Source organism: Ischnura elegans, chromosome 11 (assembly GCF_921293095.1).
Source record: "Ischnura elegans chromosome 11, ioIscEleg1.1, whole genome shotgun sequence".
In the NCBI taxonomy this organism is placed as follows: domain Eukaryota; kingdom Metazoa; phylum Arthropoda; class Insecta; order Odonata; family Coenagrionidae; genus Ischnura; species Ischnura elegans.
In genome coordinates, this window is record NC_060256.1 from 41,894,844 (window position 1) to 42,039,022 (window position 144,179).

The following is a 144,179-nucleotide window of genomic DNA, read 5'->3' on the forward strand; positions in this document are numbered from 1 at the left end:
AAGACTTAAAAATCTGTCCATTACCAACTGAACTGAAATCGCAAATTAACAAATTTTCGAAAACGCTTGGCAATGCAAATAACGAAATGCTTGTTAATCTCTGGGACTATGATAACACAACCCTTCGCCATAAACAACCTAAAACTGCCCTCAATCCCTCCCATATCCCTTCCCCCTGATCTGATATTGTCAGTGCCATGACAATTTAATTACTTCGTAGCAGAAAAAACTTCAAGAAGAAACACCCTGTAGACAGCACGCCAGCTGGGAACCGGGCGTCTTATCCAAAAACAAAACTCGTAGCGTTGCGTTTACATTTTATCCTTGCTAACATATTAACGTAATTTATCATTGGCACGTTAATGTTTCATAGTTTATTGCACCGCGGTTGCCTGACGGCGGTTTTACGGGTTTCCCGCCGTCCATTGGGTGAATGACAGGTCAATACCACTCCCGTACCAGTGTTCAACCCCAGTAGTGCTGAAGAGGCGCATGCCTAAACAGCTCCACGAGATGTAGATGTATATTTTGTTTTTTGTTATCATTTTCATATTTCATGTATTGTTGTTATCTCGTGGAATAAACCTTTGTTAAACTTGAACACCTCAGACAGCCAATTTCAATATTACAGCCTTCATTTCGTCACTCCTCACGCAAAACATGTAACAAAAAATATCTTCCTGGTCATCCGGTCTAATTAAAAAGCTCCTTACTCCCTCCGAAACACCAAAATCCGAAATCATCATAATTGAAATCATCCAAATAGCACTTTCTCTGATGAGCGCTGGCTAATCGTCCAACAAACCAGCTTCTGATTCTTAATTGGCATATCTGTGGAATTCACGACAAACAAGATCTTCGCGAATTGCTTAAATTACACTGCTGTGATGCGGCCCTAATCCAAGAAACCTGACGCATCGAAAAGAAATAAATTTATTTTCCTGGCTTCTCTCAATACCGGCTCAATCGTCATGATGCGAAAGGCGGCGGTATTCTGCTCCTGGTCAAGTCATCAATTCCTTCTTCAGAACTACCTAATCCAAATAAATCCTCTGTAGAAGCCGTCGGTGCCAGAATAAGAACAACGCTCGGTGACATCCGTTTGCGGTCAGCTTACCGACCGCCGAAAACTGAAGATTTCCAGCATTCAAATTCTATTATTAAAGCGCGGACAATCATAGCCGGCGACTTAAATGCGAAACATCTCAGCTGGGGCTGCAATACGAACAACAAAGTGGGTAAAATGCTTCTCGGCCTACGACGTCGGCGAAACTTAGAAATTATTGCTCCTGATTCACCTTCTCATACTTCCCACCACGTCTCTTCAGATATCCTTGACATCGCTCTATCGCTAAATATTCCTTCAATTGGCCATTCTGCTGCAATAGACTACCAACTATCGGACCATCTTCCTGTCACCTTTACTGTCAGCTGTCTTCCGGCGCGCAACTCCTCCAATTCAAAACGAGGCATCAATTACAATAAATTCAGCCGCCTCGTCGGAGACAATTGTCATTTGCTTGACGCTCTTCCTATTTTAAACCGCAAAGAAGCAAACTTATTCGTCGAAAAACTCACAACCATCATCCAAGATGCCGCTAACGACGCGTTATATGAAATTCCGTCCAAATGCCATCCTGATGCTCTTCCTGCCGACATCATTGCCAGGGTACAACAGCGCAACTCAGCCCGCAAGATTTGGCAGCGCAGCAAATTTCAAGAAGACCGTCAGCGTTACAATGCGCTCAGAAACAAAGTCCAGCGCTCAATCAAATAACTACGCAGCAAAAATTGGAATAAAAAATCGAATCACTCCTCGGCGAAAATGGAACCATGTGGCCAATCGCAAAAGCTCTGAAAACACCCCGCCGACAAACGCCTGCGCTCAACACTCCATCCGGCTTAGCAGTAACAAACGACGAAAAAGCAACAATCTTCGCAGAACTTCTTGAAAAACGCTTCTGCAACGATCTTCCTTCACCGCGAGAAGACGAATGCTGTGCCAACTGGCTTATGCCCCGTTTACGCAACGATCGTAGCGACGTTGATCCGTACGCGCGTAACCTCAAAACGTAGTGTAAACGAGCAGAGTTACCATCGTATGCATTAGTACCTAACACTGCCGAACTTACGATGGTTAGCGCTAGTGCGCCAAGAAAAAAGAGTAAGGTAATGAAGATCGATGCATAGTCTTTCAATTTTCATCTACCCTTCCCGCCTTTTGAAGATAGAGGAAAAAGAAAAAGAAATGGAGGGAGATAAAGGAAAAATCTTTTCTGACGAGGAGGTGGAGGTGCTACCCGCTCTCTTCTCGGATAATGGTATTCAAAGAAGGTAAGTTTATTGCACAATATTTGTGGGTATTTAGTGATTTTATTCTTCGTAAATTGAGTAATTTCAATCGTTACTTACTACAAATTGTGTCTAGCACATGGTGTCATTTTTTGAAATACTAATTTAAGGTATGGTGCTTGCATGTAGAATGCTTTGATTTGGATTTGTTTGGAAATTTTCCCACATGTACAAAGTGGATAGAATTGCTCAATTCATGTTAACGTCTTAGGTCATCAAACCGTAAAATGCTGAGTGCCTCATTGATATTCTGAATTGATTACGTGTTCATAACGAAGGGATTCATACGTAAAAGATTACCGCGATCTACCCTTCGTAAAGTGTCTTGGTGAATAGCAAAGCGGAGCAATGTATTTATCATTCGTGTTCTAATTAAACGCTGAGGTGTATGTTCTAATTAAACGCTGAGGTGTATGTTCTAATTAAACGCTGAGGTGTATGTTCTAATTAAACGCTGAGGTGTATGTTCTAATTAAACGCTGAGGTGTATGTTCTTACGCTGTCCAGGAGATGTGCCTCCGTGAATTATGTGTATCCTGAAAGTAATAACGGTCCTACACTCAACTATCATGGGTTTCATCTTTTTCCTTGATCCTCTTCCTATATTTTCGGTGTCATTGTTATGACTTCCTAGTTGCTGCATAGGCAGTCGTTCGAGAAACCTCAGAGTGGAAGGGCATAGCGACAGATCTCTCACTTATCACATTCATTGCAGGAGTAAGGTTTCTCCTTCGTATGAGTCCGAATGTGACAGGCAAGGATGCTCTTTTGTGAGAAAGACTTTTCACATTCATTGCACGGATAAGGTTTTTCCTTCGTATGAGTCCGAATGTGTCGGACAAGGATGCTCTTTTGTGAGAAAGACTTTTCACATTTATTGCAAGAATAAAGTTTCTCCTTCGTATGAGTCCGAATGTGACTGACAAGATTACCCTTCTGAGAGAAAGACTTATCACATTCATAGCAAGAAAAAGGTTTCTCCTTCGTATGAGTCCGAATGTGACTGACAAGGTGGCTGTTTTTAGAGAAAGACTTACCACATTCATAACAAGAATAAGGTTTCTCCTTCGTATGAGTCCGAATGTGACTGACAAGGTTACTCTTTTCAGAGAAAGACTTATCACATTCATTGCAAAAATAAGGTTTCTCCTTCGTATGAGTCCGAATGTGACTGACAAGATTACCCTTCTGAGAGAAAGACCTATCACATTCATAGCAAGAAAAAGGTTTCTCCTTCGTATGAGTCCGAATGTGACGGACAAGGTGGCTGTTCTTAGAGAAAGACTTATCACATTCATTGCACGAATAAGGTTTCTCCTTCGTATGAGTCCGAATGTGACTGACAAGATTACCCTTCTGAGAGAAAGACTTATCACATTCATAGCAAGAAAAAGGTTTCTCCTTCGTATGAGTCCGAATGTGACTCACAAGATTACCCTTCTGAGAGAAAGACCTATCACATTCATAGCAAGAAAAAGGTTTCTCCTTCGTATGAGTCCGAATGTGACGGACAAGGTGGCTGTTCTTAGAGAAAGACTTATCACATTCATTGCACGAATAAGGTTTCTCCTTCGTATGAGTCCGAATGTGACTGACAAGGTGGCTGTTTTTAGAGAAAGACTTATCACATTCATAGCAAGAAAAAGGTTTCTCCTTCGTATGAGTCCGAATGTGACTGACAAGGTGGCTGTTCTTAGAGAAAGACTTATCACATTCATAGCAAGAAAAAGGTTTCTCCTTCGTATGAGTCCGAATGTGACTGACAAGGTGGCTGTTTTTAGAGAAAGACTTATCACATTTATAGCAAGAAAAAGGTTTCTCCTTCGTATGAGTCCGAATGTGACTGACAAGATTACCCTTCTGAGAGAAAGACCTATCACATTCATAGCAAGAAAAAGGTTTCTCCTTCGTATGAGTCCGAATGTGACTGACAAGGTGGCTGTTCTTAGAGAAAGACTTATCACATTCATAGCAAGAAAAAGGTTTCTCCTTCGTATGAGTCCGAATGTGACTGACAAGGTGGCTGTTCTTAGAGAAAGACTTATCACATTCATAGCAAGAAAAAGGTTTCTCCTTCGTATGAGTCCGAATGTGACGGACAAGGTGGCTGTTCTTAGAGAAAGACTTATCACATTCATTGCACGAATAAGGTTTCTCCTTCGTATGAGTCCGAATGTGACTGACAAGGTGGCTGTTTTTAGAGAAAGACTTATCACATTCATTGCACGGATAAGGTTTCCCCTTCGGATTGACACTCGGAAACTTTGTCTTCAGTTAACCATTTCAACCTTACAGAGAGTGCATTATATTATGTCAGTGTTGACCCGTCTAAGACGACGGGACATGCCCAAGGCCCTAGGGTTTCTTTCGTGGGTCATTTATGTTCTAAACCTACCATTATTTCTTATCAAGGATGCTGCCCAGAGATATTTAAAGTGGTGGCGTCAGTTGTGGGACGAAAGTGTGTTTCATGGCCCACGATATTTTGTGAACTACAGCACCCATGTGGATGTGTTTAGTGATGCCACTCCTTGGCAGGTGGCCTGGGTGGCTCCCGAATTAGATATTTGTGAAGTATGGGCTTTGCCGCGACAAACGGCAATATACAGAGCAGAATGTGTCGCAGCTGTAATGGCAGCATGTCATATTTTAGAAATCACTCCGGTGGGTACCGGTGTTACAGTCCATACAGATAATATGGCGGTTATGTACACCCTACAGAAGGGTAAAGGTTTGGCTTTTAATAGCAATTTTGTAAGAAAACTGTATATTCGCATAATAAAGGATATGTCACACACAGTGACCTGGTGCTATGTCCCGACCGCTCGGAATCCGGCCGACTGTCCGTCCCGGACCGTCCTACCTCCCTATGCCAAGTCGGCGGCTCATTCGCGAGCTGCCGGCTGGGTATATAGGTGGGACGAAGCCTGGAACGGGAACTTTCTTTCCTTCCTAACTAGTATTGGAACAGAAGTTTACATTCTTATTAAATGATTGAAATTAAGTTTTTCTCGTCTAGGATAACTTCTAATCAGAATTTCCTATTGAGACCAAAACGATCTGGGGCCCTTGCCTTGCTTATGTTAATGGCTCATCTCTTGTAATGCTGAATTTCCATAACTTTGTAGATGAGGGTGGGCAATAATAATGTTACATTTTCCTTCTTCTCCTAAGAAATAGTATTTTTAAGTCAGTTGTTGCAAAGTAGTTGATCACTTCTTTTACTTTGAATAGGTTACAGAGCAATCAGAGGAGCCACGCGGGAGTGGGCGGAGCGGCTGCCAAGCCTAGGATACCCAAGGTCTGCCAGCCAGATAAAAGATAAGGTGAATAACCTGAGGCAGAGGTACCTAGAGTTGAAGCGGGGAATGAGGTCAGGGGACTCTCCGCCGGAGTGGGTGCCTTGGGATGCACTCCATAAGCTTTATGCCACTGGTCCGGCGGGGACTCCTAAGGCAAGGATGGACTCCTTATTATCATCGTAAGTAATAACTCATAGAATGTTACATGTGCTTCAATCACGTAATCACCTTAATGTCGCTTAGAGATATCACTCCAGTGGTAGCTTTTCATTCCTTTTAAACGATAGCCTCAATGGGATGGGAAATATGTAATGTGAATAAGTTTATTGCTGTGAGCTAAGGCATAATTGAAATATGCAAATCGTCTAAATAACAAATGTTAGTGAATGCTTGTTTGAATGAGTGTAACCTGGCATTGCACAGAATCCCATAACTTGGTAACCCATTTGCTGATTAGTCTCATTAGGACCATAGGGAATGGAGTCCTCAATCCATTCCCTGTGTTTTTCCATTTGATATCATAGAAGTTCTAAATAACTGGCACAATTCATATTCCATTGTTTGACAAGTAATGCTTTCTTAATATTGTGTTTCAGACATGTGATCACGGGTGATGATGGGGGTCCATCCACCTCAGCTGGTCCTTCCACCTCAGCCGCTCCAGCCACTCCATCAATAACGCGGAGGAAGAGGAGGAGTGAATCAGATGTGATTACATATTTGAGATCTTCGCATGAAGACTACATGGGCATGCTGAGGAGACAGGAGGAAAGGGAGGAGAGGGCACCTGAGTACCTCAAAATGCTCGTGGAGTCAGTGGTGAGGGGACCTTCCTCCAACTACCCTTTCCCATTGTGCCACCCTAGGACCCACATCTCCCCTCCTTATCTGAGCCCCCCAATTTCCATACATTCTCCTAGCCCCCCCATTCCCATACCAACCCCCAGCTCCCCAATGACCGTACCAACCCCCAGCCCCTCCCATCTTTCCAACAACCACCAGCCCCACCATCGCTCCAACAACCGCCAGTCCCCCCATTACAGTTGCACCTTTCTCCTCTTTTCGGGGAATTATGAAAATTGTTGTTTTGCGACAAAAAAACCTGAAATAAATTTTGAAAAACAGAATTTTATCGTGTCTCAATTGCTTTTTAACCCATTTCTCCCCAACGGTGCTAGTTTTCCCTCTCATAATTCGATGAGAATATGTAATTCATATCTTTTGCTTGTTTAGTTCAGTGGTTCGTGAGGCATTTCGATTTATTATTGAAGGTGTTTCATTAGGTTTGTTTCTGTTATAACAATTTCCAAAGGTAAGAGTGATCTAGTTACCAAAGTTGACGGGCCTCCTGAAAGCGAGTGAGTATGTAAGGGTTAGGAAATGGTTGAAGGATTGTCCATTCTCACAGCGGGGTTTGCAAGTGAGGGGAAAGGCCCATGAGTTACCTATGTGAGATCACATTATTGCAGTACTATGTGATATCGTAGTAGTAGTATTTGGATTTAGGGTGCGTCGACGGCAAGGTCATTTTGCACCACTACTGTGCGATTTAATTACAAAAGTTATGTATAAAGTAATCTACTGCATCTGATGTCTTCGTTGAAAGTATGCATAATTAGACTTTATTAAAAATGTTTATTTCTCTGAGAAACCGAAATGTACAGATTAAGTTGGTAGGGTGGTCTCCTAAAAGGGTTTTTAGGTCTCCCCCTAGATTATTTCGTCTTCGCGCTTCGCGGTACTTAACACAATCTAGCATGATGTGTCTAATACTTAATGGACATTTACAATCCCCACATTGGGGAGGTTCCTTCTCTTCAGTAAAGAGATACGCATGGGTCAGGGGGCTGTGCCCTATCCTCAATCGTGTAAGTACTACTTCCTCTCTCCGATTACTACGAGCTGAGGAGGGCCACGCTGCTACCATGTCCTTGATGCCACGGAGCTTGTTATTATTTAGAATCCTCCATGACTCCCTCCATTTTCCAAATACCACGTTTCTTAGAGATGCTCGTAAGTCCTCGTGGGGAACCAGCGTTGAGACAAGAACTTCGTTATTCAGAGCTTCCTTGGCCATAGCGTCTGCTATCTCATTCCCGGCTATCCCCTCATGTCCCGGTACCCACAGAAAATGGATATTCAAACCCTTTCTCGAAAGGGTCAGCATGAGAGAGTGTATTTCTTGCACGATCGGGTGCACGGGTGAGAAGCCAGAGATGGCTTGTAGCGAGCTCCTGGAGTCAGTGCATATCACAAAGGAGCCGCCGTGGTCATCTAGGGCTTCTAGAGCTGTCCTTATGGCATAAAGCTCCGCCGTGTACACACTGCACATCGGGTGAAGCTTTGCTCTGATGTTCCCGTGGATAGGGGAGAACACTGCACATGCACAAGCAGAGTTATCTTTCGAACCGTCAGTGTAAACGGGGGTAAGGTTGGGGTGATTCCATCGGAACATGGCAAACAAACGCTGGTACTCCGAGGGAGTTGTGGAAGACTTCGGTCGAGATCGTGGAAGACTTCGGTCGAGATCGTGAAAGAATATTCACCACCGGAGTGGGAGTGATCCAAGGGGGGTGTTCCGAGAATGTAACAGGATACACTTCAGGTAGCGTGAATTCGCATCCGCGAATAAAATCGTTAAAACGAACGCTTACTGGTCTGGTTGCTTTAGTCCTTCGGTTAAAAACATTAATAAAACGGGGTTTAAAAAGTAAACTATAACATGGGTGATTCGTCATTGCTAAAATTTTGGAAACGTAGCTACAAAGAAGCCAGGTCCTTCGGTAGCATAGAGGAGGCTCGCCTGCGTCGGTATATATACTGGGAATACTATGTGATATCTTTATGTGCACTGGTCACTATTGATTATGAGCTAGGTACTGATGTAAAATGTAAGTGCTAGTGATAATTTACGTCTGCAAAACTCATTTCTGCTCTATTCTTCCCTTAGTACTTGGGAAAAGGTCTTTGTAATGATGATTGAATCGGTTAAAATACAGTGCCTGCTGATGTGTTTTACAGCAAGGTTAAAAATGAAGGGTATAACTTGGGCTGTTTTCCTTCAGGCGGGAACAGGGTTGTAAGGAAAGCTTTGTCATGGAGAACAATTACACTTGAGTAATTGGTTGTAGTAGCAGTAGTATTTGGATTTAGGGTGCGTCGACGGCTAGGTCATTTTGCACCACTACTGTGTGATTTAATTACAAAAGTTATGTATAAAGAAATCTGCTGCATCTGATGTCTTCGTTCAAAGAGTGTACATAATTAGACTTTATTAAAAATGTTTATATCTCTGAGAAACCGAAATGTACAGATTCAGTTGGTAGGGTGGTCTCCTATAAGGGTTTTTAGGTCTCCCCCTGGTTGGTTGTCCTGAAAAGGGCTGGTTCCTAATGGATTTAATGGTGCACGTTTGGGGTTAGCACCTGGAGTAGTAAAATTATAGCTTATAGCATGCATTTAATCATATTTCAGTTGGCTCCATTTCTTCCTACTTGTTACTATTTCACTTCCCTTGTCTGTATTGTGACGTTATTTCTCCTGTGGTTAACTTCAAGGTAATGGTGTTGCCATTTCTTCCATGCCTTCCTTTTCTTGGAGCATGTTATGTATTTGGTCCACACAAACTTTACATGAGAGTTGGGAATGAGTTATTTTCTAGATGTTTATGCTGTCTCATAGTAAGTATGGTAGTTAATACTTCCGATATCAATTGTGGGCCTAGTGTTATAACATAGGAAAATTGTGTTGTCAATTTCTTACAATTTTCTCCTCGGTTCTCTTACCGGCTTAAGAACAGATCCTTTATAGTTTAACACTCCTCCTGACAAGAGAGACTGACAAGAGAGAGACACTAAACAAACCAGAGATCCACTAAGCTACTTCAGCCTTGGGCCACACCAGTGCTGACCCATTGTTCTGTACACGACGTAGTGTGTACCAGTGTAGCCACGTGTCCCTCAAGGACTTTTAATCCCTTGGTCCAACATCATGGCCAGAGGGCTATACGCTACCAGCTGCGTTCACGATCTATCGTAGACGTCCAGTCACCTTCTTGCGTAATTCCATCGGATATCTTCTTTCCCCTGTGAAACTTCACTGTATGAGTGTGAGTTATGATGACCTCAGCAGCAGCTCCAACGATGTCAGTCACCAGCACCGACAGCCCCATCGAGCTCACAGCCAGTCCCGCCCCAACCTCAGCGCCCCCGCCCGACCACACGATCTTCCCCGTACAGTCAGGCAGTATCAATCCCGTACCTCAGTGGCACCACGCTTCTAGAATACGGCAGGCTCGACAGCAACTACAGCGTCCGAAGCTTCGACCTTCAGATCGACGCTCAAGACGCTATACGTACCGCACTATATGCTCAACTCGAGCAGCTAGTAACTGTAATCCTCCCCATGGAGAGAGACCCCTTTATCCGGATGTGCAAGACGCTTCCCCTCAAGAGAGCTCAAGACGTTCACGAACAAGAGATGGGCCAACGCGCCCCAGACTCCGTTCACTTGACACGCAATCTACTCATCCCCGCTCCATTAAGTGATTTGCTGTACAGCATTGGCGAGTGAAATTCTTCAGCCACTGGTCACAGATACCTAACCAGCCCCCCCGCACGCCCAGCCGCAAGGATATGTTTGTTGTAATGGCTGTTGGCATCAATGACACATGGAAGCTTCCAGTGGCATACTACTTCGCCAGCGGTGTGTCTGGGGAGCAGCGGGCAAATATCATCACCCAAGTGCTTAAGGTCATTCATGACACTAGAATACCTGTTCCTTAATTGACTTTTGATGGGGCAGCATCAAATATGTCAATGGCTAACATTTTAGATGTAACCTCACGCCTCATTTACGCGAAATTTACATCTCACTTTCTCCATCCAATCACCGGTGACCCTGTCCATGTGTTTCTGGACCCTTCGCACAGGCTAAAGTTGGTCCGAAATACTTTGAGGGACATGAGGGTTTTAAAAGATGGAGAGGGCAATGTAATTGATTGGAGGTTTCTGGAGGCTTTAAATGAGCTACAGCAAATGGAGGGACTTCACCTGGCGAACAAGTTGAGGGATGCCCGCATGGAATGGAGGCGGCAGAAAATGAAGGTGAAGTTGGCGGCTCAGGTGTTGAGCGATTCAGGTGTTGAGCGATTCAGGTGTTGAGCGATTCAGGTGTTGAGCGATTCAGGTGTTGAGCGATTCAGGTGTTGAGCGATTCAGGTGTTGAGCGATTCAGGTGTTGAGCGATTCAGGTGTTGAGCGATTCAGGTGTTGAGCGATTCAGGTGTTGAGCGATTCAGGTGTTGAGCGATTCAGGTGTTGAGCGATTCAGGTGTTGAGCGATTCAGGTGTTGAGCGATTCAGGTGTTGAGCGATTCAGGTGTTGAGCGATTCAGGTGTTGAGCGATTCAGGTGTTGAGCGATTCAGGTGTTGAGCGATTCAGGTGTTGAGCGATTCAGGTGTTGAGCGATTCAGGTGTTGAGCGATTCAGGTGTTGAGCGATTCAGGTGTTGAGCGATTCAGGTGTTGAGCGATTCAGGTGTTGAGCGATTCAGGTGTTGAGCGATTCAGTGGCTGATGCATCGTCTGTTTGTTCACGCCTGAAATTGGCAGAATTTCAAGGCTCCGACCCTTTGTGTGTCTTTCTCAAAATGTTAACCAGTTTGTTTGATGTTCCAAATTTAAGGAACATTCTCCAAAAAGGGTGGAAGAAGCCTATTCACCCAGGCAATTTCGAGGAGGTGAAAGGTTTCCTAAAAGAGGCGACAATATACATATGCAATCTAAAGGATTACGATGGAAACCCTTTGGTTTCTTCTCCCCAAAAACTCGGATTCATTGGTTTCCTTACTTGCATATCCAGCGTTACCATCCTGAGTAATTTTCTGTTGAGGGAGGCCACCAACAGCATTCAGTTTCTGCCTATCTACAGGCTGAGTAGAGACCTCCTACAGTTGTTCTTTTCAACAGCTAGGTCGCAAGGGGTGTCTAACAACAATCTCACTGCAAGACAGTTTCAGGCTGCATTCAAAAAAATTTCTATTCATTGCCAAGTAGTGAGCAGTGAGAGAGGCAACAGCGTGCCACTGCATGACATACCCATCCTAGGTGTCAGCAGTGGTATGAATGGTGCCGCTGTTGCAATAACTAGTACAACAGGTGAGGCAGAACTGGAGTAGTAGTAGTATTTGTGTTTAGGGTGCCTCGACAACTAAGGTCATTTGCACCACAGACAATCTATAAAAACAAAAATTTTAAAAGATGCATTTAAAAAAACATTTAAACATTCATAAAAGTTTTGAAATAAAAGGGGTTGTCAAATTATAAAAAGGTTGGAATTTAAACACTGTTAATTAGCCCGGTCTCTATTAAAAACTTTATCACTCGGCTGACACTATCAGGGTCGTCTCCTAGGATGTGCCCTAGGTCTCCTCCGATGTTCAGCCGATGGCGCACAGAGCGGAATTTCTCACATTCAGTCAGGAGATGTCTCACAGTAATGGGAGAGTCGCAAACATCACATAGGGGTGGAATTCTCTCTTCGGTGAAGAGGTACGAGTGGGTCAGAGCGCAGTGCCCAATTCTCAATCGTGCGATTGCGACCTCCTCCCTGCGGTTCCTCCTGACAGACGTGGGCCACGCTGAAATTACCGGCTTGATTGCGCGCAGTTTATTTCCGGTAAGAGAGCGCCAAGTCTCTTTCCACTTTTTGTGGTCGCCTTCAAATCTTCATATGGTACCAGCACAGAATCAGCAACGCCGTCCTCGCTGGCTGCCTTCGCGGCCGAGTCGGCCTTCTCATCTCCAGCAATACCCATATGTCCAGGAGCCCACAGAAAACGGATTTTCACTTTTTTCCGAGCAAGGGAAAGTAGTCTATTTTGAATTTTCTGGACGATTGGGTGACTGGGAGAAAAACTGGAAATGGACTGCAGGGCGCTCATGGAGTCGCTGCAGATCATAAAGGACGCGTTGCTACACTTAATACCATCCAGAGCCATCTTTATGGCGAAAAGTTCTGCCGTATAGCCGCTACACAGCGGACTGAGCTTGGCCTTGAGGGTTCCATGGTGAGACGAGATCACTGCACACCCGCACGCACGCTCCGACTTCGATCCGTCCGTGTAAACAGGAATGAAGTCGAGGTGGCGGTGCATTACTTCCTTGAAGCTATGCTGGTATTTCGCGGCAGTTGTCAAAGATTTTTGATTTTTGTGGAGGACAAAGCTGACTTGTGGAAAAGGTACCTGCCAAGGTGCATTTTCCGAATTCCCAATGGGGTACACTTCTGGGAGTATAAACTCACTGTCCAGGATAAAATTATTAAAAGTAATACTTAGGGGTCTAGTTGCCCTAGGCCGCCTGTTAAAAATATTTATAAAGCGTTGGGTTAAAAATAATATTAAAACTAGGGTGCCCTCTCATTGTTAGAATTTTAGCAACATAGTTGCACATAAGGATGTTTCGGCGTGCAGTCAACGGGGGCTCCCCAGAATCTGAGTAAACACTCAAGACCGGAGAAGTCCTGAAAGCTCCAGTTGCCAATCGAAGCCCCGCATTGTGAACCGTGTTCAAAGGTCTCAAATAGCTTTCACGGGCAGAGGAGTAGACAAAACATCCATAGTCTAATTTAGAGCGCACCAATGCTCTATACAATAAAAGCATCGTGGAGCGATCGGCACCCCACGAGTAATTACATAGATATCGCAGGATATTTAAAACTTTCAAACATTTGTTTTTTTAAAACTCAACGTGCTCACGCCAATTAAGGCGGCGGTCAAAAATCAAACCCAGAAAGCGGGCTGAATCCGTATAAGGTAGAATTCGGCCGCTCAGGCGAAGTTCTGGTGGAGGAACTTGTGCCCGCTTACGATGGAAGTGGACACATTTCGTTTTTTCAACGGAAAAACGAAATCCACTTCGATTCGACCATTCCCCAAGTCTGTTAAGGGTCAGCTGGATGACCCGTGCGGCACTGGCAATTGTGGATGATCGACAGAAAATGGCCAAGTCGTCCACGAATAAGGAGCCCATCACTGGTGTTCTGACGCATTCTGTAACGTCATTTATCGCAATGGCGAAGAGTGTGACGCTGAGTACAGAGCCTTGTGGTACCCCATTATGTTGTGTAAAAGGTCCGGATAAATGATTACCTATTCTTACTTTAAAAACACGGTCTGCTAAAAAATTTTTGATAAAAATTAGAAGATTTCCTCTTAGGCCCCACTCGTGTAATGCATTCAGAATCTTCTGGCGCCAGACTCGGTCATACGCCTTCTCCAGATCGAAGAACACGGCTATGGCATGCTGGCCCAGAAGGAAAGCCTCCTGGATAAAATTTTCGGTTCTCACGAGGTGGTCTGTGGTGGATCTACCTCGCCTGAAACCGCACTGGATGTTGGAAAGAAGGTTCCGACGCTCCAACCACCAAACGAGCCGACGGTTCACCATTCTTTCCATGGTCTTGCATAGACAACTGGTCAAGGATATTGGCCTATAATTATTTGGGTCTGTTTTATCCTTTCCTTGTTTGGGGATAGGGACAACTACGGATTCCCGCCACGCTGTAGGGAAGCTTCCCTCAACCCAAATTTGATTGACGGTATGGAGAATATCCATCAACGCGTTCTCCGGAATATTCCGAAGAAATATGTTTCGGACACCGTCCACTCCTGGCGCGGTGTCTTTGGAATCCGTTATGGCGGACTTCAGTTCCCATAAGGAAAAAAGATCATTGTATCCGGCTGCTGCGTGCGATTCGGTGAAGTTCAAGTGTGGGGAGCGTTCCCTAATAGACAGGAAGGCTGCTGAGTAGTTCTCGTCGCTGCTGGTCTTGGCAAACGCTTCCCCGAAAACGTCGCATATCTCATCCGGTGTGTGAAATGTCACACCTTGAAATACAAGGCACGAAACTCCGTGAACATGCCGTGCTCCCGAGATAGCCCTCACCTTGTTCCAGACCTTAGTTGAGACCTGAGTTAGTGGAGTCCTGTTGTTGATGGAGGATACATAATTTATCCAGGAGGCCTTCTTTGACTCCTTTATAATTAGTCGAGCTTTTGCTCTGAGTCGTCGAAATGAGGCAAGATTAGAGGCAGTTGGAAACTTATTAAAAATACGGAGGGCACGTTTCCGTTTCTTAATAGCTTCGGCGCATTCCTAATTCCACCATGGTACCGCTGGTCGACGGATTGCGCCCTTAGATAAGGGAACACTTAAGTTTCGCTGCGTCCACTATGCTAGCGGTTAGAACCTCAACGTTCTTTGTTCCGCCCCGAAGAGCATCGTACGTGAAATTAAAAGAATTTTTAAAAACAGACCAGTCGGCTTTGTGGACAATCCAGTTGCCCTCGCGGATAAAATTTGTATTGTTAATCAGTACTGGATATCAATGACCCTACACCCTTAGATCATTCGTACTTCCTAATGCCTAATCCATTGGAGCTGTGGCGGATTCGCGCGGAGGCCCCATTAACCACCCGATTCCTCGTGATTACTCCCATCCCCGGTCCTATCTCATTGAGACGGGTAGCGGAGTCATCGGGAGGAATCGGGTGGCGCTGACCTTAGCAGAACGGCAGCCGATTCGGTTAATTACGAATCAATGTTCCCAGACCTCGAGACCACATCGGTGAGCCACAACCCACCGGAGACGGGAAAATCCGGACGGGATACGGACGATTTGCGCGTCCCTCACAGCGATATAACCCTTAGACCCGTTTCCCTTCTCTGTTTTTGTTTTTTTTTCACAAGGAGAGATGTGGCGGGTTCGCGCGGAGGCCCCATTAACCACAACCCCGGAAAGGCAGCGGGCTCCGAGGACGCGGAGCTGCGAGAGCGACATGTATAAAAGGCCGTGTCTTGCGGCATATCGAGAGTTATTGCTGTAAAACCACCCAGCTGTAAAACCACCCAGCTGTAAAACCACCCAGCTGTAAAGCTTGTGGGCTACAGAATAAAGAGGCCAAACCCGGAACGGAGCAGTTAGTTATTTTACGGCAACAACACAGGAGCTAACGGAATTAACGGAAGATATTGTTGGCTACGTGTCTGCATTTGTGGCTCGCAAATTACAACAAAGAATTAAGTGCTCCACTTGCAAGGAGGCTCTCGTTAGTGAGAAATCTGGAAGTCTACTCCTATCAATGAAAGATGGAGGTAGTCTCACAAAACCCTCCGAAGATGTGATCAAGATTTGCAAGGTGTGTGAAAAAATTGTAAGGCTCACTCTGAGGACAACTGTCCCAACATGTTAAACATGGTTGGCAATGCACTGAAGGCATTGTGTGATGACAACATTTTTCCAAAGCTATTGGAGCATTCTTTCAATCAAACTCCCGATTAAAACCATCAACTACAACTCATAAGGGCAGTGTCGACGAGCTACATAAAAACTCGGCTATTCTATAATGGCAAGTGCATTAGTGCACAGCTACAGAAACAGAAAGTGAGGCAAGTCCTGAGGAAGCTAATACAGTTTTAAGGACAATGAAATTCTTGGACCAAAATATTTGTTCTCTGCCTCCTTACTAAATTGGTACCAAGCCTCCTCAGTGCATTAATTTTTTGTAGGTAGTAGGTGCATTATTTAATAAAATTAGTAACGTAGATATTTCGTTGTGCTTAGTTGCACGGTAAGGTAGGAGTAAGTTTATCTAGTTCACTAAGTTAAAATTGTGTTCAATGATAAGTAGCTCGTAAGTGTATTACTTTACAAAACTTTTAATTAACTTAGGTATTTCGTTTCTGTCAGCTGTAGGGTAAGGATAGGCTTAGTGTATTAAGGATTGCATTAAATTTTACGACGTAGAAATAAAGACTTCCATTAAATTTGAATTTAGGTGTAACTTATTTAACTTTTTCTTGTTATCTCCCATTTAATTTCTTAGCGAATAAATTAACGTAGTGAAAATTATTTGTAGTACGTTCGAAGTATTCTAGATTAGTGTCCAGACTTCCCTTAGCTTAGTTATCACATTTATTCAGATTAGAGTAGTAGGTTATTGTATTTTACATTAAAGCGAAATGGATTACGAATGGGAGATGTACCGTAGGCACGTGGGGATTGTAGCGTTGCTGGTGGAGGGACGGGAAGGCAGGAGGGTGAGGCGATGGCAGGTGCACCCTGTGTGTCGGGAGCGGTCGCGCCAAGGAGATTATTGCAATCTCATCCGAGAGATGAGATTAGGTGACAAGGATAAGTACCTTAACTTCCTCCGAATGCGACCGTGGATGTTCCAGCGGTTGCTGGAGAAGGCGGGGCCTTTGCTCCAGAAAGCAGTACTCCGGAGGGATTACCTTTCTCCTCCCCATCGCTTGGCTCTCACATTAAGGTAATCATAAATACTATAAATATAAAATAAAAATAAATACATAAACTAAGCTCCAACTAAAATACTAACTTTTTGAAGGCATCTTCATTTGTAGCCTCACAACACATTTCATTCCTTTTTCAAGGTACCTTGCATCAGGGGCGATGACGTCCATACACTATAGTTTCCGTGTAGGCCTGTCCACGGTGTCCAGCGTAACCAGGGAGACCTGTTTGGCATTATGGGAGGTCTGCAGAGGGGATTTCCTAGCTCCGACAGAGGAGAATTGGAGGAGATTGGCCCATTAGTTTGAGGAGAGGTGGAAGTTTCCCCACTGCATTGGGGCTATAGATGGGAAGCATGTCGTGATTCAAGTAAGTAATATGGACGGAGGAATGAGGAAAAACAATGCATCAATAAAAAAATCCTAATTTCTATTTCCATCCTACATGCTTTCCAAAACTCAGGATCGGAGTATTATAACTACAAAGGCCAGCACAGCCTAGTGCTCCTGGGAGTGTGTGATGCCCAGAATAAATTCACTATAGTGGACATAGGGGCACAAGGCCGCCACAGTGATGGAGGCATCTTTGCTAACTCCATTATGGGGCGGAATTTTCAGGCGGGACGAATGAATCTGCCGCCCCCAGATAAATTCCACCAAAATTATGAAGAATGCCCATATTTTATGGTGGGTGATGAGGCGTTTGGCTTGACCGAGTACTTGTTGAGGCCTTATCCGGGCAGAAATAGGGGACGATTGACTTACGAGCAGCAGGTATTTAACTATCGGTAAGTATCTATTCACACACTCAAGTGCCTCAAATTGAATTAAAGAAATGGATGAGTGATGAACCTTGTCATTCCAGGCTGTCATTGGCAAGGAAAACCATAGAATGTACTTTCGGTATGCTGGCGCAAAGGTGGAGGATCCTTAGGAAGCCAATAATAGCAGCGGAAGAGACAGTGGAGGGAATTGTGAAGGCTGCAGTAGTACTGCATAATTTCCTAAGGGAATTAGAAGAGGAAAGGGGTGAGAGGAATTATCTACCAGTGGGTGAAGATGGGGAGGGATTGCCAGATGTGGCAAATGCGGGAATAGGAAATCACACCAGAAGGGCGGCAAGGATTAGAGATGTCATGAAAACTTACTTCTGTAATGAAGCTGCAGTACCGTGGCAACCTCAATAAACTGCTTGGAAAGTTTACAATGAGTTTCTATGAATTCCTGTATTCCAGGTTAACTATGATATATTACCTTCTGTATTCAATATAATCAAGTGCTCAGAAGGTTAGGTATGTTGCATTGATGCGTGGAAGGGTGTTTACCTTCATAAAGTTACTGGGAAAGGCCGATGATGTAATATAAATGGAATAGATAATATAATACCAATGGCTATTGGGAAGCGGGTTCACCCTCACTCTTAAAGGGGGCACTGCAGTCTAGGAATGGTAAAGATTGGGGGTAAATAGCATTATGTGTGAAGAAACTGCTATCCACTGCAACGTTTTGTTTCAATCTTATTAATGCATCGAATGTGGAAAATCTGATTGAGTATGGAAGGGAATACCATAAACTTTAGATGGATAGTATACAGGAAAGAAGAAACATGCAGGAGGAGTATGAGAAGGTTGAAGTACCCAATGACAAAAAAATGGCAGAGGTGACTATATAGTGAGGAATTAGGAGGTCGTATGCATTATTCCTCCTTGCCTTTGAAGAGAAACATGCGGTTATTCTTCCAAAAATTAGCAAGTTTACCAGATTAATTGTGGAGGAAGTTCACTTTAACACTTTACATAGTGGTCCACAGCTAATGTGGAGCTATCTAAGTAGGCCTTGCTGGATTTCTGGTGGGAAAAGGTTAATCCAGAGTGTTTTCCGAAACTGTGTAACCTGAGCTAGGTTCTCAGCCAAACCATGTAATCAGCAAATGTCACCTTTACCAGCTGTTAGGGTGACTCCGCAAAGAGCATTTTCCTACACTGGATTGGATTATGCTGGAACTTTATGGTTAAGGGTATCCAAAGGTAGAGGCACAAAATCTTACAAAGGTTATATCGCAATTTTTATATGCATGATTACGCGGGCAGTTCATTTAGAAATCGTCACTGATTTAACAACCAAAGCATTTCTTGCCGCTTACCATAGATTTACAGCCCGAAGAAAACTTTGTTCCATTTTATACAGCGATAATGCTACTACGTTCAGAGGTGCATCACAGGAACTCAATCAGTTATTTTCAAAGACATCTTGTATGAGTGCTGATATTGCTTCACAAATAGCGAAAGATGGGACTACCTGGTCCTTCATCAGTGGAATTGAAGCTTGCTACCTGACGATGAGTGAGAAGAGATTTCGGTTTTTGTTGAGATGTTTAAGGTTTGACGATGGCCGATGCAGAAGTCAGCGGAAATAAATTGACAAAATTGCAGCAATTCGCGAAGTTTTTTAATTATTTGTAAGTAACTTCAAGAGGTTTTTTCCGCGCGAGTGAGTTTTTGACCGTGGATGAGCAACTTCTGGCATTTCGTGGGCGATGTAGCTTCAGGCAGTACCTGCCAGGTAAACCAGCGAAATATGGCGTAATGATGTTTGCGTTAGTAGGCGTAAAAAATGCCTATACATTAAATCTTGAAATTTATGCCGGTACACAGCCCGTAGGTCCATACCGATGTAGCAATTCCGCAGAGGATATTGTTGTCCGACTATTTGAACCGGTAGTGGGAACGAATCGAAATATCACTGCGGATAATTGGTTTTCAAGTGTTTCTCTGGCTAAAAAACTAATAAAAGAAAAAATCTTAATTATGCTGGAACGTTGAGGAAAAATAAGAGAGATTCCGACGGAATTTCTGCCAAGCAAGAAAACACCTGTGAATTCTTCACTCTTTGGTTTTCATGAGGAATGCACCCTAGTGCCATACTGTCCGAAAAAAATAAATCAGTTTTGCTTCCTTCAACAATGCACAATGAGTCTGCGATTGATCCAGACAGTGGCAATAAAAAGAAACCAGAAATCATTACGTTCTACAATGGAACCAAAATAAGTGCAGAGAAGTGCAGATGCAAAGACCAGGTATCGCTGCCGACAGAATTCGTCTTATTAGAAAGGGAGACACCTTTGCCAGGGTCTCTCCATCATTTGCACATTTCATAACAAGTGATTTCCGACAAGCGGTAGGCTTACTTTCTCCCCCGCCCGCTTTCGGACGGGATCTTTTCGTTGGAGGAAGAAAATTATTATCCCTGAACTCAAAAACTGAAATTCATCCACTCGGCTCCCCACCCACCAAGGAGCCCCACATTCGGGACGCCACACCGAGATCCGCCTGAGCCTAGTATTCAGTTACAGTTTGCTTCATATTGTACACGGTTTTTAATTTCTTGGAAAACAGACCTGTAGTGATTTGCTAAAATTTTTAAATAATTTTCTCCTGTCAGGTTGAGATTTTTGTGGGAGATTCCTTTCTTTTTAGATTTTGTCCGCTGCGAAAAGGATCTGCCCACAATCAATTATGCATTCAACACCCTATCCAATAATCTGCGGGTGAAGCAGAGAAGGCAGATGTGGCTATTGAAACGGTCCCAAAGGCGACCAAAGTAAGTTTCTTGGAAAAGAGACCTGTAGTGATTTGCTAACATTTTTTAATAATTTTCTCCTGTCAGGTTGAGATTTTTGTGGGAACCAATGTTTGGATGAAGAGGAGAGAGAAAATATATGCTCTGGAGAGCTGCCATGGGAATGCTAGAAAATTGCAAAATTTACTCCTCACCAAACTCTTTGGCAAGGATTACATACGAAGCCATTGTGCCACCGGACAAGGGATCGCGTGCAATGGCAACCCTACTGCGGATAGAAATGTGCTGCAACTAAATTTCAAGTAAGGCTTTCTGTATTACTTTGACTCCTTTATAGTCAAGATTCCTTTAGTTAATTGTAAAACTTTCACTATTAACTCAGTTTTCAACGTCATACCCTCAATGCATTACAATTATATTTGCTGTAGTCTCTCAAAGGGCTTCACTTTTGGAAAGTGAATGGGTTGAGAATTGTAAATTCATTTCTTCTTACTCTCATACTTCCTTTCTTTTTAGATTTTGTCCGCTGCAAATTCCGCAGCGAAAAGGATTTCCCACAATCAATCATGCTTTCAACACCCTGTCCAATACTCTGCGGGTGAAGCAGAGAAGGCAGATGTAGCTATTGAAACGGTCCCAAAGGCGACTATCTGCAGATGGTCCCCTCAGCCACCAGGATCCCCGCTCCCTGCGACACGAGTCGCCACGCACGGCAACACGTGGGTGGGCTAAGGCAAGATGGTATCCCCGACATTCAGGCCCACAGGACTGTCCGCACCCCAGTCGTATCAGTGTTTTTTTACGAGGTTGTCTCCTCGGTGGGCTCGGGTCCGTGGGGGCGCTGCTCCCCAAAGGAAGAGATCACCCACTTCCCCCGTGCGGGGGTCTCTTAAAGTGCAACCACTTGCCAGGTACCTGAAAAAATATGTATTTTTACTAAATTAGTACGCTTGCAAATGTACGCAGGGACTACAGAAGCGTAGGGTCAGGGGGGTCAGCTTTCACCAATAACATTCAAAATATAGTAAAGTAACATTTCGTAATACCAACATCGTTCTGATTTTAAAACTTTTCGGTGATTTTACGTTTTCTATACTGGCTCTTTAACTGTTTCCTAACGCTACTGACCCCCCCTTGTCTGAAATCGTTCCGCCGTGCCTGAATGTACACCTGCGATATTGTTCATCATTGAAAAATGATAAGCGTATCAATCTCTTCGTTATGAGATTTAGAATATTTACTATTCATCACATTATCCAATGCCATGCTTGACTCATAAAAAAAGCATGCACAGTTTTTTTACATCAGTAATCCCATGACAAATTTACAAATGATTGTAGCCTTTACTTTTTTTTAGGAAAAGAAGTAATTAAAAGGTGGACGAACCTCAAGAGACAGTTATGCTTAGTCAAAGAAAGCTACCAAAGACGAAAAGAAGAGCAGATCTGCTGCTAAAGAGGTATGTATTTAGCCACCAGATGCAGTTCTTGAACAAACTGTATCAAGTCCGAGATACTAATGTTTTTTGTAAGATAATCCTGGAGAAAATACAGAAAATGTGCTGGAAGAAGATATCGATGATCCAGAACCGACTGCTGAAGATGGTTTAGCCACTCCAATACCAACGGTCAGAACTCTGGCAGCCAAAAGAAAACACACGAAAGAAGACGAATTTGAACCAAAATTGCTGAAGGTACTGGAACCTAAGGCGACCTGTTCGAAAATGTCATTTTTTCAAAGCCTCATGCCTCACTTGGAGAAATACAACGAATATGAATTTCTGCAATTCCAAATGGGAGCATAGAAAGTGGTCGAACAGATAAATATGAAAAAAAAAGGTTTGTTAATGCCAATTCCAAATCCACCCTTTGTCAATCACCCTGCTCCTCAGCCTCCCCAGCAGCAATTTTCCTCGTTATATTTTCCCAACTTCAGTCAGCAAGGAACTTCAACCCAAGTACAACCCCTTCCTATTAAGCCCAGCCCTATTTTCCCGGCAAGATCTTCAAATCTCGCTCGACCTCCACTCCCGTCTTATTCAGCTCCCAGAGGGAAAAAAGAATTCAATCAGGACATTCACGAGACGCCTACACCATCTACAATTTCTCCGGCGTCAGATAACTTTGATTTTGGTGACACTTACCACATGAGTGATTTGTAAAATAGGAAAGGTAATTTGCAAATAAAACATTGTCATTTCAGTACACACAGTACAGTTTAGTGCCCTCATTTATTTCAATTCATTCCCCAATTTCAAATTTTGAAAGTTTATTTAATTTACTGGAGAACTAAGTAAGTGAAATTTAGTAAAATAAATAAATTATTTTATGCAGATATGACGACTGCTTTCTGACATCTTATCTCAAGTTACCATCTTAGTTGTACTATGACTGCTAACATTTGGATTTACTTTACTCCTCTTCTTCATTCATGTATTCATCTTGAAGAGGGGTTTTATTTGTCTCTTTGGCAAACTACACTTCTCCTTTAGGCAATGCCCAAGTTTTTAACCTTAACATCTCCAGTGCTGCCTTCAAATTTCTCACTATCCTTTTCCAATATCAAAAGATTTTCCTTCTTGCACAGCTTATTTCACTATCCTTGGTCTTTTCCCTCCATGCATTCTTTGAATGTCAACAGAACATTATTTAGCATTTTCCTGCTTAGTCTTAGCAAAATACTGTTTTTATGATGGCTTTCTCGTAGTATTTAAATGTTCGCGCTTAACTCAGTTTATATATGCATATCAAGAATAAAAAATTCATCAATATTGACTCTGCTTTGTCTTTCGTTAGAAAATTGGTGTTCGACCTGAAATTATGTTACGCTCTACCACACTGTCATTAATACATTATAATTAGAAATTTATGGGAATTATGCGGAATTTTATTTTTATTAAAAGAGGCTGTAAACATGTTATGGCAGTGTTGATGTGGCTTCACAGGAGAAGTGAAAAACCCGCCCTTACCACAACAGAATGCTACTGGAAGAAATCTCGCCTATCAAGTGTAGTTCATGGGGAAAGATGCATAACTGCCAAAGAAATAGGCTCAAAAGAGGATGCACCAACATTGGTAGGTGAAGCATCAGAAACTAATTTTTTAATGCTGTTTTGGCAGAAAGGGAGAATTTATGCCCTTATAGTTTACTTAGTAAACATTTTTATAGCACATATGATGTAGATAATCTTTCCCTCCACCTACTTAGTCGTAAGTTTTTTGCTGGTGGAGTAGAAACATTCACTTATTTACTGATTTTTGTAGTTGTATAATGACTGAGGCTGCTTGCTCTAAAGCAGTAAGTCTTCCCAATCTAAATGTCCCATTTGAGAAAAGCTTTGCTATGGTCGTGTAACGGCATCAAAAATTTATGATGTTGCAAATTGCAAAACTATAAGTGGTTCTTACTTCCAATGCAATGAAACGTGGGGTAAGATTTGAGCCAGAGGTAATAATACAAGCAGAGAAAAGTTTGAGGTTAAAAGTGACGAGAGTTAGCCTATTACTGTCCCATAACTTTCCCATGCTTGGTGCATCTTCAGTTGGCTTGATGGATCATTCTGTGATTGAGGTTAAGTGTCCAACTAGCTTTAGAACTTCTAAAAGTTATATGTCAGACTCTGGTGTTATTGTCCCTAAGTACATGCGGCAAATCCAATTGCAAATGAAAATGAGCGGGTTAAAAAGGAGGGTCTTTTGTGTTGCCTTTCCAGACTTTGAGAAAACTCGGGAAATCTCAATGCATGAAGTCAATTTTGATCACTGTTTGATAGATGGCTTTACTTATGCTTCATTGCAATTTTGGGAGAAAGCAAAATTTCCGAAATTCGAAGTCATTTCTCAATAATTTCACTTATTTGCATTTATTTCTATGTTTTCCATGTACTTTTGAATACTGTGCTGTTTATGTACACCTATGTTTTATGTTACCTGACGTGTATTATCATGGCTCGTTCTTTTTTTCCGACGTCCCCTTGCTTGTCATCACAAAGTTTTTGTCATCGCCACTTGAAAGATGGGAGCAATTGCGGCCATTTAAGATTTGGGTGAAAATATTTCATTATACTTGTTTTTAAAGAAGTGTATTATTTTTTTGTTTTACGAAGTGTATTATGTAATGTTTGTAATTATAGTGAAGTGAGAAAACCGGTGAAAAGAAAGTGACTAGTGTAGTACACCGTTGGAATCGCCCGGTTCGACCAAATGAATCGCGATATAGCCAACGATCAAGGAAGTAGTGCACTCCGGGTAGGGGAAAAAGTTATATAACCCTTGATTCAGGCTAGGAGGGTCTCTCTCTCTTTCTCATCCACGCTTTATCAGAGAGGTCTGGTTGTGAATGAAAACTGCCTGCAAGCGAAGTTATTTTCCCTCCTGGGTTCTCTCATCCATGCTATTCCAGCATTACGTGGTTGAATCAAAAGATTCCCTGTATAAGACCAGACAACTGAGTCATCATGAACTCTGGTGAAATCGTTATTGTGAGTTTCATTGGGACTTTCAATGCAAAGCTAATGCTTCTTGGGTCTTCTTTTGAGGATGTTCAAAATTTTTACAACAGGGAAAAGCATCACATTGACTCGAAATTCGCTGGAATCTTCCAAGCTACAATCTTGGAAACTATAGATAGAATGTGCTTGGTGGAAGAGGTGCGGTGCAAAGCCGTAATGCTTCCTTCAGAAAATGAAAATTACTACCTCGCTGAATACCTTCATAAATCATTTCTTTGCATTGGTAAGGTTTTATTTATGATGGCGTATTAATTTCTGTTTTCTTGGTTCACGTGGGAAACATTGGAGCGTAATGACTTTCTACCGAGGACCATTTCTTCAATAATATCTCTCATATTTTCAGGATTTGGTTTGTTGGCGAGTTTCTGGACTTGTATGAGGGCATCGTTTTAAACATCGTCCCTAGTAACTGGCTGGAGCGTGAGGGTGACCAGGAGTTTCTGTTGTGGCCCAAAGGCAACAACATTGAAAAACTGACAAGGAACGGAAACTCCGGATGATTCTTGGGAAAAGCACATTTTACTGAAAAGACCATAGGATATGGAGTCATATAATATGGCCAAAGAGTTTGAAACTCTTATAACAAAGATTGGAGACCTTGACAAGGGTTATCAAGCAAAAAGTCTCTCTATAGAGAGGCAAAAAAGAGTTGTTTTCCAAGCTACAACGAAACAGCCGAGTGAATGGACCTCGTAAGAGGAGAAGCCAATAGGAAGACGTACTTTGGTGCTAGAAGTTCCCAGAAGTAAGTTCAGTGAAATCACAACCGTTCTCATTGTTATGCTTTCTTTTGAAGAAATAATAACGCATACATTTCTGAACTTATCAGGTGTTGAAAAGCATCAGGAGGTGGAGCAGGTAAGTAGGGGGCAAAAAAAGATATGCCCTCATGCTCTAGAACATTTCACCAGAGGAAAAAGGTTGTTAATGTTGCAGCAGAAAACTCTGATTGGAAGACTCAAGCTGAAGTGCTGGTTTGAAAGGGTTAGTCCAACTCTACATTTTGCTGTTCATTTTGATTAGCTTTCAACTTAGTGAGTTAGTTGGAACTTAATTAATACTATTATTTATATTCAGAAACCTGCAGCCTGATGGTAGTCGAGGGAATTTCCACAAAAGAAACTGCATGTCAAACTGAAATATCACAAAACTTCCAGGAATTCCAGGTGAAATATGAAAGAGATAGGGAGAGCCAAATGAAAATTTTAGCGGAGCTGAAGGAGAAGCAACTGGTCCTCATGGAGGAGCTTAAGAGAAGCAGAGAGAGAACAAAAAAATGCGGGATCAATTTACCATTGCCCAGTGCAATTGCCCGTTAAGGAAATAGGAGATGTGTTTGTAACGGAAGAGCTTGTGAAGAGTGATGACAGCTTCCGCTTGCATGTGGTTGGCCTGAATGCATTGTTATACTCATTTGTATCTCCAAAATGAGTCTGTGGCTAATACCGATTTTTTTCAGTTATCATTACTGAGTGAAGCCTTGACAAGGAATTTGGGATCATTCCTTGAAGAAGTTTGGAAAAGTTAATGACGAATACTGTAGCGCTGGAATTAAATTCGCTAGGCCTCAAAAATAAGAGAGTCTTCTCTGAGCTAAGGGGAATTATTTCGGTCTTGAAAGGTGTGTACTTGTCCTATTCGAGACTCAAATCACCGATGGCGGCGCTGAAGGCGCTGACGTAATTTGCCAATATGGCCGACACATTGAGGATATTGTTAGTAGTAGTATTTGGATTTAGGGTGCGTCGACGGCTAGGTCATTTTGCACCACTAATGTGTGATTTAATTACAAAAGTTATGTATAAAGTAATCTACTGCATCTGATGTCTTCGTTCAAAGTGTACATAATTGAACTTAATTAAAAATGTTTATTTCTCTGAGAAACCGAAATGTACAGATTAAGGTGGTAGGGTGGTCCCCTATAAGGGCTTCTAGGTCTCCCCCTAGAGTATTCCGTCTTCGCGCTGCGCGGTACTTAACACAATCTAAAATAATGTGTCTAATACTTAACGGGCACCTACAATCATCACATTGGGGAGGTTCCTTCTCTTCAGTAAAGAGATACGCATGAGTCAGGGGGCTGTGCCCTATCCTTAATCGTGTGAGTACTACCTCCTCTCTCCGATTACTACGAGCTGATTGCTTTTGTACTTACTATCGGTTGTATTATTCGCAGGTGGAGAGAGGATATTGTTGTTATGATAACATAGGTGTAATAGGATGAATCGTCGAGGCACTGCGAATATTAAAGTAGAAAATATCAAGGAAGATTTTTCTTTGTTTTGAGGAGGATTCCGATTTTTAGGAGCAACCGCAAATTGCATTAAATATTCAGGAATTAATAAATATAGCTGAAATAGTTTATACTAGCTCGCGGCGATAACTGAAAGGCTTTCTAACGACCACAATTGAGTGACCGATAAAAAACACTACTCTTATTAGGGTAGCCAGGTTCACTCATAAATACAATCAACAGACTTTAGCCTTAACTATTTTACATGAATTTTTCAATATCTTGATAAATTCACTAGAAAATCATGAATACGCGTAAGTGGTCAAAGGCATCGCTCATGCCCTGAGGACGATGGCAGATGTAGCCATCGAATCGTCGGCCAACAAGCTACTCGCCCGGTGGAAAACCCGATAAGATTCCACCAGCATTCTTATCATTTCGAAAATTTTGTAATCTTCAAACTTCTTCTCAAACGGCTGTAATTATTTCCGCAATATGAAGCTCATATGACTCCACATCTACATATTTAAGTGGCTCTCATACGGTAACGCGAAATTTATTTCGCCGCTCAAAAAAATAAGAAAAAAAATCTCGAAGTAACGCGATGAAAAACACCAAGCAAACTCCTACCAACAATTTAAATCGAAAAACCGCATTACGCTCACCCAAATCTCAAACGGCATTACAAGCCTCGGTTGGCGTTCGGAGCGCCTTCCTTCACAGTCATGTGGGATGAGGTAGAGGGTAGGTAATTATGCATTGAGTAAACACTTGGGAAACGGGGTCACCAACCACGGAGAAAAAAAAAAGTATTTCAACTTTGTTGTACCTGGGAGTGAATCGATACGAGCGAGTTTAAAGTCAGAGCTACGCGACTTGGAGATATTCACCCACAACAGAGCAGGACTTAACTCTCACTACCTTCCGTTGAAGCACATCAATTCGTTCGATGACCCCGGACACCAACCACTGCAATAACTAGTAGTAATAATGTTGTTTTAAGGGTGCGTCGACATCTGAGGTCATTTTGCACCACACCATATCTCATGTTAAAATTGGTGAAGTTATGCTTAACTTTGTATAAAAGGCCAGGTAATTAAAAAAAAAATTATCTGGCCAAGTTGCTCAGGGTCGTCACGGAGCATGTCCTTTTATCCTCCGACAAGGTCCATTCTATTTCGCCATACCCGGCATAGATCACACTCTGTCAAGAAATGTCTTACATTGATAAAGGAGTCACATGTTCCCCAATAGTTCAGTGCCCCAATTACCGAAGACTGGATACAGCGCTGCCAGTGCCAAGGATGGTCATACGAGAACTTCACATCATATGCAGGAGTGAGCAGCTACTTCTGTGATGCATGTCAAGACTAATTTGTTATTGTTCCAAGTAATCCTTTTTGCCCTTCTAGCACAGCTGTTTTGCCCAGCTACAATGGGCAAAACGGATAATTGGTAAGCTTTTTATTTTATTGATTTTACGAGAAGTTATCATTTAACTTCTTAATGTTTTAATAACTGATTCTAAAGTTTATGAATCAAAGTGCTGATCACTAATAAAGGAAGTTCTGTTAATTCTATATTTATATATTTTTTTATACCCTTAACTTATGCATCTTGCCAGAGCCTCCATTATGCATATAAAGAATAAAAATTTAAATAAAAACATATCCAATCTGTTCATCACATCAGTATTAGCTCTGCTTTTTGTCCTTGGTTAGAAAATTTGTTCAACCTGAATTTATGTTAAGATCTACCACACTGTCATTATTACATTATTATTGGAACTTTATGGTAATTATATGGAATTTTATTTTCATTAAAGGTGGCTGCAAACATGATATGGCAGTGTTAATGTGGCTTCACAGAAGTGAAGAACCCACTCCTACCTCAACAGAATGCTATTGGAAGAAATCTCACTTATCAATTGTAGTTGATGGGGAAAGATGCATAACTGCCAAAGAAACAGGCTCAAAAGGAGATGCACCAACATTGGTAGATGAAGCATTGGGAACTAATTTTTTAAATGCTGTTTTGGCAGAAAGGGAGAATCTAATAGTTTACTTACCATAATACTACTGTTGCAAATTTTGACTATTGGTTGTTGTCATGTTCATATTCAGTATGGTGTTATTAATGCTTCTAAATGTGGCAACATGCAGAAGTAATATTCTTGTGCACTCAGAAAATTTTCAATGTGTGGAAGAATGAACTTTTACATCTATATAATTTCGTGAGAGCTATTCATTAATTTTATTTTTAATATCAGGTTCATTGGGGATGGGGACAATAGGTCACAAAAAGAGCAAATAATGCCGTGCTTGCACCGGTTAAATTGAAGAGGGTAGCCGGGGATGCAACCAGGGCACTTCTAGGAAGAGATGCAGAGAAGTACAATTATACTGGATCCAGGTCTGCTCATGCAGATGCAAGAAATCCACCGAAGAAGCCTTTTCCTGATTGTGTGAAAAAGGCTGTTGAAGGTGAGGCTTTCAGGAAGATGTAATGTAGTGATTAGTATGCCGCTATTGATGTTGATTAGAATTTTAAACCATTTTTTGGGTTTCAATTGAATTATTGTCTTTACAGCTGTCATGCTGAAATGGTGTGAGGTTACACAGCAGCCTGAGTGTGTCATCAGTGACATCCGAATGTGTCCTGTGAGCCAAGGCTACAAAGCAGCAATGACCCAAGTGGGTATCACAATGGCAAAGTCAAAAATTCCTGGTTTTGCTGAGAAAAAGAAGCATGCGAGGGTGAGGCGGCTGGAGAAGGCTGCAAAAACTTAATTTGTATTTTTCTCACGGCAAATTCTTATTGAATAATTTATTGAATATTTTTAGTGGTTGATTTTTTTTCAAGCAAGTTCTCCACATTTTTCCTATTCTCTGTATTCCCTTTCCTAATCCCAATGGGGAATGATTCCCTGCGGGGAAAATCCCCATTGCCAATTCCCTGTAGGGATTTACGATAGGGTAAACATTTTTCTAGCACATATGATGTAGACAACCTTTCCCTCCACCAACTTAGTCATAAGTTTTTTGCTGGAGGAGAAACATTCACTGATTTTATTAATTTTTGTAGTTGTACATTGACTGTGGCTGCTTTCTCTGAAGCAGCAAGTCTTACATCCTCCCCATGTAAATGTTCCCTTAGGGAAAAGCTTTGTTATCATTGAGTAAGGGCATCAAAATTTATGCCGTTGCAAATTGCAAAACTATAAGTGGTTCTTTTGTAGAAATTCTGCTTGGGAGATAAATTTTTACTTCCGATACAATGAAACGTGGGGTAAGATTGGAGCCAGAGGTGATAATGGAAGCAGGCAGAACGTTCGAGGTTAAAAGTGAGGATAGCTATTATTACAGCAATTGTAATTAAACAATGTTTATTAGCTGTATTTTTGTTTATTTGCTGTATTTATGTGTTTATTTGCTGAGGTAATGTTCTAGTGATTTCTTAATACTGTAATCTTAAAACAAATATGTTTCATACCAGTAAATTTCTGTACTGATACTTCAATTTGACTTGCCATATGTTTGTACACAAACCATTGGGGGCCAATAAGCGAACAAACAAGATGGCAGTGGCGACCAAACTTCTAAGGTCACAGCATGCGACCCTGGGCATGGTTGCTGTAATATCTGTGTGAGATAATAAATACTTAAGCATCCAAGTGACATTGACTTGATTAACCCACAGGACAAAACACCGTTCACTCTCAGCAGCTTGCACTACACAATGTCGTGGCATCACACACCCATTTAGTCGCCTTTTACGACAAGCAGGGATGCTGCGGAAGTATTCTTTCCCCCTAACCGCAGGGGATGTTTACCTGTCACAAGAAACTAATGAAGTTGCTTTGCCAGTTCTTGCAATCCCTCCCCTACAAATCCATTCTATCCCTAACACTACCCAACACAAATTTTCATCACTAAAACAAACACCACTCAAGCTCAAGTCTATAAAATTTCTCAAATTTGGTTCCACATGCCCTTTTGCTGCAAATTGTCCAAATATACATTCATTACTACAATTCGCACCATTCCCAAATTATCCTGCAAAGGCACTAGTGGTAGGAATGATTTTAATTTTTCCTTGTGAATAATATTCAGGAATTCTTCTCGGACTCTACATCAGGTTAATTCAGTCATATTCCACCGCCATTTTGGAAAACGACCTATCTTCCATCTAAAGGCTTCTTATTGTCTAAATGTCCAAATTCACATGATTCAATTCATTTTGGACATTCAGAAAGTAACATGCCTTGAGAATGGAGGACAAGTTGTTTTCCAAAATATCGGCCAATAGGACTGAATTAAACTGTAGAGCCCGAGACGAATTCTTGAACTAGTATCCTAGTATATTGATGAAATAGGAGGTAGAAATACAGGTTCAACATGTCAATGGAGCCTAGGTCAGGGCAACTCAAGAGTAGAGGATTGAATTTGATTGATGAGGAGTAGATAATACATATTTTTCCCAATACTGATTTGAGAAAACTTTCATATTGATACAGATAAACAACAATGTATTGCATACTACAACATCACTAATCTCAAAAGCCAAAAGACCTCCATGTTCCAGAAGACACGACTTAACTCCACATTAAGTGAATGTTTGAATTACAGCATAAAAAATAATTTACTCACTCTGAGAAATTCATGGAAAGAGACAAATAATGGGAGCCAACTCAAAAATATTCTCTTTTGACATTTCTCCCAACAAAATAAATGTGCTTAGGGGTTCCAAATTCTGAAGGCTATGAAAGGCTATAGAACAAAAATACTCAAGTTCAGTTCATTAAAGAGTGTAACTGGTTGCTAAAAAGGGAAATTCAAAACTATACATTTGTACAAATCTCCACATACCTGAAAATGAAATAATAATTTTTCCATTGATACATTCTTTCTGAAAGAAAAACAATTTTTTGCATGGTAATGATAAACAACTATAAGGAAACCAATGAGTTTAATAAAATATGAACATAACACCATACATACAACGGCTCCCACTGAGTTAGAATAGTTTTTCACAAAGACAGCCACCATTCACTGCATGAATGAAAAAAGAAATCTCACTCAACACTTTCATGTTCACAGGAAGTCAAAACATTAAAATGTTTTCCATATGCATGTGATGCTAATTTCTTGAGGGACTAACACTTTGCAGCAATGCTTCCAAATATTTTGCATCTTTAGATCAACACTCAACATTCACTCACTTCCCCGTATCCATCAGCCACTATGGAAATGGAATCAGAAACATAACTTAAAATATTCAAGGATGATTTTTCAAACTCACACAGTAGAAAATGCTTGGCACAGCTGACCACACAGGAAGCAGTTTTCTATCAGAATATATTTTACAACAGATACACTTCAACAGCATATAAATCAACAAGGATTTTACATAAACAGCAAGAAATATGGTGTCTCTATCACCAAACAAACATTTTTATCACAGTGTATAAATAACAAAGAAATCAAAAAGCCATAAAATTTATAAACTTAAGTGATGAGCTGTTTTTTTGCAAATAAAAGACTTGCACAAAACACCAAATATTAGACACAAAATAAATCTGAGATCCACCTCCTAAAAAGAGGTGTATAAAGTAATAGTTTACAAATTACTGATGTACATACCTTGAATCAATTTGAAATGTTATCTTATGAAGCTTCATTCATCCAATCTACAATAATAAAAAAGATAAAAACCTCAATCCATTGACTATCATCATAAAAGGAAATAACTGCAGACTAGATCTTAACATTTGACTAGCCTATGAGGTCGGCCATTTTTTAAGTTTTTGTGGGGAAGCTACCAACATACAATTAAACTCACACAACTAAATTCCAGATCTAAAGCGTTTTTAAATACAAATTTTTATTATTAACTATTTTTAAATTTTTTTTTCAGGGACAAGAACTTGGTCCAAATAGTCAAAAATAATTCTGTAGAGGGAAGTCACTAATCATAATGCAGAATCACATAAGAACATGTGACCTAACTACTACCACTGGATGCAGAAACACATACTTTCCTGTTAGCTGATGAGATGTGAAATTGAGTCTTTTATGTGAGTGAGATGAAGTGTTAACAGTCACCCGCAAGAGCAAGTGAAATGCTAAAATTCCACAGTTTAAAAATCACTAGCCTTAACTGGGACTCGAACCTGAATCTTTCCAAATTCATGCCATATGTTCTACCACCTACCTTCTCCTCAAAACTCCATAGAGAAAGAGGACGCTAAAGCAGTTTAAATGGAGGGACACCTAACATGAACATCCAGATACAGATTCGAATTCTAGTAAAGGAAAAAAATTTCCATCCGTGAAATTTAAGTACAACTCAATATCCTTCAACATAAAATATCTCCCAACGTGTGAGACAAAGTTCCACCAAAGACACAGATGCACAAATAAGACAAACAAGTGCCCTTACATAATGCTACACACATGCCAATATTAACAACTGCACACCAAAATAGGGCCATATGCTGACTGACAATATTCTAAAATTTAGTTCGATAATTTCATAACAGGCAATGGAAAGGCAGCTAACCTAAATATATGTCCACCCTTTAAATTTATGGATGAAAATTCACTTGATTAAATAACCTGAGAGCCATTAGTAGGTAAGGGGCCTCTAGCCATTCTAGAATATTAACAAATTAAGTGTAAAGTAACATCATCAGTTTGTAACACAGAGCAAGTAAGAGCATACAAATGATGTGAGTCGCTAAGTTCCATCAAAATAATTTCTCATCACCATCTCGAATACAATTTTCATTACTCTTCAAAGTAAAACTTCTGCAATAATCCAACAGTATAAATGGAAGAGATATCCCAATGAATTATAATCAATAACATTATGAGCCACCAAAACAAAATAACCACAGAGAAAAAATCATCCGCCTTGACCGGGAACACCTTGTCCGGTAGTGTCCAAAAATATCCACAGGGAAGAATGACACCTCGATAGCTGAACTGGCTAAAGCACTCGACCGGAAATCGGGGGATCCGGGTTCATATCCCGGTCAAGGCGGATGATTATTCCCTGTGGATCTTTCGCACGATTGTGCATTGCGGGTGACTCCCATATAAGTAATCACCGTGGCTAGTCCCGGTGTACTTAAAACTAAAACAGAATAAACCCACTGCTTACAGACATTGAAAATTACTCTTTCAACAGAAAAATTAATTGACTCCCTAAACTGTAAAAATCAAAGTAAAGTAGCTATTACAATCGATGTGTAAGTATCTGCGACAAAATCACAAGGATAGACACAACAGATAAAAGATTTTACCATAGAAAGACAGCCATAACTAGATCATATCCTTGACTAGAAGACCCTCTCGAGGCCTTTACGACACATGTGATACAATGGAACTCAAAAATCAATAGATGTAAAAATTCATGTCCATAATTCATTCCCTAGACCAACAAATTGCAAAATCACTTAATAAAATTCAATAAAACTAATAAAAAACATAATGTGATTCAATTGATTGAAACCATGACTTTTCGATATGTTCCATCTCTAAAAATATATGAAAATGACTAATTTTGAAATATCCCGTCCAACGTTCAGAATTTCCAAGACTCAAAGAACACATATTCCATTCTCACTCTAAGCACAATGCATGTGCCCACATTAACGTATATTGATGAATATGAGAACATGCTTATCAATCACACCAACTGAAACCTTTATTCACACCCCTGAACCAAGAAACTTCACATCATACTTGATCTCTGGTCTCACATTAATATCAAACGCACATGTATGATGAGGCATGCATAACAGAGAAAATTACAAGAGAAAAAAATTTTTGCTGACTCAATAGCTATTAGTCAATCAGTGATATTGATGGATGATATGGCATTGATATGCCAGTCCAGGATAGGCTTACGGGCACTAGTAGAACCTTGAATATACAGCAAGCATACGGAATCAAGCGCAGAAAGACATTACAAAGATGTTAAACAAATTAGGCAAGAGGGTCTAAGGCTACGCGCTAGACTTAGACTGCATGAGCAATTAAGAATAGAAATCTTTCACTGCGACATCAACAATATCATGTTAGAACCCCTCTATATTTCCAGGTCCATCAGATATGATACATTAAAAGAAATCTTTTACTGAACAGATGTTATTGGAATTCCTTTTTCTTCCTGAACAATATAGGACTAGATAAAAATAAATCCTAGGCAGAACTTCATACACACATTTCCTTTCTATTCGTTGCGGCTGTTGTCCTCATACCTTCAGCCATACCCTTATTCAGGTGGTTTGTGGGGTTGTATGTAGATGTGATGTGTTGAGAGCCAAGGCAAGTAAGAAGTTAATCACTTACGTAGATGATCACTAACTGGAATAAGGGGAATAATACCAACTTAGACTTATAATAGAGACATTCAATACACAGGTAATTACGACCTGATGCTAAACTTACAACAACAGGTAACTCTTTATAAAAACAAGTTTTGGAAAACTTCCCGAAAATTTCTTCTTGAAAATGCCACAACAATAGCACACAAATTAGGCCAACTTGTTCCTATCACTAAATTATTCTCTACTTTTACTTGTATCTTTATTTCTACTAAAGGATCACGCCTAACGAGTATGTGAACTTCACATGGCAAATATACGTTAAACAAAATTTTAGCTAGATTTCGGCCTGTAGATGATTTAATGCCTTCGTGTGTCATTACCGAGTTATGACCAGTACAACCTACACCCTATTCTTCTAAATGTATACTGTTAATAACAACCTGTACACAATATGTTCATGCTCAGCAAGGAGGATAACCAAATGCAGTCAAACACTTCAATGAAACTTTAAAACTTACATTCATAACTCAGAATCTCCAATCATCAACATGGAGACAGATGCCAGAAAATCAGCTGATCTCATTATTATCCACTGAGCTGATTACAAAAGAGTGACATATATCTTGCTATAACAACAGAGAGTAGGCAATGTAGGAGAGAAAACAGAACTCAACCTATCAGAATAAGCCTTTATCGACAACCAAGAACATTCGGAGTTTAAAGTCAAGAAACACACAAGTATCCATAGATAAAAAAATTAGAATCTGGTCTCTGATGACCTATACCATGATAGAAAATTATGCTTTTTTAAACAATTTCAAGTAATCTAGAGAAGAAATCAGGTTAAGTTCACCTCCAGAGGCAACTAGAATCTGATTATTTGGAAGTCCTTAGAAGTATGGCCCAGATGGACATGATGGAATACACAAGGCATTGTCAGCAGTGAAATAGGATCGAAGTTTTTCCCGGTGAACAAGTTGAAGGAATTCTTCTCGGGTTTTCCACCGGTTGAGGCTTTCCATGGCGGCCATGGAAAGCCTCAACCGGTGGAAAACCCGAGAAGAATTCCTTCAACATTGTCAGCAGTGCTATTCAATGAATTCAGGCAGATGTAAATCAGATATTAACCCTTTCGAGACAGTGGAGTTCTTGTCTTAGCATGACTGCTGTACTGAGCCCCGAGAGATTCTTCTGTACTCTCCAAACAGAGCATTTTTGCAGGACATTCGTGAAGAAGGGTGTCGCAGATAATCACACACTCTCAGCACCAGCCTTTTTCGACCCTTCCTAGCGGGGACACCGCATCTCCGACTCCAAGGGTAGCTGGGCTCCCTCCTTTCGAAGTTTATAACCCTACCAGCGGCATTGGTTCGTGTTCAATCATGCTTTGTTTATATGAATTAGCTACATGGATAATTGATGCTTGAACATAAATTGCATTTTTCAAATTGAATTCCTCGTTTCATTCTGAGAATTGTCAAATTTTGAACGAAGCCCTACCATCAATATTAATAGAATTAATGCAGCAACAATGCCCATGATGATGCTTACATTGAAATCAAGATATAAGTTTATATTTATCGTAGAATTTCATTTAAAAGTTGTAAACACGGCTAAAAAGATTAATAATTTAATTCTTCGTTTATAATATTTGAGAAAGGAACAAATATTTATTTTGCAAAATGACTGGATAGACAATAGGGTAGTTTCCTTCATCAAAGAAAACGAAATGCATTGATTGCTATTCGTTACCCACCATTAGGGTTTTCATAATATAAAAATTATTTGGTTTGAGAAATCCCAGGTTAGACGAATGGCAATGGTCAATTTTTATCCTCATTTGAAAAGGGCCAGTTTGGCGCCCATGCGATACCACTCCACGTGACGTCACAGGGACCTAGTTTCTATACAAGTAGATAGGAGTTTTACATCGTCTGAGATTACCAATGCATGTACGAGGCACAGAGCTCAGGGAAACGTCTCTTAATAATCACCCATTAAAACTGCCTATGATTGGAAAGTTTCCTTCGTTTGACAAGGTATTAATAATCCTTATTTAAGCCAAGCACTACCTGCTGGCAGCCTGCATCGTATCGGCGCTCAATGCCTCGCACCACGGTGGCCTCACATGGTGGCAGCTGGAACCAAAATGATGTCACACAGGCTTTTCCCAGCATTCATACTTAGCCATCATGTTTTCGCATGCTTGAAGACTTTCACTTTTCATATAATTACGCAAAATAGATACACCCATGTCTCGTATAGCGCAAGGGATGCGTTCCTTGGGGTCTTTGCGCTATACGAATTTGCATTATACGAGAGCGTTTTAACATTGGGAAGATACGGATGCGTTCCTGGTAGCACAGGTCTAGGGTATTGAATTTCCTCTAAAACATATATATTCCCATAAATAGCCTTAGAAAACTTTATTTATATAAATGTTTATAGTTTAAAATATCTTTAAAGATAGTATGCAAGCTTTCCAATACTTTTATTCACGTTAAAAAAATTCTTACGTGCTTTTGAAATTCGCTCCTGTCGTGCGGGTGGGCTAACATCTGCTATCTCAGGGGTTCGTAATGCATTGCCGGCAGTTGACGATTTTTCAGACCAGTCTAAAAACAACTATTGTGAGTCACCCAGGCCCTTTTCTCGCTCATTGAAATAACAAGAAAATGCTACTTTGAACGCCATTTCATAGCTAGCGGAGTTTATGAATGATAAATCATTTTAATTTGAAGTCCTACGAGTCATTAACAGCTACGTGAAAGTTGTGCTACCTTGGCCCACAGTTTTCCCAACCCAAGCATGCTAGTACTAAGTATTGATGCCTTGTCTTCCATATATCAAAAAACCAGCGAGATGAATGGACGAATAACTGAGTAATGTTAAATATTGTACACTGATACCGTCACTTGAGTTTTAAGGTAAATGTTGGCAGCACTGCAGATGTTTGGGAAAAAACTGTGGGCCAAGGTAACACAAGTCTACGTGAAACAGTCTTTAAATGCCTTGAAACCTGACCCAGGTTTTCCTTCCCTGAAAATGAATGAACGAGAATGCATTCTTTTCCAAAAGAATATCGTCTCGTCAACACTAAAAACTAGTCGAGGGGGAAAGGAGCCACTTTCAATCACAGCTTGGAGTTCATCAGAAAATGTTGCGGTGACTGCGTTATCAACACTTGCAGATTCACCTGATATCGCCGCACTGAAAATACCTGATTGCCGTTTAAATACTGGAACCAACCGGAGCTTTCACTAAATGTCTCGGAGCGATTACCACTCTCGTCTTTTTGTACTGATTCACTATGAACTTTCCGTATGTGTAGACCGCTTGGTTAAAGTTGGTGCGGCTGAGGTCACTGATGTTTTAACTTCGTCTTTATTCAGAATAAGGCATCGTGCGTTTAAACTTCCGCGCAATATCGCTTTGACGCTCTCCATTTTCAAAGCAATTGACCTCTTTCAATTTTTATTCTGGGTTTATGGTTTTACTTGATAAATTCTTGATTTTTCTACCCGCATTCCTATTTTTTGCCATTTTCTCTTGGTTTTTACTCTGTATGGCTCTATCGAAATCACCCTCTCCTGCTGAACTGTATTCCTGAGACGCAGAGGGCCTACGACTGCGGGGAGGGAACGAAGCCATTGTGTTTGAGACTCTATAGCCGACCCTTTTATGTGTTGATACCATTCATACGCAACTCGGCCACCGCTCCATTTCTCCCCCGTGAAAATCCGATGACCTTGACGGCTTTAGCGTAGACCCTCTACCTGGAAGTCAATCGCCCGATAACCTATGACGGTAAAAATTACGTCTCAAACAGTATTGCTTTAAAAAAAACTCATTTCCACTAGCCCCACGCTTAATTAATGATCTAAATTAACTATTATCACTCTGCTAAGGAGACGAGATAAATTACTTCGGTAGGCTGGCTATCTGGACCTAATGACGAGTAATACTTTTGGCCATTGCACAGCAACGGATTTCGATTAATAATAAACAAAAAAGAAGATTTGAGGCAAGCAATAATATTAATATGCGTAAAATGATAGCAATTTCGTGTGTACTTAGCGCAAGTTCACGTTTTATCATGAGAGCGTCTAAGATTTGTGATTAGGCTTCACTGCGTTGCAATGTTTCCCCGAGGAACGAATTTGCGCTATATCGAAATTGCGCTAATCGAAATTGCGCTATACGAGACATGGGTGTATCATCATTTAAAAATCTAAAAGCATGAAATACGTACTCCAGGAGTAATAATCTTTCATTTAGGCAATAAAAAAATAATAGGAAACCACTCTATTGTATGACTACGGTCCCTTACCGCTAAGACGGGTAATGTAAGACAAGGGGTCTGGGTACCTGCTCTCAGATTTTGAGGGTTAAGCCTAAGCCCCACAGTGTTGGGTCCCAAAACAAAAGACATCGTACACCCACGACTGTTATAAAAGGAGGAGAGCTAGGAAACGTATTCATTCGGCATTCGTTCACCCACAACACAAGGGCTTAGATAAAAGATTTGTATCTACGTCATGCTCTATAAACTCATTGATTGCAGATGGTATTACTGTCTCCAGGCAGATGACATCACTATCGTGTCATGCATTCCTACCTAAAAATAACCAGTCGGAACCTGAAGACGGAAACCAGCATTGATAATACTTCCAGGCCTCGGCTACATTTGTAGTGGTCACGTAAGGTTGTCGCCAGACGGCCTTTCCATTATCATAGCTAACTCAGGTTCACCTAGTAGAGTTCTTGTGGTGGGGAATTTTTTTGGGTTTGATAGCACACTTTTTCCTGGTCCAAAATTTAATCTGGTTGGTCCGGGAACTGTTGTAATATTAATGTAATCAAAGTAAAAATTGCCAACAAAATTATCATTGATGGATAGTCCGTCCCTTTTGATTACCTATCTGAATGGGCTTTCCCTTCATAACAATACAAAACTCTACTGTATTAGCACTTAATGCGCTAATATCCTTACTGGCACTGACCAGAATGGTATACAGAGGCTCAACTTTACCTAATGGGCACTCAGTCTAATGAATTAATGACAATTACACCATACTGAGTTGGCATGAAATCACTTCTAACAGCACAATAAAGATTCTACAGCACACATGAATGATCAACTGTCCTGCTTCATTTTTCTATTTCACCCTCAATTTTACAATAAGTACTAATGGCTAAGATGCTAGTTTTCCATTGAGTTTTTCAGACATGGAAAAAATATCACAGTTACTGCACTTGACATCTTAATCATTGCAAACATGAATCACACTCATGGCATGTGACATTATGGCATCAGTTAGAGGACTAATCCTGAACAGTGTAATAGCTAAAAAAAATATAATTAACAAGTGAATTTGCCAGTTACATTGAGATAAATAAAAATGTATGCTTTGACAGCCTTAAAATGAGACAGGAACAGAGCTGAAACTAGGAAAATAGATTGAATTTTCCAAAACAATTGTTATAATTTAAATCATTCCCTAGCATTTACCTCAACCGGTGAAAAATATGTGGGATACCATCCCAACAATGACGCTGAATAAACACCACTCAATAGACTTCCATATTCCACATCAAACTATGGCCTCCCCACTACCAAATGCAGCAAACAGAAGACCACCAATTACATTGATTACAGCAGTTGCTTGGAATACAGCTGCCCAACTTTTTGTAGTTTCCAGTATAAAACCTGCTAGGTACACACCAGCAAATCCTAAAAGTAGTAATGAAAAATCATCATGATTACCTTCAGTAATCATCTTCACATAAAGGAGAATCTTTGGAATGGATGACAGATAAAACGCAACAAAAAATACATTAGGCAACAACAAAATTCAAAAGGCAGCACTTTAAGCTTCAGAATAGATCTTAGCAACCAAAAGCATCTTAGAGAGCATTATACCACATTCACATAGCCTCAAATGCATTAAATTTACGCATAAGTGAAATATGCACCAAGGATGAAATACAACAGGTAATAAGAAATAATTATTACCTCCACAGAAAATAATTGGTGATCCGATACATACAAGGTTTTAAACCATCAGGCAAATTGAAGTTTGGCAAAAAATAATTATTGCATCTGTAATGCAATTCGAAAGAACAACCCCATGCAAATGGCCATACAAGAACTGAAAAACATCTCAATATTCAGAACCATTTCCAAATAAATGCTATTTACTTTTAAGCTTGTGATAAAATAATGCAAGAGGTATGGACAAAATTTCACGACCCAAAATAAGAGAATGGAATGGAAAATTAATATTTCATCACAATTATATTCAGTGTACCAAAAATAGGACATGGACCATGAAGGGTAAAATAATTGAAATGCTTACCTGGTATTGCACCAAATGTATTCATCAATCCAAAAACAATGCCAGAATGCTTAGGAGCTAGATCTTGGGGATTGACAACTACTGCATTACTGTGGAGTCCGGAGGCTGCCAATATGATTGTCATGCACATGAGCGAATTGTGAAAGCTGGACATTCCCGCTGTAGTAATAAAAATGACAATGCAGATAAGTATATGCAATGCATCACATTGGATTGTAAATTCTCTTGCTCAAATTAAAATTCTGGAGGTCATGCCTATCAATTCATTCACGAAAACTTTAAAAATGTGCTAAATTTAAGTCTCATTTCCCCAGGTGAATGAGCGGGGTGAAGGGTTTTTGTGGGTTTAGATATTGAAATGTATGCTAGAAAGCAAGTCATCAAGGTGAAAAAAAATTAAAATACAATATATTCCAATCGCACCGCTGACCATTCTCCATCGACCAGCAGTTCATAAAATGGTTTCACTTTGTAAATCAGAAGTTCACAAAGCAGAGGGTCTTCAATACTTCACTTCTGCACACAGTGAATTCTAAAGAGACACCAACGAAGTAATGCAAGAAAGTTTTTTTTTCAATGAAATTCAACACGAACAGTATTTCTGAACACACATGTAATTTGACACATAGTTCAATTAAATTAAAAAGAAGAACTTTGTGCTTTCACATTAATATTTATTCACGACCATGGTTTCAACGTTAGACGTCGACGTTAATTATGAATCGCTTTCACCAAGTTACGCCTCAAACAATCAACATAGTTCAAGCAAAATTTTGGAAGGTTTGCACCAACAACTACATGAAGTCTACAGTTAACACTGATTAGTTTATTTAGTTTATTATTGCAACATTAACAGCTGAATTCAACATACCTATGAGGCATAAAGCAATGGCTTCCACACTCAGACATAAAGATTCAACTATTTTCCTGGTGGATGTAACAGAATACCCTCCAGTAATCAGCTTTTCTGATAGCCATTTCCCAAGAAAAGTAGCGGGGATAGGGAATAACCATGGCACAACATTGAATATCCAACCCTGAAAAAAATTAAGTTGAAAAATTGAAATTCAAAAATTAAATCCACAGAATAACCATCTGATGACTAAAGATCTTTTAAATAGTTAATTCCAAACCCCTTAAGACTAAAGCCAGAGAAAAATCAGAGTAAAAAGAGGCCAGGAATAGAACATCATACGAAATGCTCACATGACAAGTCAATGTCATTAGAGGTATTGCCACTCCTGAATACAAGGCTTGTCTCTATTATTTAAGGACAAAAAAATGGTTACATACAATTCTAGAACCACATTTACAAAGAACACAGGTGAGATATACAAAGATTAATAATTTTCTTAAAAGACGATTTTTCCAGTATGCTTAAGGGGTCTAAAATATTTCAGAATACCACACCACCATTACTATCAAACAGCAATTTGGGGGTCAAATGGTTGAAAGTTTTTTAGTACTGCATGTCATGATAAAATGATGCTCTGATAAAAACTGGGGTAGAGCTCAACTATCTAATTATTGTAACTGAGAATAATAAACAAAAAGGCCAAGATTATAACAAAATATTGTGCAATGAATAGCGAATTCTAAGCCCTGAAAACTTGACACAGCTAGTAATACATATTCATTTCAATATTGCCAATCATATCAGCTCATCCAAAATTATTCTACATCTATGAAATGTACATTTATAAGTATTTAAAAGGCAATAAAATGAAGTTTATGAATACAAAATACACATGAAATTTGTTATAGAGCGTTCCACATTTAGTTGACAGTATGGGCTCTTATGGAGAATCGTTTCCCATGTTAATCTCCATAAGGCCAGGAGCGCGGTGTTGTCAACAACAGCACGAAAATTAAAGTTGCGTTATGCACTGATTAAAAATTTTATTCTAATGTAGAAAAAGGTGCTGCATTCATTGGCGCCAATAGTTTTTCGATAAAAATTATAACAAAAGCTATAAAAAACATTTCCGTAAATTTCCGTCAGAAACGTGTATTTTTTTACTTTATCTTCTTCTCGCAATTTCTGCCTGACCGTTGACTGTATTGAATTGAATTTTTTTGCAAAAAATTCTTCACACTATTTTCTGCTTGAAGATCTTCACCAATTGTACAAATATTGAGTTTTAATGTTGTTATGCCGACGTAACACACTTTAGGACAAGAAAATTTTGATTTTTGCAAGGTAAAAAGTAGTCGCTTACTAACTTACGTTTCTTACGTCGTAGGTCCCTATATGCTGCGTACCAAAAGTGGAGAAAACTACAAGGTTATTTTTGGTGAAAAAATCATTGACTTACATCAATTCTGAAGCGAGTTACAAGGTTTTGATCTTAAGAAAAAATATTACGGTGCCGCTGGGCGGGCTTCTTGCTTTTTCTTGCGCGCAGAGGGAAAATTCTCGGGCGGAAAAGGAGTTTTTTGTCAATGCATACTATGAAATGTATTTATGTATTCGTTTGATATCCTAAACAGAGAATACCTACTTATACGTCGTAACAGCAGTGTTTTTATCTGAATACATTGATACACGAAAGTAAGCAAGCGGCTTGGAAGTAAGACTCTTTCACCTTGGGTGTTTAGGTTCCATCGGGGAAACCAAGAAAAAGAATATCTCATAATCTGTACCAAACACTACCCCATCCAGTGCACGCATTTACAAAAGGGGGCTTGGGTTTTTTCTGAGTTCCTTTCATAGGGTACCATAAAACCTGCCCCAAAAGCGACCCAAGCCGAAGGGGCCGAGGGAAGAATTTACGAAGGCGTTCAGTTTGTCATTGCATTTTTTTGGAGTGAACAAGTGTTGTGTGGTGTATTGAACTTGAGAATTGTGAAGTGTGTTTTACACTTATCTCTGCTGTAACACGCCCAATCAATATGTCCGATACAAAGAAGAGGAGAAAAGGTGAGAAGCTCATAAGCCACGAAAGACAGTTGGTGCTCTAAGTCTTCTCGTACATAAGGAAATCTCTCAGCATTAGTGAGGCCTGCCGAGAAGCTTCGAAGGCTACTGGGTGCTAGGAGTTCACTATTTACAGAGTGAGAAAGGAAAGCTCCCGTGGTCCATTGGTAACTCCTTCAAAAACTAAAGAAATTAGACAGCCTTACAAAAATTCGAGGGCAGTGATTTTCGACGGTTTGGTGAGATCGGGAATTAGAAGGAAGGTACATGAATCCTTCGTGAAAATTATTCCTCCGACTTTAAAATCCATCTGAAACCCGGTGAATATGGATAGTATTCTCCCAGATTACAAAAGGACAACACTATATCGTCTTCTTTTGGACATAGGCTTCGTGTACGAACGCAGGGGGAAAAGAATCATCCTTATCGAAAGGGATGATATTATTCGTTGGTGGCACAATTAATTATTATTTAAGGCAGCTAAAAAAATATCGTCGCGAACACAGGACGAGAGTATTAACAGGCGAAAGTTGGATTAATGTTGGACAAATAGTGAACATTAGTTTGCGAAACAAACAATTAGAAAATCCGCGTCAAGCTTTCCTTGCTGGACTAAATACTGGGCTTGGCCCCCACTTCCCGAGGAGGACGATTTGCAATTATACACGCAGGAACGGAAAATGGGTTCATAAAAGGAGCATCGCATGTGTTTCTGTACAAAAAGAACTCAATGGATGAGCATGAAGAAGTGGGTGGCGAGTGTTACGAGAGATGGTTTGAGCACTCACTTCTTGCAAACTTACCCGAAGGATCAATTATAGTGGTAGATAATGCCTCTTATTACTCAAGGAAATTGGAATCCTTGCCTACTACAAGGTGAAAGAAAGAGAACATTAAGGAAATTAGCTTTGAAGATGTCAGCTTGAAAAGAGATCTTTAATTAACAATAAACCAAGTACGGGAAAATTTAGAAAAATTAAAGATTGATGATGTCTTATACAAAATCGCCTTTCATGTAATACTAGCTAGAGCCAACAAATATTGCATAATATGGAAGGAATAGAAATTTTGTCTCATTCAGGAGCGGCTATAATTTTTATTATCCTTCAATTTATTGTTATTTTTTACATTACAGATTATTCATTATTCAGTTTGTGCATTGAATAAGTACGTACATGAAATAACAAAAGACTTTTCCTTTTATACTGCCGCAAAGGTATTGTAATATACGCTAAAAAAATTCCTTAATTTACGCAGTCTTTCGTGCGATCCCTAACTCCTTTTTGAACTAAACCGTTTTGGCGCCATATTATGTGTGGTTGCATACGCTGTAAGGATGCCTGCCGGCGGAGCGGAAGCTTGGCAACACTGTTATCCATAAGGCCCGTACTGTCAACTTAATGTGGAACGCTCTATATAATGATTTACAAATTTTATATCTTTTCATCCAATTACCTGCAACCTTAGTGATCATAGCTTATACTATATCTACCTAAGGCTAAGAGTTATGATTCTATGTACAAACAAGGGGATTCATTATAACACAAAGTATGAGTAAAAATTTTAGAATAAAACCAGGTATTATTACTTTATGTCCACAAAGCACAATACCTTAGCAGCAGGAAAGGTGTCGTGGAAGTAAGTAGGTAGCCATGATAACAGAATAAAATAACAATTGTTATGGCATGCATGGCAAATCACGCACGACCTGTAATAGATATCATGGTGTTAAAACAACCACACCATACACCATTAACATATATGTACAAAGAAACAAGGGTGGACATAAAATACAATGGCATTAGGTAGCACACCACATTGGAGGATTACATCATTATTACATGATCATAACACATCAAATTACATTCTCGTGTCAGGCCTGCATACATAGATAGCTTTAACTAACTAAACTGATAATAGCAATGATGAGATGTCCTTAGATCTACATACACCAGAAACTAAATAAAACTAACTGAAATACCTACATTGAAACCTCTCTTTATGAACAACTCACAAACACTCACACCCCTGACATTAAGAGACAGTAATGAATTCCCCAGAAGATAAGGCCTGTATTATGAAGAAAAAAAGTATCCCAACAAATGTGTGATAACTAATGCTCAGCAGAAAAATAGGTTTCCTTTACTGTAGGTTGTTATTCACTGGCAGTTTCTCAATGGCTCTCCATCAATAAGATAAAATCTATTTGAAGTATTCTCCAGTCTTCTGAAAATTTCCATGTGTATGATTCAAGAATACTTGTGCAGTAAACCAAGAATAAAAAATGAACCTTTCGACAGGTAACTTAAGAACACATCTAACTCATGGGTACATTTTCTTTGACTGCTACAGAGTGTCAGTGAAATATTTCACTGTACATCCTACAAGAACAGCTTTGATACTTGGCCACAGATAACAGTGAGGGTATAGAGACAAAAAATACACACACACAGACACAAAATAAGAATATGGAGCACAAAGACCTGGAGAATAGAGCAATTGGCCACTAGCAGAGTGGCTCAAGAATTCAGCAGAAGTCCTAAATGAAGCTTTAAGACATCCAAAAACCCTACAGAAGTGAAAAGAAACTAGGTCTTAGAAAAGGAACTATCATGTATGTATAAATTGCATACGTCTGCAGCTAAATCCATGTTAAGTTCTGCCAAGTTAAACCAACCTTAGAGTTGAAGCACTGAATGAATGACAGAAGGTGGAAGGTAAAAATATAACTGATGAATAATCCCAACATATTTATTCGAGTAGCCCATTCATCCAAATTATTCATTGACGTCAGATTAGAACTTGACTGAATTATGCATTTATAACAACAAATAATTATAGTAAACTCTCGATTATATGAAGTCAGCGGGACCAGAAAATTGGCACTTTGTAACATCGAGTTTTGTAATTTCAAACATTTTTAATAATACGTAAAAAAAATGTATGCTTTTGTCTCCACCGCTATTTTTTTCTCTTCAGTGGCCTTTTTTTAAACGTTTTTGGTGGTTATTCATGCTAGAATTCTTTTGAAAAAATGCTTTTTGTTATTGATTTTATGCTGTGAAAGATCATTGAATAATCATATCACCCTAAACTTCCCATTTTTTACAGTTTAATATTCTGCTACGTATACTCAAGAGTTTACTGTATGTATTAGCAGCCCATCAATAAAAAATGAAGCTGCTTCAGCTTTGTTCACCATTCACCCGAGGGGATAAAAAATATTTACTTTAGCTTCCGAACATTTTGTACAAATAATTAAAGTTAAAATATAAGGACTGAAATCTTGGCAGAGGAGGTTATTATTCCACTGGTATTATGAATGGTAACAGATAAAAACTACCTATTCCCCTCTTCACTCAACCTACGGGAAAATAAAAGATATCTTACCAAAATGCCGGCTCCCTTATAATCTGGAACCAGGGCACAGCTTCCTTACATATACAAAGTTGATCCATATGATCTTTACCAAGCAATACTGGGCAATATTGCAGATGTCGCTGAAATTTCTTCCTTATTAACTTTTTCCTGATTCGCTCTGCTTTTGGAGAGAAGCGGACAAAAGAAATTGTCCAAATAACACCAAGAAGGCCTGCAAAATAAATTCAAGACGTCAAAACAGTAACAAGAACAGTCTTTTATCAATCCCTTAACAGAGCAGCCAAAATGAATGCAATTTATTCCTGAAGATTACAAATATACATAGCATTGAAAATCTTCACCTATGACTTCCGGGTCTTCATGTAGCTTAAGATGCTGTGCTCCATACATTGCCCTTTCTCAAGTAACAGGTATAATAAACTTGATTGTTTCTGGCTTTACTTTGTGAAAATCCATTCTTAATAATAAAACGTTATTGTACTTTTCCACACGATTTAATTAATACGACCGGTTTCGTCGCAGAGGCGACATCATCAGGTACATAATCCGTTATAATAAACCGGTCGTATTAATTAAATCGTGTGGAAAAGTACAATAACGTTTTATTATTAACAGGTATAATGATTAAATTGGAAAATTACTACTTAAATCCACAACAGGAAATGGTTTCTGACACCACTCAGGGGATTATTAGACAAACTTGATGAAAAAACTACAACTAATACCCCACATATATTTAATACAGAACCAACCTGGGATTTAGATATCCAGTTACCAATAAAATTGCACCTCACAGCCAAGCCCTGGGTTCATTTCATGCTACCTAAGAGTAGAGTATTCCTTGTGTTTGTACCATTACGATAAATCCTAATGCTAGAGTCACACAATGATGCTAACTGCACTAATTCACCTTAAGCTTAACCTGGAGAGTATTACTATAGTCGAAGAAAAAGAAGAGTTCACTAGGACACACTTTTGTTAATAGAAATAAAAGTAATCTAAAACAATAGAAACAGACACTTTTCTTAGCTTGAAAATCCATGAGCAAATGACACCAATATAGAGCATACATATCACTTCCTTTTTAAATAAATATTCAAATCACCCTAATTTACTCAAAACTCAAACCACCAGGAAACTTAAAAACACAGACGTGAAAAATTGACTAAAATATATCACCAAGGGAATCACTTAAGCCTGAGGCCGTGTCTTATATTAATAGTTTACTTTTTCATTCCAACATGACAGGATGAAAAACAACAAGTTTCATACAATATCTGAGTCTGAGGGTGTCAAGCCTTGATGAATTGACATGAAATTACCCGTATTTAAAACAATATAGCAACAAATAGAATGTTTCAGTTAGCTACCAATACTAAAGGCCGCTTACACACGGCGAATGATTTCATTTGCATGATCATTCACCGTGTATAACGGAACAATTTGCGAATGAACTGTCATTCGCATGATCATTCAGTGAAAATTAGAACATGTTCTATTTTGCTCGCATGATCCTGTGAATTATTGCATGATCATTCCGCGTGATCAATTGCAGAGTATAGCGGCCTTTATACAAGTAAAAATTATAATAGTAATTGCATTGATTCCTTTCTTAAAAATTTAATATACCGGCGACAAATTTCTAAATGAAATGCCTCTAGGAGTCAAATTACATTTCTAGTGTGCATTTCCCATCACTGAAATTCACCAAAAGATCTGATCAAAATAATCATATAAGGATTAAAACAATTGTATTAACTCATTTTTACCTAAGATATGAAATACTGAGGGCCAACCGTAGTACTCCAAGCACTGAGATCCTAAAGTGCCGGTAATCAATGTCCCCATTGCTGAGCCACAGGTAAGAACACTGAAAAATGGAGCACGCTCTTTCTCCAACAGGTGCTGGCTTGAAAGGCTGCTCATACTAGGAAAATGAACGCCTGTAATTAAGCATAACAAATTTCACTACAAATGCTAATAATACCATTTGAGTTGTAGCTAGAATATACTCAATTGGAAATCTAAAACAATAAACCTCAACATGAGAAGTAATTTTTTTAATTTAAGACCTTACCTTGTAATGCACCATGAATAACTCTCGTCAGAGCTATAAACTTGACCGATACATGAGGATCTTTAAACATCCTTATTATCTGCGGCATCCAGAAAGTTAGCAAAGACCATCCAACCGCCGCAGTTAGAATTATTTTCTCCCCTCCCATTCTGTCACTCAGGTATCCACCTATCACCTGGGTCAATGTATAACCCCAGAAAAAGCTTGAAAGAATAGTACCAGAGTCAGTCTTACTCCACATCCTTTCCTCAGTCACAGCAGGCATCACTAACGGAAGGGAGGTTCGGCTAGAATACAGGGCCATCGTTCCCACTAATAATATAATAAGCCATCTCTTTCTTTCGCTCCTAGAAATTAAAGTTTAATATTAAGTATAAGAAAAGCATGACATTTGCCCACGTGGCATGCAGCGGTGGTGAGGGTGATAATACGGTAGCAGTAACCATCCCTAATCGCTACATATCACCAATTCCACAAAAATAATAGCTTTAAAATAATTATTACAGTTATACCTTGTCCATATGATATGATCTTCTTGAAAAAAGGGGGTTGAATCCTCTTTGCAGTGGCTTTCCACTTCTTTCGTCATTGTCAACGATGTGTACAAGCTGCCGTTAGAAAAATATTTATTTTCCACACCAAACAAACCGCACGATTCGGCCAACGAGAAAGCTTTCACAGGTTGAGAGCTCACACCAACTAGTAAGTGTTTACTTCATCTCGTTGGCCTACACGACGGGCCAGATAGCGGTGACATAAATATACAATGATTCCACGCCACACACATGTCCACTATGCTTGAAGTCTAAGTCCAAATCGATAAAAACATACCGAATGTTTCTTAGCCATTAAATACTTTTAAGCCTTATCACACGCATTATTACTCACAAGCATGCTCCCTCCACAATTACCAATTGCCAAAAGAATGAAAACTTTAGAGACAACTGCGGGAAACAACTGGCGGCGCGTCGATGTTCGCCTGTTTCCCGACATTTCCCGAACGAAGCGCGTTGAGCGCAATCGGCGAAATCTGCGGTATGTTTGTGTTCGCTAGTGATCTTGTTGGTCTTCAATTTCGTGCTAGGCATTGCATTGGACTTGGTGGGCTGTGCTAAATATACGTATCTCGGCATTCATTTGCAACTCTTGCATTGGGAGGTACTGTTTAGGACAAGTGTTTTGGGAAGGTGACAAAGAACTATTCACCATGGCTCATATGAGCTTGAATCAATATCTTCAGCAGGTAAGGGTAGAAAAATTCTCTCTTCCAATTGTGAATCCTAATTTATCAAGTTTTAAGTTTATGAATGTCCGCATTTTTTCTTAAAGAACAAATACTCTGAATTTTCGTTTACAAGCTGTTCTATGTCAACAATTCTCAACAAAATGTTTGTCATTATATCTTTGAACGGATGGTTTTTTTGAGTTTACTTAAAATAATTATACAACACAAATGGCTTTATTTTTTCTTAGCCCACAAATAAACCATGAGCGAAATATCAAGTTGCTTGGCCTTAAACTTGATCCCAAAACTGAAGTGGGATTCTCTTGTACCCTCCATCATTGTCAAGCCTTCCAAAGCAGCATACTAACTACGGAAACCAAAACTCTTACTATCCATCGACCGCCAGCGGCAAATTTATTTTGCCTCATTTCATTGTCACCTAACCTATTGCATTGAATTGCATTGCATAGGGGAACACTTCAAACTCAATAGATGTCATGATGCAAAAAGGGCTTTTGGATTATTTCTGGTGCAAACACAGTGGAGTATTGTAAACCACTTTTTATATAATTAGGCATTATGACCCTTTCTCGTTACTATATTTTTAAATGTGTATGTGAAGTAAAGAAAAACCTGAGATCATACGTGAAAGGAGTCAATTTTCATCATCGTTGCTCTAGAGTAAAGGACAGTTTAGTAGTTCCCCACTGTAGATTATCTAGAGTACAATGGCGCTGACTCCATGGGGCCTGAACCCCCCTTGGAAAAAATGTGTCAGGTTTGTCAATTTTCCCCTATGTGTCCAGATATCGAGATTGGAGTTATCAGAGTTCTAATATTGACCATATGACTTCTAAAATGCTTAAAAAACTTAAAACTCACTACTTATTTAATTTCCTGGGGCAAGATCCCCGGCTTGGGCCCCTCCAATATTTTTTGTAAGTCGGCGTCCCTGCTAAAGTACCAAATAATTTTTTATAAGAAAACTTAAGGTTTTTAATATGCTACCCAAAGAGGCCAGGCTTGTCATGGTTCCCAAGCTTTAAAACGATTAATAATAATTGGCTCTCGGCTAAAGCATTTTATTCATCACAGTAATTTGTTGAGAGTAACGCGTTTGTAATCACATTTTGTTTACCAGATACCTGCATTTCTTTTTTTGTTTGATGACAATGACCAGGGGTGCCAACTTATAAAAAATATTAGGGGGCCCATATTGGGGATCTTGCCCCCATGAAATTTTGTAAATAGTGAGTTTTTAAGTTTTTATAGCATTTTAGAAGAGATCTGATCAAAATTAGAACCCTGAAAACTCGACTCTGACAACTTGACATTCCGGGAAAAATCGACGAGCCTGACATGTCTTTTCCATCCTCCCAATATTTGAGGGGGCTCAGATCCCATGGAGTTGGCACCACTGACGATGACTGCTATCTAACGATTTGATCGTTGGATTATTCTTCCTCATAGGATAATCCTCCAAAATCGTTGGAATAGCAATGGCTGTTGCCTGGTTTTGCTGATGGTAAGACCACCTTTGTGACGGTGCAGGATTCCTTGTCCCATCCCTTCCTTCCCTATCCCGTCCCAGGAGGCGTCGTCAGGCTCCTATCCTGGCGGCACCTCCTTCCTTTTTTCCTTCCAGTCCTCCCCCCTTCTGAGGTGACAAGCTAACGCTTCCAGACCCTGCCCCCAGAAGAGTAACTGGCGAGCCCACCCTAGGGTTTTGTATCCACTGAAGATGACTGCTGCAGTGTACTTCTGTTAAATGTGAAATATAATTTTTTTTATTATTATTATTATTCTCATTGTTATTACAGGTCGACAGTGCTTGGAGGAATAGGGAAGGCAACTTACTGGGGGTAAGAGGATTTCATTTTGTGAATGCAAATGCTTTGATTTTAAATTCAATATTGTGTTTTTACCTGTTGTACCTACTTTTTTACTCCAGGAATTTCTGTCTTTCCGGCATGGGCACGTAATAAGTAGTCGGCTTCACATAGAGAATCCTGATTCTGCTGTTGAAAGAGTGATTGATCCTCCGTTGGATGAAATTGTGGCTGCTCATTTACGGTAGGTATTAATTGAATTTGTGCTCCATGTCTTGGATTAAATAATTTCATATTGTGTGAGTTGTGAGTAACCCTCTTGGGTTGAGTATTATCTTGGAAACTGTCGTAGTTGGTGTGATGCTGAGTTCTCTTAGTTGAATTGGTTTGCATGTGCACCAGTGTAGACTTGTAAATTCCATCATGAGGAGGACCTTAACTAGCCTTAGATTGATAAAGGGGGAAAATGAGCTCTTCGGCCTCTATAAATCGATGATTCAAAAGGGGTTCTCAAATGGCCATAAAAAGTTTGACCCCACTTGTCAGAGGAATAAACAAAAAATATTTCACCGGAATGCCCTCCTATGGTAGTTTACAAGATTGCCAGAGTTAGGTACTTCCACGCCAGGGACTACCACAGGCACAAGCACACACCCCCAAAATGACACCTTCGTAAGGCTGTCGGACCTCGCTAAGGTGGTCTTGGGTTGTGACTTGGGACCCTTCTTAAAGCTGGATGGTCTCTCCTAAGGATGCCTGGTTATTACTCACTCACACTTCTGTGGTGGTTTATGGAAATGTTACTTTCTCACCAGGGACCACCACAGACCATACACACTACCCAGAAGTATCCTTTGTGGGGCTGTAGTGACCTCGCTAAGGTAGTATGGTTTATAACTTGTCTTCCTTTGAAGAGCTTTAGGGACTCTGCTAAGGATACCAAGTTTTGCCACAGTCACACTCACAAACACTCAACAGAATCACTCACACAAGCACTAGGGTAAGGATTTCTGGTAAACCACTCAAAGTAAGTGTGGTCAGGATAGCACAAACTCTAACACAAACGAACGAGGGTGAAAATCGAATACGTATTTGGGCTACAAAGTAGCCCTCCTCAGCGAGCTGAAGGAAATAAGCACTTCCAACATGTAGTCGGAAGTCTTTCTGACAGCTTTGCGAAGGTGTCCATTCGGGTTTGTGTGCTTGTGTCAGTGGTAGTCCTTGGGGTGGAAGTAATTCCCATAAACTGCCTAAGGAGGGCATTCTGGTGAAGTGTTTTTGGTTTATTCCTCTGATGAGTGGTGTCAAAATTTTTACGGCCATTTAAGAACTTCTTTTGAATCATAGCCTTCGATTAATCCACAGAAGGTCCTCCCAAGGTTTCTCCTCGCATGAACACATCGTCATTAGCAACAAAAATGGACCCATTTTTCGAGGTTATTCGAGCTGATCACTGCCTTTAGCAATCCATAAGTCAGAAAAAAAATCATCTTTATGCAACCAAATATGAGTATTTTGTTAGATTTTTGCTATGAATTATGCAGTTTTAAACTCCTCTATCTTCTCTGGAAGAAGAGTTGTTATCAATTTTTAACATGCAAGCATAGCAAACTGGAGATTCATGTACACAAGGATATTTGTCTAATGCCAAGGTTACCAACTCCTCTGGCAAACCTCCCTGTTGCTTAGCTCTCATTAAACCTTATTTTTTTGTTGAAACGTCTGGAAAATGAATTAATTTAATGGCATGATGATGAAAAAGAGGAGACATTAGAAAATATCCTCTGAATCATACCACCCATTGAATGACAATACATGTTTTTACAGACAGTATTTGATGGACAGTGTTTTGATATGCAGTAGTTTTAAGTTTGTATTCTATAAGCATGTCAGTATTTCATAGATTAATGAAGTGATTGATTGAGCCCGCAGAACGATTTTGAATTGATAATTTGATTACCTTAAATAATTTAATTTTTGCCCATTATGCATCAATTAAAGAAATACTTCTCTGCCGTGTAGAAAAAGTCTAGGGAACACAATTGGAAAAGGTCAGAAGCAAGTAAAGTACCATACTACCAGCCTCATGGCTTGGGCAGCGGTAGTTTGGTTGAAAAATTAGATAATCCATCCAAATTCAAAGCATTTTCTCCTTAAATGCATGTATAAGATTCCAGGTGAAAATATTTAAGTTGGTAATGATCTTGATGTTGAGAATTAATGTTCCATGCATTCTTTGTTTTCCATTCTATGCCTTCCTCAGTTGTGTCTACTCTGCTACAAATCAAGAGTATGTTGAGGCATATCGCTGGCAAACACAAGCTGTTCAAGCAGCGTGCAAGGCATTGCAAGCGCAGAGAGATGAGAATTGGCTTCTGCCCATGCTTCTTGCTCTTTGCCTTGACCTTAGGTTACTTGCCTTGTCAGCGGACAGAGAGAGGGCAAAGCGGGGTCAGGGTCCACCTAGGGAAACCCTTGAGAAAGCTGCTGATTGCCTCATGAGTTGTTTCAGAATATGTGCTGCTGACAAGTGAGTTTTTTCATCAATGATCCTCCCATCTTAAAAATATTCAAATAAAGCTACCCTTGAGCCAGAAATGTCCTTCAGTAGATTGCATTTCATCGAAGAATGAGTTGAAATAAATGAATGCCATCTTTTGAAAGGAAAAAACTTTTGCATTGAGGGAATGCTAAAATTTTGCAATTTTGTGACAGAGTTAAAGTTCTGTTCAAAATGGAGGATATTAGTGTATCTCACATTTAGTTGTCAGTACATGCATGAGCATACATTAATCCTCTCTTAAAAGGACTTTTAAATGTACTTATTTGTTTCTGAATGAATGAAAGTGAATGATGTGGAATCAATCTCTGGTAAATAATTGAATCTTATTGCTTATCTCTGTTATTCATTGTTTCATTTTGTATCCTTCATCTTCAGCATGGAACTCTGAGAATTAGTTGTTTTATTAAGTCATTTCCTCTTTTCTGAGTTAATAATGGCTGCCTGTGCATTGTTATGCTTGATTTACTGATATGTTTTTGCTATTTTTTTCAGTCGGTCTTCTGAAGAAGATACAAAACGTTGGGGAATGCTCTCATTGGTTAATCAATTGTTCAAGGTGTACTTTCACATTAACAAACTACATTTATGTCGACCCCTAATTCGAGCAATTGAATCGACTCCTTTGAAAGAGCATTTCTCTCTTAGCCAACAGGTGACCTACCGCTACTATGTGGGTCGAAAAGCAATGTTTGACAGTGACTACGTCCAAGGTAAGATTTTTGAAAAAATCGTACTTGATGTACATTAACTGAAAGTTGTTTATGAAAATGATTCATTAATAAATAATAATTTTTAAAAATAACATTCGAAGCATCAAAAGTATCTCATGGCTTTAATTTTTTATTTACTTTTCCTCGTTATATTTACATTACACTTGGTACAGCAAAAGTGGGATGCGTTAAATGAGATGCTTCCCTTCTGGTAAAGGGTCAAGACTTGTGTCCCATCTGCAAAGGTGTAAGTGTGTGTGTTTAATTTTTCAGTTATTAAATCTAATGACAATTTCCTTTTTTTTTTGCAGCGGATGAATACTTATCTTATGCCTTCCAAAGGTGCCACAGGCAGTGTGCTCGAAACAAGAGGCAAATTCTTATTTATTTAATACCCGTGAAAGTTCTTTTGGTAAGTTTTTCCTCTTCCAGGATTAATTACATACGTAATTAGTTACATATATTCGTAGATTTATTCTTTTAATATTCTAATTTTTTTTAAATGTTTCTAATATTTTCATGCTTTATGATAAGAGTCACCAAATTTTCCATAAGTGCACTAAGACATTCAGTTCTGTTTTAAGTCTATTTTTGTTATTGTAATGCAGACTAAAAATCATGTTTATAGGCCATGTAAACCAATTCTGTATAGCCTGCACGTTTTCCGATTAATGCTGGGAATTTGGTGAGGTATAGGTGCTGTATTCGCCAGATGGTTGGGGCCACCCAAACATTATTGTGCCAAAACAGTCCGAAATTTTTTTATTGTTGTGGCATCCACCCGTGAAAGTTTTAACAAAGAACTGTAGAAGAAGAAATTAATTTACTGAACTGTACATTAGTGCTTTGTTCAAAAATCACTGGCTCTTTCATGAATAATTTTGCCTGTAGTATTCGGTGGTTAATTACAGTGAAACCTCGATATAACGACACCCCACGGTGCACTAATAAACACTCGCTATAGCGAATTGTCGCTTTACCGGAGGTGGAGCAAATAATAGCCAATATACCTGTTGCGAACAGATATACAGGAACAGGAGTGGTGCGGCGACAGATAAACATCTATCCGATAAACGTAAGCATAAATCCAGACGAAAGGCGATGTTTTTTTGCATCACTAAATTTCCTTACTCAAATAACGACTAACTATTCAAACAATTTATAAGCGCCGCACTGAATAAAAATCATGCAAAGCATTGTTTCGTCATCATTATATTTATCGAACGACAGTTTACCACATAAATTTGATACTGAGCACTCCATTAACTTCATTTCTAACAGATCGCTAGCAATTACAGAGGTTAAGGAGTCTTGATGAAAGTCTTCCGGTGGTGAAACCCTCGCTATGGCGAGAGCCAACACCGAAAGGGTCTCGTAAAAACGAATTTTTTAACACGCTTATTATAGGATCAATTGACGGTGCATCGGCTATCTCTCGTTATAGCGGGGGTGTCGCTATAGCCCGTACTCGCTTTAACGAGGTTCCACTGTACTCTTTTTCGTATATTGTTTTGTGTTATAGTGTAAATCACTTTCATGACAAAAATAATTTTATTTTTGAGTGTATTGTGGGAGCTAGAGGCTTACAACTGGTCACCTGCGTGGGAAAACTGGAAATTCCACCATTTATATTTTTCCCTTGGGGAAGGAGTTCGATGGTTAGAATTTTGGAATTAATCTTCAAATTATTTCCAGTCTGTCATCTCTGTGCAAGTTCTCCAGCTCTTGCAAGGGACTGTAAATAAAATTGATTCTGCATTTGCTATATTTAAATGCATCTTTAGCTTAAATAAAGTCACCTTCAAAAGCCTGCTGTCATTCAAACATGAATTTCATAGATTAATGAAGTGATTTATTTAGCCTGCAGAACGATTTTGAATTGATAATTTGACTATCTTAAATAATTTAATTTTTGCCCCTTATGTATCAATTAAATAAATACTTCTCTGCCGTGTAGAAAAAGTGTAAAGAACACCATTGGAAAGGTCAGAAGCAAGTAAAGAACCATATTACCAGCCTCATAATTTACTTCTTTTGTTAAACATTTATGTATGTATTAAAATATTTTTACCTCAATATAATTGAAAAGTCAACATACTTATGTTTTATACACCAAAAAAATATAGCCATGAAAAGTATTGGGCTTCAAATATCAGGATTCAAACCTGCATATCCCATTTGCCAGTCTGGTTTGCTATCAGTTACAACTCCAAGCATCTTCATCCATGGTCAATCAGTGGCGGATACAGAAAAAACTCAAGGGGGGGGCGCAACATATCTTGAGTTGTCTTTACTTTTATCGTAATAAAAGATGATCAAGTCACAGGCAAAGTATATGAAAATTTATTTAAAGTGATTATAAACATGTAAAAGATAATGCCATCTTATGATATAAAAAAGTCACAATTGTGGTTTTGCAATGTTCGGCAATACAGGCGGACCCGCAAGGGGGGGGCACGCGCCCCCTGCGCCCCCCATCTGTATCCGCCACTGTGGTCAATCTCAGGCTGAGTGTTCCCAAACATTTGTTCGGTAAAACATCTCAAGTCCACACTTCGGCTCGCGAAACAGACTCTGTCTCCTATCTCTGTCTGGGGAAAGGGGAAGGTGAGGAAGCAAGAGCCATAGAGCTCACCTTTGCCAACTGAACAATGTGTGGGCAGTGGGTGGCATGAGTGGTAGGGGATGGTGTAGAAAAGTCCCCAATGCATTCCCCTACACTATAGTTTGATGATTTTTTTTAGCAATGCAATTACCTATATGCTATGGAGTTGTCTGTACTGATTACCCCTGTTGTGATTGGCTGTACCTCTAAGCTGCCCGCACTGAATATTGTCTTCGAAAAAATCTTGTACTGTTTAATATATTTTTCACTTTTCTTGTTACAGGGGTATATGCCAAGTCGTAGGGTATTGGAAAAGTATGATCTTCTTCAACTCTGGGATGTTGTGGAAGCTGTGAAAGCAGGCGACATTGGTCGTTTAAATGCTGCTGTCCAGCTTCATGAAGCATTTTTCATTAAGTGTGGAATTTACCTTCTCCTGGAAAAATTGAAGATTGTGACCTATAGAAATCTATTTAAGAAAGTGTAAGTTGTACTAGCATTATGTGGTAATTGAGAGGCTTTGTTGATGTGTGTATTATTTGTATGGGGATGCTAAGGGTGGATTAATTTCAGTTGAATAATCATGCTGTATCTGTTTAAGAGAAAAAAGTATTTGCGTTTTGTACTGTAATAACTTATTTTAATCGCAACGTCAAAGATAATGTTAAAAAGTGATGATGGAATGCTTAAATTCATAACATATGTATAGTTCATGAAACAACAATTATGGGGTGGCAAATAATTAAGGAAGGACTACATTTACAGGAGCATATATCACTATCCTGAATTATGCATACACCAAAAAAGAATTATTTTACATAAATTGAATACATATTTACCTTCTTCTTGGGAATTCCACCAAATTGAAAATTTTCATTGATATGGCCATTTTTTGGAGTCAACTACACAGATATATTTTGTGTATTCTTCTCATTTGGTTTGAAGATTGTTCGTATGTGTGCTGGATTAAAGTGACTCGTCCTCGAATTTTAAAATGAAAGTTAATGTGCCTTCATATTCCTATCAGTGATGGGATTAGGATTAATTTTAAATACCCTTTAGAATCAATGTTGATTGGGGTTATGCCTTAATTATGAGCTAATAATCAAATGCTTGCTTGTTCTATGTTCTCTTAATATTTCTACTCTTTGTTATTTTGCAATTTTGACTTCTATTTTTTCTATAATCTAAGCATGTCAACTTTCTCTCCCACTACAGGCATTTGATCCTAAACACCCATCAGATTCCAGTTGATGCATTTGTTTGTGCATTGAGGTGTGTGAGTGACAAGAATAAAAGTGGCAAAGAGGAGCAAGGTGCTTGTGGTGTCATCTTAGGTCAAGTGGATGCAGATGAGGTGGAGTGCATTATTGCCAATCTCATATTTGAAGGGAAGATTAAGGGCTATATATCAAGACAGCATCAGAAAGTAGTTGTTAGTAAGTCAAATGCCTTCCCTCCTCTTAACTCAATAAGTGGAGCATGACCTTTGTCGTGTATTACAATGGTGTTACAAAGATGACTGCTTCTCTGTGAGTTGGGTGAGCTTTACTTCCACAGATCAAGTTCATCTCAGTCAAAGATGACAAGCTTTGATGAAATTAAAAGGAAATATTTAATTTCACCATACTTTGGATGGGTGTGTAGAACAACGACTGTTTGTGCATTTTTATAGTGAAGAGAACTCTTTTTGTGTCATGCCCAAAATATTTTTGCTGGGTTATGGAAATTTTGGAGGTGGGTGGTTCTTCAAGCTAGCGTCAGAGGGATTGATGAGTCTTGCTTGAAGGTAATGCATAATTGATGAAACTCCTAGGGAGTCAAATCTGGCATTGTATTTATGTATAAATACAACATTTTTTCAGTACAAGTGTCATCATTTATTTTTCCTTCTGCTTTTTTCTAATAGGGTGGTTTCCTATTATTTTTTTATTGCCTAAATCGAAAGATTATTACTCCTGGAGTACGTATGTCACGCTTTTAGATTTTTAAATGACGATATCTATTTTTTGCGTGGAGTGGCATCGCATGGGTGCCAATCTGGCCTTTTTCAAATGAGGTTAAAATTGAACATTAACATTCGTCTAAACTGGGATTTCTAAAACCAAATAATTTGAATATTATGATTAAACTAATGTTGGGTAACGAATCGCAATCAATGCCTTTCGTTTTCTTTGATGAAGGAAACTACCCTATTTGTATATTATGAATACACTAATGGTGGGTAACGAATCGCAATCAATGCCTTTCATTTTCTTTGATGAAGGAAACTACCCTATTCTTGTTAAAGGAGTTGGGTTATCAGTAAAAAAATCAGTAATCCAGATTGTTTAATGTATGAAGCCTTGTATAGACTATAAGATTTCTTGGATCTTCTGAATGAATCAATAAAAAGGCCAGTAAGCGATCTGAAACAACTTTGCTGAAAATTTTCGTGATTTTCATGATAGTGACAGAAGTGGACACACTCAGTGTTTCAACCTGAAAGTTCACAGCTTTTAAGCGAATTAGGTTGGGGCTATTAAAGACTTGGATTGCTTTCTTGCTGTGCTTAGATTGTGTGAGCGATGAAGAATTGATATTTTTTAGAGTCACGCAGGGAAATGGCGTAGCTAGGATTTGGAAATTGGGGGGGTTTACTGGGCATTTTAGGGCCTCTCTGGGGTGTTTGGAAAATGCACCAGAGACAGGGAAAACACCCTGGAAAATTTTGGGATTTTTGATGCTGCAAATGCAATTTTTTAGGACTCAAAAACAGTAATTTTGTACGAGTTGTCATTAGAAGTTATTTATTGAGGCCATCTTACTCGCTTCTGGCATCTCTTTTAAAGGGTATTGTAATCAGGGGAATGGGGGGTATTGTAACCTGGAAACAAATCCCCCGTGGCTACGCCACTGACGTAGGCAACATCATCTTGGAACCTCAATATGCGTATTTCTTGTTCTGATGGAAACAAAGAGAGATATTTTGCCGAACAGATAGGTAAAGGAAGTAGTTTTTTTCCCTGAGTAAGAAAGGATTAAAATAAATGGTAAATGGGAGTCAGAATGCACATTGCCTCTTTGTTTTTGTCAATGGCTGATGTCCTAACTAGTGCCTATAAAGGCAGCTTGTGGGGTAGCAAGCAGATGTAGATGAAGATTGGTTTGATAAGAAAATGTAAAGTTCACTGAATAAGTAGCTGTATACGTGTGATTCGAATACTTCAGGGTATGGGGCCAGTTACTTTCTTGTGGTCAACAATGGCAACTTATTTGCAAGCAAAAAGCCAAACACAGAAGTGGAGCAGACAAATAAGTATTTCTATGAATAAAATAAAATGTGTTTTGTTTTCATTTAAGAAAAATTCTGTCCACTGTAGCTATGTATACATTCACTTTATTCAGTTTTTTATTAGAATTGAAGGCTTGTGACATTGGTAATAAAATTTTGGTGCGGCTAGAATTTCTCAGTCTTCTTTCTTTGTTGTGGTCACCGTTGTGCTCTTCTTGTAATAGGGTGGTTTCCTATTATTTTTTTACTGCCTTAATTGAAAGATTATTACTCCTGGAGTAGGTATTTCACCCTTTTATATTTTTAAATGACAATATCTATTTTTCGCGATTAAATGAAAAGTGAAAATTTTCAAGCGTGCGAAAACGCGACGCTCAAGTATGAATGCCGGGAAATATCTCCGTACGTCGTATTTCTGGTTCCCCCTCCCGCCCGGTGAGGTGACCTTGAGGCGAGGCTTAGCGCTGATACGTCGCAGGCTGCCAGCGGGTAGCTGAGTACCTTGCTGAATGGTAGCGCTTGGCTTAAAAAAGGTTTATTAATACCTTATCAAACGAAGAAAACTTTCCGACCTTAGCCAGTTTTAGTAGGTGACTATTAAGACATGTTTCCCTGAGCTCTGTGCCTCATGCATGCATTGGTAACCTCAGACGATGTATAACTCCTATCCTCTCGTGTAGAAACTAGGTCCCTGTGACGTCACGTGGAGTGGAATCGCATGGGCGCCAATCTGGTCTTTTTCAAATGAGGATAAAATTTGACCCTTGCCATTCGTCTAAACCGGTATTTCAAAAACCAAATAATTTGTGTATTATGAATACACTAATGGTGGGTAACGAATCGCAATCAATGCCTTTCGTTTTCTTTGATGAAGGAAACTACCCTATTTCCCTACATCTCTCTAGAAACATGTAATTTTGGATTATTTCATTCATGTGCATATTGCATTCCCCCAATCTTTCTCCATGGTAAATTCTACTCGTGCTACATTTGTTTATCACCATAGTACGTAACTTTTCACTTCAGAAGTTGTCTATTCTTGTCTGTTTGATGTATTACTCCTATGATGTCAGTTCCTGGGTAGTTTTCTCCAAATTAAAGTTCTTCAATTTCCTAATGATCTCACATTATAATTCCTGTCCTGTATGTGACACAATTTACTGGTATGTGTAGCCTTTCCAGTGGTCTACACCTAGAGGGATATTTTCCTGGTGGGAATGGTATCATGTTGTCTTTTAATGTAGTACTTCATCATCTAAGAAGGGTATTGTAGTTGTTCTTGTTCCTTTCCCTTTTAAAATATTCCAACAGGTTCCATGATCTTTACTCTCACCAAAAGCTGTAGCAGTTGAGGCAAGATCAGTCCTCCGGTTGCATGCCAGATGCACCATCTGGTGAAACTGCATATAAAGGTACGTTTTCCAAGGAGCGACTATAGCGATGATCGCCGGGCGATGATCGCTGAGCGATGATCGCGACAGCCTGCATACGTTGCTCTACAATGTAACCATTTTCCAACACGCGACTATTGCGGGAGTCGCTTACTTTGATCGCTGGGCGATTATGGTATCCTGCCCAGAGAGGGGTAGGAATCGCAGTCGCCAGCGATTATTTGCCGGTGAGTGAAGTGATATCATGGCGTGCAGCACCACAAAATTGAATTTTTCATCGGAAGAAGACGAAAAGTTGACTGAAAAGGTGAGAGACCATACAGCACTGTATGATTTGCACCATCCACTATACCGGGACATACGTGTGAAAGACAATATTTGGAAAGAGATGGCAGAATATGTAAGAAGACCAGGTGAGTTCATCACAATCTAAAATTTCCTTGAGTTTGTATCTGCTATTTCTTGAACAGATCTAGTTCGTCAACCATTTTCAGATCATCTTTTCGATTTGTTAGATAATGACTATTCTTTCACCAGATTGCAGAATTTTTTAATTGTTATATTATGCCATTTAACATTTTTTGGATGCTATAATTACGATTGATTCCAGTTGATAATGACCACCAAGTGTAGTTATGAATGAGACTAACGAAGTTCCTTTGCTGCAACTCAGTAAACATATTTGATAACTATTAGCTTAATCCCGTCTCCTGGATGAGATTCTAAGAATTCCCATAGATATACTCCTAATAAGTTACGGACTCTTTTAGTCTATGACCTTGGATTCTTAGCTGCACGGCAAAAAGGGAAAATTTTCTTCGACTGTAGATGTGTAACTGCGCCGGGTTTCTTCTAGCACGAGTGTGGATATAAGCTGTCATTAAATACCTACTACGTAATTCCTAATCGGCAATTGGCTTCACTAATATAATACAATATTTAATTAATTGCTAACTTGGGACTGGTGGATAATAACTTCAGTGGTAAGGGCTTTGTTTCATATCAAGGCAAAGTTTCCAAAGGGTAATTTTGCATAATTTCAGCACCGCTTTCAGTAGGAATCCGATAGCTCCGTGGGCAACACTTTACTTGCATTTCGATGGCATATTCTAAATGAGAAATTTGATGATTTGGTAATTCTTTATTCATAATAATACATTCATAATATTTTTTCTCTCCATATGAATAATAGACAATAAGCATTTTGAATTTTTACGAGCAATACATCCACAAATTACAAAATTTCTCTTGCGACCTCAAGTGATTTCATTTTACCTGTATCTAATGCCTTGGCTGACATATTTTAAATGGATCGAAGTAATTTCTCCGAGTGCTTTATGTATGCTTTAAATTTATCAATAATACTACTTAAATCATTTCAAAATAACATTAAAAAATTGGAGGGCATTAATTTTTGTCCGTTCTGTTCACATGATGGTTTTGCCATCCTACACTGCCCTCTCCAATAAAGTAGTCTGCAAAAGAATCTCTCACAGAAAAACCTTCTTGATTTGCAAAACCTCCAGTGCCAGCCAAACTAATTAGATTTTGACAAGGCAAATCTTTTGCCGGTTCAAAATCACAGTTGGTTTTTCCATGTGATGAAATGAAGTCATCTCTTAGCAGGTTGTGTAAGCAGCAAGAAACGATGATGGCGTCATCAACTCGTGAAGGTAGTAAATGAATGGGAGTGTAAAAAATCCTGAAGGTTTGGGACAACAATCCAAAAGCGTTTTCGGAAACTCGACGAGCACGGCTAAGCCTGTAATTGAAAATAGCTTTTCGCTCGTTAGCTGCTGCATCAGTTCTTGGGTAGGGTCTCATCATATTTGTATGTAATCTGAAGGCTTCATCACCAACTAACACACATGGAAGTACCTTATCAGAATTAGGTAGTTTACGCGGCAAAGGAAGCAGGGACCCAGTAGCAATTTTTTTCCCAATGTCTGACCTATCAAAAATTCCGCTATCACCTTCCTTTCCGTAGGAGCCAACATCAATGTACATGAACTTATAGTTGGCGTCAACCAAAGCCAGCAAAACGATGGAAAAATAGCCCTTATAATTGAAGAAAAGGGAACCAGTCTTACTAGGACAGACAATCCGAATGTGCTTTCCATCTATAGCACCCGCACAATTTGGAAAATTCCATCTTTGGTAGAACTGATCTGTTTTACTTAATACTTCTTCAGGCGATAACGGTGGCAAATACATACAATGGCATTAGCTTTTCTCTCAGGACGCTCAATGTAGAAGCAACAATCTTGCTTATTTCACCGGCAGATATTCGGAATTGAAACCGTAGAGAATGATAAGACTCTCCAGTCGCCAAAAACCTGCGAAAAGTAGAGTATAATTATACTTTTGTTTTTCAACAATCTTTATTCAATACTTGATAAAATGTTTTCCTTCTTTCAGTGACAGATTGTAAAAAACGATGGAAAAACATTAAAGACACTTATGACAGGAGAAAAAGAGCAAGGTCACCGACAGGCTCAGCGGCTGCTCCCGATATGAAAAGAAAAAAGTGGCAGCTAAAAGAAAAGTTATCTTTCTTACAATCAACGGAGGCCCCCAGAAAGACCATATCCAATGAAAAGGATACGGCTGATGTAGAAATCACATCCGAGAGGGAAGTAAGTGAACCCCAACCTGAATGTGAGCAGATCGAAGGAATATGCGTAAGTGGGGAATCTGGTTCCTCGGTGAACTCGGCAGACAGAGTGAATGTTGTTGGAGCCAATAAAGTGAAAAAAAAGTGCTAAGGATAACTTTTTAATGCACCTAAAAGAAAGGGACCATGAACGCAAAACTATCATAGAAAGTTTATTAGCGGAAGAAGAGGATGAAGTGGACTTATTTTTTAAAAGTATTGCTAAAACAGTTAAGAAACTTAGTCCAGATTTCATTACCCAAATAAAATTACAAACTTTAACGCTTGTTTCTAATTTTGAGACCGAAATGAGAAGGCAAGTGGAGCGTCAGCTTCCCAGTCCTTCCTTGTCCACTACCTTTTCCACTCCCTCACCAGCAACTAGTGGATTAACTCCACTTAGTGGGAATTCTCTACCAGCTTCACCAAGTGATTATGGTAGGCATGACATTTATGAAGGAGCGGGTGTGAATTCTTACAGTTTTTAAGGTAGTTGCACTGATTTTAATAACCACTTTATGTATCCAAATCATTTTAGAATAAAGAGATTTCTTGTCAACAACTCCAAAATGTAACATGAATTAATTTCCGACTTACCTCAAAGTAAGTGCAAGCTTTTCATCAGGTCTGATTGGATAGGGATGTCTGTTGCAATTTATCTTCCTTATGTCATCCTCTATTAAGCTTAAAATAAAATTAAACTGGGAGGGGTTCAGACGGAAAAATTCGCAAAACTTCTCACTGTCTCCTCGCAAATGGTTTTCGATCAGCATATGTGAGTATCCCTCTTCACTCCTTGTTTTATATATCTGATGCTCAGACTTTCTCTTGGAAATAATGATTTTCTCTGCAATGTCGTCGTCGTCTTCTTCCTCACTCAGTAAAAACGCTAGAATACGCCTCTTTTTATTACTCATGCTCTCACGCACTTGCACAGGTAAAGAGTTTGGAGACTACTGGGTTCTCGCTTCAGAAGAAAATTGCAGTCGCTTTTAAGAAAACACCAAGGCGGCCGCTAACCAGCGATCATCGTCCAGCGATCATCGGTCAGCGATCATCGCCCGGCGATCATCGCTACAGTCGCTCCTTGGAAAACGTACCTTAACTCTTCACCAGTGGTACCAAGTTAATAGTTGAGGGTTCCCTGTCATTACCAGACTTAATTCCTAGGAAATTAATTGAATTGTTATAAAATTTTAAAATTCATTAGCACAAGGAAATGTAGCCACCTTAGGGTTGGGGATAGAGTACACCAAACACCACTTTCTCCTGGGAGGGTAGTATTCCTGCGGGTGAAGGAAGAGAATTACTTTCTCCTAAAGTTTTTTACACACTTAAGAAGAAATATTACATTTGATTTAAAAATAAAAGAGTGATTACTTTAAATGGTGCTGGTATATTACTGCAAATTAGCAAATTTTAACCTACGCAAGCTTTTCTGAAAGGTTTTTGATACGATGCATCCTTCACAATATTGCCATGAGTTGATGAAACACTTCCAACAGCTGAAGGAAGAGGCTGAGAGTTAGTGAAATTGATGGGTAGCCAAGAAGGAAGTCCTCTGCATCTCCTCTTGAAATTTTCATGCTCTTTGGACATGGGTTCAGGGTCACCAGAGAGCCAAATCAGTCATAATTAGAGCTAGTGGAACAACTAAGTTGAGGTAGCACAGAGGAATGCATAGTCTAAAACTGCACTGCACAGAAACTATGCCTCCTTGCAGGTAATACGTGGTGTTAAAACATATTTATGTATTAACTTTGAAACCAGATTAGAATATTTGAGGCAAAATTTGATGGGATTTAAAGAATTTTACAAGTCCATAGTATTACTATTTAGAAGTTAATGTTTCAAGTTTCATCTCTTGGTACGTATAGAATATAAAGAAGTTCCAAGCAATCACTTACAGTAACTGGGTACTCCTCAGACTCAAAAAGAGTTAAAAAAAAAAGTATCTCTTTGGCCACTAGTGAGGTCGTGAGATGTTAATTGTGGGCAAAGATCATTCTACTGTACAGGTATCCCTTGCTCAAAACTGAATATATGCCCATAAGTATAGTGTTAAGTAATAGGAGTATTACAGGAGGTATACTTCACAATTTCAGCTGCACTGGCAGACATATCTGGGGCTATTTTGAGATGTTACCTAAATCACATAATCAATTTTTCATCTCTTTTCAATAGTCAATATCGCATGGTGAACTATCTCATGTAAGAGTTAATAAATCTATCAATACATTTGTGCAGATGATGTTTTATCTTTCACTATTCTACAGTGGGGTAACTATATGGGGGAGGATGAAGGGATAGATCCCTCCCAAAGCCCCAGAGATATAAAAAAATTATTCAAAACAATTGTCTAGTTTTGACTTATAATAACTGCATCTGCTTAAAGCAAAATTTTAAGCACCAAAATGATATAAAATGTATTTCCAGGCATGTCATTTTTCAAAAATTTACCCAGAACCTCCATTGCCTGGAGTGAGGATCACCCCCTACGCCCCTTCATCCCCCCCGAAGCATAGTCCTAGTTACACTTCTCCAATTCTCTATCATCTATTCACTTTAGGTTTACGGGCGAGCTCTCCTGAGAACCCGGACACTCTCAGAAGGCTTTGCTAATAGAGTAGGGATAGTACCAAGAGAGGAGCCAACTTAACATAGCCACCCTAATTTGTCACTGAAAATGTGTGAGTCATAGGTAGCCACAGGTATTTTGGCCCTGGCACTGAGATAATATACCAACTCATTTGGAAGGTATTCTTGAGGATAATCCTTTCACAGAAGCCCATGACATTGTCAGCTACTATGCTGAATGAGGCACCGTTGGTGGAAGGCATACTGAAAGACATGCGTGAGATTTGGCAACACTGCTCCACCAGCAGATTCACGATGTTAACTTGATGAAGGTCTGAGAGCGACTGATTGAGGCCACACCTGCTGTTTGCTGATTGGCAAAGGGAGAGTCGCATGTCGAGAAACTTTACATACCCCTCAACCTCACTTGCTTTAGCAGCACAACCTCATCCACAAAGATAATATGAACAGAGAATAGTTTATTCTGAAGAGAAAAGGGAAAGAGACAACTTGCTCTGTAGGTTAGGTAAAGCAGGGAGATTGCTTGAACTAAGTGAGCACAATCTTTGAGATGAAGTTGTGTTATAGCAAAAATCATTTCAATAAAGGGATATCTGAACTCAGTTAAACATGCATGTAGTACTAATTTCCCTCCCTTGCAGCTTATTTAAACCTACCTTCCAGTCTCTAGGCCTGATTGCATGAAAGATTACATAATGTGAGTTAAAGGGGCGTCCATTATTTACGTGAGGTGATTTTGGTAATTTTTAGATCCCCCCTTGGTGAAATATTGTGAGATTTGGCTCAACCCTCTCCCCCTCCCTCTCATCTCACGTGTGATTGTTCAAACTGTGTATTTTCATTGTAAATATGTCAATGTATGCTTCATTGGGTTGGATTTTTAAAAAAGTTTTGTTTAATTATTTTTTACTTATGGTTAATTAAGACTGGTATTTAAGATTACTGAGATCGTAATCTAGAATCACATTTTACACTGTTTCTTGCGATAAAAAATTACCTGATGTTTGCCAGGACCCTCCCCTGCGTGAGAGTAAGTGAAAGCTTGACCCCTTCCCCCTAATATACGCCTCAAGTACTTAATGAATGCCCCCTAATGTCTAAAAGCACAAAAAATTTTGGTAGACTGGAACATGTGCGATTGCAAAAACCAAATTAGGCCACGTTCAATTTTCTGTTCATGCATTTGTACAATGTATCGAATGTAACCAGGTCATTAGATCCCAAATGCCTTCCCACACTCAAACTTTAACCCTTGTACTGTTGTAGGCTGATATAGTCGCTTTTTGTACACTGCAGGCTAATATAGTTAGCTTTTTGTACACTGCAGGCTGATATAGTAGCTTTTTGTAATCACCCAAAGCCTTTCAGGTGATTCATTGTTCAAATTAATAATTATGCAGCAACTAAACTCTTTAATGAAAACTCAAGATTGATTATACTGAGAATGAAATTTAAAAAAACAGCATGTAGATTCACCAAAAAATGACACAACAGAAATTTTTACTCAGAGATGAAATATTTCATTTAAATACCTTAGGCCAGCGGTTCCCAAACTTTTTCTTTCCGCGACCCATTTTAGCTCATTCTTTTTTGCCGCGACCCCCTAAAAATGGTCGTCCAAGTTTAAGTACGTTGTTCGCCATATTATTATTATCTCGCGACCCCTTTCCGAACGGCCTACGACCCCCTTGGGGGTCGCGACCCCCACTTTGGGAACCGCTGCCTTAGGCACTACTCACCAGTGCTACTCCAAGAAGGCGACACTTAGAGGGCTAATCACAAAGTGCATACACTCTGCAATATTTACGATCAATATTAAGGTTCATTCAAAGTCTCCCAACATACTATCACATATGAGAAACCAAGCAATGTCTTCCCTTGGTTCAAATTTTACATAATCCACAAATTTAAGCACTATCAAAAATACAAAACTGTTATCCCATGTTAAAATAAAATACTATCCCAAAAACTTAACACGATTTTCACAACAAAATATTTCATGATTTTCTTTAAAAATTTATTAACCAGTACATACAGTGAAACATTTGATAAGGAAGAATACATAAATAAAAAATTCATTGGAATTTCACTCATAACCTTTTTCCACAATTTACCCAGTTGTACCTGACATGCCCTGAGGTTGACCCACTTGTGACTGCATGTTAGTGTTGGCGGATTGAGTCTGTGGGCATGCTCCACCACCAGTGAGGGCAGCCTGCTGCTGACGTAACACATACGTCCTTCCTTGAAGATGCTTATTCTTAATCCGCTCCAATTCATTTACCCTGGACCTGGCATGCTCCAAACGATGCCATGCCATTTGCAAAACCTTCTGCGATGCATAACCAGATCCCTCATGAGGTTGGCCTTAAGAAAAAAAAATAATCCTTTACCAAGAAGATAATAACACCCTTCACCAACAAAGGTGGAGTGTGAACAATCAAGGGTTATACATACGAAAGAGTCACACGATTGCAAGAGGATAGCATAAAGAAATTCCAATGCTAATGGTATCAATGAAGTGATTCAAAATTACTTATTTTATATAACAAGAATATTTATGTCAAACTGGATACGTAAATCAAGCTATCCAGTCCCAAAATTTACTCAAAGCAAAAGTAGCATTATAAAAGACATATACTCTCTCCATAATGACGTAGATACTGTAACAATATTCCTGTATCAATATGAAATTAAACCTGAATTTGCATTTACATACCTGTCGACACCTGTGTTAGATAATTAATCTGCTCCGTTAACTTAGACTCTACATGAGCTAAAGTTTTCAGAAAAGTATCGGTCTGGCCCTCAGCATGTTTCTGGCTGGATTTTTCTTTACTTAATTCCATGAGAGCCTGGCCTATAATGAAAGTCGCAAATATTAGCTTGGCTCAGTCGAGAATTACTTTTCTTAGGTGTTGGAATACTAATAAATAATTTTAATAAACATCACATCTGTGTTATACACACCGGCACTCATTAAGCAATTTATAATATCTTTCTCTATAAGGTCTAATGTTTGAATTCTCTCCATTGGCGCCGTCATTTTCCCTCTAGTAGGTCGCTAAAGCCGTCTGGGTTACTGGAACTATCAACGACGAAGAGTAATAATCTAATTCACAACACTATCAGCCAACCCTTAGTAGCACTGTGATGTGAATTTGAAGAACAGTGATTAACCAATCTTCATACGGTGCACTGAACGAGGACCGAGGACTTAAAACTTTAGGCACGAAGACAAATCCTGACGTTTTCCGTGTTGTAAACAAATCTCTCCCCTCGAAACACGGACGGCGACTTTCATTTATTAGCAAAAGAGATTCATAACGCGTTTTTTTAAGGCGGGCTTGTTGTACGTGTTGGAGTTTTGTCAAACTATAAGTACGTCCCCTATTCGCATGAATTCAAGTATTTTCCCTCGATGTGAAGTTTATGGAGTCTCATTGACGTATATTATTTGCGGGTTCTAATTTCTAACCCACTTTATTGTTTACCGATTGATCGGAAAACGTTCTTTCTAACAACAAAAATTAGTGTATATATTTCATTAATATTTTCAAAATCGAAGCTCTGTATGCGGGGACTGCTGTACTGAATTAAACAAACAATAATTTAAGGTGTGATGCGTAATCGCGTCTTTCTTCCATCTAATATCCCTATTCGAAAAGCCGCCGAAAGATATTCGATGGAAGGAAAATTTTATAAATGCGTCTTTGAATGTTAAGGCGGGTTAAGCTTGAAGTCCGTTTTTGAGTCTAGGTTGAATATTTGTCAAACTATGAGTACGTCCCCTATTCGCATGAATTCAGTATATGGTGTCGGTGGTGGATATAGCCCCCTTCTGCACCTCACATCCCAGTAGCTGGTATAAGAGTTCATGGAATCAAAAACTAAGTAGGTACCCTGTATAGGGTATCAAGTCTCTTGCGTGATTTGTTTACTGCAGTGTGCACTTCAAATGAAACTTGGGCTGCATAAGTGATTATGGTAAGCTCGAGCCTGGTGTATCTTAGCATTAATGCAGTAATTCCGGTGTTTGTGTGTTCGTATTAATTTTTTATCAAGATCCGGAAAATATTGAGCGAGAGTGAAAAATCATACACGGATATACCCAGCCGGGTATTAGGGACTCTGCTGTAAATGGTTTCGCATCACCATGATTTGCTACCTTATTCTATCAGAAGCGCGACCTGCAGCATTATGCATTAGAGCGGAAACATTGTAAAATGACTCTATTTACCACAGGGCAACCTGGTAGTACTCCTGGAGCCAGTGGTGCTGCGAGGGGGGGTTTTGGGGGATGACCTCCCCCCCCCCCCCCCCCAGAGCTCAGAGAAATTTTTAAGTTTAATCAATTTTTCTTATTTGGATCAGTATTACTTATAGAATAGTGTTAGGATTTATCAAATATCCCTTAGAAAGCCGTAAAACTCGCCATTTTGAACCATTATTCTTAATTTTTTTCTGGAGGAGGATTTTCTCAGCTCCTGCTTAATCTGTTGGGTATGCAATACCCCCTCACCCGTAAGTACTAGTTACCCTAAAACCCCCCCTAGCCTTAATTCCAAGCTGCGCCCCTGCCTGGAGCAAGATGTTGGAGGATACCTTGATTGGCGCATACTGCTCAGAGGGGGTTTTCCAGGTTACAAACACCCCTTGAGTCTTTAAAAGCGGCACCTATAGGTGCCTCTTTTAAAGTACTCTTGTACTTAAGTAAGATGGCCTCAAGTAATAAAAATACTTTATTTTAATGAATGCTATTACAAAATTACTATTTTGGAGTCCTAAAAATCACATATTGTCAACATCGGAAATCCCCAGATCCCACTTTGTCCTGGGGTGTTTTCCACACACCCCCGAAGGGCCCCCAAATCTCTGATAGCCCCACCCCCTCATTTCAAAATTCTCATCACGCTACTGGATGCTTTAGGCGTCTTTGTGTTTCTTTCTCCTCCATCAGCTTGAATTATTGGATGATAAATATTAGAGTCATGCAGGTGATTTTAACAGACATCTCCATCATTGGCCTCGTCAGTTTAGCTGCGAAGGCATTGAGTCATCCTTATGGAATGGTATGAATAAGTCCTTCTTTGCAATGTCTTTAACACATTCAGTGCGAAGCATGTCAATTGACATGGTCCCTTCCAAGCCGAGATATGGAGCATGCCAATTGACGTGCTCTGCCGGAGCCCTTTCTTCGCCTCCGTACATAGCTAATATCCACTTCTGAGTCTTCCGATCGTGTGCATGGCCTCAATGGGGCACAAAAGATATCTTGAGTTACCTTTACTTTTATCCTAATAAAAAATAATCCAGTTACATGCAGAGTTTAAGAAAATTTTAGTTAAATTTATTGCACACATATGCAAGGCAATGCCATGTAATGATATAAAACAGTTATAATTATGGTTCTGCAATGTTTGGCAATATGGGCGGACCCGCAAAGGGGGGGGAGGCACGCCCCTGCATCCCCCATCTGTATCCGCACCACTGCTTGGCTATCCCAGGATTGTGTTTTAGAAGTCTCGATTACCAATACTTCCAATGCATAAATGCTCAGCAATCGCCCTCTGAATCAAATTTGCTCATCTAGTACTGTAATGGCTATCTAAGTGAGCGGATTTGATTTGGTGGGCGATTGTTGAGCGTTTGCAATGGAGGTATCGTTACATATCTCAGGCTCCCCTAGGTAAACCTCATAAGTTCCCCTCAGGGTGGACCTAGGTACCTGAACAGAACCCTGGCAGTGGTGCAACTGCTGGGAGATGATGGGGATAAATCCTCCCCCCCCCCCCCAAAAGCCTAAGAGAAATAAAAAATTGCATAGCAAATTTTAGAATATACTGCTTTCTCTGTTGTGATGATTTACCATGGAATTAGGAGTGAAACCTAAGTTTTAAGAGCCAAAATGATATAAAATGTAATTCAAAATAGATCTAAGCATGTCATTTTTCAAACATTTTCCTGGGGTCCAGTTGGACCCCCCGTTGCCTGGGGGTGGGGGTTGCCCTCCCTGGTCTCTCCGTTCACCCCCGAAAGCATATTCCATATAGTAACACCACTGCCCTGATATAAGTATTTTTCTTTAGTTCCCATTGTATTTATTATGCCCAGATGTGAAGGAGTATTGCTTGGAGTTGGTGCTAACTGCCAAGACCTTATGTATGGTTTCATCATCCCTTGATCCCTCCCTCCAAAGAAAAAGATTATTGCGAGATGTCCCTCTAAAAGTTTCATATCATATGATTAAATGCATGACATCTCATTATAATTGTTGGGTGAAGAACCTTACAATCCTTAAAAAGAATGATTTCATTGGATGTTGCCACCAGCCTCCTAGGAGTGATATTTCATAGCTAGAACTATGTTTTGATTCCTTGTTAATTTAATGAGCCATGGACCTTGGTTAACCTTGGGAACTGATAGCAATTATAGCTCCAACTGGAATAACAATTGTTATTCCAGTTGGAGCTATAATTGCTATCAGTTCAGTAAGACTCTCCCAACTACTGGTTTTTGGCATGATGCCCGCAAGTGACTTTGTCATTCAAAACTTCATTAATACTGCATTGTATACGAAAGTAAAAATAATTAGTATGCGATATAAATCATCTCAAATATCAGTTAGGATATGTTAGTAGACCATATTTTAAATTTTTACAATAGATTATAAAATGAAAGCAAGATATGTGCAATATGAGCCATTTTTGACGAAGAAGTAACGCAAATTTTTGATTTTTTACGAAATACATTCAAGAATTTGTTGAGAAAAACTGGGCAAAATGTTGAAGTGTGGCTGCCAGTAAATTTAATGAAGCTGTGGGGTTACCATATGAATTAAAAATTGATCTACATTTCGAATTCGAGTGAAATAATGCATTTAAATGCATAGTTTATCTATCATTCTCAAATTAATTCACTTATAAATGGCAAATAGAAGGCAAAATATTAATAGTAATTGTGAACGTTTTTGCCTCCACTTCCAATAAACCGCCGCCACCAGGAAATTCGTAGGTCAATTTTTTCGTATCCTCTATCGAGGCGGTTTTGGCCAATGAGGAAGGGCCCGCTGTTGTGATCCACCTTTTGATACAAGCGATTCTATTGGTGGAGAATTATCGGCGTGGTAGGTGAACGCCGCCGCCATTATGGGCGAATATTTATACGATTCAAGTTTTTGCCGTTTATGTGCTGAAGATAATCCTAGTGGTGTATTACTTTATAACGCAGATGATTTAGAGCCAGATTTAAGTTCTTTAGTGAACCGATATTTACCTCTAAAGGTATGGCAAGTAAATAATTGTGCGAATAGAGTTGATAATTTGACTTCCTTTCCTAACAAAATGGGGGGTCTACTGATTATAGTTGCACGAATTTCGTCTGAGTGTTACCACATGAATCATATATGCTTCTGCAATTGATGTTAAATGTTATTAGGACTTAAATTAAATATAGGGTATTATTACGCTTTCTACCTCTTTTCCTCGACCTCAACAATAACTTGTTGAATTACGAAGTTTAGTTGTTAAATTGAGAAAAATAATCAAGTTTAAGCCAAATTCTTGCGAAAGTTTTCAGTAAATTTACCTGTCGATTTTTGTTGTAATAACGCGTTTAAAATGCGAGTATAAAAATAAAGTATTTTTTCTTTAGTGAATAGTTATAAATTTGGTAATTTATGTTATGATTCTTACTTGTGTTCTTTTTACTACTTGAGTATTAGTTTTCCATCCGTTCTGTTTTCATGTTTTCGTAAGATTCAAGACGATGGCAAGCTACCCAGGACGATCTGCCCCGGTTGTAATATTCAGCTGCAGGCTACGGTGCAGTTCTTCGAACTGCTTGTGGAGGGGCAGAAGAAAATTAGGGAGCTATGGAAATTCCAGGCAAGTGCTTTGGTATTAATATGCGACTTGTCAATAGGTCTATTGAAGGCCGTGTTAGTAGTCGAATTTAAATACTCTGAAATGACTTGTAAATTCATGTATTTGTTACTTACTAGGTGGAAAGGGAAAGAAGGGCTGAAAAAGAAAGGCAGAGAATTGAAAAGGTGAGGAGTGAGCTTCAGCTAACACTTGGGGAGCAGGCCCTCAGTGAACTTGACAGTTCTACCGCACAAATATTCATACAAAGTAAGTGCTTCAACTCAGTAAGGTTCTTTCAGATTTTTGTGCGATGAGGATCACTTCTCAAGCAATAGTATAATTTTTGAATTTTTGTAGAATCTATACATGGCTTTTATTTACTGTCATTTAGGACATCAATTACTTAAGTTTGTGTTGTTATCTCTCACCAGTTTACTCACAATTCGCATGTGAGGTTAGGTTTAATCAAGGACATTGCTATGAGTAAGTCCCCCTGTTAAGTTCATGACATCAATTTCTTAAATGAAAATTGGCTTCAAGTATTTCACTCAGGAGACTGGCTCCCCATTATAAGGAGTTCTTCTAAGGATAAAATAGCTTCTATAATGGGAGGTCAACAACTGAACTGTTTCTCTTTTAGTGACTACTGTACAGGGTGTTAAAGAATGCACTTGAAATAATTCTTACCCAATATATACTGCTACCTTGGGTAATGAATCAAGTTGCATGGTGGTCACTTTCATCGACTTAACTGTGTGAGATGATATGTATAGTTAGACAAGAAAGGGATCCCTATAATGGTTAATGCTGTTTGGTTAAAATGGTAGTGTCGGTCAAATGAGTGAGATAACTTAATGACTTGAAATAATGCTTTGCTGAAGGCCAGTTTGACAGTGATTGGCATACTGATGGCGATGGAAAAATCACAATTTTACTAATTAACTTGCAAGGAATGCAACTGAATTCATGTTTGAATCTTCAATGAATCCATTTGCAATTAACGTGTTTAGGGAAAGTTCCAAATATTGATTGATTGGTGATTTTCCAGGACAATCAATTACATATTTCAAATGCTGGAGTCGAATTTATGTGGTCTTATTATGTCTATGATTTGTACGCATTACCACTTTACTCCTGCGAAATGTTTGGCAGAAGTTATCATTGCCTTTAAATTATGAATATGATTCACTTAAAGACCATTTTAAGTAATTTATCCAATTTATTTTATAATTCATAATGACTTAATTGACGTAAGTTACAGGTTTATACTCAAAGAATTTATTGTTACTTGTTGTTTCTCATTGCCCCCTTGTTACATATTCAACAATTAAAATAATATTTTTACCCAAGTTAATGTTCATGGGCAGCCATTTCTGTGATTATTTTCATTAGTTGAAAATGTTAAATATTTTTACTCATTGAGTAAACTTAAGTGATAAAATTGTGTAATTCAGGGATTTTGTCTCATTCTTAGTTCCAGGAGATGATGGTGGTGGTATGTTTGTGTCTGAGCATGAATTGGCCCTCAAAATGGAAGGGTTAGAACGCCCACGCAGGAAGCGTGGAAGACCACCAAAACCGAAACCACCACCAGAAGAAATCCTTGCCAAGGAAACTGCAGCCCAAGGTGAGTAGTAACTGCTCTCTTAGCCAACAAATGAAGATTACAGACCATCCTTTGAACTGGCAAAGAGAACTTATGCCTTTAACATTTGAGTGATTTGAGTGCTCAAATGAGAAACCAAAACTAGAACCAAAACCAAAAATGGCAATGGAACCAAGAAATGTGTCACTAAACCATTTTTAGTTGTGAATGAAGTACATATACTGTCTCTGACATGAAATATCAGTGAAAATTTTCCTGTGTGTCGCAAAACAGGAAATACCAGTCTTGGTCACCAATATACATAGGGCTCCTCGATTTTTACAAATAAAAATGTTCATTGCTTCATACTTTTTCTTATATTACTCAATTTTTAGTACTTCAGACATTATTTGTGATTTTTCACAATTTTGGGTGGTAGTCTGAGCTTACTACCTCATTCAAAAATTGCAAGCAGTGATGAGAATGCAAAAAAATGCCTTCATGTAAATCAAGGAGCATACTTCTTGCTACTGTTATATCTGGAATATTATGTGTTACCTCTTTATTTGTGCCTCCTTAGGGTGATTGTGTCATTATCATAGGTTTCTATTATTAATAGGAGAAGGTGAGGAGGGGGGAGAGGGAAATGGTGGTGATGGGAATCCAGATTCTCCAGCACAGGCTGAAGAAGAAATGGAAGAGGATGCTGATGGCAGGAGGCGCCGGCGTCGCAAAGTACCTCAGAGGTGAGAGCTCTTTCTTTTGATGTTTTCCTTGCTAATGTAGACTCTCTTTAATAAGAACAATGTTAGTATGAAGTTCTTGTTTTTATGAAGTAAATCGTAGGTCCTGACGAAAAGACTAATCCAGTCCATAGTAAAAGAAACATTATTATGAAATTTTTGTTATTACGAAATTACAAACCTCAGTATTGGTCCTGGCAGTTATAAGTGAACTTTATTATGAAGTTCTATGGGCAAGTAACGGAATTTAGGTGGATATACATTATGCTACATCACAATCATTGCACTAACTGGAAATTCTCATCGTGCACTGTGCCCCAGAACGTCAATTATGGTTCTTTCTTGAGTAGGAGATACTTCAGTATCCGCGTAACATCATACTATAAGCTTCATTCCTGTGGAATCATGTAGACGCACTCATTTCAGATCGTATTGGCTGTATGATAAGTCCTCTTTCGATGAACGTTCGACTTTCAGAGATTTCGAAAAATTCAAGCAACCCGAAATTTCAAATTTTTGCGCCAATGGAGTTGGCTGATGTGATGCAGTGTGGTGTAGAGGAAATCGCACTTAGGGCACAGTCAGAACAAAGTATCAGTTAATCCGTTGTCAAGTCGGGAACTGTTCATCGTTCGGCCCATCCTCACTTCCTGCTGACCGAATTTCTTTCAGCTCTAGTCAGGTCCCACATGCAGCTAAATCAGTTTGTCATAGTCGTGAGTAAATGCAAAATTGTAATTCAGTGTTGAATTATGCAGGATAACCACACTTTTCGATACCTTGTAGGTTTATCAACTTACATACAAGTTCTTGGAACACATCTTGTTTGTATGTTGAGGATTTACTGTATTTGTTCATAACTTAATCGAGTATGTCATACACATGACTCTGAAGTTATTCCGAAGCATGAATATATGTACAGGAGAATGAAGAGACTAGGAATTTTGGCAAGGTATGAAAGAAATGTTCTTACGAAGTTTGTTATTTCAAACCCCCGGTTTTTCTTGCTTTTAGGTTCAAAGAAGCTGTTCAAGGCAAAGAATTGGAGCGAATATTCAAGGAAGAGGGTGTGATTGATGAAGACGAGGTGGAAGTTGAGGAGAAAGTCAATGTTGCTGAGCAGGAGAGCCAAGAAGGTATGAAAGTGTGTGGCAAAGTGGCTTGGATTTCTTGTTTTTGTGTTTGTACTATTATTTGGGCATTTGATTAGGGGTAAGTGACAATATTTGTATAATTTATTCTTATCATATTTATTGTATTGTATTTTATGTCATATTAATTTTATCGTATCATTTTCATATTTTTACCCAATGAAGGTGATATTCATGATGTATAAAATGAATTTAAAAAATAACCTGGGTAATTGAAATAGTTTTGATAGTGTACAAATTATGTTTAAAATTGGACATGTTTATTTGTATTGCCATCTACTTCTTCCCACTAATGTGGACCATTGGGTCAGAGTGTTTGTGGCATTCCATTCCTTTTTCCTTTACCCCTTGTGCTTTCCTGTTGATTTTTCATAGTGAATGGGTCATGTTTATTGTTTTACTCTGCGGTGTACACTGATTAGTGACTTAACGTTAATTTTTACTTTGCAATAGATGGAGAGATAATAGGACATCTAGAGACCCAAGAAGGTCAAGACCTTGGTGAGCTGATCATTGTGAGTCGAGGGAAGGGTCGAGGGAGGCCACAGAGGAGGAGGAGGAAAGTGCGCTTCCAGTGTGACATCTGTGGAAAGGGATTCCAACACAAAGGGCGATATTTTGTGCATAGGTAAGACATGTCTTGTAGCCAATTATGTTGAGTTTAGTCAATAATCTTTATTTAATGTGGCACCTACGGTGCCCGAATGATTTTGAAATAGGGTTTTTTTTAGAGATTTGAGAAAAAAGTATACTTTTTGATCTCACAAACCAGGGTACAATGTAGGGAAACTGTAAGTCCTAATGAAAAACCCATACTAAATGCTCAGCGCATTTTAAAATATGAAGTTACAAATACAAAATGTTTTGAAATTACCAACCTAGACCGCGATCCTTAGGAAGTGGTATTTTTTTAATGAGCAAGGGTAAAGAACTCACAAAACCACTAATAATTATATGCTTATGATGGGAGTTGGTTTTGTGTATTTTTTAACCATATCTTGCATTAATGAATGAAACTTTTAGGTTTTAACATTTTGTACTTGGCAATGGGTTCTGAAAATACATTTATTGTACAACATTGGACAATGTATGGTTTATTTGGAACAGCATTATTGGGAACTGCGAAGATGCAGAGATACAGTAGACTCTCGTTAATACGAACAACGTTGTTACGAAGTTCTCGTTATTACGAAGCAAGCCGTTGGTCCCGTCGAAAAGGCCTATCCAAGCTATAGTAAAAGAAACGTTATTACGAAATTTTCGTTTTTACGAAATTACGAACCTTTGTCCCGGTCCCGGCGGTTACAATATGAACTTTATTACGAAGTTGCACGCACAAGTCACGGTATTTAGGTGGATATTCACTACACTTAAGTTTCAATAATTGCGCCACGTTTAAGTTATTCTCGTTTACTGTGCCTAAGAGCGTCAATTATGGTTCTTTATTCAGTTTACACGCAACATCTTATAACTAGCTTCATTCCTGTGTAGTCAGGGTGCCCTACTCATAACCGTTCGTAAATAGGATGTACAGTCAGACCTCTTCATATGCACATTCGATTTACGAATTTTCAGAGATACGAGCATTCAAAATTTTCAAATTTCAAATTTGGCGCCTTTCGATTTGGCCGATACTACGCGGTGTGGCGCTGGGAAACTCTCACTGTTATCATGATCTGAATAAGGTATCAATGAAAATGCCTTATGCAGGCTTCCGCGGGTCGATGAGTATGAAGATACGTCTCTTTCGGGTAAAACACCGCGTGGGTCCATTGTTCTCGGACGACAGTTTCGCCGGCGTTACAGTCGGCTTCTTCAGGTCAGTGAAGTAATGATGCAGAGAATTGGCCGCCTTATATATCTGTCCGTAGAGGCTAGGTCATCTGTGATTGGCTGTCGCTGCTGTGTCTTTTTCCACGCAAAACTCGTTTCCAGGCATGCGGAAGGGGATAGCCGTCTTCCCTATTGAAATTATCTTGAGTCTTGCTTATTTCGATGGCTTCCCGTATCAGGCGTGGAAAATATCTCCTTTCTTCGGAAATAAGCTTCGCTTCGTCAAAATTGATGTTATGGGTAGGGCCTGTCCATATGTGCTCTGCTATGGCAGAAAGTCGAAATTGTCTGTTTTTAGTTGCCCTTTGATGCTCCATTAGGCGGCACTTGAGGGTTCTGGAGGTCTGGCCTATGTAGCTACTCCCACAGCTGCACTTGACTTCATACACTCCGCTCTTCGACTGCGTAGGAACTCGGTCTTTTACTTTGACGAGTAGGCTTCTGGTCTTGGAGACGCAATTGAACCTTGTGATTACATTGCGTTTGCCGAGAACGCGTGAAATCCTCTCTGTGGTTCCTGCAACATAGGGGATCATAGCGAAAGCGGCAGGTTTCGATTTTTCTTCTGCAGGTTGGTCACCGGTCTTTTTCCTTTTTACAAGCATACCAGTGGAAAAGGCGGTGCAGGCTGTGCGAGCACTCGTATCGGAAGGATTACCGCACACGACATCCCGAAGATGGTGGAGTTTTGTTTAAAGAACTCATATTTCCTTTGGAATGGGAAATTTTATGAACAAAAGAAAGGTGCGGCCATGGGATCTCCTCTCTCGCCCGTCATCGCCAACCTTTATATGGAAAAGTTCGAGGAGCAGGCGCTGAGTACCTATAGGGTCGTACCTAAACTCTTCCTAAGATACGTAGACGACACTTTCGTCATTTGGCAGCACGGAGAGAAAGAGCTGTATCTATTCCTACAGCATTTAAACCAGCAAGACGACTCCATCAAGTTTACGATGGAGATAGAAAAAGACAAATGCCTACCATTCTTAGACGTCCTCGTGAAGAAGAAGACCGACGGGAGACTAGGCCATGAGGTCTACAGGAAAAAGACCCACACGGAGCGGTACCTACAATATTCTTCACACCACCATCCACTGCAGAAGAGCTCTGTAATCAGGACCCTATTCCACCGAGCCCTAACTATTTGTGACGACAATTCCCTAGATAAGGAGAAAAAACACCTGAGGAAAGTAATGGAGAAAAATGGATACCTACCACCGAGATATCATCCGGAGGGAAGAAAGGAAAGCGAATATGGCCCTTTTAAAGACCGGTGACCAACCTGCAGAAGAAAAATCGAAACCTGCCGCTTTCGCTATGATCCCCTATGTTGCAGGAACCACAGAGAGGATTTCACGCGTTCTCGGCAAACGCAATGTAATCACAAGGTTCAATTGCGTCTCCAAGACCAGAAGCCTTCTCGTCAAAGTAAAAGACCGAGTTCCTACGCAGTCGAAGAGCGGAGTGTATGAAGTCAAGTGCAGCTGTGGGAGTAGCTACATAGGCCAGACCTCCAGAACCCTCAAGTGCCGCCTAATGGAGCATCAAAGGGCAACTAAAAACAGACAATTTCGACTTTCTGCCATAGCAGAGCACATATGGACAGGCCCTACCCATAACATCAATTTTGACGAAGCGAAGCTTATTTCCGAAGAAAGGAGATATTTTCCACGCCTGATACGGGAAGCCATCGAAATAAGCAAGACTCAAGATAATTTCAATAGGGAAGACGGCTATCCCCTTCCGCATGCCTGGAAACGAGTTTTGCGTGGAAAAAGACACAGCAGCGACAGCCAATCACAGATGACCTAGCCTCTACGGACAGATATATAAGGCGGCCAATTCTCTGCATCATTACTTCACTGACCTGAAGAAGCCGACTGTAACGCCGGCGAAACTGTCGTCCGAGAACAATGGACCCACGCGGTGTTTTACCCGAAAGAGACGTATCTTCATCAATGAAAATGGTGTGAATTTAGGAACTGCTCAACGTTTCGCCCGTTCTTCGTCACCGCGGGGAGATATTTTTTCGGCTCCGAATGCATCGCAGGCCCCGCTAGATCAGTTCACCACAAGCGTGAGTAAGCGCATACGTGTAATGCAGTGTTGCATCCCGCAGGATAACCTTACTCTGCGATAAATTACACACAGTCCGGCTGGCGAGGGTTGTCCGATTACGGCACAATAGGATGGGCGGATAATCCTGCGCCATCACGGTTTAAAGCCAACCGCTGTCCCCCAAACGCACCTCACACCCTCGCCTAGTCATACAACGTTGTCAAATGCATAAACGAACACCGAAATAAGCCTGATCTACCAAAATAAGCCCATTCTTCGAATCACAGAACAAGTGATTATTCCTCTAGGTCCTTCACGCTCGTCGTCCCTTCCGGATCTTTTCTTCACGGAACACTTAGTAAGCGTTTCCCTTTCATACCTGGCAGCCTTGCCCCCTCCCCGGACCTAGACCATTTTGTCTGTAATTGGACAACTCTCGGTGGCCGGACTGTAATTTTATCAACCTAGGAACAAGGTCTTGGGACGCATCGAGTTTGAATATCGGAGTTCATGTATTCGGGAAAATATCAACCCTCGATTGCGTCATGGCGCAGTCTTCTGTTGAAAAACTGAAACGCATTTTCCTGTTTATATATATTTCCGCGTAATTTAATCGCGTTTATAATACACTATTCCTTTCGACGATTCCTAAAAGAAACGTTCTTACGAACTTCGTTATTACGAACCTCCGATTTTTCGGTCCCAAGAACTTCGTAATAACGAGAGTCTACTGTAGTAGATTACTTCATATGAGATGGAATATGTGAACTGTGCACACAAAAGCGATACTTCATGCCTTGAAATCTACTGCAAAAGCATTTATTGAAGAATACCCTTTTGGATAACTATCAATAACATTTAAAACAGACAAATATTGGTTGAAAAGTAAAAGTAAACATTCTGTGAGATTTAATTGCTGAATCCTATATTTCATATTGCTAAGTGCCAATTTCTAAGTCTTGATAAATTCGTATTATCAAGAGTTTCCTGGAGATCTTATAAATGTGCTGGTGTTTTTTTGCAAAATTATATTCAGCATGAAAATATACTACAATTTGTTACACATTATGTCAAAGAAGTCTCTAATCAGAAAACTTAGAAAGCCAGGATTTTTTTTTAAATTTCCAATTTCCCCGTAAACAGCACATTTTTTGGCCTTTACTATGGGTTTTCAACATTAACAAAGCACAACACAAACATCCATGCCCTGGTTAGGAATTACCTACCCAGGCGGGATTCGAACCCGCGACCTACGGAATGGCAGGCGAGTACTTTACCCCACCGCCACCGTGGCCATTCTGTTAGCTCTTGTAATCGGGAAGATTAAAAAATCTGGAAAAATCATCATGGCATGTTTTTTACCTTGCAATGTTTTCAGGATGTTGTTTATATTGCACCATTTTCAGTTGCTTTTAGTAACTTGATTGATGACTTAAAATATGTTTTCACCATCTTCTTGCAGGAGCTTCCATAAAGGTGTGAAGTTTGAGTGTGCGACATGCAACAAAAGATTCACCTTCAAGGAAAATCTTGATCTTCACCAAAAGTCATCTGGGCATACTGGTGAAGGTAATGTATCTGCTTGAACAATATTTATTATGTTTTGTGAATTTCTGGTTTCCTGCTATACTTTTGTGCAGCCACCAATGTTGAGATGTAGTGGAGCACCTATTATTTGAAATAATGGAGGGGAAAGCTAAATTGACAATGAAAAAAGTTAGACCATTCAGGAGCATTTTCATAATAGTTATGATAGTCTTTGTTTTACTGCACATGCTGAGCTTTCTGTGCATGTTTTACTCACATTCCATTGAATTTTGTTGTTTGAAAGCAAATACAGCGGACTCCCGATTATCCGGCTGCGGTTTATTCGGGTTGCAGATTATCCGTGCATGATTTTTACTCTCGCTCAATTTTTTCAGCGATATTTATTTTTTTAAATAAAATCGGACGCAAAATCATCGGAATTACTGCATTAATGCCAGGAACACTGGGCTTATCATTTCCGTAAGACTCCCCTTCCTAAAACGGAAGCGATGACGCGCTAGTTGCATTCACGGGAGTACCGTGTCACTGTTTTCCAAGCCTCGCAGTGCGCGACCGCGATCCGTGATCACGGATACATGTCCCGCAGCAGTTGCAACCCGGGCAAATTATGCGAGACACGACTACGTGGCGTGGTGCCTGGCAGTGTAGTTTCCGACATCGAGCAGTGGTTTTGAAGCATTCGCGCAAACCACTTTTCTGTATCCATGATCACACAGCCAAGGATGTGTGATTTTCGAAATCAGGCCTTATATGGAGCATTAATAAAACGAGTACAACCATGTTATCGCCGCTAAATAGATCGTGAACTGGCAAAGAAAGCTCTCAATGAGTCCGGGAACCAATCTAAAATAACAGACTAACTGCTTTAATAATAATATTTTGTTTGTTTTACGTATATTATGAATATTACGAGACATGTAAGTGAAAGTTTGGATTATCCGTGTTTCCCTATTATCCGTGCCGTCTCTCCCCATCATTAGCCCGGATAATCGGGAGTGTACTGTAGTTGGTAATGGAATATTAAGGGGGATGGGAAAGGTGGAGTTAGGGATAATAGGCTGACCTTTGGAGCTACTGATATTTAGAAATGAGTGAATCACTATCAACTTAATTGAGATGAATTGCATTAATTTTAAAATGTCTCGTTAATTTTATGGTAAATTTCAAATTTAAGAGTTTACATTCAGAGCAGTTGATCTTAAATTTAATTCGAAACAGCACCGTGAGGTGTCAGTAATATCCTACGACTACATCTAGGGCTGTAATGATACAGGGTTTATACTTTGGAAGTTTTGGTCTAAGGACATTAAAGGATGATCCATGATGAAGAAGACATTTGCCTTTGTCTTGCTCATTGGTGTAACGTCCTGGAAAATGTTTTCAAACAGCTGCACTCCTTTGTATGCTTCACCATTGAACATCAACTTGGACCAAAGATGAAACAGCCATGATAAAAGAACACGAATGGTAATTTCCACACTTTGAATTCAAAACTCAACAACCGACCATGGTTTCAACACAGTGCTTGGTCAACACATGGTTTCAAGGAACATCTAAAATGAATCTAAGTGTGGAAACCATGGTCGGTTGTTGAGTTTTGAATTGAAAGTGAGGAAATTACCATTTGTGTTTTATCACGGATGTATCGAACTTCCACAAAATCTAGCCTGAAATGATTTTATAGAAAGATGAAACCTTATGAATCACTTCTGGGGGAAACTATTACATTAAATAAATTTGTCGTCCTCCATCTTGTAGGTATTGTTGAGGGTGTAGAAGAGGGTAAGGACCCAGAGGAAGAAGATCCACCTCCACCTGCAGCTCCTGCTGAAAATGTTGAGGCAAGGTTTCCATGTGAACAGTGTGAGAAGACGTTTCAGTCTCGACAAAGTTATGAGGTAGGTATGACATGCAGTGCAAATTTTGTGTTAAAATTGTTGGTCAAAATTTGTACTGTGCATGTCAAATGGAAATGTAAAGTTTTCTTGCAGAATGAATTGCAGGAAAAGTTCCCGAGCTTCCCCAATTGATAGCAAAGATATTCTAATCGATTTATTAATTTTTCCTTGTATAATTTTTGTATTCACTGGGTCATTCCATGTCAACTCAACCAGGGTCCCACGCCCACCATCTCAGATTTTGATAATTTGATACATTTTTTTATGTGCAGGTTGTTTTTCTCCCGATAAGAAAAATATATTTTTGAAATAGAATATTTTAAGGAATTCATAGCTCTTACCCATCATTGCTGGGGATAACTTAATTGTTGCTTAATAAAACACATCAAAATACAGGATGCATGTCAATACAAGTCAACTTTCTCCATTTTGTATTGACAAAAAACTTCACGAATGTGTTTTACTTCAATAATGTTGCACAACTTATGAATGAACAATCACAATATATAGTCACTTTTATCTGTGCATCAGTTTGTAGTTAAATAGGATAGTATCCAAGGTCTTCACTGAGGCCTATCTCTGAGAAAGCTAATATTTCAGTTACACTAGAGTTACATTTTTTTCCCAGTAGTGGTAATTCCAAGTTTTCCTTTTAAATCCAAGAGCCGTCGGTTCACACGTGCAATGTCTTTCTCCGAGAAGTAATATATTTGTCCTGAGCCTCTTGTGGTAGAAGTTTCCACATAACAAATGATATTATTTACAGGAACATTGCAAATATCTTCTTTCTCTTTTGGCCACTAAAATGATAAAGAATTTCACTTTTATATCTAATGGATCAACATCCTTTGACATAAGTTGCCCAAAAAACCAGTGATTGTCATACAAGCAGGCCACAAAAGAATTAGTACAAGTTTTTGTCAAAATTTCTTCCCAACTTGGCTTTATCAAGAAATTGTGGACAGAACTGTATGTGGTATCAAAGCTAATTTTTTTTTGTCGCAATAATGTATAGAAGAATGGTAGCTACGAGTTCCTGGGATTGTTTTTACAAGGTACTAGTGAGTTTCTAATTGTTGCTGAATCATTGATAATTGTTCTTTTTTTAAAACGTAAAATGAAATTTTGTCCACTTTGTACTTGCAGAACTGAAACACCTTTTCAATGGAAGTCATTGTATTACCCAGATCCCGCTGAAGGCTTTCTCTTGTAAGAATGCACTTAACTGTTCCACCTATCCCATCACATGGAGATTTCCCATGACTAGTTGAAAAAAAGACCAAGAAGCATGCAAGTCAAAGTCCTGGTGATGATGGCACAGGTTTATAAAGTTTTTACAGTTCTTATATTGGCCAGCACAACTATCACTGAAATATTGCACTTCCTTTACTTCAAGGAACTTTTCCTTTAAAAACTGAGTGACTATTTTTTGCGTTTCAAATACGAAAGCTACATCATGTTCTAGATCGTCACAAAATACACACAAACTTGACACACATAGATCTTTCTTCAGCTGTCCACGAGTATAAATTACCGCTGGATGTAGGGAACAACCATCCTGATTCCAGTGATGACCCTGAACCTCATCTTGTATTACATAATGGTAGTTTTCACTGAAATCCAGCAAAACAATGGCTTCATCTGGCTGTAGGTTATTTTTTAGTTCTTTTAGGTATCTCGCCTGGGATGTTTATGAAGGAATGTGGGAGAAGTTTTTCCAGATTGTTCACCAGACTATTGATGTATTCATCCAGAGTCACTGTTAACTTAATTTATTGGGTCCGATCTGTTGTCACCCATTGTATGTCACTTCATCTTCAGGGTCCCATTCTTCAAATTTACTTTTCAGATGCTCCTTCAGTCGTTTTTCAGACATACATTCTGAACAGTGCCGTAACTTGCAATCCCTGTTATCTTTGGAACATACCAAGTAGTCAAATAGGTCGTTGTAGGTCTCCTCTATAGAGTATCCATGGAGAAGAAGTGATGCATTCTGATGGATAGCACAGACACACACAGAATGGGCTACAGAGGAGCCTGCCAACACGCACCATTTAAGTTGCAACATACAGAATTTTGAAAACCCTATTTTTACATGTGGGAATTCAAATTGAAAAGCTGCATACAGCTCATTTAGGTTACATAAAAGTAACCTCTTTTGCTTGTGGACATTTTTGGACACACTCACCTTATCATTCATTCCTGGCATAAGGCGTGAATACTCGTAATTTTGGTAGAATGACTGAACTAAGTCCACTGCAGTTTGTTCTATGTTTTTCCTCCTCCTTGGATCTGGTATGGCTATGATGCCTTTCATTCTTAGAATTCCCTAGCATGCTGAATTGTATATTGACTAACATTAGTTTCGGTGGCTACTTTTTTCCTACTCCACGAAGTCGGAGCTAGTGTTAGTAGCTGAATTATCTCTCGCTGACTGCCTGCTGTCACCAGTTTTTCTTTTAGTAACCCAACTAGCACAACCATATCACTCGCTTTATCAAGAACTTCTGAATCATGCTCTGGAAGGAAATCTTTATCCAGTACTTTGAAAACCTTTTTGTTCAAAGTAGAACAACATTAATGAGGTAAAAAACATTCGTGAAGTTTTTTGTCAATACAAAATGGAGAAAGGTGACTTGCATTGACATGCATCCTGTATTTTGATGTGTTTTATTAAGCAACAATTAAGTTATCCCCAGCAATGATGGGTAAGAGCTATGAATTCCTTAAAATATTCTATTTCAAAAATATATTTTTCTTATCGGGAGAAAAACAACCTGCACATAAAAAATGTTTTAATTTTTGGATGTATTATGCACTAGATATATGTTGTAAATACAGTAAAACCCCTTATTTACACTTTTCTAGGGACCCAAGAAAAAAAGTGTAAATTGCGGGAAAATGCAAATCGTGGGAAATAGAGAATTTTCAATTTTATTCATATACTGGCTTTGAAAATGTTAATTTTTTAATTGTTCACTAAGCATTATGCCATAACACTGTTTCCCTCTGAAGCACAGTGTTTTTGCTGGCAGCAAAAATTAAAAAATAATCCTGTTTTGTCTGCAATGAAAACATCTTTTGGGCTGTAACCTTCCAGAACTCTAATATATTCAGATTCTTTCCACTGAGTTGCTGTCTCTATGTTAACATCTTTGCTTTCACCACTCACCATCTTATATACAAGACTGTACCTATTTTTGAATCTGTCCAACCAACCATTATAGATGCCGTGGAATCTTCGATTCCCAATCTTGTGGGGAAATACTTTTTCTCAAGGGTCTTTGGGCCTGTTTACACGATACATTAACACGTACGAGTTAATTTCTGCTTGCATGAATGATTTTTGTGGACCGGAACGGGACATGTACGAATGTAGGCAGGGGCAGATCCAGGATTTTTTTCTGGGAGGGGCAAAGAGGGCCTGACAGGCAAAAGATCTTGTCTTAATTCAGATTAAAAACAAGATATAACAAAGACTTTACAAAATTCTCTTTATTTTTATATCAAATTTATTCTTATTGAATTAAATGATTGAGCCTCCTTGAGTAATACACTAAACAAAGCGAACATAATGATGACCATCAGGGGCGGATCCAGGATTTCTTTCTGGGGGGCACAAGCAATGCCGTATCCAGGATTTTGATCTGGAGTGGGGGGGGGGGGGGCACAATGATACCACGTTATACAAAACGAACGCAATGATAACCGGACCGTATTAAAAATCTTGCATATTTTTAAGTCTGGGGGGGCACGTGCCCCCCCCCCCCCCCCCCATGTATCCTCCTATGATAACCGTATTCAAAATTTATCTCTTTTTTTAAGCATGTGGGGGGGCACGTCCCCATCCCCTAAATCCGACTATGAATGCATGAACCAAATTTGAACAGGTTCTATTTTCTGTTCGTGCATATACGCACAAGTTGGGTGAATACACGGTGCATTTTCGTGTTCATAATTTAGACATTAACTTGTACGGGTTAATGTACTATGTAAACAGGCCTTTAGATGACACCATTTGCTGGGACATTTGATGATCTTGCACCTAAAAACTACTCTTTTAGAATTCGTTCTATTTATTCTTACCTGGAATTCTTCTCATATATTCTCTTTTTTGATAAATGTCCGCACTGGTTTGCATATTTTACAATGGCATCGCGATTTTTCACCACGGTATTGAATGTTGAGACTGGGAATCCGAACGGATTGCCAAGTCCCAACATTCGAGTCGCCACTGTTTGAATCGATGCGGGTTCCGGTGTGGGAATCAACTATCTCTATAATTTTCATTTTCTCGTCAATTAAAAATGTCCGTTTTTCACCTCGAATTTCCATTTTCAAGCCGGATCAATTCTATTTCCCGTACGAGTTGAGGGTAACTCGAGTTGCCGATCGGCAACACACGAGTACAGTAAACTCTTGATTTTACGAAGTTTTCGATTATACGAAGTGATATTGCGGTCCCGGTGAAAAGCCTATGCTAAATACATGGCGCTATTCGATTATACGAAATTTTTTGAATTTACGAACCTCGGCTCAGTCCCTAGGAGCAAATGGCATTCGTTTATACGAACCACGGCGAAAAATTTGTCAACAAAACTAGTTACGCCGGCGTAAGTAGCTAAAAAATCAGCGCTTCCAACTGTGGTCCATCAAAAGTGCGAAATCGTAAATGATAATGCAACTTTGGAGAGAAATGGGTCGCCAAAAACCTCACTGTGGGAATTTAGGGGGAGTAGGAGTTCAGTTAAAATATCGCGGCTGACATTATGCCCCTATTTACGTGCCTGTTCGTAAACATAGCATCGACAATAATTCGTAGTTTAACATGTCAGGAAGGTCGCGCGGAGTATTTCGTACACCCCTAATTAACCCTTTGCACTGCTGTGAACGTACTTCGAAGACTACTTGACTACTTTTCGCCGAAGCACTTCGAAGGGTCCCTAATCCGGGACCCTTTCCTCGACGAGCTAACCCTCGCTGGCCCCTGGAACGGCTATTTTTTAATGCATTACCTGACGCAACCCTGGGTTTCACAGGGCAAAGGTGCCATGGGGGGAAAAAGAGTAAAGTGCGTGTTACTGTGGGGCTGTGCGTCAACCAAACGGGCACGGACAAAATAAGCCCGTTGTCATTGGGAAATTTGAAAGGCCACGGTGCTTAAAACATGTAAAATTGGAAGCCTTCCCCGTTTTTTACCATGCAAATAAAAACAGCTGGATGACCCGAGAAATTTTCCAGCAAACGGTTATATGTCTACAGAGAAAAATTGCTGGAGAGAACAGCAAAATTGTTTTAATAATGGATAATGCCACCGTTGATAAATACGTGGAAGATCTAAAATTGGCTAATGTTCGAGTCCTCTTTTACCCCCGAACTCGACTAGCAAGTCCCAGCCCTTGGACCAAGGCATTATCCAGGATTTTAAAGTCCTATACCGGAAGAAGCTTGAGCGGTATTACTTGCGATGGATCGGTATGTATACATTCATCTATTTTGCTCATGTACGTTTGGATATCGATTTAGATATTTTTATTCATGATTATCATTCTTACAAATCTATTTGCTACTTTTATAAATGGGAACAGAAATTAATAACATCCCGAAACGGACGTTGATACATGCAATCCGCGCCATAATATCTTTTCGTGTATATATTGGCCTTTGTGAATGAACAACTTAAATATCTTATCTTAAGTACTGGGCTCTATTTACCGCCAATTTATATTTCAGGCTTCTCGTAATGAAGACGCACTTCCAAGTCTAACCATGAACTTTCTTCTCACGCGCTTCCCCGTTCTCCCATGCTGGGGTTCTGTCTTTCCAAAGCCGTCCCTTCCCTCCTGCCGCCTTTGGCTGATCTTGCTGACACCCACCCATCCCAAACCCCTCCTTCCCCAGCATTTCCCATTCACTCCCTCCCTAAGGAGACTGAGCTTGTGTGCGTCGCAAAAAAATACGGCCCCCAAAAGTAGACTGAGGCAGAGCTGAAGGCCATTTCCCCACCCTTCTTTGTTCTGCCCCCTTCACCAGTGCTTGTACTGACCACACTTCTTCCCTCAGGCAATCCCCATCCCACTCTTATTCACCCCACCCACTGGGAACTTTCCCCGATTGTGGAGAAGGGCATGGTTCATCTTTACCTGCAACGGGGGGAAGTTATTAACGGGAGAGAGGCGGAAGAAGTATCTTCCACTATCGGGAAAATGGTGCCGCGCTTATAATTGTCTCTCTTCTTCTCAGCTGACTTTTCAATTGAAATTAATTTCTTTGCTCTTTCCACACTATATTTATTTACGATTATGGCGCGACTATTTTTTAGTGCTAAAACTAAGAAAATCTTTTCTCTATGTCAATGATCCTTTGCCTAACTTTCAATACGGCGGAGAAAGGAACACGAAAACTAAATGAGGTGACGGTACAGGTTTTTGCGTGTCATTTTTTGGGAATTCACGCTAGCGAACCAATACTTAACCACGTTGAGAAATGATAAAACGTCTCTTGTAGGAAAACAATCAATGTGGATAATAACGTTTCTATCTATATTTCTCCGATACTGTAAGATGTTTCTCCTGTCGTTTTCCGGTTGGAACCTTGCTCCTGTCGGCATAAAAGGAGAGAAACATACAATATGAACAGGTCACCTCACACCCGGTATGAAGAATACAGTCCTGATGAAGAATTAAGTCTTTTATGGCAACGTCTGCGAAGATGATGGAACACATTAGTCGGACGGAGAACTCAAACAGAATTTACTTCAAATATTCGCCAGAAGATAATCACATCCTACGTTATTTATGATCGTAATTGAATCTCAGTGAAAATAGAGCACATTCTGCTGAAAATACGAAGTAACTCGAAATATTAACTTACGAAGGTTATTTTGGAAAGGGGCTAAGACCCTTGTTTTTCTATTTTTCTCGTCACTGAGCGATAGAGGGCGACATAAATGGCGGTTAGGCTGGCTGCCGCTAAAATTCCGTGGGTGTCAGATACAAATATCTATCTTTTGCATACTTAATAGTAGCTATTGGCTCCTAACCACAAATTTTTAACTGTTAATTCTTATAATAAACATTGCAATTCATTATTTGATTACGTTTTCTAAACTGGTCGGGAATTTCTTTAGCGATCGTTGATGTTGAAGTATGAACAAGAAATGGGAATTTTATGGTGGTATAATTATTTAACGATTTTTCACATCATAAATAGATAGCAAAAAGCCTTTTCTATGAATTATACCGAGAATGACCACCGAAAACATTTAAATAAGACCACTAAAGACAAAAAACGGCGGAAGAAACAAAAGCGAACATTTTTTTCGTGACTTATGGAAAAGGTTTGAATTTACGAAACTCGATTTTACGAAGTGCCAATTTTCCGGTCCCACTGACTTCGTAAAATCAAGAGTTTACTGTATCTGACCTATACTCCTCGGCGATCAAGTGCGTAGTACAAACTGTCATGGGACTTCATAATTTTTTAAATTTACAATAGTTTGCGATACACTGCTATTTGAATGGGATAATTCAAGTTTAAATAAGTTTTTCAAAAGTATTTAATTAACCCATAATTGCTACGCAACTGTTGAATGAAGTCAGCGCAAATGATCCCAGATGTCGGTCAAGTTATATAGTTCTGGCATTTATCACGTCTGGTTCCCTTGCAAACTCTCGTATCAAATTATCGACTACATGATTATTGTCAACATTCCTTCAGGAGTTCTTGCATTATAATTAATACATAGCTCGATTGCTCAATACACCTACTTTCATATCGTGAATCTTTTCGCCGCTGACAGAAAACGAGAGGACGTAGTTCAACTTTCCGACGTTAGTGGCGTTCTGTCCCGCCACATTCAAATTCTTCCCGAAAATAGTTCTCATTACGTCTTTCTCTCTTAGATTTTTAAATAAAAATGCGCGAAAGGAAGCCAAAAGACAGTTTTAAGGGCCGATATGCGCAAGTAATTGTTTTACTACGCAAAAAAATTTTTTTTAGTCGGCACGTCGTGATGCACATGGCGGGAAAACGAAAAAAACACGGCGTAAATACAGGGTTCTATTTACATTGGAGAGATAGGAAATATGACGGGACCCAGAAAAAAACTTGCAATTTGCGGGAAAACGTAAATTCCGATAACGCAAATACGGGGTTTTACTGTATTTGCTTAGATATAGAAAACAGTTAACACAAGCATTTCATCACACTTGAAGGAGGACCCAACACTGACGACCAGAGTCGTGAAAAGGGATTTTTTTTGCATAAAATTTTTTTTAACAACAAAGCAAGCAAAAAGCCATGAATTTTATTTTTACAGGTGGTGGGTCATACCTTAAGGAATATTAGAAAAAATAATTTAGCTTGATTCAGATATTGCCTCAGGTCAAAATTTGATGTTTTATAGAACCATGTTTTTGACGCAAAATATTCTAAAATCTTATGAAACATACGAGTTTAGAGAATTTCCAATATTCCTTAGGATATTTTTCAATAAGATTTTGGAATCCTCATGACTTCTATAGTAAACCTGCAAATTTTCATAAGAATCGGATGAAAACTATGGCTGAGACAAATTATTTCCCTCTGGAGGCGCAAGTGCCTCTGGAGACAGCATTCATTGAAAAACTGCAGTTTCACCCAAACTTCAAATGGTCGTGAAAATAAAACTATTAGAGATAGCCAAGAAATATTTTACACTGTTTCATTCCAGCATGGAAGGATGAAAATTGGCAAGTTTCATCAAAATCCGAGTCGGTGGGTGTCATGCCTGGATGAACTGACATGGAATGACCCTTTATTCTTAAGACACCTTTTTTTGTGATGATCAGTTACAGTGAAACATTCACCATGAGATTGCATTAGGGAACTAGCATTGCTGAGGGAACTAGCATTAAATGACAGTGGATAAAGTCACGTTATACATTGTAATTTTCCCCATTGAAACCAACTATGCACAAATGCAATGGCTGGATTGTGTAAATTGAGTGAACTATATTAAACATATGCTTTTTAGGCTTTGGTAGAAATTGATTTATTTAATTTTTTTATTTAAATAATTGAGTGCTTTGGTCATTTAGATATTTTGATTACTGCTGATGCAGTGATTCAACCCAAACATTTACTTTGGATCGGCAAGGGTTGAGCTCACGGTAACTTAGCCACTGGCATGTGAAATTTGTACATAGATGGTAGTTTCTTTCCTTGGGCACCTCACACTTGGAGGATTTTTATTTTTGGTCTGAGTGAAGGCTTCACTCAGGATTTAAACCGGGGCCCTTTCATCAGCAGCCAAGTGCTGTACCCACAATGCAACCACACATCCAAGCATTACTGCTTTACTTCATTATTTAATGTTTGTTTTCCCCAGGTGCACTTAAAGGCGATTCATGAAGGTCAGAAACCATTCAAATGTGAATTTTGTGGAAAGAAATTTGCATATCAGAACAGCTTGAAAGGCCATATGGTTGCGCATGAGGTAAGACTTACATGAAGGAATGTTTGTCAGCTTTTGGAATGTTTACTTTTGAGCTGTTTGTTGAAGTGTCGTTGAAAACAATGCAAGAATAGTAAATTATTTCTTTTGATTTTTTAAACTTATTTTTGGAGTTTTAATGGAGTTGTATTTTCATTAAATGTAATTTCATCAGCATAATGCACAAAAGCAAAAATCCAAATATTTTTATTTCAGTAATACTTTTATGCAATACCCAATAAATTTTAATGGAATATTACTATAAAGTAGTAGTACTCTTTCTGCTTTTTGTTTCGTGGAAATTCGGTGCATTAAAATTTTGATGAAGTAGAATCATGAAGTGTATTTTTTTTTAGACTCAAAAGACTGATGGTAAAGGATACCCATGTGAGTTCTGTGGAAAACTTTTCAATCATCCAAGCTCAGTTGTGTACCATAAGGAGGCTGAGCACAACAATGGAAGGCGGTTTGTTTGTAACAAGTGTGGCAAGGCTTTCAAGCACAAGCAGCTACTCCAGAGACATCAATTGGTGCATTCTGAGCAAAGGTAAATTTAATCCCATTCGAATTGCATATGTGTTATTGTTGTACAGTAAAAACTCTTTTTAACAAACCTTCATAGAGGGAAATTTTACAAATACCTCCTTAAAATGAAATTACAGTCCTAGTACTAGGCTCTGCCCGTGTTTATTACATGCAGGAAAACCTCTCATAACAAACTCTATAATTACCAAATCTCCCTGTTACCAAATCCAAGCATTGGTTCCTGGTAGGAAATGGACTTCTATAGTGAAAATTTTCACTTGGAAATTATTTTTCCACATGTTTAGTTGCAATTTAACACAGCGTAACTTCTCGTTTACCAATTTTGAACTCTCTTTCTTAAATTCCCTTTTGATTTCAGCAAATATACTAATGGTTGAAAAATGAAGATGTTTCCAAGTTTGTCTCCCCCTATTTAGATGTCCTTGGTCGATTGTGTAAATCAGGAAGGGAAATTGAATAGTGGTACTATAATTTGACTAATTTGATTGGCTATTTTGCTGACTAATAAAGCTGAAAATGAAGTATGATGGAATTGGTTTTGTTCTGGTTAAATTTAACCAATTCTATAAATATTGGTAATACTTCACATAAATTTCAGTCCTTTGCTTGTATTAAGGTAACTAATCCTCAATATATGACTTGTTAAGCTACCACAGAGTCTTACGATAAAGTGGTTTTGGCACGAGGAAATGTATTTCTTCAAATGGGCCATGAGCTTGCATCGGCGCTTTACATTTTTTCTGTTTTTTTTTTTATGAATTAACATTTTCTTTGTTTAGCATTGACCATCATTGTCTTATTTATCTGCATCTGCTTTTCATGTAACTCCAGGCCATATGTTTGCAAAGCTTGTGGGGCCAGTTTTAAGACCAAAGCTAATTTGCTGAACCACCAGCCCACTCATACAGGAGAAAAGAGGTACTTCTGTGAGCTTTGTGGACAGCAGTTTGCTCACAAAACAAGTTTAACTCTTCATTATAGATGGCACACAGGTAATTTTTATTCCATTGTGGTTAACCCTTTTACTAATGGTATATATTAGGGTGGGGTCATTGGAATCTCCAATTTCTTGCGGGTTTAAAATTCGAAGAATCAAGCGAGATAGAGTGGAATTGATTCATAATGAAACACTGACTTGCGATTTTCCACAAAAATAAAATTTAATTCGACTCGAGTTTCGATGTTACTACATCATTTTCAAGGTACAACTGAGGTACAACAACTCCGTTGTACCTTGAAAATGATGTAGTAACATCGAAACTTGAGTCGAATTAAATTTTATTTATGTGGAAAATTGCAAGTCAGTGTTTCACTTCTTGAGGGTTGACTAAGATTTTGGATTCAAAAACTCCGATCTCCTCCCTTTTTTGTTATTTGAAACTTTTAATTTTCCTTAAGACAGTGCAATCAAACTGATAGCAAATATTGATTGCTTATCACATGCTATTATAAAATTCTTGATACTTGCCATACTCAGTACTACGGGCTTATTCTGTAATGTTTATAGAACTATCTGGTGGTTTGTTCAGTTAATTGCACAATTATGTTCTCTAGATGGGATGCTATGCTTAACTGAGGCTTAATTCGTTGGATCTTCGTATCATTTGATCTCTTGTGATAGATATAATTTTGTTTTATTTTGATCTTGAAATGGTACTTCAGTGTTTCCATTAGTAAATTTTACAGTGTATAATTAATTGTACATTGCACATTTGCATTTCCATCATGAGTTGTTTATCTCTTTCACTGCAGCAGGCACCAACTGCCATTTTTCTCATTGTACTCTGGTGACCTCAATTGATGTTATTTTCCTCCATTAGTTAACCTGTTAACTGATTGGCAAATGCTGTTCACCGATTAGTTCTTCAGATGTTTTAACTGCAGTGAATGTGAGGTGTTTCCCTCTGATAAAAACAATTTAACGTTTGGTGTTTGTTTTACGATTTTTATAGGTGAGAAGCCTTATCACTGTCAGTTCTGTGGCAAGGACTTTTCGCAGAATGGTAATCTTCAGGAGCATTTGAGAATTCATACGGGTGAAAAACCTTTCTGCTGCAACTACTGCGGGCGAAAATTCACGACTTCATCTCAGGTAATGCATTAGGGAATGAAGGATGACATAAAGTTTGGAGTTTAACTCAGTACTTTAAATTAAATGTTATTGATGTCTCCATGTTTCTGGGTTTCACCGCATGGATTTTCTTTGAGACGACAGTTTCTCCGGTATCCCAACTGGCGTCTTCAGGTCGATGAAGACGCCGGTCGGATGAAGACGCCGGTTGGAATACCGGAGAAACTGTCGTCACAAAGAAAATCCACGCGGTGAAACCCAGAAGCATGGAGACATCATCTAGACAACGCCGCAGAAAACTACGCACCAATTAATTGTTATTATTTTCATGACAAAGTAGCTGTCAGGAAAAGTCACTCTACCTAAGAGGGAATTATTCTTCCTACCGCTGCATGCTGAAGGCTGCAGTAAAAGTGGTTAACTCCCAGTCAAAGAATCTCTCGTGTTAAATGAAATTGTCCTTAAATGTTAATGCAGAAAGTGATCGTAATGTTTTAATCATTTATAGCTAGAGGGGCAGAATTATGAATTTCCTTATAAGTCAAAGGAATAGAATGGTACAACCATATGAAAAATAATTATTTAATACAAGAAATTCTGATTTTTTTAAATTATTTGTTTAGGTTATTATCTTTGTATAAATTGTCTAAATGTTGGTATCGTGTACCAAATATTTGGATTTATCTGCTGTTCTTTCTCTTTGAAAATGTAGTTGATTATATTTATTAAAAATTATAATGCATTTGAAATCACTTTAATTTTATTATTTTAACTCTTTTATGCTGTGTTTTTATTCCATTTATTGGATATTTTTTGGTTAAATATAGCTTGAAGTTGATGTAGAGAAGTGGAATTGTTTTCCGTAGATTAAGGGAAAAGTTTAACAAATTTTCTTTTCCTCGTTACATTAACGTAATGAACTGCTTTTGTTAAAATGAAATTAATTTGCATTTACTTTGCTGGGATGAATTAGAATTTCTCTTGGATGAATTTACGTGCCCAATTGGATTAATATAATTTAATTTCCTTCGTGCAGTTGTAAGCCCATATTTTTAAAACTCATTTCTTTTTCTCCTTTAGTTCAAACTACACATTAAGCGTCACACTGGTGAGAGACCATGGAAATGTGAATTTTGTCCAAAGACTTTCCTTCACAAGGACACCTGGAAGTGCCACACTCGACGCCACCGAGGAGAGCGTCCATATCAGTGTCATTACTGTGCCAGAGGTTTCACAGAGCAGTGGGCTCTGAAGAAGCATCTCCGCCTTCACACCGGTATGGACTTATTTTCTCTACACTCATTTTTTTATATTTTTGTGTTGATTGAATTTTTGATAAAGATTTTTCAAAAACATCCGTTTGTAACAGACCTCACCATGCTGTTTTAGGGGTGATAAAGATTTATTGATATTCTATTTCAGAGTAGTATTTTTTCAAATCATCTATTGCAAACAATTTCCTGTATCGATGTCATGCAAAAACATCTTAAATAAGTGAAGTAAATACAGTAAACTCTTGATTTTACGAAGCAGGATTTTACGAAGTTTTCGATTATACGAAGTGATATTGCGGTCCCGGTGAAAAGCCTATGCCAAATACATGGCGCTATTCGATTATACGAAGTTTCGATTATTCGAAATTTTTTGAATTTACGAACCTCGGCTCGGTCCCTAGGAGCAAATGGCATTCGTTTATACGAACTACGGCGAAAATTTTGTCAACAAAACTAGTTACGCCGGCGTAAGTAGCTAAAAAATCAGTGCTTCCAACTGTGGTCCATCAAAAGTGCGAAATCGTAAATGATAATGCAACTTTGGAGAGAAATGGGTCGCCAAAAACCTCACTGTGGGAATTTAGGGGGAGTAGGAGTTAAGTTAAAATATCGCTGCTGACATTATGCCCCTATTTACGTGCCTGTTCGTAAACATAGCATCGACAATAATTCGTAGTTTAACATGTCAGGAAGGTCGCGCGGAGTATTTCGTACACCCCTAATTAACCCTTTGCGCTGCTGTGAACGTACTTCGAAGACTACTTGACTACTTTTCGCCGAAGCACTTCGAAGGGTCCCTAATCCGGGACCCTTTCCTCGACGAGCTCACCCTCGCTGGCCCCTGAAACTGGGCTATTTTTTAATGCATTACCTGACGCAACCCTGGGTTTCAAAGGGCAAAGGTGCCATGGGGGGAAAAAGAGTAAAGTGCGTGTTACTGTGGGGCTGTGCGTCAACCAAACGGGCTCGGACAAAATAATCCTGTTGTCATTGGGAAATTTGAAAGGCCACGGTGCTTAAAACATGTAAAATTGGAAGCCCTCCCCGTTTTTTACCATGCAAATAAAAACAGCTGGATGACCCGAGAAATTTTCCAGCAAACGGTTATACGTCTACAGAGAAAAATTGCTGGAGAGAACAGCAAAATTGTTTTAATAATGGATAATGCCACCGTTCATAAATACGTGGAAGATCTAAAATTGGCTAATGTTCGAGTCCTCTTTTTACCCGCGAACTCGACTAGCAAGTCCCAGCCCTTGGACCAAGGCATTATCCAGAATTTTAAAGTCCTATACCGGAAGAAGCTTGAGCGGTATTACTTGCAATGGATCGGTATGTAAACATTCATCTATTTTGCTCATGTGCGTTTGGATATCGATTTAGATATTTTTTTTCATGATTATCATTCTTTCAAATCTATTTGCTACTTTTATAAATGGGAACAGAAATTAATAACATCCCGAAATGGACGTTGATACATGCAATCCGCGCCATAATATCTTTTCGTGTATATATTGGCCTTTGTGAATGAACAACTTAAATATCTTAAGTACTGGGCTCTATTTACCGCCAATTTATATTTCAGGCTTCTCGTAATGAAGACGCACTTCCAAGTCTAACCATGAACTTTCTTCTCACTCGCTTCCCCGTTCTCCCATGCTGGGGTTCTGTCTTTCCAAAGCCGTCCCTTCCCTCCTGCCGCCTTTGGCTGATCTTGCTGACACCCACCCATCCCAAACCCCTCCTTCCCCAGCATTTCCCATTCACTCCCTCCCTAAGGAGACTGAGCTTGTGTGCGTTGCAAAAAAATACGGCCCCCAAAAGTAGACTGAGGCAGAGCTGAAGGCCATTTGCCCACCCTTCTTTGTCCTGCCTCCTTCACCAGTCCTTGTGCTGACCACACTTCTTCCCTCAGGCAATCCCCATCCCACTCTTATTCACCCCACCCACTGGGAACGTTCCCCGATTGTGGAGAAGGGCATGGTTCATCTTTACCTGCAACGGGGGGAAGTTATTAACCGGAGAGAGGCGGAAGAAGTATCTTCCACTATCGGGAAAATGGTGCCGCGCTTATAATTGTCTCTCTTCTTCTCAGCTGACTTTTCAATTGAAATTAATTTCTTTGCTCTTTCCACACTATATTTATTTACGATTATGGCGCGACTATTTTTTAGTGCTAAAACTAAGAAAATCTTTTCTCTATGTCAATGATCCTTTGCCTAACTTTCAATACGGCGGAGAAAGGAACACGAAAACTAAATGAGGTGACGGTACAGGTTTTTGCGTGTCATTTTTTGGGAATTCACGCTAGCGAACCAATACTTAACCACGTTGAGAAATGATAAAACGTCTCTTGTAGGAAAACAATCAATGTGGATAATAACGTTTCTATCTATATTTCTCCGATACTGTAAGATGTTTCTCCTGTCGTTTTCCGGTTGGAACCTTGCTCCTGTCGGCATAAAAGGAGAGAAACATACAATATGAACAGGTCACCTCACACCCGGTATGAAGAATACAGTCCTGATGAAGAATTAAGTCTTTTATGGCAACGTCTGCGAAGATGATGGAACACATTAGTCGGACGGAGAACTCAAACAGAATTTACTTCAAATATTCGCCAGAAGATAATCACATCCTACGTTATTTATGATCGTAATTGAATCTCAGTGAAAATAGAGCACATTCTGCTGAAAATACGAAGTAACTCGAAATATTAACTTACGAAGGTTATTTTGGAAAGGGGCTAAGACCCTTGTTTTTCTTTTTTTCTCGTCACTGAGCGATAGAGGGCGACATAAATGGCGGTTAGGCTGGCTGCCGCTAAAATTCCGTGGGTGTCAGATACAAATATCTATCTTTTGCATACTTAATAGTAGCTATTGGCTCCTAACCACAAATTTTTAACTGTTAATTCTTATAATAAACATTGCAATTCATTATTTGATTACGTTTTCTAAACTGGTCGGGAATTTCTTTAGCGATCGTTGATGTTGAAGTATGAACAAGAAATGGGAATTTTATGGTGGTATAATTATTTAACGATTTTTCACATCATAAATAGATAGCAAAAAGCCTTTTCTATGAATTATACCGAGAATGACCACCGAAAACATTTAAATAAGACCACTAAAGACAAAAAACGGCGGAAGAAACAAAAGCGAACATTTTTTTCGTGACTTATGGAAAAGGTTTGAATTTACGAAACTCGATTTTACGAAGTGCCAATTTTCCGGTCCCACTGACTTCGTAAAATCAAGAGTTTACTGTAACTGTTAAAACACATTCAAGTAAGAAATGTTACGCATATGCTAATGTGGTATGTTTTCTTTTTTATGCAGGAGAGAAACCATACTCCTGTAATTTATGTGGGAAAGCTTTTGCTGACTGTTCAAACCTAACGAAGCATAAGAAGGTAAGATATCATGATGTAAATTACATATTAAAATCCATGCCATGTCTCTTGATGAATGTACCATATTTGCACGAATCTATTCAAGGTTTTTCCCCCTTACAACTGTTGTCTGAAATCATATGGCGGCAACATAAGATTTTATGAAAGTGCACATCATCTTATTCTTGCAATGTTCTTTAGGCGATAAACTTCCATAAAATAAAAAATTCTATTAGAAATTCAACATTATATTGCATCATAATTTAAGTTGTATGCTTTTGCAGTGATTCACGTCTTTGCAGGCTTTATGGCACAGCTCCGTCTTGTGGTTATGAGCTCCAGCTTTCACTGCCGTTGCAGGTGGCACCATCATATAAATCAGTACATATATTGGGGAAAAGGAGTGGACATTTAATTTATCCCCTCCTTTGTTTCCAATGCTATTTGAGTGTTTCTTCTCAGGGATAGTGTTTCCCCTTCTTGTCTCTGCTGGGGCATATTTTTCTGCCTTGATTATTCCTTATGCGTCAATGGAGTCAGGTTTAGAGAAAACTCTATCCCCCAAAAATATATGATATAAGGTGCCGAAACACTTACCTTGAGGAGAAAAATGCAAATAGCGGAGGAAGCAGTGTGGGGTTGGTTTTAAAGGTCCAAACAAATCCCCAAGATAGTAATTCTCCCGATGATTCCACCTGTAACAGTGGTAAAAGCTCTGTCTCTTAACCACAAGATGCAGCAGAACCTAAAAACCTTCAAAGATTATATCGCATAAATCTTCAGTTGTTTTACCTCTCATCATCATCATTTGTCAACAATCCTAAGATTTGTTACGGGGGCTTCCGCGGTGAGTTAATTGGTGATTGTTTTTCGGGTTCATTCCACGTTGACTCATATGGACCTTGAAGATGGGAGCTGGAACACACCCAAAACTGTCGTCTGCAAAATATGAGTCAACACGGAATGAACCCAAAAAACTAGCACCAATCCTAAGATTGGTTTGATGCAGCTCTCCATTCCTCTCTCCTATCTGCTAGCCTTTTCATAGAAGTAGTATTTCATCTCTTTTACATCCTTTATAATCTGTTCTATGTAAATCATTTGGGGCCATCCCTTGCCCTTCTTCCCTTCCTCGTGTCCTTCTACAATTGTTTTCATCAAGCCATTATGTCTCATTATGTGGGAACAAAGTTGTTCCATCTTCTCCTTAAGGTTTTTAGAAGAGTTCTCTTTTCTCCCACTCTTTGTAGTACTTACTCGGTCGACCCTTCTTATCTTCATCATTTTTTTGGTTGCACCACATTTCTAATGCTTCCACTCTAGCTTTTACCTCCAGAAAACATTGAAATTGTGATTTACTGTATGTGTCATTATTCATTTTTTGCCTCCAGGTCCACAGGGAGCACCTTCCTCCTGGATCGCTTGACAGCACGGTGTGGAATATGATTCGGTCTCAGATTGCTGGGGAGGGGGGCAGTGGTACTGGTGCTGGGCCTGATGGAAGGGGAGAGGACATTGGCGAGATAGGAGCAGAGGCGAGTGGGCTGGTGATGGAGGAAGGAAATGGAGAAGATGGAACGAGAATCCAACAGGTCATATTTGTTACGTACCAGGACCCTAATGATCCCCTGGCAGCCAAAACCCTTCACATTGTTGATGGAGTAGCAGAGGCAATTGCTGAACAACAGCAAAAGGATGGCATTGATGCTGTTGAGGTGAGTTCATGCATTTGATAAGCCAAGGTTTAAGTTTTTAAAGTCTCAAACAGAGCTAATGGAAATCACGAGTTTAGTTGGGAACCAGATAAAATTATGCATTTTGCATTTAGCAAGCAGTGAAAGAAAAGCAAGTTCTAAAATAGGGTCAAGCTTCCTTTTTAGTGTGTTCTTTTTTGGGACCAACGAAAAAGTTTAAAATGCAGGAAATGTTTGAAGTAGTCACTTGGAGTGGCACCTGAGAGAACACTTCACAGAGCGAGAAAGTATAAAATCTTGGAATGCAGAAGCATGTTCTACTGAGTGGACCCATTCTGAAAAAAGTAAACATTACAGAGCCAAAAAAATGTCCATGTCATGAGCCAAAAACTGAGTGTATGTAGTGAACTGAGAGTACGAGTGAAGAAGGTTTTAATTGGTTTTGAAACCAAGTTATCTAAGATTCTTTTTGGCATTGGTTCCTGTTAAAACTTCAATAAATCAATAAGATAAGTTGCTGAGATAGAAGTGTATGAAAAGCGAAAAAAAAAGCTAATTTATTTATATCTTAATGTTATTCAGAAAAAAATGTGGAGGCTCACTTTCATTCAGGGTAGAGGTTATCTTGTGATATTATAAATCAGATAACCCAAAATAAGGTAGTAATCATTTGTATTATTAAAATTGTTATGTATTGCATAAATGTTACAACTGTTTTTGGTATTGTAAAGTAGTATATTTGTATGGCATGATTGTTAAGATCCTTTTTTCATGAATATTTGATTCATTATCTTGAGCTTAAATGCATCCAAGTATGTTATTGTTTTATTGCTAGGCACTCACTCTGTATGAGTGAACAAGGTTTTAATTGGTTTCGAAACCAAGTTATTATACATTCTTTTTGGCATTGGTTCCTGTTAAAATTTCAAGAACCAGTGAAACCAAGAAAAGTAGAACCAAACATACCCATCACTGGTAATATTTTACTGAGTGAGACTGTCAGACTATTTTACAAAATGACTATTAATTCTAGCAATCCTTGAAAAAAAAACAATATCTTTTATTCCATGCTTGATGTATTTTATTACACCAAAGTTGAAATCCATGTCTTATTGAGACTAGCTAAATGTTGTTATTACTTTTGTGGCATCGTAAGTAATTGGATGGTTGTATCATTGAAGCTTATTGGTGCTTCCATTTGTCTGAATCCATTTTTTTCCAGGAAAGTGAAGGGGCTCTTCACTTGCGTCAAGTTGTTGAAGCTGCGGTCAGCGGTGAAACGAATGACGAGGGTGGAGAATGTAGTGATTCTCTGGCTAAAGTTGTTGATCAGAATGTGAGTGCTGGTGTTCAGCACCAGATTACAGCAAGGGGTTTGGCATTAGTAGGGGCTGCACCTGGTGATGCGAATATGGTGTCTGACAAGCCCGTGGAGGATGATGAGCTTGTGGAGCACATGGCTGGGCCAGATGCTTTGCAGCTGACCGACTCGGGTGTCTCAACACAAGTACATCACCAGACTCTCCAAGTGATGGATGAGGATGGAAACCCCATCCAGTTCACCATGCAGGATGGTCGCCAACTTCAGGTGAGTCAATGTAATTTCTAGTTTTCAAAAGTTGCACCCGGGGAATATAGGCTACCCTAGTATTAAAGGGTTTGATGTAAAAGGTTTGGCTTATTACACCACTGTCAGGTTCAATAATTTTTTTTGGTGCTGCATCTTCAGAATATGTATCTGCTTAAGATGCTGTAAAAAGTGAAACATTGCTTGTAAATTAATGGAAGAAGACAAAACTTAGTGGAATGTCTGTATGTTAAACAACATAAGGGAAGTAAGGAAATAAAACTTTGTAAGGTTCACTGTTATTTAATTATGGGCACGACCCGGGTTTCGTAACTTTGTTACATCGTCAGGTGACTGATCTTGCATGCATCATACATTTATACACAAAAGTGCACAAGTGACAGTGAGGACATCTATCGGAAAGGAAAAGGACTGGTTGAAAGATGGGGGTGAGGGTTAAACACGGAATGGAATAGTGAGAGGGGGGGGGAGGTAAGGGGGAAAGGGGCAGCCTTGATTTGGGACGAGGGTTTTTCCTGTGAGGATAGGTATCTGACCAGCCAGGGGAGGGCGGGGTTAAAGTGGGTGAGGAGACGAGAGCTAAAGAAGGTGGCGGTGTTATTAGTTATAAACATAAGGGAAACTAATTTGTACTGTCCACACAGCTTTTTAATTATCGTGATCGATTCCGAATTCGAAAATTGATGTTAATATTAGGAGCTTTATTGATGGTTTGCTATCTATGCTGTATTTTCAGATAACTACCGGGGATGGTCAGAACATTCATGTTACTACTGCAGATGGCCAGACCATCCCAGTAAGGTTAACGACTGCAGATGGTCATACAATCGCTGCAGCAACCACTCACTTGGCACAACAGCTTGGCCCAGATGGGTCTGAGCTAGAGGGTCGAGAGGAAGATGGTGGAGAGACTGATCCAGTGACAGCCATGGTTGCTCGAATGCATGTAAGTCTTATTTCGATGTTATTAGTTGTAAATTAGAGACAAAGCTTGCTATCCCAACAACAGGTACTACAGTTCTTGTGTACTTGGATTGATAATTGTATTAAAGATCTTTGTTTACACACCCACTCTCTGATTAATGCTGTAATCTGTTCCAATTAAATCAGCCCACCTACTCAGAATGTGTGAAAATTCATATGCTACATTAGACTCTCGTTAATACGGACAACATTATTACAAAGTTCTCGTAATTATGAAGCAAATCTTTGGTCCCGACGAAAAGGCCTATCCAATCTATAATAAAAGAAATGTTATTACGAAATTACGAACCTCAGTCCAGGTCCTAGCGGTTACAAAATGAACTTAACTACGAAGTTTCATGAAAAAGCAACAGTATTTAAGTGGATATACACTACGCTATGAAATCATCATTGATCTACATTTAAGTTCTCTTCTTGTACTATGCCCAAGAGCACCAATTATGGTTCTTTCTTCAATAGGAGATAATTCTATATGTTGGAGTATACGTTATTAACAAAATAAGTTCTTTTTTGTATACGTATAATGTGGTTGCAGCGCCTGGGTAGAAAGTTTGGAAATGTGTTGCCAAGGTTGCATTTATGCTTGATGTAACTGTTTATTTTTTCTTGGTGTAAGTGTACGTTATAACCTCTTCTGTATGAAAGGTTTTTCCTGCGTGTGTTAACACAATATGCCCGCAACATCATATAATAAGCTTCATTCCTGTGAAATTATGATGACCCACTCATTAATGCTCGTAAATCGAATGTACAGTTAGATCTCTTCCTACGCACATTGGATTTAAACGAACTTTCGGAGATACGAGCATTCAAAAAATTCAAGCGCACCCGAAGTTTTAAATTTGGTGCCTTTGAAGTTTGCCGATGTGACAAGACGTGGCGTAGAGGAACTTACACTTTGGGCATAATCTGAAAAATGTATCATTTAATCCGGTGTGAAGTCAGGATCTGTTCAGCATTTCGCCCATTCTTTCTTCCTGAGGGCAGCGATTTTTTTTTTTTCAGCTCCAGCTATGTTGCAAGCTAGATCAGTTCGTCACAATTGTTAGGTTAACGTGCGATTGTGATGCAGTGTTGCATTATGCAGGATAACCACTCTCTTCAATCCCTTGTTAATGTTTATCAACTTACGAGCAAGGTCTTGGAATGCATCTTTGTGTACTTGCGCATAATTTAATTGCGTATACGTATTATACTTTGACTCTGAAGATTATAAATGCGGGAGATTGAAGAGACAAGAAATTTTGACTGAGTATGTTTTTTTTCTTTCGCTGATTCCTAATAGAAATGTTCCTAAAAGAAAAATTACAAACCTCCGGTTTTTTGGTCTCGTGAACTGTAATAACGAGAGTCTACTGTAGTAGTTTAGTCTGGAGTGGGCTTTACCCTCACATATCCAAACCATCCTAGGGGTTTAAGTTAGTGGGTGGGAGTGTTGGTGGTATTTCTGATCCATTATGAAAAAATGTTACATCACCAATTTTTCTTAATTCTGCAGGGCGAGGAGATGTCAGCTCCTGGACGACTTGTCAGCAGAGGGCAAGTGGCTCTTACAGATCTCATAGATGACTCTCCAGGTGATGTTGAGGATGTGGTTCCCCAAGGGATGGTTGTGGTGCCAGAGGAAGCGCAGCATCATGCTCCCCAGGCAGATGTGGAGCAAGCTGCGCAGCAGCACCAACAGACCATTGAATTCACTACTCACGATGGACAGCAAGTTCGTTTGGTGGCATCTTATGAGGTGGACCCCCTGCAGCTGGCTGCAGAGTACCTAAGTGCTACAACACAGTGAAATGTGTCAATGTTGGGCAGCAGCCTAACCCCAGACTATGCATTCATAAGATAAGTTGGGCTTCTTCGATGACCCTTGCAATACAAGATTTTCCTCATAATCGATCCTATTGTGGTCGTGCTATTTAAATGTGGTGTATTTTATTATGTTTACTCCTCTATAAATTGAGGGAAATGAAATCAGTGTTTAAAGCTTGTGGACATTGATATCAGAAGCAATGCACGCTCTGTATTTGAAATAACCATCATAATATAATTTCTGATAATCACTTCTACATCTTTAAACTTATAGTCGGATCTCATTTGTATTTCACCTCAATGTCTGTTTAATTTGACACCAGTTCATTTTATTCATTGCAAGCTGTTTTTTGCCAGTGAATTACGTTGCATGCTGTGGATAGAATGTATATTTCTTCAACGTTTTGTTCTCTCCTACTGATGCTGCAATCAAGGGAAAATCATATATCTACTTAAGGATTGGCTCCCTCATCAATGAAATGTGTTGAGTTTAGTTTATTTTTAGTCATCCTGAGTGAGTCTTCTTGTATCTATCTCTTAATTTGTGAAATGGATCTATTGTTGTAACATGTATGTGGCTTTGAGGGAACAACATTGATTACTTCCATTTTTACCCTCCTGAGCAAATAGGTATTTTTATCCCATAAGTGCTGGAATTTTCACGTCAAAATATTGGTAATTGAAATGCTCAGTATTTATAAATTCTTAATGGCTAATATGTAGTTATTGAGTGAGTCAGTGTCCATATTTTTGTCTGGATTATTTTTTCCAACCTTGGCCATTTTAGTTTGAGTTATCTGCGTGGCAGATGTTTTTTTCTCATTAGTCATCTATGTTTGAATATTGTAGTCATTTCCTGTAGTTTTAAACAAATTTCAGTGTCATTTGAAAGTTATATGTCCAATCAAATGAAAATGTTTGCTCAAATAAGTTATTTTTATGTTCAAATAACTTGAGTTTTTCAATGCACTATCAAGGCCATTTTTTCCAATGGCATTCACTGTTATATTTTCATTTTGAATTATATTTATTTGAGGTGAAGCACTGTATATTTGTAAATATATAATTTGCAAAGATGATCATATAAGTGCAATTATGTTTTGAATAAGGAAAAACTGACTTATTTTTAGTTAATTGAGGTATTTTCCATTACACTTTGATTGATTTTACCAATGTTTAAAACAGAATCATCTGCATTTAGCAGCACAATAAACAATTGTAACTTATTCAGCATTTTCAGTACATTATGGGGCTAATTTCTGCTAATGATGAAAACCAAACTGTAATACTATGTACCTTGAGCAATTACAGTGCAACCTCGATAAAACGAGCCCCCACGGTGATCCAATAAACACTCGCTATAGCGAATTGTCGCTTTACCGGGGGTGGAGCAAATAACAGCCAATATACCTGTTGCAAACAGTTATACAGGAACAGGAGTGGTGCGGCGACAGATAAATTTATATTCGAAAAACATAAGTATAAATCCAGACAAAAGGCGATGTTCTTTTTTGCATCACTAAAATTCCTTACTCAAACAACGACTAACTGTTCAAACAATTTATAAGCGCCGCACTGAATAAAAATCATGCAAAGCATTGTTTTTTGGTCATGGTGTCTGCCATCAAATGCTTTCTATTCACGCAACTCACAGACGTGCGGGTATTCTGCCGTCTGCTTTCTGCCGCCCAAGGAACAAAAGAAAATCAAGCATTCACGAATGTTAATGCCACAATATTTTCACCAAAATGAACTACTTATTTATATCGAACGACAGTTTACTACATGAATTTGAGACTGAGACATGTTAACATCATTTCTATCAGATCGCAAGAAATTACCGAGATAAGGGACTCTTGGTGAAGGTTTTCCGGCGATCTCTCCGGCAAAACACTCGCTATGGCGAGTGCCAACACCAAAAGGGCCTCGTAAAAAACGAACTTTTTAAACATGCTTATTATAGAGTCAATTGACGGTGCATCGGCTATCTCTCGTAATGGCAGGGGTCTCGCAATAGCCCGTACTCACTTTAACGAGGTTCCACTGTAGTTTGTATGGAGGCTGGATGAACCCACTCAACACCAATTGTTTGGCTCACTCTACTGCCTGTGACAATTCGCTAAGTGATTTCTATTGTGTTTTACCTGCCACATGCCTATTGAGGCAGCTTGCAGGGTAGTATGTAGATGATTATGTATTATCTGACTTTTTGTTTCAAGAGTCAAGAGTATTGAGGCTTGGGGATCGGGTTGGTGTGGTGGCTAGAGTGTTGGCTTCCCACCCGGCGGGCTCGGGTTCAAATCCCGGCAGTGGCAGAGAATTTTCAGAGACTGCCCGACCCCTGCTTGAATGTTGTGTGGAGGACATTTCAAGCGCAACACTCCGTCCGTTGGATGGGACGTTAAGCTGTGGTCCCCTTGGCGCCTTTCGTTAAGAGCAGGCTAACGCCGACGCCGGGTTACTCTCCACCCTTCCTTCCACATCCTTCCCTCATGGCGCAAATGACCTCAGCTGTCGGTCGCCTCCTCCAAATACCATACCATACCAGTATTGAGGCTTCATTCTACTTCTAAATTCCTCAAGTTCTATGAAAGAGATGTCTATAAATCCTGATTTTTGCTGCATTAAAGTATTGGACTACATGATGAGTCGATACTTAAAATTCATGATGAAGTCGCACTATAGAGTCTAGTGTGTTGTACTGTAGAAATTTTGCTGCTTTAACTAACAGGTTTTCTCAAAAACTAGTCTTTTTATATTGGGGTAAAAATGTATACATCAGAATATTAACTCAGGAGCACATAGGACATCATTGCCATGATAACATAGGGTCTGAACAGATGAATATTTGCTGCTTATTCTTCTTTTAATCCTAATTAGGGTGCATATTACTTCATTTTGAGCCAAGCTATCATTTTTAGTCAGTGATCAATTGAATCTCCAATGATGGATTTCAAGCGCATATACTCCATTCTAACCCCCAGATCAATCACATGTGATGATCATTTTTTTGACAAGTGTGCGAATTATCTTATACGTATGGCATTGAAAATGGTACTTTATATGGCTGCCAATAATTTCCAGTGTTGCAAAAATATGGCAACTTCATTTGGAAGGAAGAATATTTCTTAGGAAGAAAAAATTCTAATGCATGGAGAAGGTTTGTATTATGGTTGGTCAATTATCCATCTACATATCTGGCAGGCCCATGCACCAGCCTACATTATACAGACTATAACTGATTATTGAGATCCCTGTTATGTCATTTCACAGGGAATAGAGAAATACAGGTACCTGTATTTTCTCTTTCATTATCATTTCTTTAAAATGTTAATAAAAATAGGATTGCTTATGCTAGTCGTTGAATAATATGAATGTGGAAGAAAGGAAAGTTACCCAAGACCCTGAAGTTGCTCATATAAGTTATTAAATTATACAGCGAGTTCTCCTTGTGTAGGCTTTCGTGGTGTGGTGAGGATTCAGCAGACTGGTTTTCGGGGCTACTACTGCGTAGATTTATCTCTGCAGATGACAGTTTCGCCGGCATTGCAGCAGGCTTCTTCAGGTCGGAGGCCGGTGTCTTCTCATAGGCCAATGAGAAGACACCGGCCTCCGGCGGGGTGTATAAGAGACGGGCGATACCATGGATCTCCACTTCATTGACCTGAAGAAGCCTGCTGCAATGCCGGCGAAACTGTCGTCTGCAGAGATGAATCTACGCAGTAGTAACCCTGAAAATCAGCCTGCTGAATATACAGTGAGTTGGCTGCTCACAGACACCTGTGACATACGGACAGAATTCAATTCCCAGGCAGAGGGATATGTATTTTTATATGAATTGAATCTAAGTTTTAGGACACGACACCTTGTTGGACACAATTTTCTCTTATATGGACACCGTTGCCATGGGTTTTATGATCCATCTCTCAAAAATCGAACGTTTTTCCCTTAGAAATTGGGTTTTTGTGTAGCTGAGGGAAAAAGGACTGAAAATTATGATACCAGTGAAGATACAGTAATGCTCTCATTGAGAATGAACAAATGGGGTCATGGAATGAAACCTTGGAAATACCGTATTTCTCTGAGTATAGTCCCCCCACCCTAATTTTGAGGCTTCAGCTTTGGGAATTAATATAAAAAATACGTTTAGTTCCCCCTTTCTTTTACCACAGGCAATTTTGAAAAAAAGGGGGGACTATATTCAGAGAAATACCTTATCCCATAATAGAGCACCTTTCACAGATGCGTATAGGGCCCCTGAGCCACCAGTTGCCTGTGATTGGTATGCAGCAGTCTATAGATAACACAATTTACTGGGAGGAGGAAACAAAAGGGTGGAATGAATTTAGGAAATTTTATCGGCCAATTTAGAAAGAGAGAATGCCTCTCAAAAGTCTTGGCCCCAAGGGGCATCACCACAGAGGCCTCGGTAAGACATGCTAAGAGTGATCGTTGCCCTCGAGCAATTGGCTGCCTGTGATTCTATGGTCGCTTACGCTGCCTTTTCTATCCTGCTGGATGTAGAACTCCAATGGTTTTTGACAGATCATGTACTTAAAGTGCCTACCTTCCAAACCTCTACAACTGTGCCACCTTGCACTCACTAGTGCGTTATTACATTTCATACTTTTCAGTGCTAAGGAGCATATCAATTTTACTGAAGGGTGAAAGTCTTTCCTTTGAAAGAGAGAAAGTGAAAGTGTTGGAATATGAGGATAATGAAAAGTTATGTCAGGAAAGTAGTGATTCATTTTGTGAGTTAGAGTAATAATGATGATATTCTGTAGTACGAGGAGGCCACTGTGAAGTTGTGGTTGAAAAATCATATGCAAATTTTAATAAAAAAATAATTCCATCTGGTAACATTAGGAACCGTTCTCTACCTATTTTTAAATGTTAGGGCAAATAATTTGCATCCTTGGACGACTTTTAATTGAAAAAACTCAAGTTTCAGTGGCTACCTTGAACACCTTCAGTATAATATACATACATATTTGGTAAAATAAATGGTATAAATAAGGTTTTCTGAGGATCACCTTCAACCTACCGCATTTTCCAGGACCGGTAGTGACCTTGAGAGATTTCAATGTAATAATAAAATATGAGCAGATGACCTAATATTATGTGCACCAATAGCTTTGGGGCATGCTCTTTAATTAAAGCTTCCTGGGGATTTGTGAGAGTAAATCCTCATGCGGACAGTGTTGTTTAAAGGGCATTGCAGTTTCTGATATGAAACAGAATAGAAGGATCTGACCCTCTGACACCTATCACTTAGTGATCCATCCCCGATGAGGCTTTTCAACTCTATCTTAAAAGAATGAAAATTTACAGATTTAACCCGTAAACTATACAAAATATAACGCAAAGTAGCAGGATATGTAAAAAAAACTCAGGAAAAAAGAGTACATACATCGCAGTTATTGCATGGATTAGGCTAGGAAATACTAGAGACGTCAAGGCTACTTAGTGGGATTAAACAGTTTGAGAAGCAATTGAGTTTCTTTCAGGTTGATGCAGAGGAAATTCAGTTTATTTACAAGTTTATCAATATAAGTGATAAAATATTAAAGAAATAGATTTTTCTATTGCAATAATGGAACATTAAATAAAATTTGCCTTTAATTAAAACACAATGGACACCTTTATTTTGGAAATCTAATCTCTTCCCAGTTATACTCAAGCTCAACCATTTTGGGCTTTTTTTCCCAATAAAAGCAATGTCCAGATTAGCCATGGTGTCAGAACCACTTGAGGTTTTGAGGAATAACCCTCCCACATTTTTACAGAATTTGTAGGCATACCTTCATACGGGAAATTTATCAATGATTTAGGATATTTATCATTTATAAGAAGGAATTCTGAATAAATATGCCATATGCCTAGATTTAGCCAATACATACATCACAGTGCAAGAAATCATCTTATAGACCAGTTTTTTCATTCTGAAGGCCCAACTATGAAAATTCAAGGGCAAATGGATCCTTTCAAATTTTATTTACCTTAATATTGATAAATGCGGGCTATGTATAATACTTCCTTTTGGGTTCCATCGAGCGTAGGAAGCATAATGTATTAGTGAAGCCTAAGAAACAGAATGTTTGCACATCATAATATGTCTTGGCTACATGACAAAAGAAATTTCAATTGCAAATAACAGTAAAAAATCAACTATGTAATCATTAGATAAAATTTTAAAAGCAATGAAAAGGATAAAATATTAATTACAAAAAAATTCTATTTTTTTTTATTAAAAATTCAAAAACCAACAATAATTTACAATAATACATGGATAGGATACAACTTTTCACACCCTATGGCATAACCATTTCCTCTGCCCGAGAACTTTTCTTCATCACAGACAATTTGGAAGCTACACTTGAGTGAACAAAAAACATGGCTGCTGCAAGTCGAGTGATTGTCTGGTGCATATCTACATCATGTGCCCACTCAACTCGTCCCCAGCTCTTGCACTGTTGAGTAAAGACAATTTTTATTTGAAATTTCATAGTCTGTACGAGGTTCAAACACACTATCCTGACAAAAAATCAACTTGAAAGAAAAATATGAGCACAGAATAGCTACAACTGTTTAAGCATTGTGCACATTAACAATATTTACGATGACTGCCAAATTCTGGGTTCTCCAGCCCCGTTTGTCATTCTTCATTGACTAAAGTTTCATAAGCAAACTTGCTTCCGACGGCCTGACCTGAAGTTGAAACTGTAGTCTATTGAAAACCACAAACGCGGTTGGGAAACCCAGAATTTGGTAGTCATCGTGAACATCACAGCGGAAACCTAAGCACGAATCAACAATACTTCATCAACACTGTTTAATGCCCCTAAAAATTTGGGGCATTACGTCTGTCTTGAAATCTCTCATTCTTATTTATTACCCACAAGCATGGAGAGGAAACTATATTTCCACTCAAATTTTAGACACCTAAAACTAGTTGATGCATTGTTTTCCGCGGCGTTGTCTAGACGATGTCTCCATGTTTCTGGGTTTCGCCGCGTGGATTTTCTTTGTGACGAGTATTCCAACCGGCGTCTTCAAGACGGCTACCCTCTCCACAGCTCGTGGAAGAGGGTCATACAAGAGAACAAGAAGGTGGACCAATCAGCATACAGCATGAAAAATTGGCGCCAAAAATGAACTATATAAGTCACCAAAAATTGAATCCCGACATCGACCTGAAGACGCCGGTTGGAATACCGGAGAAACTGTTGTCACAAAGAAAATCCACGCGGCGAAACCCAGAAACATGGAGACACCTAAAACAAATTTAAAAAAATTGAAGTACACCTGGACTAGCCATGGCAAAAACTTAACTGAGTCACCCACAATACACAAATTGTGCAAACATTCCAGAGAGAAAAAGTCATTTGCCTTGATCAGGATTCGAACCCAGATCTCCCCATTTCCAGTTGAGTGCATTATCTAGTTAAGCTACGAAGGTGTCTTTCCCAACTGCAGAACTTTGTGGACTTTACCAGACGAGTTTGTAATTAAGGGTCTAATTGAACAACTCCATAGTGAAATCGACTTAAAAATCAGTAACTGAATTGGTAAATTGCTCGGAGTACCTGAAACTCCTCCTCTAGTCTTGATAGTAGGACTGCCTTTTCCACGCTCACAAATCTTTCTGCACACGCCAACATCAGTATAAGAGACTTCATGGTGTCAACTCCATATGAATATCCTGAAATACACATATAAAAGCCTATAAATAACCAGAAACACAAAACAAGATGTTAACTGATAACAGGCCAAGAGGTATATAATAAGGAGGTGGACAGAGAGAGGGAGAAATATTAATCTTGTAATGGTAAAGGGGTAGGCACAGAAAGTATTGACATACACAAATTTATCAGGCTGAAGTTATCGTGAAAAGGAGTTAACACATTCAATGGGGGCCTGATTTTCATGGAAGTCGTCAGAATCGGCCGATAAAATAAGAAAGAAAAATAGAGGTTTTTTGCCATATCTTCCGTTCAAATACTGCTATTTACAAACGGCGCACACGGGTCGAAAGAGGGAAGCTTGCTGAAGGCCATGCACACGATCGGAAGTGGATATTAGCTACGTACGGAGGCGTAGAAAGGCCTCCGACCGGCAAAGCACGTCAATTGACATGCTCCGTATCTCGGCTTGGACGGGACCACGTCAATTGACGTGCTCCGCGCTGAATGTGTTAATAGCTCAACTATCATCAATTCCTCACTTAAGCAGAAGATTTCTCTGCCTAATGGATTGTAACCTGCATTCACCATCTTCCTCTCCTTGGAAATTTCATTAATAATAATAATAATATTTATTAGACATAAAACAAAACACAATTTGCATTAGTCTTCGTCATGATTGGTATACAAAATATTACAAATACAGAAAATTATTATATTATTAGTGCAATTTCTGAAAATATTCAGTCACAAAATATACAAAAAATAAAGATACAAGAAATTATAATGAACATTTTGGTGAAATTATGGAGAATATTAAATCGCAAAAAAATTAAATCACCCTTGTCGCTATCAAGGAATTCCTCGATTGAATAGAAGGCCTTTTTTATTAGCCAGGCATGCACAACTCTCTTGAATTTGTTAACACTAACAAATATAGCTTCAGAGGGTAAACTATTAAACAGGTGCAACTTAGTTACATGAAATGATTTATAAGTTTTAGATAGTCTACAGTAGGGAACATTTAGAGTCTCCCTGTTCCTGGTGAAATGCTGGTGGACATTTCCTCTTGTCTTCAAGAAGTTTTGATTGATATTTACATCAAAAAGACACTTCTTTATATATAAAGAATACAGGGTCAAAATGCCGAGCCTGGTGAAGAGTGGCTTGCAGTGATCCCTGGGATGGGCACCGGAAATAACCCTTACTGCCTTTTTTTGCATTCTGAACAGGCATAAGGAGGATGAAGAATGACATTGTGTACATTAAAATGCAGCTGATACAAATTCATTAATGATTGCTACTTGTAACATAATTAATAACTACAAAGCAGTTAGAACATTAACTTTGAATAGCCAAATCAAAATGGTTGGCGAGATTACCATTGCAAGGTGAGAGAAATATTGTGTGCCACCATTCATGCATTCAATTCCTTTCTAGTGAGGGTGATCTGAGAATAGAACATTTTGCCTCACGCTTCTCACAGCTTTAAAAAAATACGAAGGTGTTTCAAGGGTGATTGATTTGAGTCAAAAGAAACATAACTATTTGAAAATGTTAAACTCACTTGAATTGTTAAAAATTTAATTTACTTTCCTTCATTGATTGTCTTAGAGGATTTTTAAGTATTTTATCCAACTCCCTTTGACACCAGAATTGATATTTACATTCCAACACCATTATAAAATGCTGCTATATTTTAACACAGGTTCATTTGGCATAGGGGCAATTTCCACACTCATTCAATTAACTATAATTACCTACATTCTACCGTAACAGAAGTGAATCATTATAGTAAAAACATTCATAGCGCTTCTTACCAGTTAAGCTCCACTGATCGTACGACAGAAAATATCTCCTGAGAATTTCTCTACTTTCATGAGATACATTTGGCCCAGCTATATCATGCGATGGCTTAATTTCAATTTTGAATCGCTCACATGCCCACTGTATTATGGGATTCCACTCTCTCATTTGAAGATCATACAATTCATCTTCTTCCTGAAATATAAATTGATGCGTTGGAGTTGTTGCAATACAATCCATTCAAATGCAGGGCGTGAAAGTATACTTACTGGAGAGAAAAACAGCACGGTATCAGTATCAAGGAATTTGATCATATGATCAACTAGCTGATATTTGTTTACATTTCCAGGATTATCAATTGCATTAGAGCATATTCCAGTCTGTAAATAATTGGCTATTTAATTTCAGAGGAGTCGTTAAACTTCCAGGGATATAGAAGCGCTATATTTACCAAAAACATTGTCGACAGGTCAATTTTTTCCTTTTGGCTATCCCATTCCACTGCAACTGCCCTCGCTAGAGATTCGCTAGGAACTCTAAATACATTCCCTTGTGGTGTCTTTAATTTTCTATGGTCTAAGGTTACTTCAAACAAACCCTCATTTTGCAGTATACTGGTTTTTTTGAAAAACCTGTTCCTGGGGGCTAAAAGAAAACAATATGAAACCACAATCTACGAAAGTTGTTGCTCATGGAGTGGAAAATATGAATTACCAGCGTAGTGTCTCGCATTAAGCGATAGTTTCTTAGGTTGCTTCACAAGCAGCGATGCCAAGCATCGACTTACTTCACATGTTGCACGTATTGAAAACATTTTACTCAACTTCAAACAGTCCTTCAAAAACACAGAAATAACAATAGAACATTAGCAGAGCGCATTCATAAAATCGGATTTCACGAAGTAGTTACGGCGGCGTTTACAGATGGCAGCAGCCAGCAGTGATATTTTTTGCGGTTTCTCTGGCTTGCGGCTGCGGCAAATTTGTAGTTCTTTAGAGGCTGAGTAGAGTGAATGACCGTAAGTCTCTATTAATTTTTTATATTAGCCCCTGAAATTTGATTTAAAATAATCCTATTGGAAGTTTTTAATTTATTGTTTATTTTATAATCATGAGCAGCTCGTATACTTGTATATAGCAACAGCTTAAAATGTTTTGAAAGGAAACCATTTTCCTCAAGCTCTGCAATTGAATATCCGTATTATTAAGCAATGGAAGCATAGTAGCATGTGGGGTAAAGCGCTTCGATTCCGACGGAAGAGTCCAAGATCCAGATTCTGAATGATATATTCGGACTCGCTTTGCCAATATCGTTGTGGCATGGTGAGTGTGGAAAAGTGCAAGGTAGCCCAAGGAATAGTACCTACTTGTCCCCCTACCATGATTGTATGAAAATTCTCACGCCTTTGCTGTATCAAATTAAGGGGAATTCACTCCTATAATTAAAAAAATGAATAGATGGCAGTCTTTAAGGCGGCTCTCATATACTCTTATTGATTGCCATGTGTAAGCAGATTTTTTTACTTAAATTTGAGGTAGTCGAAATCCTGTCTTCAATGAAAGTTTTTATTTCTGCAAAACAATTCTACAGAACATTGTTTAAAAGTAGTTGATGGGTTTATAAATGCTATCAGTCTATATACATATATATATGAGATGTCAGATGTATTATCATTGAGAGCTATTGCATACCACCAAGGTGCCAGGGGAAATGATGAACCGTCCCCCCTCGAAAAAACATCCTTAATTCGCCCTAGAGCCTGTAGCGTAGTTAGGGGTGAGCTCTGCCCTCACCTTTTGAACTCTTTTTCAGGTTGAATCTCTTGGTTAGTAATTATTATGAGATAAGAATAAAAAGCTTAAATTTCTAAACATTTTATTTTTGTCTAAGCTGCTTAATTTAATCTTATTATTTTGATACTACAAGTCATCACATTCACTCTTTTCAGAAGAATCTCATACTCTTATTGATTGTCATATGTAAGCTCATTTTTTACTTCAATTTAAGGTAATCCAAATCCTGTAAATGTGATGCTTTGAAAGAGTGTAGCCTTCCTATCTCAGATGTTTTATTTGGAACATTAGTTGGGATTGGTGTCCATACCCTAATGTTGAAGACCACAGTCTTACAAAACATCGCAGTAATTTTTGTAAGTGCCCCTCCTTCATTTTACTTTGTACTTACACTAGGCAACTAATGTGGTTGGGGTGGTAGTGAGAGTGTATGGATTGATAGTGGATTTTCAAGTGCTGAAGGGTGGCTAAAAGGAGGTTCAGTATAGGTGTATAGTAAGGTGTTGGTTGGACAGATGTCCCAGTGGGTGGATGGGAGAAGGGAAGATAAGGTAATGATGAGGGAGGTGAAGAAGGGAATAGTTAGAGGAAACATATGATGCTATGGCTTATAGAAATTGAATGAAATAATTTCCCAAGGTGGTACTCTTTGGTGCCAGGAAAGGGAATTGTTATAGAAAGGTATCCAGTAAGAGAAAGGCAAAGAAGTGATTGAAATATGAAGAACAAAAGGCTATGAAAAAGGGGAGAAAAATACATTTGACAAAAAAAGACTCTAACTTGCAATGGCTCACTCACTCACCCAGCAGATTTTGTCTGAAGAACAAGTTTTCATAGAGGTTTCAGGAACACTCAGGTTTGCAAATATTTATCTTATGCCTTTTCCTACCAAATAATTTTCTATAGCCATACCCTTTCTTTGTTCAATAAAAGGTACAGACTTGGGGAATTATTTCACTCGACTACTGCATGCACGTAGAATTTTAAATTAATTTAATTGACTAACTTATCAACTTTCTTTGATTGATGAACTCATTCAATGCAAGACATGGCTTTTTAACATCTCCAAAGGCCCAGCTTTATTTGTATGTGTCCTAATTATATCTTAAAAGTGGTCAATAGTGGACTGCATGCAACGGAAGAAGGGAGGTGAATGGCTATGCTGCAATTGAACACAGCTGAGCGATTTTCTCGAATATATGATGCAAAGATAGCTCAAACTCACTGGAAGTGGGGGAATTTGCTTCAATGATGCTTCATGGTAACATGTGTAGTGGCATATTTGATGTAATCTGCTATAACGTGTTTACTAGGTTTTAGACACCATGGGTTAAAATTTCCAATTACTCTTTGGTATCTAATATTTTCACCTTCCCTTCCAAATTTAGGATAGTAGTAGTTAAATCATTGTTATGACCGAGGCTAAAAAATTGAAATGGTGGTGAAAATTCATAACGGTTTCTTTAAGTTGTAGCAATCTTCTGAGATAATAGGTAGTTGAATGTATGGAAACTCAACAACTGGATTTGGATTTTTTTTCATTCCCATACAACAATTGTTAGAGCTAGGGTTCATGGGCTTACCCAGACAGGGGCAGGAGGGGGCAGTTGCTGCTCCCTAAAAAGGAAAAATGGTTAAAGTTTTTAAGGAAAATCATAACTTGATTGAAACGAAGGTTTTCACAACATTTTCTTTAAACCCATGAGAAATTGTATCAGTAGGTATAAGGCATGTTACTAAAGTAAAAATAATTTTAAGCAAATAACTTAAAGAAATAACAAATCGCTGTTATAACTTTCATGAAATGTTGGTTTCATTCACTTTTTCCATGTGAAAATGTTACAACTTGAACGACCATGGCTTGCCCTCCCCCATAGTTTTTATCCTGGGTGTGACCTTGTTAGGGTTCATTTTTAGGTAAAAAGAAAATTGTCTAGCACTTGATTAAATTCACACCGTGTATTCCTTCTGATATAGTAGGTGGGGACAATTATGGGTCACCCCTATGTGTGCAGGTGTGAAGACGAAATTGAGCAAATCTTTTGTCTGAAAATTTGCCTTCAAATCAGTTAATATTTTGTGGATCAAATTAAGATGTCATGAGTGGTATGTGAAAAGAACTACTACTTATATCTATCTTTTTAACTGCTACTGCACTATGCTGAAGTGGCTTCTGCCAGATACGTAAATTTTGAATGCTTCAAAGTATCAATAAAATGCTCTTCCCAAATTTCTCCATTGTTTCATTCTGTTGCAAACTGGTTCAAATATTTTCTGAATGAGGCCAAAATTTCATTGATATTATTCAATCCATTATTTATATTGATGAATATTATGAGCTGATTTTCAAAAACATCTCAATTTCTGCTTCTGTCTCGAATTTGCATTTGCACTTTTGAACTTAGATTATTATACTAATGAATACTAATATTTTTTTAACCATGGAAATGGGGTGTGGCTCTTGCTGGAATTCTCATATTTTCAAATATTCTATGCTGTTAATGGGAAAGTTTTTCCATTATTTAACAAAGCCACTTAAGCCCTTCTCCATCTTTTTTCTCATTTGCTTATCTGAGAAGAATACCACATTTCTCTCATTGGCTTCTATACCTGTAGTGGCACATCTGAAGGCATTTCCATACTGACGCTATCCAGATTCCAGACGATAAACATAGGTACTAATGGATTAAATTCTGAGGCAATTCATGTACAGTCACATAGGTACAGTCATATAACATTTCAATTAATAACATGAATGTTATTAAATGAAAAACGCGCATTCACAGTATGGAAAATTCAATGTTTACATTTTAATGTGATGGTTTTTCAAGCTTAATGAGCCAACCTATATCAAACTAATGTACCTATTTGACTTCAATCACAGGATTCATACAGCATTGTTATTTGGTGACCTGCCTAACCCCTGATGACGATGACGGACTTAGTCATGGAAACGTTGGGAACTACAACCCGATACGACACCCGGTGGGAAACCCGAGAAATATTCCTGCAGACCTGCCTACTTTTTACTTTTATTGATGATATTTATTGTAATGGTTCAACATCAGTTACTTGGCTGAAGGCCATGAGAACCATACATACCTTGTAAATCACCCACCTGACTGACTGCCACATCGAATGACTTACCGGGAGAGAAGATTTTATTTTGAGTTTAGGGGATCCCTGATAGCGGTAATTCTCAGCATGATGAGATCCCGAGATCAGCAAAATGAAAATGACAGCTTGAGCGGGAACAAGGATGAGGAAATGTTTGACGGGAAAGGTTTCGTCGGAAGCATTCGGACCTCACAAAGAACAATTCCCTTTCAGCTAGCACTCAAATAAGTTATAATGAACAACATCATAGATGGTTTACACGAGATAATACCTATAACCCTGATGGATGAAATGCTTATAATTTGACGCATGTTAGTAGGCGAGGGTGAAAATGAAAGTTTATAAAATGGATTTATACTGACTAAAATGTTGATCATAAAACATTTGTTTATGAACACTTTTTATTGCCTTTAAGCAGACCTTTCAATATTATAACTATGATAAATATTAAAAAAAAATAGTGGCTTCTTCTTTCAGCTTATTATGGGAGGTAACATAGTCCATCTCCTTTACACTTAGGAGTGCGCTTTCTTGTGGTTTGAAGTAGAGTAAGAAACAGAAAAAGTCACTGAGATTACTACACAATCTGTGGGATGCCTCTACTGGTGCTTAATGATGTAGACAGGAAGAATAGCAAATTACATGGACACTTTGGCACTGTACCACACTGTGGTAGGAACATCTTTAAGTGACTCGGTGGACGTCGCAGGACTCCAATTCCAAGGGCCTCGATCCTGGCTAACCTCTGGCCTGCTCCTTTGATGCGATTACTCTCGTTCTCTTCGAAGGAAAGCATGTCAGAAGCCTCGTTGCTGTGCCGGTCGTTGATGCACCCTCTTTCTGGAATACTAGCTGGAGTTGTCTGTCCATATTATTTTGCTGTTCTGCCGGTGATGATCGCACTGGAATCTCCGCTTGCGTTTTCGCCTTTCAGTACTACTATCTTTCTCTGGTTCACAGCAATGGCAATCAGCCGAACAGAAAGAAGCATAGAGAAGAGAATGTCCATTGCCTTACATATCTGTCAAGCTGTGTGGGTATCACCACACACTTGGGAGGAGTTTTAGGGGACTATACTCCTTTTTTATGATTATCAGTCAGCTAAATCTAGGCCACTCACATTTAACACAAACTAAACAAACACACCTTTCCACTCACTCACACACTCAAGCCTCCCGCAGAAACCTGGGGTGGAAGGAGAATAATAGAGAAATAGGTGGAAAGGATGGGAGGGGTATATCAACTGTGACGGGCCAAGACCGTCAAAATATGGTCACACAAACTTTACATCACCGTTTTGCAATAATGAAATTAATTTCCTTGTTGTATCAACATTTTTTCTGTGCTTAGACTAAAATTGCCTTCACAGCCTGTTGAGCTATGCATTCTGGTTTTTGAAGTCAATACCCGTACAACATACTGCCTTGGCCATGTGTTACATATGTTATCGCTCCGCAAGTAATTTTTTTTAACACTTGATATACATATGAATACCTTGTGAGTCTCGGCTTTGGGGTGTTCCTCCGCGTTGAGTTGTCCGTAGGTGACGACTGTCTCTCCAGACATCCTGCAGGCGTCTTAAGGTAAGAAGAAATATAAAGATAAATATAAATGAATATGAATAAATATAATTATCTACCTTAAGGGTAGAATATCCAATTCGCAAAAAAGTGGTAGGGAGCGGTGAAAACGTTTTTTTTAAAGTAATAGGTCCTATTATTCTTTTCTGAAGATTTAATACGAGTCAGTATTCTGGTTCTTCCATAAGACGCATTTAGCCACGAATTCATTGCAAGACAAGCTCTCCAAAAATTTCTGATGTGAAACCTGAGCTTAATTTCGGCCGTAACGCAGTGCAACGGCGTTCCGGCCCCTCTCAGGAAAAATTGGATAAGTTAAAAAAAGGCATCTTTTTTACACACGGTAAAAAATGATTCCTCATTGTAACTTTATTACTAGTTTAAAAAATCGGGAATTTTAGGGGGGTGTCGGCTTGTATTTGAAAATCATGCGAAGATAGCTTTCTACAAAAAGAAGAATCTTCTTACATCTGAGAGTATGAGCATAGCAATAGTGAACAATTCATCGGATGCTACGTATGGAGTATGTTTCTCTTTGGAAGCGAGGCGTGAACGTTGACAGCAGCAGAGAAGTCAAGAGTGGAGCATTCCAAATGTGATGCTACTGAAGAATGATGAAGATAAAATGGATCGTTCGTGTAAGTCATTGTAAGTAATGAGGAAGTGCTAAGAAGAGTGGGAGGAAAGAGAAGCCTCCTAAAAACCTTATAGAGAAGACGGGACAACTTAGTTGGCCGCATTATGAGACATGATGGCCTGATGGAAACAATCGTAGAAGGACAGGTGGAAGGGAAGAAGGGCAAGGGACGGCCTCGATTGAGATACAGAGGACAGGTTATAAATGATGTAAAAGAGTAGAAATACGTATTTCTTAGCTAGCTTTTCATAGCTACGTACTATGAAAAAGCTAGCGGATAGGAGAGAGGAATGGAGAGCTGCGTCAAACCAATCTTAAGATTGTTGAATAATGATGGTGGGTATGCGTTCCGGTGCCTAAAATTTTAATATATTAAGAGTATGTTATTTATTGAATTATGCATTGCTTGTATGTGAATTTAATATTGTGTTCGGAATACTTGTTGAAGTGGTCGAAAGAAAGTGTTTTTTTAATATTTTTGTGATGATTTTTTAACGATTATTTTGTAAAAAGATTGTAATACAGTAAGTTTTGGAAATAATTACTGTAATTGGTACTCGATTGGGTAACTGGAAACTTGAAACTTATACGGGGTGGAAGGGCTTCATATTAGCAATGAAAAACATTTCGCTACCTCTTAAATTTATACAGGTAATTTATTTAAATTTATAAAAGTAATTTTGGAAATAACGAAGTGTTTTTCATTGCTACTATTCAATTGGTATTGATATAGAGTTTTTTTATATTGTATAGGTATTTATTGGTAATTAATGTATTTTTTTACGGCGTTTTGCCTTGAGTTGTTGGGAAAACATAAAAATAAATAAATACGTAAATATTTAGTGACGGATGCATCGCAAGACAAGCTCACCGAAAAATTCGTGGGCTGGGACGGATATTCACTCCCATCCACTCCCGTATTACTTTTCCTCCCGTTCTAGATTTCCATCTTCCTTTCCTTTCTTCCCTTATCACCCCTTCCTTTCCTTCGGCTCCAGATATCCCTCTCATCAGCGCCTCCTTTTCCCTCTCCTTATCTCCGCTTTAGAACAGTTGCAAAATGTCCTCCCGGGAAGAGTGCCTCTTCTCATTCCTCTCTCACACGTACGCAGTTCTGCGAAGTTTTCATTGCGTTCGGAGGGGGGTAATAGTGGGCTGTGCTGAGTCTGAGGCGCGGTTGGCGGTGTTGGATGTGAGGGGGTTTTTCGGGAAGGCGTAGTCCCAAGAAGGGACGGAGTTTTGCCTTGGGAGGAAGTCGGGAAATTAGACTGGTTTGAGTAGTTGGAGGGACTTGTGAAGTGCGGGAGGGTTGGAGGGTGAGGATTTGAGGTGAAGATTGTGCTCGGTTAACTTTCGGGTGGGGATCATGGTGGAGGGTTAGGCTAGAGCCAATGGCGTGGCTGGTAGAGGGTCAAGGATCTTCCAAGGTATGGATTAGAGAATGCTTTAGAGTAAGCGTGCGATAACTCGAAAAAATTCAAATCATATGCAAATTAGCTTGGAATATTTCAAATGTTTTTTAGGAAAACCTAATTAATCCTTATCAATTTTACATATCTACTCAATTTATTTTATCTGATGTTAACTCTCATATGTATGTTCGTGACTGGAGTTATTTACATCAATTAAATTCAGCAAAAGGGAATAGATTATGGTTAAATTGACGGTATTTACTTGGGATAAATCCCGATTCAGTTATTTTATCTAAGGGTTATTATCTCGCGAAACGAAGTAGTGTCATTTTCGTAAGAATTTCAAAATACATCCCTTTTTCTATGCTCTGTCGGCTCTCGGATTAAGTATTTGAAATTTTTGTGGAAAAATATTTATTTTTAAAAGTATAAAAATAATATTGGTATCCGTTAAATATATTTGCCTCTTTGATATTGGACTTGGATCGCTTTTGTCGATCTAAATATATGTTTGTTTCTTCGAGTCTGAGAATAATACTTTCAATTTTGTTATTCTTAATTGTGCTGGGTCATGTGATTAGCTTGAAATATTTCAAATGAGCATGTAAAGGTTTTTATCTCCCGAAACGAATAGAATTTTCGTGAGAATTTAAAAATACATCCCTATTACTGTACTCTGTCGGCGGTAACATTTGACCTTCCTTGAAACTGTTCTTCGAAATTTTATTCCAAATGATGATATTTCATTTGTATATGACGATGCTTATTTTTTCTCCAGTAAAATTGAAATATAATGGTATAATAAGTTCATAGATATCATGAAAGAGAGTGATTTGCAAAATCCTTCGCGTAAACCTTCCTTAGCTGGTAAAAAACTCAAGTAATAATAACTAAAATTTGGGTGCCATTTTGACATTGCTTATTTCGCGTTCAAAACATTCATTTCTGACTTGGGTTTCAAGCCCTCGGTTGGCTAATAATTTAATGTGAAAGCTGACGCCCGGGTGGTGATAAAGATAGTTGAAAGTAATAAATTAATTCCTTGTGCACGCTGAAAATAAGGTGATACTTAACAATTTTGTTTTTTTACCCAAATTAGTTTTTCTTTATATTAATTTTCATATCTATGCCTACCAATGAAGTAATTGACTTCATTTAAAGTCAACAGAGTGGATTAAGGGATTAGGTAATGGGTAAATTGTGGGAATATACTTTGGCTAAATCCCACGTCAGTTATTTTTTCGGCGTCAAAATGGCACAGTACCACAGGAAAATATATTGTGTATCCAGTCTTTTTCTTTCGGTAGTTTTGCATATACTCCATTGTGCAGTGATATTAAATTGTTGCTTAGGTGTTCATCAAATGTTACATGGTTTTAGAAGTTTTCGGAAATATTAAAAAAAAATATTGTGGTCATAAAGTAAAAATGGGTACTTTTGGCCAACACGTCCAGCTAAAAAGGTGAGAATAGCTGGTATCTGTCCATGAGAGATGGTTAGATAGGAAATTGTGCGGAGAAGTAGTAATAGTGAGATTGTATTCTACCGTTTTCGTATTTCGGTCCGTTTTGGTTGTGACCGTCTTATACATGAGTCGTGAGAATTCTTTTGTTCATCGAGTGGGCATTCTCTTTAATCTTTTTAGGTTCTATTTTCATAAGAGGCGCGCTATTCTATTTTTCGAGAAACTCAACGTAGTTAAACTTGATTGAATGAAAAAAAAACCCTGGATTCAGGATTATACTCTCTGATCAATTGGTCTCAATACCCAAGTCTCAATGATAGATATGGCACGATTCATTTGTCCTTAAGTACGGAAAGAAGAATATTTTTAAAAAATATCAGTAGTTGGTGAAAATTGTAAAGAAGTTTATCTTGATTCTCACTGTGTGATTTTTTTCTAATGACGCTGCCGTCTTGACGGACGACTTGTCTATTATCTTCTCACCGCCACTCTGTGTATATTCTGGCACAACATTGATAGCACGCCTTGAAGATCATAGACTAGTCGTCCTTCGAATTGTCGACGTCATTATAAAACAACATTCGGTGCGAGACTCATGAAAAGTTTTTACTTTTGATTGATGGGCATATAACCTCGTAAATATCGCGGTGCGAAGCACGATAAGGGATTTAAAAAAATTAAATTCACTGGGAAAGTCTTAAATCACATTGTCATGACAAATTTTACTTAATTTTGTCCAATAAAACGGCAGGAAGAGGTCAAAATATTTTTTTTCTAGAAATTTTCGGAGCAGCATTATAAATAATGTCAAACAAAAGGGATATCGCAGGGGTGTTAGGCCTTATTGCAAATTCTGTTAGCATTTTACAAACTGTGTCTATTATTATGATTTTATGCGAAAATTCCATAGAAAAAAAAAGCATTCGTCTTGACCAGGATTCGAACACGGACCCTCGATTTCCGGTCGAGTGCTTTAGCCTGTTAAGCTACCTGTGTAAATTTGAGGACACAACCGGACTAGGTGTTATGGACTGCTGAGCATATGATGCCACAAGCAGTCCAAATCGAGTAGTCCATAACACCTAGTCCAGTTGTGTCCTCAAATATCCACAGAAGGGAATGACGCCTCGGTAGCTTAACTGGCTAAAGCACTCCGGGTTCCAATGCTGGTCAAGGCGAATGATTTTTTTTCTCTATGGATTTTTCGCACAATTTGTACATTGCGGGTGACTCCCGTAAAAAGTTATCACCGTGGTTAGTCCCGGTATAATTAAAATTATGATTTTAGCCGAGCATAGAAGACACCAGGTTATTCTGTAATCGTTTCAGTCACTTGCCAGAGAAAAAGTATGAAATTTTCTGGGACAAATTAGTATCTATGCTTAATTTTTTCCATTTCGGTTTCTTGTTCTGTGGAAAGGTTCCGCATTATTATGCTCCTGACATGCAGCCGTCACTTTTTGTGATCTTTGCGATTATGCAATCTACTGGGAGGCGAACACTTCAGTGTTGTTGGTCACATAAAATGCAGGATAATGACATGGTGTGAGAATCGCTTCCCGTATTCCCCTTCCTAATTATTTTTACGAAACTGTCAAATTGCTTCTTAGTGGAGATAATGATGATTATTTTAGCGCTGATTAAATTAAAATATAATTATTATGGAGAGGGTTCATGGGTGGAATGAAACCGAGTGATAAGTAAAGTCCTCGTAAATTTTCTTAAGACATTAAAAAAACGTAAGTAATTTTTACTAAAATATGGGTGCCTCTTTGACAATAACTAACGTATGGCTTGCGTTACAGGATATTAATGTTAGTCAAAGCTCTGCGAAGTCACCTAGTTGATGTGATGCGTGAAATTATCACATTAATGGTAAAACCGATGTCAAATATGCCATTTGACTATTCTACTGCTTATGAACACTGATTTAAGAAGAATTGAATTGAGAATGAAGAATTGAAGAATGAATTGAGAATGATCTTCGTTGCCTCATATAAGCCGTCTAATTTTGTGAGTAAACGTGGATGGGTATCACGAGTGAAAGAAATACTTCTAAAAATAATAAAACATAGGCAGTAGGTAGTTGCAGATAAGTTTGTGGTAATTATATGGTGTCATTTTTAGCTGAAAACAATTCTTTTGACTCTCAAGACTGAACAAAATGCAATAATCAGGCCATTTTTCTGGAAAAAGTGTCTCGCTGTCTTGTTAAATGTCAAATTTCTTAGTTTTTATTGATACTATTTATCATAGCAATAACTCCATGAGTAAATGTAGCTGCAGGTGGAATTATGGTAATTATAATAATTTCCAAATTTAATATACTCATAGTGGACCTATGGTGCTGTTTTTAGCTGGAAAACAGTTTTATTTTTAAACTCAAGACTGAGTTTAGTGTGATAATCAGGCCATTTAGACGCAAAAAGTGTTTTGTTGAATGGAAAAAGTGTATTTTGCTTAATTAATATTAATACTTTTCATCAAAGCTATAAATACATAAGCAAATATAGCAGGAGATAGAATTGTGGTAATTATAATCGTGTTCACATTTAATGGCCACAGAGTGAACCCCTGGTGCTGTTTTTAACTGGAAAACAATTTTTGATACCCCAAAGACCCTGCGGTTAATATTAATCGTAGGGTCTTCGGGGTATAATTCGAACGAAAGTATAATATCAACTCTTCTAATACAATGCTTACGATAACCAGGCCATTTGTCCGGAAAAAGTATTATTGCTTGGTTTTTTATTAAAGATTTGTATCATAGCAGATAGATTTGAGGTAATTCTAATAATTTACAAATTTAATAGCCTCAGTGTGGAGCTCTGGTACTGTTTTTAGCTGAAAATATTTTTTTTTAAACACCGAAGACTGAACTTTGTGAGATAATCAGCCCATTTGTCCTCGATTTTTCGCTAACCTGCTGAGTCTCCCTCTCTCTCTCCTTTCGAAATACTCCGATTTTGATTACCTTCCCGGAAAAAGGTGAGAGAAAAGAGCCAATTCTTCCTCTAGAGAGCGAGCTCGCGAGGGACGAACTTCCCCTCGCGATTCCATTTTTCGAATTTCCTCTTCTCCACGTGGAAAAATTCTAAGCTTATTTTTTTTTACGGTAATCCCATTGCCAATATTCTTCCCTTCATTTTCATCGTTTCAGGATTCTGGGATCTACCCCTTCCCCCCCACCCTCTCGGCCAATTCTCGTTTGCCCCACCCTCCCTACAAGTCCGTGTTCTTGTCCTTATATTCTGCCTTCTTCCCCCCCCCCCTTCCACTCATCGCCATTGCCATGACTTGAGTAGGCGACCGGAACAATGCCCGCTCTGATTAGTTCCTTTCCAAACTCAACGCCTTAGTACACTTTCTTTCATCGTCCCTTGTTCTCTAATTGGCTGAGGAGTGGCGCTTAGTGGGGGTTTGAGGAGACAGGGGCCACTTTCCACCCCACCCCCGTGTGCCTTTATATATTTTTTCATTGCTCTCTTTCTCCCTATCTGCTTTTTCAGTGAGTCCCCACCCGCCATATCTGCTATGAATATTATCCTCATTTTGGTAGTGTTATAATCTTGGTAATCATAGAAATAGAAAATAGAAAATGTGAATGAGATTTTACATTCCGATATAAGAATGTCTCTTGGGAACTTACTTTATCATTCATATCTTAGAGCCAACAAGAAGTACATGCAATAGGAAGATTTACATGATGCTTCGATATCACAGAATCTTACATAATATTTAAAAAAATATTTAATAGGAAGGCAAATGTATGAATACGCATAAAAAGGATGAATCTCTTCGTAGGAAAAGGATGAATGGAGACTAATATTTGTTGCCTAATATGATTTGTTAAGTTATCTAATTTCGCGCATTGACGTGGATGGGTATAAAAAGTGAAATGAATACTACTTAAAAATAATAATATGTACTTGATGCAGCTGTAATCTTCATAGTGTTCTAGTCAAGAAAATAGTCAAGATAATCATAGGGTGAACGCGGAAGCAAATGGAAATAAATTGCGAATTAAGTACAGTGTATACCAGACATGAACCCATCTGCGTTACGCCGCCGAGGCCGGCAAATTTGAGGCGCCGCTGACGCCTAGTCTTCTCATCGGCGTGGCTGCTGCCGCCCCGTCGCCGTCACAGTGAAATTGGCGTTCATTATGAATTTTCAGAGTATAATTATATTTATTCATCATTTATCGATGAGGGTATAAACTGAAATTGAGCTTTCCAGTGTCGTAGTTGTTTGAAACAATAAAATAATGGTGATAACAATATTTATTTGAATTTTGTTGTAAATGGAGGGTTCCAGTATTTAATTAAAAGCGAATGTATGCAAACGTGGATTATTAGTACTATGTAATTATGAACGGTTTTAGTCCTGGCAAGAACACTACTTCTCGATAAATTATGTAAAATTAAATATACAACGGACGTATGCATTATCAATTTCGTCCCTCGTAAACGCATGATCCCTTAGAATTGCGCAATTGTTAATAGAAATTAAGGTGTTTAATTAATCGGCTTTTACTAGCTATGTAGCTACATAGTTACTTAATGAAATAAGATGAGTTAAATGCGTCGCCGTCAACGATGCTTATAGCTGGCACACAGGTCTAACCATACAGTTTCTTCTTAAACCGTAAGATTAAACGTATCTGTACCCTTTTTGAATGTTTGAACGTAAGAAATGGTGCTAGTGGAACTGGTACTGGTGCTTGTGGTTTTCACTCACGTTTTCTGGTATTACGTAGAAGTGAATGTCGGAGCCACTAGAAAGTTTTTTGTTTTTGTAATCTCTAATTGTGGGTGTTGTCTTTGCAAAACAGCACCATGTTGTAAAAATTAAGAAATGCTTTAGAAAACTACAAATGTGAGAGTAAATCCTTACCGTCGTCGGTCAATGATCGATGAAAAATCTTGAGGTTGGTGTGATGCAGGTCTCCTCTCTACTCTAATCCTTGCCAATATTTTCATGCTCGTTTACTTATAATCTTCTACATCCTCCAGTAACTTTTTCTGTAAACTAATGCGAGGCATATTTACCGTTCTTCACGTCCGTTAATCTCTCATTAGACCGTGATGCATCATGATGTGTCTTATCAAGTCTTCATAAAAGGGTTTCTAGTTGCCTTCTATTTCTTAACATGGAAAGAAATGGCTTACTAATGTCCTCGCGATATTCCTTATCCTTTTCTTCAAATCCTAGAGTACGGACTGAATCTGTATATTTTCCTTATTGATAATTTAGTGATAAGATTAGGTAATTATTTCACGGATTGCTGTCCATGCCTTTTTATTTGATATTTTTTGTTCGTGTTTTCGAAGTCTCAAAGAATTTATGTATTTAATATCATTTCTTGAGTGTGAATTTCACTCCAATTAATGTTTTGATATTATTATTGTGCTGACCCCCGCAGTCTTGCATTCTTCTTGGGCGGCACTGGAAACTTCAACGGTAGACGAATTCGTTTTGTAGCTGCATTGGAACATTCTTCAGCGTTTCAGCAATCAACCTACTCCATTCATAAGGATGAAATTTTAAGTAGAGATTAAAAACAAATTCAGTAAATTTAGTGAGAAATTATTAAAAATTTATCCGGTGTATGGTTCTTAGTCGTGAATTTATGAACCGTTTGGTTTTTTAGGATTTTTTTCACGCTCAAATTGTGGATTTAAATCTTTGAAAAACAGCATCATTATGCGAAAATATAGAAACGTTTCTGAGTATTATAAATGTGAGGTTAAAATTCAGCAAATTGTTGATAATTTGTGAGCACGTGCTAAAGAAAATATGGTTTGAATAGTTTTTTTTCCGAAATAAATAAGTGCCTGTGACCTTGGTATTTATTTCCTGCCATAAACGTTCATGAAATATTTTGATCTATCATGCTCTTGTCGTATCATAATTAATCTTTAAATATCAGAAAAACATGGTAGGCCAAAATGACTTAGTATTTCCTTCGTTACTTATTTTAGAGGGATTTATGTCTATACCCTTGAGTTTTGAGGGGGTTAATATGAGTGCTTGATTGTTTTGTTATTTTAATCCCCATGTTTTACGAATTAAGAGACACTTTAAGGAGTGTACTCAAAGTTTCAAATCATTATTCCACTGGAATAAAATGCTCTCAGAAACTATCACGCGATGGCGTTAAAAATATATCTGATATGGAGAACTTTATCAATTACGCTATTGATCTTGCAGGAAGTGAAACGTATTGGATTTACAGTGGTTGTTAGGCTTGTGCAAAATCATATTTTTTTGCATGGACCTACATCAAAATTTTCACCGACAGCATTTTTGAGTTTTATATATTCTTTGATTTTTTTTCTGTGGAGGGAACTTCATTATTTTTTCTCCTTCTACTCTTTCTCCTACCCTGCCTGAGGAAATATTCCCACGGGACCAAGTCCCTTCAGCGATAACGTTCCCTGATCCCTATGAACACCATCTTCCATCCCTTCCAATTCAGGGCCTCATTACATGCCTTTCCTCTCTCTGATTCCCCTCTCTTCGTGAATACCGCATCTTGCCCAAGACTAAGGTTAACGCCTATTGAACCACTCCGGAATGGCCTATTCAGCGAGTATCAAAAGGAATGGTAATTTGAGGTTTTCATTTCTTTGAGGGCGTTTTTATGCTGCCGACTCATTCGAGGATATAGGAAGTTTCACAGAAGTCTGGAAGAGCGTTGAACGATGCACTGGAGTACGTCTGGTTCTTTCGTATACCTCGAGATGGGAGTTTTTAGGTAATTGCTGTTTCATTGCCGCTTCTCTCTCGGCTTCCAAAGTTGAAGAGAAGTTTTCTTTCTCTGCGCCTTAATTTTAAAATGTTGGTTCAAAGTTCGTGCGATTTATGTTAAAGGGATGCTTTGCAACTCTGTCGCATCAATGTGCCTGAATGGCATTTTACAGTTTTGTGAAGATACGTCCTCAATTTCGAATTCAAATTACGGTTTTAACAAGAGGAGTACGTTCTTATAGACGAAAGGGGACGGGAAGTTGGTATATTTTGCCTAACATGCCGCTCTCCTCATGGCGGGACTGCCTACAAAAAATGCGTGTATCACTTACAACGCCTCGCTAAAGTTCTCTTGAACAAATATTCCCAACCAATGTAGTCTCTTTTTGTGGATAATATTATTATGTCAAAATTTAATGATTACATAATGAAGTATTTGGAGGAGGCGACCGACAGCTGAGGTCATTTGCGCCAAGAGGAAAGGGTAGGGATGGAAGGGTGGAGAGAAACCCGGCGTCGGCATTTGCCTGCTCTTCACTAAAGGCGCCAAGGGGACCACGGCTTTGTGTCCCATCCGACGAACGGAGTGCTGCACTTGAAGTGCCCTCCAAAAGGCACTCAAACAGGGATCATGTAACCTCGGAAAAATCTCTGCCACCACCGGGATTTGAACCCGGACAGACGGGGTGGGAAGCCAGCACTCTAGCTGCAACACCAATCCGATTCCTTTTACTGAATGAGCTCACTTACCAATTAAAAAAATGGATCGTGATAGAGTTTGGAAAATGAAAAGAACCCATACTTTTCAATTTTTTGATCCGTCGCGTCACCATCCTACTACTTACGTAGCGAAAAATCGATGGCGCTAACCCTTTCGCTCAGAAGTTGATGGCGTCACGCGCTCCTGCTGAGCGGGTCGCTGATTTTCAGCTACTCCTCTCCTCCAAAATAAACTTGAACTCTAATGACGTCACTAACACATGAAATGTGGGCGGCAACTTCCGCGATCTTTATATAGGGTTATCATAAAAAAATGTTGTGGTTTTGAACATGATTTTAAGGGGGTTGGGAAGTGCGCTTGATTATTTTGTGGATTTTTGTATTTATTTTAACATTGTGTTATTTTCATCCCAATGCTTAATGTTCATTACAATCTGAAAACAGAATTACTTACAGTTTATGTTTTATGTTTTTAATTTTCCTGTATCCGCTTTCACTTCTGTTTAGTAGTGTACTCATTACTCTCATTACAGACGTTTTTGTCAAGGGTTTCCTGGTAATAATTTTCATGTATTTAGTTTAAAAAATATTTTTCCTCGAGTCATTCTGGTTTCGCCAAAGTATTCCGTCTCCTCAATTTCATTTTTAATCTTTTTTTATGGGTTGTTCTATTTTCCTGGTCAATTCTGAGGTCAATTTTTGCTTTGAATTTAATGTATTTCATATTTATTCGTACTACCTTGTGTATACAGTTTGTGAATAAAGGTTTTTGTTAAGTATGTCCTCAAAGGATAAAAGCGAATTCGCTAGATTTTTTTGGTGTTACTTACTGTTAGCGATCTGTTTGTCGTGAAAATTTTTGGAAACATCGTAGTTTTCCGGCAAAACCAATTTAATGACTGATTTTCCACAAGCGGAGATGTTTTTCTTCTGCCGTATTTGGCTTAATCCCTTCCACCTCAATTCATTTCCTGAATATTGGGCTCTCATCCTCTATTATTTTTTGTGGTTATTTTTAAGTGGATTGGTAGGTGGTGAAATAAAATTTTGTAGTTTTTTCATCTACGTAAAACAGTGAAATAAAAACAGATTATTTTTTCATACCGTAAAGTATCTAGTTAAATACATCGCTATCTCTAATTGTATAATATCATTTTATTATTTCCAATGCATCAGTTTTGATGAAATATGTGTTCTTCATATACATAATAGATGTTTTATTGTTGCTAAACTTTCAAAATATTTATATTGTTCCCCTATATAGTGAAGAAATTATGAAAATCTGATGACGATCTGGAATCGTTTTTGCGCGATTTGGCATCGGAAGTTTGTGACGACATAGACTCACCATTTCAACGCAAGGGGTTAAGATTTTTGGTACCCATTATTTGCTTAATTTTTGATCGTGTTGTTCAAAAACGTTTTCATTGATTTCTTCGGCACGTTCTTGTTTATTCTCGAAATGTTTTTGGATTATGCAATTATTTTTTTACATATTCTTAGTGAGCAACAGTTTCGCCCATCCGTACTCGTGGCTACGTTTGACTAACTGGTTCAACAACAGTTTACTTGGGTGATTTCCGTTTGATTTTTGCTGAAGCAGCTGGTTAGACGGAAACGACAGCACGGGTGTGCGAAAATGTCATTTAATTACATTAGAAAACAATCGCAGAGTCCTAAACCATTTTAGGAATATGTAACCCTTCGCTAAATAATACCATAATCAAAAGAAGTGGCAAAAAAGAGGTCTGGTTCGCGATGGGAAAGAGGTCGCGTTCGATTTGGCAAAGCCCTCGAGAAAGTCGAATTAAGCTTCGGTGCAGCTTGTGCTTCGAAATTCTGTTTGCTCGGCTGGAGGCAAATCGTTTCGGCATCCAATTGGAATTTTGAGTTATAGCGCGGAGTGTAAGCGGTGATCTCCACATAGTTAGATGCCGCTCCTCGAGGTTTTTGATGACATTAAGGTATTTTGACGACGAAACACCTTTTTCCTTCGTGAGTGATTTCACGCCCGTAACCCACGCCGAAAGAAATCCGTCCTCTCCACCACCAGCTTCGCGTTATATCGCCTTTCTGTCCCCTCCAGTCATCCTACGTTCCTTTCACACCTCCTTCCTGTTCTCCTCATTTCCAAAAACCTCATAAACTCAATCTTTTTCCCCTCTCTCCACCTTTTCACGCCGACAATTCCAATATCCCTCACACTCTTGTGTAGCTTTTGCCCCATCCCTATTTCCCCCTCGTATATACAGATCTCCGTTGTCAACCTCCCATCCACAACAACTTCCTCGGTAACGCCATTCTGGCAAGCATCACCGCTCTCCTCGCATATTGTTGCTCCCCGCCTCGGGCGATGAGGTTCCAAGTCTCATTTCACCCCCAATTACCCACAATCGCGCGCGCGTCGGGCCTCTTCCACCGGCGTTGGGCGGGCGGGGTGGGATGGGTTCATCGGGGATGGGAAAGGGCACATACACACGTAATAGCGAGGACCTCAACGCGCCATCTCAATGTATCGCCAGATCTCCTCCAGTTGTCACATGAGACCTCCTAAGTTATATCTCAGAAGCGTTACCGTCAAATTTTAGTTCTTGCGAAATCTTACTAAATACTGGGGTTGTGGCCACGGTAATCGGTCTGTTGTTTTGTTTTAGTTGATTTGAAATTGTAATGAGCTATTTGTTTAACTTTTATTAGTTTTAAGTGCACTTTAAATAGGCGGTATTGCTGTATGTGTACCATTTTATTCGAAATAAAATAAAAATAAAGCGTTGCAGCAAAATTTTGTAATGATTGGCACAGATGAGTTAATTCCTATCGAGAATGATCGTGTTGTAGCCAATTCATAGTTAAGTTATCTTCGAATATCTAACAATAATTGTTGCTCATCTTCGGAAGTGAACCGTTTCCATAATTTTCTTTGATTTTTATCCGATTTTAAATGGGTTCTTATTCTTTTTACCACAATAAAATGCATTTGACTAGCGGCGTAGTGTGTAATATAATCCTTGCGCCTCTTTTTTAACATTGTACCTTCCTAATTTGGGCCCTGAAAAGTATTTTTCAGTCCATTCAGAAAACTTTCTTCTTGTATTTTTTGTATTATTTATCTAAGTTGAAGGATTTATTGCATCACCACTCTTCTTTATACATATCCCAGGGACCATACTTTCATTTATCCCACTAGATGTCTGAATAACTAAAAATTATCTTTGCGTAAGGATGTAGATATCTTTCATGCAACGTTGAAGTGTCTGGCGAGGAATTAAACGATGCATTTTCCGGCGTAATTCGGTGGAAATCTTTGATATTGAACGTAATGAAAGCATGTGTCTATTTCCACACTTCTCGATTTCTCGACAATGGACAAGTGCTTTCATCATGTTAAATATGGTAAGGAATTGCTTCAAAAATGCCTCATGTTCATGCTGTTTACAAGAGATCGATAATAGCATGTCAAGTTGGTAAATATTCTTCTTTGTTCTTTCTCTCTCTTCTTTTTCCATTTCACGTGCGTGACCTCCGCCTTTCCACTTTTCCTCTCAAATAAACCATTTCCCGCTGATGAATCTCATTTACATTTCCTGAGGCCTATTCACCCTGCATCGTTTTCCCGCCCTAAGTTCTACCTGAGTTTCCATCCAGGATGCCATATTAATTTTCTCCGCCATTTCCCATTATGGCGGGTGCCGGTGCAAATTCAAATGTTAAATGTCTAAATGACATTTTTCCCTATGCCCTGGTGACCAGGTTGATGAATGCGCCCTGTTCCTAGGTAATAGGAATTTGGCTTACTCCTTAAGAGAAACGATAGCCAAATTTGAAGAGTACCCAAGTCCTTTTCTGGCTGTTTCTGTTCACGAGGGACCTTTCCTTCATTTTCATGTCGTTCCTTTTTAACGGGTTTTCGTCTCGCTAATCTGCTGTGTCGTATATTTGCCATTCCTTCGATGTTATCAAATCAACTTCGCTCTCTCTCTCGCCTTTTCCAGTTCAGAAATCACAAATTAATCTTTCCCTGAGTGGAAAATTACGAAAAAATGTCTGGCAATTATTCTTAATGTGTTGGGCAAAATGGAAAATTCTCAGCGCAGAAAGACTTGTGAATGAATTGGCACCATCTCCGTCCAGGATGGGATGTACTTATCCTTTTCAAAACGCAAAAGCATCACTGTCCTTTTCTATCTCCATAGCGTTGGTTTGTATAGTTGGAGTTGGATATTCCTAGTTTTCATAGAGAACGTTGTGATATTTACTCAGCTTATTGAAATGTAAATATCTATTGTTTTCTATGCTAAATGGAAACCAAAGCTACTGCTTTTATTTTTTGTGGTGAATCTGCCCTTTTGTAAGGTTGTTACCAGTCTCTATTAATCAGGCATGTGTCCTAGTTGAAATAATTTGCCGTTTTTTTGAGATTTAAAGTTGGCGTAACAATTCCATATCACCTTTTGGAAATAAATCCGTTTTTATGCATTGATTATAACTTTTTTAGGAGTTAGGTATGCCATTATCTGTTAACGAGACAGTGATAAAGCTTTGTCACCTTCACTATTGTGTGAAAATTGCTTTGAATCTTAAAAAATAATTCCCAAAGAAGGAATTCAGCTTTTAACTTAAGAATTTTACGATTTACATTTGATTAATATTGTTTTATTTATTCAATACTTTTGACTCACCACATTTTCTCTCTAGTCTCACGGCGTTCCTTCCAACTTCCAGCTTTTTCACCTTGATCTCTATATTTCATTCCTTGGTAGGTATTTAGCATTTTTTAGAATATGCTCATGCATAATCTCTCCTATGAAATGATGTTAGAGATGCTCAGGATATATCAAATATATCAAATGATTACTCTGTCTAGTACGCTATACAGAATGACTATTTCAAGATGATATCGGAAGTTTTAAACTTGTAATACTACTGGCCCAGCAAAAGTGATGTGTCCTTCTACGGACAAAAAGTTAAACCAGCGTTATTTTATTTTTGTACAAATGTGCGTGAATAAACCTGCTGTATTTTTATGATAAAAAGCTGCTGTTAATACAAAAATCTCCATTTGGAAAAATCAGCTTTCTATGTAGTCTTTTTTCCTAAGTGCTATATTTGCCATTTCTGATAGCCTGACTCAAATATGGATTTGTAATCTTGCTGTTTGAGTTAAAATTCTCAAGTGACAAAGCAATCGCTGTATGTCATGAAGTTAGGCATTTAAGGCCTGGTTACACGATGTATTAACCCGTAAGAGTTAATGTCTGTTTGCATGAACGACTTTTTGGTACCTGAGCGGAACATGTACGAATGCATGAACCAAATTAGAACAGGTTCTATTTTCTGTGCATGCATTCTCACACGTTGGGAGGTTACACGGTGCATTTTGGGTTCGGGTTAATGTACCATGTAAACGGCTTTGAGATTGGGAGTGATGCGTTCTCATAAATGTCTCACGCATCACTCGAGGCTCAACTTTATTTTGTTTTTTGAAAAAGATGGCAATTGCCTTGTTGTAACTCATATGTCTCGCCCCCAGCCAGGGGCGGATTCAGGATTTTTTTCTGGATTTTGGGGGCACAAGGGCCTGACAGGCAAACGGTCTTCTCATAATTGAGATTAAAAACAATATATAACAATTACTGTACGAAATAATATACGAGTACGAGCTATTAAAATGGAATTATATGATTGAGGCTCTTTAATACATGAAACAAAACGAACGTAACGATAACCTATTATTTAAGCGTCAGGGGGGCCGCCCCTAAATCCACCGCAGCCCCCCCTAAATCCGCCTATGCCTTCAGCGATCACTCTGTACATATGGGAAAGCAATAGTTAAAAATATATATTCACCCCGGTGACATCCTACCTCTCCACAGGTATCCCATCCTGTTTACCGCGCTTTCCTCATACCGCCAATCCCGATGCGTTTCCTTGCCGCCTCCCTCCCCCCATCCTCTGCCTCTCCAACTCACGACCAATCACGTTATCCGCGGTGGAGAGCTCTATGATTGCGGTTTAAAATGGAAATGCCGGTCGAATGCACCCTTCACACCTTGTACTCACAGCGAAGGCCTTCGGTTCATTTGACGCAATCACAAGGCATGATGAAGGGACTGGAAGAGAGTATAGGGTGCTGCGAAGCGTTGCGAGGACAGGGGGAGGTATTTAGAGGATTGTTGAAGCGGGGTTTGGTTATAGGGGACAGGAGGTGGGGGCTGGAAGGGATTTTAGAAGCAAACGAGGAACCGGATAGATGAAGTTAATCCTGAAATCTATAGAATAGTCTTCGTTCTAGATGTAATGGATTGAACAAAATCTTTTTGACCTCGCGCAGTGATGTGACGGTTTTTTATGTTTGGAGAAATTATTTCATTTTGATGTTTCAATGTTTATTTTTTATATACAAAAGTTGAGCAGTCTGTGAAATAAACTATCTTCGGTCAGAATGGTAGCTTTTGTTTTGGTAAAATATGAAAATTCGAAAAAATA

General features: G+C 38.9%; 6 protein-coding genes across 11 annotated transcripts; 2 read left to right on the forward strand and 4 right to left on the reverse strand.

The window, feature by feature from the left end:
* Positions 1-3,001: 3,001 nt before the first annotated feature.
* Positions 3,002-4,857, reverse strand: LOC124167624 (zinc finger protein 84-like). Its single transcript, XM_046545604.1, has 2 exons — positions 4,849-4,857; positions 3,002-4,620 (listed from the first exon to the last, which is right to left on the reverse strand). Exons 1-2 carry the CDS (start codon positions 4,855-4,857, stop codon positions 3,046-3,048), a joined length of 1,584 nt encoding a protein of 527 aa, XP_046401560.1. The 3' UTR covers positions 3,002-3,045.
* A 27,386-nt stretch (positions 4,858-32,243) lies between these two features.
* Positions 32,244-51,333, reverse strand: LOC124167523 (solute carrier family 17 member 9). Of its 6 annotated transcripts, XM_046545462.1 has the most exons (11): positions 50,874-51,333; positions 50,362-50,708; positions 50,054-50,227; positions 48,294-48,495; positions 46,515-46,611; positions 42,858-43,023; positions 41,987-42,145; positions 41,140-41,361; positions 35,522-35,664; positions 32,935-32,981; positions 32,244-32,533 (listed from the first exon to the last, which is right to left on the reverse strand). In XM_046545462.1, exons 1-8 carry the CDS (start codon positions 50,948-50,950, stop codon positions 41,222-41,224), a joined length of 1,362 nt encoding a protein of 453 aa, XP_046401418.1. In that variant the 5' UTR covers positions 50,951-51,333; the 3' UTR covers positions 32,244-32,533; positions 32,935-32,981; positions 35,522-35,664; positions 41,140-41,221. The 6 variants fall into 6 exon arrangements, with proteins under 6 accessions (XP_046401418.1, XP_046401421.1, XP_046401419.1 ...); XM_046545465.1 differs by lacking the exon at positions 35,522-35,664; XM_046545463.1 differs by lacking the exon at positions 32,935-32,981.
* A 31-nt stretch (positions 51,334-51,364) lies between these two features.
* Positions 51,365-61,160, forward strand: LOC124167524 (PCI domain-containing protein 2). Its single transcript, XM_046545467.1, has 8 exons — positions 51,365-51,604; positions 53,407-53,448; positions 53,538-53,659; positions 55,679-55,945; positions 56,471-56,688; positions 57,000-57,100; positions 59,577-59,776; positions 60,512-61,160. Exons 1-8 carry the CDS (start codon positions 51,569-51,571, stop codon positions 60,777-60,779), a joined length of 1,254 nt encoding a protein of 417 aa, XP_046401423.1. The 5' UTR covers positions 51,365-51,568; the 3' UTR covers positions 60,780-61,160.
* Positions 61,161-71,212: 10,052 nt separating this feature from the next.
* On the reverse strand, positions 71,213-72,502 carry LOC124167765 (mediator of RNA polymerase II transcription subunit 11). The gene is made up of 3 exons (XM_046545779.1): positions 72,180-72,502; positions 71,929-72,069; positions 71,213-71,576 (listed from the first exon to the last, which is right to left on the reverse strand). The coding sequence occupies exons 1-3, from the start codon at positions 72,253-72,255 to the stop codon at positions 71,320-71,322; spliced, it is 474 nt and encodes a 157-aa protein (XP_046401735.1). The 5' UTR covers positions 72,256-72,502; the 3' UTR covers positions 71,213-71,319.
* Positions 72,503-76,310: 3,808 nt separating this feature from the next.
* LOC124167751 (zinc finger protein 264-like) lies at positions 76,311-111,951 on the forward strand. The gene is made up of 19 exons (XM_046545762.1): positions 76,311-76,492; positions 76,967-77,095; positions 77,212-77,341; positions 78,549-78,701; positions 79,279-79,405; positions 80,417-80,538; positions 81,007-81,181; positions 85,907-86,013; positions 87,751-87,890; positions 97,261-97,368; positions 97,722-97,912; positions 98,743-98,903; positions 99,864-100,003; positions 101,063-101,258; positions 104,598-104,671; positions 106,042-106,365; positions 107,567-107,932; positions 108,669-108,878; positions 110,415-111,951. The coding sequence occupies exons 1-19, from the start codon at positions 76,358-76,360 to the stop codon at positions 110,706-110,708; spliced, it is 3,282 nt and encodes a 1,093-aa protein (XP_046401718.1). The 5' UTR covers positions 76,311-76,357; the 3' UTR covers positions 110,709-111,951.
* Positions 111,952-116,949: 4,998 nt separating this feature from the next.
* LOC124168228 (ATP synthase mitochondrial F1 complex assembly factor 2) lies at positions 116,950-121,099 on the reverse strand. The gene is made up of 6 exons (XM_046546366.1): positions 120,931-121,099; positions 120,668-120,861; positions 120,486-120,596; positions 120,231-120,411; positions 118,315-118,430; positions 116,950-117,198 (listed from the first exon to the last, which is right to left on the reverse strand). The coding sequence occupies exons 1-6, from the start codon at positions 121,028-121,030 to the stop codon at positions 117,040-117,042; spliced, it is 861 nt and encodes a 286-aa protein (XP_046402322.1). The 5' UTR covers positions 121,031-121,099; the 3' UTR covers positions 116,950-117,039.
* Positions 121,100-144,179: the final 23,080 nt, after the last annotated feature.

Excerpts from the sequence above, each read along its gene's own strand:
- LOC124167523 (XM_046545466.1), bottom strand. The coding sequence starts at position 50,950 with ATGACGAAAGAAGTGGAAAGCCACTGCAAAGAGGATTCAACCCCCTTT. Across the intron at positions 48,496-50,053 it reads CTCAGTATTTCATATCTTAG|GCCTTCTTGGTGTTATTTGG; the intron begins GTAAAAATGAGT and ends TTTATTTTGCAG. Across the intron at positions 41,362-41,986 it reads TACATTTGGTGCAATACCAG|GATTTGCTGGTGTGTACCTA; the intron begins GTAAGCATTTCA and ends TACTACTTTTAG.
- LOC124167524 (XM_046545467.1), top strand. The coding sequence starts at position 51,569 with ATGGCTCATATGAGCTTGAATCAATATCTTCAGCAG. Across the intron at positions 53,449-53,537 it reads GGGAAGGCAACTTACTGGGG|GAATTTCTGTCTTTCCGGCA; the intron begins GTAAGAGGATTT and ends TTTTTACTCCAG. Across the intron at positions 55,946-56,470 it reads AGAATATGTGCTGCTGACAA|TCGGTCTTCTGAAGAAGATA; the intron begins GTGAGTTTTTTC and ends TATTTTTTTCAG.
- LOC124167765 (XM_046545779.1), bottom strand. The coding sequence starts at position 72,255 with ATGACGGCGCCAATGGAGAGAATTCAAACATTAGACCTTATAGAGAAA. Across the intron at positions 72,070-72,179 it reads AAATTGCTTAATGAGTGCCG|GCCAGGCTCTCATGGAATTA; the intron begins GTGTGTATAACA and ends CTTTCATTATAG. Across the intron at positions 71,577-71,928 it reads TCTAACACAGGTGTCGACAG|GCCAACCTCATGAGGGATCT; the intron begins GTATGTAAATGC and ends TTTTTTCTTAAG.
- LOC124167751 (XM_046545762.1), top strand. The coding sequence starts at position 76,358 with ATGGGCGAATATTTATACGATTCAAGTTTTTGCCGTTTATGTGCTGAA. Across the intron at positions 76,493-76,966 it reads ACCGATATTTACCTCTAAAG|ATTCAAGACGATGGCAAGCT; the intron begins GTATGGCAAGTA and ends TGTTTTCGTAAG. Across the intron at positions 78,702-79,278 it reads CAAGGAAACTGCAGCCCAAG|GAGAAGGTGAGGAGGGGGGA; the intron begins GTGAGTAGTAAC and ends TATTATTAATAG.
- LOC124168228 (XM_046546366.1), bottom strand. The coding sequence starts at position 121,030 with ATGTTTTCAATACGTGCAACATGTGAAGTAAGTCGATGCTTGGCATCG. Across the intron at positions 120,862-120,930 it reads TAATGCGAGACACTACGCTG|CCCCCAGGAACAGGTTTTTC; the intron begins GTAATTCATATT and ends GTTTTCTTTTAG. Across the intron at positions 118,431-120,230 it reads CGATCAGTGGAGCTTAACTG|GATATTCATATGGAGTTGAC; the intron begins GTAAGAAGCGCT and ends TGTGTATTTCAG.